The 143,261-nt window shown below is 51.6% G+C and overlaps 1 protein-coding gene and 1 non-coding gene across 2 annotated transcripts; one reads left to right on the top strand and one right to left on the bottom strand.

The window, feature by feature from the left end:
* Nucleotides 1-50,464: 50,464 nt before the first annotated feature.
* LOC111761991 (U6 spliceosomal RNA) lies at nucleotides 50,465-50,572 on the top strand. Its single transcript, XR_002795211.1, has one exon. It is a non-coding gene; the product is annotated as a U6 spliceosomal RNA (small nuclear RNA).
* A 5,383-nt stretch (nucleotides 50,573-55,955) lies between these two features.
* On the bottom strand, nucleotides 55,956-141,632 carry ST8SIA6 (ST8 alpha-N-acetyl-neuraminide alpha-2,8-sialyltransferase 6). Its single transcript, XM_058297906.2, has 8 exons — nucleotides 141,482-141,632; nucleotides 140,883-140,981; nucleotides 102,379-102,468; nucleotides 81,240-81,326; nucleotides 66,339-66,483; nucleotides 62,541-62,653; nucleotides 59,476-59,568; nucleotides 55,956-58,353 (listed from the first exon to the last, which is right to left on the bottom strand). The coding sequence occupies exons 1-8, from the start codon at nucleotides 141,580-141,582 to the stop codon at nucleotides 57,885-57,887; spliced, it is 1,197 nt and encodes a 398-aa protein (XP_058153889.1). The 5' UTR covers nucleotides 141,583-141,632; the 3' UTR covers nucleotides 55,956-57,884.
* Nucleotides 141,633-143,261: the final 1,629 nt, after the last annotated feature.

Below are 143,261 nucleotides of genomic sequence, written 5' to 3'. Positions count from 1 at the left end.
GTAAAGAAAAGACCAAGAATAGACCGAACAGTTGGTTTCAACCAAATGTTTGATGCAAATTCTAAATCATCATAAACACTACCAGAAAATAAAAAATGAGGCACCATTGTCTAACTCTTCATATGACCTAGGATGACTTGAATTCTAAAACACAATACGTGATGAAAACTTCAGGTCAGTCTTACTCTTATAGGTGCAAATATCTAATGTAACATTAGCAAACCAAATTGTGCTGGTTCAGGTTGAGAAGCAGAAATTAGTTGTATACGAGTTTTATTGGAGGAAAGGCCTGTGAAAGAGAAGAGGAGGGAAGAAGAGTGGAGAGGAAGAGCCTCAGACTGCACTGCAGACCTGAGGACCCCTAGCCAAGGAGCAGGTCCCCTGGTCAGTCACCCTCTAGGAGAGTCCCATGGCCCACACGGATCGGGGGAGCCTTACCACCCTCGGTCACTGCTTGGAAAAGTCCAGAGAAAGCCAGTCCTTGGTCCAAACTTAAAGCCTCCTGGTCATTCCCAGGAACGCTGAGCAGCAGAGGGGCCTGTCCCTCTAGGGCCCTAGAGCAGCAACTCACAACGACCTTCAACTGCCAACAACACAGCGCGTTCCTCTGCCCCATAATAGCTACATCTTTACTCAGCAAGAAGCGGCGAGAGCCGTCCTCTCCTCAAACTCTCCAGGATGGAGGACTGTTCAGATCTCAAGGGGGCTCGAAACCGTGGACAGCAAGCCCTGGCGTTTAGCTACACTGTAACCACCGACCGTAGCAGATCCACTTGTTACTGTAATTTATGTTAACTGAGTGATTGCTAACATTGCTGTAACTAAGTACTCGTCCTTATTCACAGCCCCTCACTTAGAGGCTTAGCTTAGTTCTCTTCCTGTGCTTGCTGTCTTCTGCTAACTAAGCACTTCATATCTCTCTTGTAACGGTAACCAGATACCGAGCCCTGCCGGCCTCTGTCAGTTTTCCAGGGCCTCCCAGTCCCACTGCACCCTCCCTGACAGCCGTGGCCGAAACAGCCAGTCAGTGTCCACGCCACTCTCTCCTCTTCCCTTGGTCTGAACCCCATAAAAACCCCGCCTTCCTTAGACTCGGGGAGACAGGTTTGAGCCGGGGCTCCTATTTCCGTGCTGGTGAACGTTGCATTAAAATCCTCTTCTCAAAATCCCATGTCCTGGCATTGGCCTCCGTGGGCAGCAGGCTCCGGCCTTGCTCGGTGACAGTCAGGGACCACGGAGGGACAGACGGCCTCAGGAGGCCTGCTCGAGGTGCTGCGGCCCCCCCACCAGCCCGAGGGGCCGCCTAGCCAGTTTGGTCTAGAGGCTTGGTGATCCGGGCGCGCTCTGCTCCGGCTGGCTCTCAAGGCCCTGGGGCGCTTCTTGCTATTTTGAGGAAAGAGGCAGTTCTGGGAAGAGACGTCGACTTGGTGGGTCAGGGCGAAGATAGAGCTGAGACCAGGAGCGCTGCCGGGGTTCAAGTCCCCGACTGGGTTTACGAGACCCCAAGCGGGAGCTGCCCGCCCTCCCTGCCGTGGCCTGGGACCTGCTCTCATTTTCCTGTTTCTGACTAAACTCTTTACTCTCTTGCCTACCCTAAAAAAAAGCCCCAAGTCCATCTTTCTCCCAAGACCCCCTGCACCCCTGCCTCTGGATGGGGTGCCTATTTGGATCTCTGTAAAGTACAGATACTGTGTTTGTAATAATGGTTAACATTGTAAAATTAATTGTTTTTTAAGGTAATCATAAGAAATGTTAATAGTACATCAGACTGCAGTCCTTTAAAATAGACTCTAGATAATTGGTATGTGGTGAAAAATTGGTCTTTCAAAGAAAAAGATGATTTTTTCTTTGTTAATATGGCCTGGTCCTAATATAAATTAGAATCTGGGGAACACTGGCTGGAAAATGAATTTTTAAATTATAATACTATCCTATAATTAGATTTATACTGTAAAAGGGAAGAAAAATGGGACTAAATCCCATATGTTCAATCATTTGTCTTTGTATCAGAATAAGAATTTGCAAAAACTGCAAAATTATAGTTCAGACTAGGGAGTATCATATCTCTGTGTTTCTGCATTTTTGTGTCTGACTTTCTATTTGTGTCTGTTTACTTACTGTATATTTCCCAAACTCCGGATAGTAATACCAAATTAACCAATAAAAGTTCTTAGGAAAGCTCTATTTAAATTGCTTAAAGGTAAAAAGTGCATACACACACAGGCACCCACGTATATATTAGGATTCGTGGAGTCCCAGAAACTGGGGGGCCAAGCTTCTCGTGCTCTTTGAACTGCTCCTGCCTTTCCCTGCTGTGTCCTGGCTCAGCCTAGCACCCCTGGATAATGATGATCCCCAAAATCTGACAGAAGACTAGGTAGATGTTGCAGAAAATTCAGTCTTATCAGTTCAGATGTATGAGTCTGTTGACTCAGACCTTTAGCAATTTATTTACAGGACTGCTGGTGAAGGTCATGCAGAAATCCAGATAGACACAACTATTTAGGAAAAAAAGGGGGAGAAGAAATCCTCCTGTGCTGGATAAGCCCCAGTCAACCCTGGAGGCACCGGGCTCCTGCTCAGGACTTGGCGTTACCGTAAACAACCTCTGGTTAGGAGGCGGCCGCCTGACCTCCCGAGGCAGCAGACCCCAAAGCTCTGCGTCCTCCACAAAGGCAAAGGCCTCTCAGGGGACTGCTCGGGCCGCCCCCGGGACGGCAGAGACTTGGCCAGTTGCCTGTGAGTTAGAGCTGATCCCTGAAAACAAAATGAGAGCAGGCAGGCTCCTTACCACGGGGCCATCTCCTGCCCCACCCAGGACCTTCTCCAGACTTCAGCCAAATCCAGGGCATTAGGACTTTCCCTCTTCCCAAGACCAAACTCATTGATTAAAAGGGTTTTGTTGTTGTTTTGCCTTGCAGGACATTGTAAAAGTTGAATACTTAGTTTTTTACTTAGCTGGCTCACCCTTTACATTCCTTGCTTAAAGCTGGGCAGATTAAACCGTTATTTAGGATGAACAAACCAGCTGGGGCAGCTCTGGGGGACCGGCTAGGAGCAGAGAGAGGGGAGGCAGTTCTTCCTGCTGGGCTGCGACTGGGGGTGTTGGGCATACGGGAAGTACTGTGGAAAAAGCCGCGTTCTGCATGGCTGATCCTGCAGGGAGTCCTTGGTTGCTGCAAAGTTCTGAGGGAATTCCCCAGTTTAGAACTGTGTTTTTTTCTTTCGTTCCCAATAACACCTTTGCAATAATAGCTACCATAAACCAATCACCATTTAAAAACACATTTATAGCCTTGAGATGGATGTAATTTGATCAAATCCAATTGCCAAATTTAAAAAAGTCCAACAGGTCAAAGAAAACGTCCTTGAGAGCTATGAAAAAGTTTTCTGGGGGAAACGAATGTGGCTCAACCAATTGGGCTCCCATCTTCCATATATAGGAGGTCCAGGGTTCGATGCCCAGGGCCTCCTGGTGAGGGCAAGCTGGCCCACGCAGCGAGCTGGCCCACATGGAGTGCCGGCCCACGCTGGAATGCCACCCTGTGCAGGAAAGCTGCCCCACGCAGGAGTGCTGGCTGATGCTGAGAGCTGGTGCAGCACGATGACTCAACAAGAGACACAGAGGAGAGAAAATAAGAAGACGCAGCAGAACAGGAAGTTGAGGTGGCACAAGAGAGTAATCGCCTCTCTCCCACTCCCGAAGGTCCCAGGATCAGTTCCTGGAGCTGCCGAATGAGAATACAAGCAGACACAGAAGAACACACAGTGAACAGACACAGAGAGCAGACAACAGGGGGGAATGAGAAATTTTTAAAAATATTTTTTTAAAAAGGTTACCTGGGACAAATTGAAAAATTGTAGTATATTTTCCAAAGCTTGATAGTCAATATGCTTTCAAGGTTGCTCATAATTTCAGGATATTATGAAAACAAAGAGGTTTTTAACCTCCAAAGGAGTAAAAAAAATTTTTAAATACATTTCTTGCCTTTAAAAAAATTGCTGGATGAACAAATGTTCTGGCTATAATTAAAATTCCTGGTCATTCCTAGGTAAATACAGAGAAAAACACTGGCAACCATGAAGCAAATACACTAGCAAAAAATGCAGCAACAGTCCTATTCCTGTTTCTATGTTGACTTTGGAATCAACAACTCTCCTGGAAATGTTGAAAAAGAATAAAAATGCTGGCTGCTTTTATAAGCCTGCAATTAAATCACAGCTTTAAACCAATCCACCTCCTTACCTCCAGAAAACAGTTTCAGAAACTATTCACAACATATCTCATTGGAATATTGATAAATGGTAAACTGAAGAAAGCCATATTTCATAGCTCCTAAAGTAGTTAAGTCCTCTAAATTATCACTGTTAAGTACAATATAAGTACACAATTTTATTCTACTTGTGTATGTTCTCCCTAAATTTATATAGGTTTCCCAATAAAATAAGCTAGGCATTAAATCTATTAGATCTTAAGGTGATAACCTAAAATTATGTTTGCCAAAACTGAATTACCTTAGCAAACTTTATTTTAGGAATAACTGTGTTTAATAGGATATTTGAACACACTTTCAAAGATCTTTTTGGTAACTTAAGGTATGCAAGTATTGAAAGTATACAGGTTGGCCTTTGTTAAGGAAAAGAGTGTAGCTTTGTCCTAAAATAAAATGACTGGTTTTCACAGAATGAGAAGTAAGAATGTGTAGGACAAAGCATGGAAAGTAGTGAAGGGTTTGTCAAAATGAATTTCATTTGTCTTGGTTGACGCTGAATAGAATTTGATCAGCTTATTTATAGTACTTTTTAAAAGCTTTCATATCAGACTGTGTATTCATGTGAAACTTGAATTTGGTTTTGTCTATGTTAAAATAATACAATTTTCTCAGTTTATTTATGTCATATCAGAATAATATCCTCATTAATGTTGATCTTACTATCCTTATTGTTTTGGAAGACAAGTCTTCTCACTCTTAAAGGAACTCTTTTCTTACAGTCATATTAACTCCTATTTCACTCCTTTATTGTCACTTTGTCATTTTACTGTACTACTTCACAGTACCCATTTTCTTGTTAACACAATGTTCAAACCTAACAACTTTTAACATTTTACCTTCCCAAAATCAAACCCTAAAAAATATCTTTGTATTTCACACTGTTGCAAAAAATTTATTCTTTCACCTTATAAAAAGTGAGGTACAAAAATAGTTTCATTTAATAAATAATCACATAAAAAGTATTATAAAAATTAAGAGAATTTTCTAACTTTCTTTTAGTAAATTTGCATGGGTAAATTGTTCATATAGATATTTTTAAGTTGGATAAAATTCCTAGAGACTTGTCAATGTTCTCATTGTCTATATTATACCCTGATATTAATCTGCATCATAATAGACAACAATATAGAGTGGCCGGTCATAGTTTTACCTTTTGTACTTCTTTAAATGTCACAGAAACAACCAAATTTCTTTATCAGTTACATTGTTTCACTCTGATGTTTCTCTGAAAGTACATGTGGTCAGCTACTATTCAAAACTTCATCTTTTACAGACTTCAAAAGAGAAGAAAGGCAAATATATAAATTATGTTCTACCACTAACATAACCCTGGTGGAAGCATAAAGAAAGGAAAGACTCTGTGGTCTGTGTTTAATAACCTCAACATAAATCAATTGTCAAATACTTCTGTTTCTAAAAATAATCTAATTTGAAAAATGCTCATCAAATAGCAGAGCCTAGATTGTGAGCTCTTGCAGCCTTTGTTCCTGGGCTGTGGTTACTATACCTAAATTTTACTGTGCTTTGCTCTTTGTGTTTGACCTCGTGGCTCCCTGGAACTCTGGGTGCCTGTGTGACACCTGAGGCTCAGGGTTGGGGCTCTTCAGCTCTGGAGGCACAGAAGCAGCAGCATTACCCCACACAGCGACTGTTGAAGAAGCTGAAAACGATGAGAACTGAATTAGGGATGTGAATGGGGCTAATCTGTTTATGAGTCAAGTGAGTCCAAACACAGGGTGGAGGGTTATATTATCTATATTTTGGGACTTTAATTAGTATGTGAAATCAAAGGAGGAGAGATTTATTTTATCCAAATTCTAACTGATTTAAAACTTAAACCAGACATGCTATCTGGTTTAACCTGTCTGATCATTTATTTGCACAGTTTTATCTAATATGCAACCTAGGGGATGAAATTTTAACATTCTGTAAAAGTTCATATAATACACTGATGCTTTTCAGAGTGTTTTGGGCAAAAATGAAAATGAATTTGTAAGGTCCCTTGAGAGACTAGGAAGGAAAAGCATAGAACTATTAAAGTTCAATGCTTCGTGAAGACCTGCTCTTCTCTCAAGCAATAGGGACTCCCAATTACTGAAACTGTAATCAAAGACCTTTGCAAGGTCTAAATCTAAAATCTGCTCCTTTTGGGAAACATAAATAATCCTCATCTAAACTTATAACAGGTAGACCTATGAAAATAAACTCTGGAACATATATGTGTCATGTCTTATAAAAGGAAATATGCTAATGAGCCAAGCCCTCAATATTAAGTCTTGCACTTAGAAACTTATTTCTGTTATGATGAAACTAAGCCTAATTATAATTAATGGCTAAGAGTCACCCCCTGAAAATATCCTGTTGCTCAGATGTGGCCTCTCTCTAAGCCAAATTCTGCAAATAAACTCACTACCTTCCCCCTGATGTGGGACATGATTCCCAGGGATGAAACTTTCTGGTGCCAAGGGATTAGTACCAAATATTGATCAGCAATGATTTCAGAAAAAAAATATTGATCTAAAGGGGGAAATGTTAAAAAAATAAATAAAACAAATAGAGTTTCTATGGCTAAGAGATTTCAAATGAGTCAGGAGGTCATTCTGGAGGTGACTTTTATGCAGGTCTTAGCCAGATACTCCAAACTGCCACAGTAAGCAAAGTCTCAAACAATGATGTCCTTGAAAACCATCAGGACATTCAGCCACCACAAACAAGTCACATACCTATATAAAATTAACATCCTGGGCGCTGGCTCTCTGGGAATCTATGGAAAGCTATCTCCCTAATACGACATGGTTATATTTACTTGTAAATCACCTAATCATGATCTTTCTACTTATTTTATTTGAACTTATAATTTTCAGTTTACTTGAAAAGGTATTTTTTAGAAACATAAAGCCTCCTGATAATTCCTGTGGGGGTTGAGAACTAAAACCCAGGGGTGCCAGTTCCTCCCAGGACAACAGCCAGGAACTCAGGAGTACCTCCAACTGCCGACAAAGCAGTTCCATTCCTCTGCGCCATAATATCTGCACCCTGACTCAGCACGAAGCAGCAGGGCAGCCCTCACCGCGAAGGCGTCAAGATGGAGGAACGTCCAGAAACGCAAGAGGGATTGACACTGCGGGCAGGACAGAGTGGTTTGTGGCAACATTGTAACTGACTCTAGCAGTTACGGTATCCCTTTAAGGCCTTTTATCCCTTTATTCCTTTAAGGCCAACAGGTGCAGGGTGGGACTGTACCACCAGTCAAGGCACAAAGGAAAAGGCAAAGCGTGAAAAAGGAAGAGAGGAAACTGTTATTTTCAAATGTTATTATTTATTTGAAAAACCCAGATAAATCTGCAGATCAGCTAGGTATAAAGAAGAGCAAAGGGCCAGGGGAAGAAGAGGCCACGCTGGAGGGTCAGGAATGGAAGGGAAGTCCTCCCGGTGCTCCGGGTAGGGCGCTGAGCGGGGCGCCGGTGGGAAGAGAGTCTCCAGGGTGGGTGCGCTCCTAGAAGCGAGCCGTGTGCGGGGCCGGTGAGGGCGGAGCGCGCCTGGTGCAACGTGGGGCACTGGGGGGCTCGGGTGGACGCCCCCACTGCACACCCGCAGCTTTCTCGAAGGTCAGGGTCGCGCGGACGCAGTGTTGTCTTCCTGGTCGTTTTCTCCCTGAACTTGACGCAATATGAGCTCCCTTGTGGGAAGAGATAAGCCGAGGTTCTGTTTATATGTGAGTATCTAGTCTGAAGCTAACGCTACGAAGCCCATCTCGCCAGTTGTTGCACATTTTAACCCGTCTCCAAAACTCCTATCTTTCCATCCCAATTAAATATGGATAATGTGGATTGCCTTTCTGTAATTGAATGTGTGTAGATTTATGGGTATAGTCAGATAATTGAATGTTTTTCTCACTATCTCCAGACAAATTCTCTTCCCCTCTGTGATTCCCTGATCATACATGGGTTTAGTGTAAGGGAAAAAAAACAAAAGACAAGAAAAAACAATGGCTCAGTTGAAGTGTCCCCAGGCGGGACAGGTTAAACTGCCTTGTGAGACATTCCAAGATGCTTCTCCCCATGGGGCTGCCAGAGGCAAATGGTCCAGTTGCCATGTGCTTCAGCAAATCACTCCAGCTGTCCTGAGCTGTAACCTTTCAAGTCCCTGAGATACAGTTTGAGCTCTTTTGCTTCAAATGGACAAAGCAAAGCTGAAAAATAGAGTCCCCCGTGCAGTTCTGATCCGTTCTCCTCAGGAATGTGCTGGACTCTTGGTACTGGTGGAGAATGACATCTCTTGGCTGCGCCATGAGGTTCTCCTAACAATGCTGCATTGATAAGAGTTTATGGTTTCTGCTAAAATCAAACCAAAAAGTGAGACTGAGCGCTAGGAGCCCGTCCCCGGCACACTCGCCAAGCTCCGTCCTCGGCTGAGATCTGGCGATCATTCGGGTTCAGACTGTGGAGGAGGAGCTCGAGGTCCAGGGCTGAGCCCAGAGCAGGACCTCCTGCAGGGACTTCTGACGCCCGGGGCTGCCACGTTCTCCGGGACCAGCCCACGGTTCTTGGTAAAGAAGAGCCGTGTCCTCAAGGGAGCACCCTCGGCAAGGATTCCGCTGACCCCTGGAAGAGCCTCCTTCCTTAGACAGCGCGGTCGGCCCCTCACTCTTCTCTCGTTTTTCAGCCAGAGCCTGGCTCGGGCAGCGCTTGAGAAAGCGCCGTCCCACCTCCGCCGTCCCCTGGGCTTCCTGAGCTCCCGGAGGGACCAGCTAACTTTTCTCTCAACGTCCACACCTCACGCAGGCCCCCGCTGTCCTTCCTGGCTCTCTGTCCACTTGTCCTACCTCGTTTTCCTCCAGAGCACGTACTGCTCTCCACCTACTTGCTTGTTTTCTTGGCTTTCTGCCCCCACCCCAAGGTGACCTCCACGAGCACAGGGCACCCCTCAGCTTGTTCTGGCCGTGTCTAGTTTCCCACGCACACGTGCCTGCGGATAGCAGAGGTGCTCGCTGGGAGCCCCCCACCCCTGTGCAGATGTAGCGCATGGGTGGGGTGGGGGCGGACGAAGATTTTTCTCCTTTGACTATAATCCTGTTGGTCAGGCTTTCAAGTTCCCATTTTGCAGATGAGGAAACTGAGGTTTTCAGAAGTTATGTAATAGCCACGTCCAGCTAGGAAATGAGGAAGCTGGATTTGAATCCATTCCTAAAGTGTGTGCACTTGACCACTGTGGCACACTAACCACAACCACAACGACAAAAATCCAACCAAACCAAACGAAATCCTAGCTGGTAACTTGTGATGGAGAGCGAGATTCTGAGAAACGCTGAACAAGCTCACATTCCAGCTTCTGGAACGGACTTCCGCTCACCATCGTCTACACTGTTGCTAAACCATAAAACAGGCCTGTGAACGGCCCAGAGGTGCATCTGCATTTCCCAACCAGAGGAAAGCAGGTTGCAAATCCGGCCTCCGATGGGTTTGAATGTTCCTCACAGACCACCTTGCAATCTGGAGAGCCACTGAGCCGTTACCTAGTGCCACATCAAGCACTGTCTAGCGTGTGTTTCTCCGGCATTTTAACCTGTCTAGCGCCTAATGACTCAGGGCGCGTTTCTCTTATTCAGTCCTGTCAGGACTTTTCCATCAACAAGACACTGCTAATAGCTGCCCTTGTCGGGGAAGTTTAATCTCTCCAGACACCTGTCAAATGATTTTATGTGGTTAATTCAAAGTCAAGGGTAAAGGACAACAAAAGGCAGCTGAATCATTCTGGAAAGCAGACATGGAGGCGTTCTCAGCTGCAAGGGGCCTGGTCGTTCCCAGCACGTCCCCGGCCAGCCCGGGAGGGAAGGCGGCACAAATCAAACCCCAGCATCTGAAATCAAACAGACAGCAGGTTACAGCCCAGTCCTCAGCCAACCTGGCAGATTATTCAGCCTCTTACACATTTAATAAAGCTCTGACCCAGGGCCCAGAAAGTAGTCCACACACTATAACTTGAGAAACAAACGAAGCCTTGGTGCAAGGCTGTCGCCTGACCTAAGCAGTGCTGATAAGAGTCCACGGCCTTCCCAGGCTCTTTCTCCAAGAGCAATTACTTCTGGGCTGGCTCTCGGACGGTGGCAGTTACGTGACTGCTGGAGAGTGGGGTGCATGAGGCAAGGCCGCTGGCGCGACCAGCCAGGGGTATGGACGAAACTTGGCTTTCATTATCCGCAAGATGTCTTCTCCCAGTGTCTGCCCAGAAAGAGCTCAGAGGAGAAAACCCTGAGTCTCTCCCATAAAAGTGTGGGTGTGGATGTAAGAGACGAAGAAGGGGTGGGCGAGGGAGGGAGGGAAAGTGGGGGAAGAGGAAGGAAGAGGGGGAAGACAGAACACTGAGGGGGGAGGAGGGAGGAGAGACGAGGGAGATGCCTTTGCTTTGGGTCATCAGCACCCTTGAGAGCTTTGTCCCAGGAGATGCTCCAAGCGGAGTGTGCCAGCGCAGTCCAGGGAGGCGCAGCGGAGACCTTGGAAAGGCTGCCCTCTGCTGGTGGGACTCGCCAGCCGCAGGATTTCTCCATGGGCCCCATTTGGCTGATGGAAACGGAGGGATTAAAATCCAGTAGACACGACTCAGCATAGACTGTAGGACTTGTTTTAAGCAGAAACTTAGCTTATTATTATCATTTGGGCAATTTCTGAATTTCCATTATTCATTTCAGTCCTCTCCCCCATCATTTTCATCACTGTCATCCCTACAGCTGACATATTGCATAGAGCTGTGGGGCTGCCGCAACGTTCCAAGGACTGGGACACTTTGGGTCATTTGTCTTTTGACCCTAGACGTGAGCGAGCACGTCCCCACCTTTCACTGGTGCACGGATCTCCCGGGTGTTCAGAAGCAGGTTCTACCTCAACTTGAGATGGCGTGTTTCTAGGAGGACCTGAGGAGCAGGATCTGGGGGATCTGCGCCCCTCCAGTGTCAGGACCTCCAGGAGGGCCCTGCCAATTGCAAATCTAAAGTGAGACAAAAAGGCACCAAAAACTTTGGTCATTTCAGTACATGGAGGAAGAATTACAAGAAAGCACTGAAGAATAATTATGAGAAAGCACTGAGGGAAAATGAACTTGACTGATGGGAAAACACTGAAAAATTCTCATCCATTTCCGATGTATGGATTCCACTTATCACAAGGTGAAGTGTGATGTTTGGGGTCAGAATCAAAACTCGCCCCAGAGGCCAGACTTTGCGAATTCAAGTCCAGCATCTAGCAGGTCCTGTTTCACTTTAGGGTTTCTCAGAACCTGGCAATTCTGCCGAGCCCTGTGAGTTGCCACCGGCCGTGCCACTCGCCCCCTGCATGCTTCTTAGCTTTCCTGCACCTCTGCTACTGCAGGGCATGGTGTGGAAGTCAGGTGAGGCAATAGAGACTGCCTGGGCACACGAACTGCCTAGCAGATGACAGTGTGTTATTGCTTTTATGACACAACAGCCCAGCTGTGACCTCACTTATTCCTAAATATTGTGCAGGCCGGGACAGGGGGGAGCCTGCAGGAAGCAGGATGCGGTCTGGGCAGGTTTGAATCCCAGCAGCTGGGTGGCCGTGGGTATGGCCAAGTGACCTCCTTGGGCCTTGGTCCATCTGCACAAAGGGACTGATGGCAGGCAGCAGTGTTGGAAGGATGGGAGGCCAGCCAGCTGCCTAGTAGCCCTAAAACTAGTGGCTACTAATACCATTGGGAGAAACAACGAATCTGGAGTTTGGGATCCCAGAACTGCTCATTCTTCTGACCTCTTGTGGCAGTTTGAGATTAGTTTATGAATCCCAAAAAGAGATTATATTTGTAAACTAATTTATTCCTCTTGGGTGTGAAACCCTCTGATTGCATTAAATTCAGCTGAGGGCCTTTGATTAGATTACTTAATAAGATTACTTAAGGGCTTTAGATTGGACTATTTCAGTGAGGCATGACTCAGGTTGAGTCCCTGCTCCCTTGCTGGATGTGATATAAATGGACTCACATGGATAGACAGAGGACAAAGGAAGCTGGCTTATGATTGATTCTGCAGTGTGAGAGAGAGGATTGCTTAAGCACAAAGCCCCCAAAAGGCTGGACCCATGGAGAAGCTCAAGAGGAGACCGCCCTGTTACCTGCCTGATAACTCACAGCTGAACTTAGGAAGAGAGCAGAACAACTGAGAATAATATAGGAGGCCTGGAAAGGGTCTATGCCAGCTTGCAACTGAAATTGGTAAGAAAGTGGAGCAGCTGAGCCTGAGAGAGAAAGGCTGGAGGGGAAGGAGAGGCCAGGCAGAGATCACCCGCCATCTTGCTTCAACACGTGGCAGCTCACGTTAGTGAGAATGCACCTCTGATGGTGCCTCGAGCTGGACTTTTCATGGCCTTAGAACGGTAAGCTTTTACTCCACATAAATACCCTTTATAAAAGCCAACATTTTCTGGTACTTTGCCTCAGCAGCCCTTTGGCAAACTAAAACAGTTCTCTCCCTGGATGCCTGGCTTTTTAGGCATGTCCGTACTATCCTCAGCCTCACAACTGACCAGATGGAGGCAGGAATTGTGGCACTTCCTGTTGGCAACAGAGTTACTGTGCACATCAGGTCTTAAAAACCATGATTTAATTAATTAAATTGTATTTAAATTACTTTTACATTCTAAAGTGAACAAAATGCTTTCTTATCTATTACCTCAATTTTTTGTAAAACAATGACATAAGGTGAAGAGGAGGGCTATGACTGCATTTTTTACAGATAAAGAAAAAGAGATTTGGAGAGAGTAAGTAGCTTGTTCAAAACCACAGAGCTGTCAAATAAACCAGACTACCTCTGGGCTACTCACTCCCACAAAACTTAAAAGCAGAGTTTTATGGAGCAGAAAGGACTATTTTAGCGAGCCAATGGGCATACTCTCCATTTATGCCATCAAAACTGCAACCTCACTTTGGCTGGTGGTCGTGGACCAGCAAGCCAGCTTGGCAAGGCGCTGCCGCGGCTGGCACTGCCACCTCATCTGTCGAACGAGGCCTCTGAACAGGGTTCTGCCCAAGACTCCTGTCTTGGTAGCTGGCCGATGCCACGGGAAGGAAGGGAGAGGCCGACGCGAAGGGATGTGTGATCGTCTCCCCCTTGGATGTGGGGGACACACACCACCCAGCGCCTCTCCAGCCTCCAAAGCTGCCCTTCCACAGCACCCTGGAGGCACCCTTCTAGAAGTCTGGGACCAGCCCTTCCCCCACCACGACAAAGCAGCCAGGGCCGGGGGCCTCTCCCCCGGGGACAGCCGGATGGCCAGTGCCTAGGCCCCGCGCTGGAGATTGGCGGGCGAGACCATAGCGGTCCGTGCGGTTCCTGCTCCCGCGCGCTCGAGCAGCCTGCTTCCTCGGCCGCTGCCCGAGCCTGGCCTCCTGCTTTGCCCCACGGCGTCCCGCACCACCTGAGTTTCAGGCGGTCAGGGCTGGATTCTCTGATTGCCACCGAGACCCCGGGTAGCCACGGCAGCGGCCAGCGGCCCTTGGCTCTGCCCTCCTGTGCGAAGCCCCCGCTGGCCTTCCTGGCTGGCGTCGCGTCCACACAGCGCAGGGCTGTGCTCACAGGGGGCACCAGCGGGGCAGGGAGGAGTCGGGGCGGACTGGTTCTTCTTCTGAAACTTCCACGCGGGCTCTGTGACTCAGGCAGCGCCTACTCTTGCTAAAAACACTGCGCTGCGCAGAGGCTGGAGGCGCCTCGTTCAGACACGTGTGCCCGCGCTCCCCAGGGGCTTGCTGGGTCGGAGCTGCCTCTCCGAAGCGCCAGGAGTCTGTTACCTGGAAGGAGGAGAACAACTCCACGTCAGAAAACGCCTGTGGATTCCCCGATGAGGCGTTTTAAGCACCATTAGTTATCTAAGAGGACATTATATTTTAGAAAGGGGAAGAATAAAAGGTTGTTCTTTAGGATTCTATCTTTGCAAAAGAGCGAAACAGCAAACTCAAGCCTGCGTTCTGCAGTCTGGTTATCTCAAGCCATCTTTTCTTGCTCCCCATCTTCGAGCTTCCAATCAGGGTGCCACGGAGTTGACGGCTGCCCCCCTCTTTTTTACATACTAGGCAGAGTAGATTCTATGATTTAATCTGAGGGCTAAAAAAAAAAAAAAGCCCAACTCTGGATTCCATGGGCTTAAGCTCTTATGTTTGGTTCCTGGAAATGGATTTTATCGGATGGGAATGGTCACTTTGAAGAAAAATTCTGCTGAGATTTTCAGAAAGGATAAAGAGATCAAAACTGTATTTCTGTCTCTGGCAAACTAGCAAACTCTCCTTCCTCTGATTCCTTTTCAATTCTTCCTGCTTTAACTCAGAAACCTAGTGAATATGCATACCTAACAGTCTGGAGATAAACTTCAAAGCTTTCAAGCCTCACGTGGTTGAGACACGATGGTAAATGATAGGAATTCTTTCCTCGCCCACCTCCTTCGTTTTATTTCCGTTTTGCTTGGCTGAGTCCAGGACTTGGCCAGGGCTGGAGCTGATGTTTCCTAGAATTTAATGTCAAGGCAGGGATCCTGTGAGATGTGCTTTCACAGTAAGAATAAAATCGAGGAGATGGATGCTTCGTGTCCGAGCACTCGCGGATGAGCAAACAGATCATTCGAGAAGCAGCCTGAGCTGGCTCCTGCGGCTTCGCTCCGTCGCCTGCAGAGCTGATTTCTCAGTGCTCGTCTCCCTCTCTCGTCTCTAGAACTTTCCTTAAGTCGGCGCTTGCTGTAGGAGCTGGAAGGTCTTAGGTAGTCACCCCCGAGCCGGCCACGCTTGTTAGACACCCGTGTGCAGGGAACGACAGAGCGGGCTGGGGGCTTCACAGGGACTGCCTGCAGCTCAGCGCACAGTGGGTGTGCGTCACGACAATCTCGGAACGACGTGCCCTTAAAGAAGGAGGCAGCTGAGCGGGCAGGAGAGGGGCGACGGGGCCCGAGGTGCCCAGCCTGGGCCTCAGTGGTGGGGCCCCGGGGAGCGGACCCTCGGGGCGGCGGGCGGGCGCCGGGCAGGGCCTCCAGTGGCGCCTTCGCAGCTGACCGCGGGGCCACTGCCTTTGTCGCCTCCAGGGCTCGCCGGCTCGTCCAGCCCAGCTGCTCGGCAGGGTCCAGAGCTGAGGGTGCCCTGGAGAAGGCTGGCTGAGGAGCGTCTCCGTCCTGGACCGTGGTGGCGCTGAGAGCGGGCGCTCCGGCCACGTCTTGCGTCGGCCTACACGGCCTTTGCTGACCTTCTCGAGGACGGGGGAGGGTGCAGCCTCTGGTCTCCAGGCCTGGCCACCCACGGCCACACGCTGGGTCCTCGTGGGGCCCGCACCTCACACTCAGTGTCCACGTGCAAAACGGGGAGGGGCCGCTGGGCCGGGCGAGCAGGGTAGATGGGAAGCCCCCGCGCCCCCGCGTGTCTCGTCCTCGCATGCAGCCTGTGTGTTGGAAGGGCAGTGGCCTTGGCTCCGGCTTGCTCTCCGGTGTGTCCAGGGGATGTGCACAGAAGAAAATTCCACCAGAAAGAGAGGTTGAAGCAACCAGGTGGAAGGATCTGCCAGCAAACGAACTTCCACGCCGTTCCACGGAGCATGGATGGTGGAGGCTGCAGCACCCCATTTCCATGAGGTGGGCCCCAGGGGACCCCACAATTCTTTCCTATCAAATGCACTCGTCGAAGCCACTTGCCCCTGTTGTGGGAAACCAGCTTACTGTTCCTTATTGTAAATTTACACTTGTTCTATTGTAGATGTTGTAGTTGTTAGATGTTGCAGTAGTTCCCTATTCTAGATGATGGTGCAGTTCAGAGAGCAAACAGCTGCGTGGTAGTTTCCACTAAAGACGAGGTGGCAACTAGGGTCGAGGCTCTCAGTTCCAGGAGCTGTGATCCCCTGGTCCCAGCTTTATCTCCTCTCTTGTGTCTTTCTTTCTGTCCTCTCTTTTGTAAGTTCTGTGTTGCCTTCCCTTCGAGCCAACCTCTTGTGAGCTGGTTGCAGCAGCTGGCGCCCAACGTGGGGCCCGAAGGAGAGAAGGCTCGCAGCGTGCCCCATTTCCCGTCAGCAGGCGCTGCTGCTCTAGCGGGGATAACCGAAAGCTGTTTTACATCAGACACCGTTAACATACGAAAATGAGGCAGGACTTGGGACAAGGCAAAGAAGGGTTAATGCATTGCATTTTTTTCCTTCAGGAATAAGTGTTTCATTTTAACCTGAGACATAAAAACCATGTTACTGTGGTGTCACCTACAGTTAGCACAACAAGAACTCCACAGAAACACAAGATTTTGAGAAGGCCCTAAAGCGTACTGCCTAATAAGCCACATTGCCAGAGGATTAAATCCAAATTATACCGCTATTTGGAAAGAAACTGTCTCAGGCAAAATAGCTAAATCTTGCCTCTCCTCCAAACCCTGTAATTGCTTCCCGGGCCTTGGGCTCCATTTCTATTTACAGCGATGTTTTTTAACTTGAAGTTTATCCAAAACAATCACAGTTTGAGTGCGATGCGAGCCGCGCCTCCCTCCCGCTCCCGTTTTGGGATGGAGAAAGTTCAGCACCTGGGGAGATTCGAGTTTCCACTGGACTCCGATGCCCTAGGAGAGCCGCGCTGGAGATGATCGAGTGAGCAGCTCAAAACGAAACCATGCGCCTTCTCTTGTTTAGATGCGAAGGACTCCATGTACAGTGTTTTTATGACAAGAAATAGGATTTTTATTCCATTTTTAAAAATACATCCCAACTCCCCAATGTACTGAGAGAGCTGAGTGGTCCTTGGCGCTGCTTGTTTCCAGGTCTGAGCTTTGCCCACTCCTGCCCTGGGCGTGAGGCCCCCAGCCCGCCTGCGCCCATTGCTCATGCGCACCCTTCCCGCACAGCAGTCTCTGCGGCCCGCTTCCCACGTGCTGCCCGCTCCGCCGGCCACGCACGTCCACACCGCCCGGAATGGGCGAGCGAGGACGCGTCCAGAGAGCTTGAACCCGGGAGTGGGTTCTGCTGCTGCTATCGGGTGGGATCGCGGTCTAACGCGCAGCTCGATCGAGTCCATGATTGGCCTGTATTTTTGTTGAAGAGAGAGGATTCCTTGGGAGCTGACAGACAGATGCTTTAGGCCCCCGCCACCTCCTGCGCACGCCGCTGGCCTACACTTCCTCTTTACACCAGGCTCTTCTGTGTAATCGAAGGAGAATGCTGAAATGGCCACTGCTTGCTCTTCCCAATTAAGCAGTAATTACCCAGACTGGACGGGCTGCCCCGAGCCGTGAGCCACTGGAAAGGATAGGCTTGAGCTGACAAAGCAAAGCCTATCAGTAGGGCGAGATGTGGTCACGTGCAGGAGGCAAATGAAGCTTTCTCAAGAAATCGAATCTCTATAAAGCCTATGCATCCTTGCTTGTTTTATTAGCATCTAAAATTCGATATGCACATTAACAGCCAGTCAAGCGCTCCGTGGTCATAGAAAGAAACATTCAAAATTCAAAATACTTGACTCAAAGAGAGCAACGAGGCCACAGGGAAAACATCCAAAAGAGTAAAATTCAAAAATGCTTATTAGCGCCTACTGTGTACAGGGCAATGCCCAAGACACGGCCCTCTGCGTGTCGGCCGAGGGTGGAGCCGCCCAACACGTTTCTAAAGTAAGCCCAGAAAACATGGGGTGAATTCCTACACTGATTTCGGGGAAATGCTGGGACTGCCTGTTATGGAGGTAGACTCTAAAAAGCCCTGTTTCTTGCAGATGAAGTGCTGACCTCCCTCCCCTCTGGGGATGATGTCACAGCACAGCCGCCCCTGCACAGGTATGCTCTCCTGAGTGCTGGACACTGACTGCAACTAAGTCCTTGAGAACCTTCCAGAAGGCGGCTCAGGCCCCAGAACAGCCATCTACAGGGAGAACTGCTACCCGGCCTTCCAGAAGCTCCGGCCTCTTGGCTGCGGGAGACGGCGGCCCAGGCCAAAGCAGGGCAGACCGACCGACGTCTGTGCCATGGCGGGCAGCAGGGCGGCCTTGAGCTGAGGGCCCGCGCTGGGCCGGGGGGCTCGGTGGGGGCTGCGGGAGGTAACGCCCCGACGCGTGGGTCTCCAGGCCCCCAGCCCGCCCCAAAGCACCGCCAGGAATCCTGCGCTGGCTCTCCACCCATGCCCGGGCCCCCCCACAGCCTGGGCCCCCACAGCCTGGGCCCCCCACAGCCCGGGCCCCCCACAACCTGGCCCCCACAGCCTGGGGCCCCCACAGCCTGGGCCCCACAGCCTCAGCCCCCCACAGCCCAGGACCCTCAGAGCCTGTGCCCCCACAGCCCAGGCCCCCCACAGCCTGGACCCCCCACAGCCTGGCCCACCACAGCCTCAGCCCCCCACAGCCCAGGACCCTCACAGCCCGGGACCCCCACAGCCCGGGCCCCCCACAGCCTCAGCCTGCAAAACCTCGGCACCCCCCACCCCCCCAGCACAGCCTCACCCCAGGCCTGTCCTGCTTGGAGCTCTCACCCTCCCATACATCTCCCGCCACCCCACAATTCCAACAAAAGGCTGGACCAGCTGGACAACCAGCAAGATGGAGGCAGAGTAAGGAGCTCCCAGAGTCAGCTCCTGCTAAGGGCAGTTAGTAAACACCCAGAGCTCTCTGGAGCTGCTGAAGCACCTGTGTGGGGCTCCAGGAGTCCAGAAGTGCATCCTGCCACATCCTTGGGGGAGTGGAAGGAGGAGACTGCCATCTGCAGAGAAGACTCATAAGTAGAGGCTCCGCGCCGCGGAGGCCAGTGCATCCTCCACTGGAGGCACGAGCTGCCTCGGGAGCTGTTCTGCAGCTGGAATTGAAAGCTCCACTTCCCAAAACGGGGAAGGAAGAGACAGTTGGGTACCAACTTCAGCTACTGATGAGTAAATTCAGTGGGCTACAGCATAATCCTCAGAACAGCTAAGACTTGAGTCTCTCAAAGTCAGAAAGAGGCCGGGAGCCGCCATCTTAACTCCACGCCTGGCACAAGGGGAAGCGGGGCGGACTGAGGATCCCAGTGCTGGGGGGACCGGCTTCTTCCCCTCCAGGTCAGACTGCAGCTCTAGCCTAGGCCCCAGTGCCACCTCCAGCAGGGAGAAAGCTGCGGGGACCTGAGCCAGCCTTTCGGGGAAATTACCGGCCAAGCCGGGGAGGCCGGTGATCATCCCACTCTGGCAGCACGAGCCGCCCCAGGAGCTGCTCTGTGACGGGAATTGAAAGCTCCATTTCCCAGAAACAGGGAGGAGGGGACGGTTGGCTGCTGATTTCAGCTACTGATTGGGAGACTTGGCTGCTAAAAGATAACCCTGGGAACAGCTGGGGTGAGAACCAGCCCAAGTCAGGAAGAGGCCAGGAGCGCCATTCTGACTCCACCCCAGCCTGAGGGGAAGCTGTATTGACTGAAACTCTCAGTGTCGGCAGGAACCAGTTTCTTTCATGCAGATCAGCCTGCAGCCCACCTAGGCTTCAGCCCCGCCTCTGGTGGGGAGGAGGCTGAGGAGCCTGCACCAGCCTGTACAGGTAACTGCAGGGAACATTGGCGGCCATAGACTGAAAATCAGAGGTCTACCAGGGCAACTGCGGTCATCTTGGACCCGCACTGCATAGATTGCTGCCCACACCTGCAGCTCCATCCCTGCCCCAGGCAGGGGAGAAAGGGGTGTGAAGCTTCATCGGTCTCTCTGGGCAACTAGAGTCTAGGCCTGCACATGGATTATTCCACATAGCTGTGGCTCTGTCTCTACCCAAAGGAGAAAGTTGGAAGAAGCTTCATTGGTCCCTGGTGCAATGAGGGCAGCTTGAGCCTCCACGGCTTACAGGACCAACTGCATGCTTGGCTCCTACTGCATGACCAGCAAGGGAGAAATGATAGGAAGCCCTAAACCAAAGAGAAAAGCTGCACCCAGAATAAACACTCTAGTAAGCCAGATGTGAAGACACCAATAACAAATTATAATCCACACCAAGAAACAGGAAGCTATGGCCTAGTGAAAGGAACAAGATAAGCCTCCAGATGACATAAAGGAGTTGAGACAACTAAGTATAGATGTTCAAACAAATCTCCTTAAGAAATTCAATGAGATTAAGGATATTAAGAAGACATTGGATGAGCACAAAGAATTTGAAAGCGTACATAGAAAAATAGCAGATCTTACAGGAATGAATGTTGTGGAAACCTGGCTTACCTATTGGTTGTTTCTTGTTATTGTACAAGATGTTCTGAGTCGCCTCTTGTTATTGTAATTTACCTTATTGTAGATGTTGCAAGTTGCTTCCTGTAGCCCACAGCTGCTCATTAAGCTTTCAAATAAATATGATGGGGAAACTAGGGTTGAGGCTCTCAGCTTCAAAAGTTGTGAAGTCCCCTGGTCCCATCTTTGTTTCCTCTCTTGTGTCTTTCTTTCTGTCCTTTCATTTCTTCAGGTCTGTGTCGCCTTCCCTTCATGCAGACTATTGCTGAGCTGGTCTCAGCAACTGGCGCCTGAACGGGACCCGAAGGGAAGAAGAGCTTCAAGCTCTTGTCACGGCGCAGAGCCTCGAGTGGTCTAGAAAGCCTTCCGAGTCCTCGGTGAGTAAGGACACTCTCGGGCAGTCTAGCAGGGTTACGACGGGAAACGGAGACAGTTATGTCTGTCTCCTCAAACAACTCCTCAAGGCAGGAGGAACTGAGGCCAACGAGTCTCGTATTTTAGAACCCTTAGAGATTATAGAAAAATATTGCTCATAGTCCCCAGCAATAGGAATTTAGAATTAGGAGATAAGGAAAGAGTAGGGAGAATAGTTAAAAATTTTACATGTACAAGGTGTTTTGCTCCCTGTTACTATTTGGCCCACTTGGATTATTACTAAATCTGTTCTGACACTAAATCTAAAGTTGTTTTGCCTTCAACTCCTTCATTAACTGACTTTAGAAAGTCACTTTCCCCCCCGCTGACACCTCCTCCCCCTCCTAAGCCTGGAGAAGCTCAGCCAAAGTTGTCAGCTTTACAACAGGGCATCTTGCAGGCTAGAATGGAGGGAAATCATGTTGAGCCACTTGTGCAAGGAGAGGTTAACTCACAAATATAATGTCTCATATAGGCAAAAGTTCTAAATAAAGCCCTTGTTAGTGAAATCAGGCTTATAAGAAAACTCCCTGTTAAAGTGTTGACTAAGATAAGGAAAATATTCTGGCAGCAACTGTGCAGACCCCTTGTTGCCTACATGATAATGTGGCTGTGGGCTAGTGGGGGCTAACAGAATTAAACCTCTGGAAGAGGAGGAAAGTGTGGCGATGCTGATGTTCTGTTCTGTTTCCAAGCTGATTCTGATTGGGCCTATTTAACGAAATTAATAAAATTACAGAATTTTTATCAAGGTGTTAAAAGAAATTTTCACTATTGAATCAATAGCTTACTCCTGAACTTCAAGTCTCAGTGTAGTCTTAAAAAGTAGTAATCCAAAAAATGTGTATTGTCTGTCTAAAGTGCTAAATGAGGGCTTAACTGCATTTACACTGCTCAAGTTATCTAACTGGTTGCTCATTACTAATAAAAGTGTTTCCAAGAACAAGCTTGCATGTTACAGGCAACATGGATTCCAGAAGAGATCTTAAAAGCAGTAAAATCTACGATGTGAAATGATGGAGGGCTTGGAAACAGCTATACAGAAAGAGTAAGAATTATGGGTCAAATTAGTAAGCTTTATGTTTCTGTTGATGTGTTATAATTGTTTTGTGTTTATCTGTTTGTTCAATGTCAGTGCGTGTGCGGGAATTGTTTCAGTGTGTGTTGTAATGGTTTTTGTCATTGTTCATTGTCAGTATATATTTTGATACCTCCAGATGGTGATATAAATTAATAAAGAAAAATTTCTAAATGAGCTCTATTTGAATGGCCAAAAATTAAATAAGCGCTTATATTAATACATAATTTTAAATGTTAATAAGATCTCTACAATGATAAAAATTACAAGTCTTGATTAACAAAATTACTATAAGTCTCTTCATAAAGAATAGTTCTTGCCCAAATTGAAATGAATAGTTTATTTTTCTTCACAGGATAAAATAAAGGATGTAAAATTTAAATTAATATTTAAAAAGGTAAAAAGTTTGTGGAAGTGCTGACTGAAATTTGATGTCTGTTAAAAAAAAAAAAAAAAAAGTAGAAGTATGCTTTGTCCTAAAAGAAGATGGCTAGCTTTCATAAAATCAAAATGGAAATAGGCAGGACAAAACTTGAATGCATGTGGTAAGTTGTAAAAGGTATTACAGTAACTTTAAGTAAGGGAATGTGTTCTGTAAAGGTGAAATTTGTCTTAAAATAATTACAACCTATATGGTTATAAATCATTATAACAAGCTTGTGGAAGCATTGTTTGAATTGAGGTGTTTAAATGGCTAATTCCAGGAAGTCATTATTGAACAAAAACTGAATTGGTAATAATAATAAAAGGTAATTTCATAACAGAAAAACTTGTTGGCAGCCAACCTCCCCTGCCAACTTGTTTCTAAAAGACTATTTATAATATTGCTGGTGCTAGGTATTTGAAATAAAGAAAAGTTATATTTGCATATAACCAAACTGAATTATTATGTTAACAAATTTGTTTGGTGTTAATGATAATTGTATGTTGTAAGACGTTTGATTGAAGACAGTTTACAAAAACCTTTTTTGGAAACTTATGTGTGTAGGATGTATAGAGTGTGTTTTTATTATTAAAGAAACAGAAAATAATTTTGTCCTAAAATAGAATGATTGGTTGTTAAGAAAGAATAGGGTGTAGGACAAAACCTGAATGAAGACAAAAAGTGCAGAAGGTTTGTGGAAAAGGAATTTTTGTTGTTAAAGTTGAGTAAGATTTGATGGATCAATCTATAAAGTTTTAAAAGATTTAGTGTCAAATAGTATGTGTCACAGAAATGATCTCTTACCATAAATTAAAGTAACACCATTGTAGTAAGCAGCAGTCCCAAATATTGCTAGTTTGTTGCAAGAACTGAATACCCAACTGTGTCACTATCAGTTTGTTTTAAAACTTGCTAAGCCTTTCTTTAGTCTAATTTCCTTAGGCAAGTCAAGCCAGCCGCATTCTCCTACCTATAGAAAAGTCAACAATGGACTTCTGCAGTGCCTCCCCAAGGCTGTGCGCAGAGCCCAACCATCCGCCTGGCCTGGTGGCAAAGAATCTGGCTGCACAGAAGACATCTGTGGCAGTGACCCTACAAAAAACATCAGAGATAGTGGTATTTTAGGGTCTGGAATAGGCAAACCATTGGTACAGGCTGCAAGGGCCCTGCTGCTCTGCCAAATTCTTAAATGTTATTTGATTGGGTAAGACAAAGCTACACCCTCTGCTGTAATTGATGAAGTACAATGTTTCCCCATGTCAATAGAATTTGTAATATTGTTGGAATACTAGAAATATTTTATCCCTCACTGAGATGTGTTAATTAGGAAAGGTCCTTCATGGGAGTAGGAGGACCTCCAGCAGGCTGCTTAAAAAATAATAATAATATGGGGAAACGGACTTTGGCCCAGTGGTTAGGGCGTCCGTCTACCACATGGGAGGCCCGCGGTTCAAACCCCGGGCCTCCTTGACCCGTGTGGAGCTGGCCCATGTGCAGTGCTGATGCGCGCAAGGAGTGCCGCGCCACGCAGGGGTGTCCCCGCGTAGGGGAGCCCCACGCGCAAGGAGTGCGCCCCGTAAGGAGAGCTGCCCAGCGCGAAGGAGGGAGCAGCCTGCCGAGGAATGGCGCCGCCCACACTTCCTGTGCCGCTGACGACAACAGAAGCGGACAGAGAAACAAAACGCAGCAAAAAGACACAGAGAACAGACAACCGGGGGAGGGGAGGGGAGTTAAATAAATAAAAATAAATCTTTAAAAAATAATAATAATAAAAAGGGGGAGAAGGTGGATATTGACTTAGCCTGTGAATTAGATATGGTCAGCACCAGTATTGGCTTTGGGTGGGGTTTGTGGCAAAGGGAACATTCTAATTGAGTACCCCTTGGGCTATAGTCATAATTGTGGGAAAAGGCAAAAAGTCCAATATAAAAAAGCAATTGTGTTCAGCATAGGAAGCCCTGCTAAGAGTGAAAAGCGTAACCCAATAGTGTCTGGTTACTCTGAAGACTGCCATCCCTTTCCAGGGAGGATTCTCTGTGGAAGAACATCTGGGACACCTGCCAGCAGTGACAGGAAACTGTCTGTCATGTCCCTGCCCACTCCTCTAACATCCTTCTCAGGACTGTTGAGGCAGATGCCTCATGAAGATCCAGAGCCATACAGTTGACACCTGAGAAGAAGCAGGGTGACTCCACCAGAAAGGTGAACGCTGTACCAGACCTTGTGGTGCCTCGCCCAGCGGTTCCAGCTGCCTGTTGTTCACCGGCAGTTTGTGGACATCACCCATGGGGTCCTTCCTGCTCACATCCATGACTGTGGCATCGGTCTTCTCCTGCTCTTGGGAAGGGCAGGATGTGCTTTCACTACATCAGGACTCTCATAACAAGCCGGCTGTTGTTTTCTGCCTGGAAAATGGGTCCTCACAATGATGGACTAAGCTAATTCAACCTGATAAAAATAACACCCTGATAAAAATAGCACCAGCATTACAGAAAAAATTGAAAACACGATCATTAAATTTATTTGGAAGGGTAAAGAGTCCTGAACAGCCAGAAACATCATAAAAAGGAAAAGTGAACCCTGATCTCCAGACTTTAAATTATAAGACCTACCTATAGTGGTAAAAACAACATGGTACTGGCCTAAAGACAGACACAATAGACCAATGGAACCAAATTCATGGTTCAGAAACAGACCCTCACATGTATGGTCAAGTTATTTTTGACTAGCCTGTCAAACTCATACAGCTCGGCCAGAACAATCCGTTCAACAAATGGTGCTGGAAGAATTGGACATCCATAGCTGAAAGAAGGAAAGAGGACCCCTATCTCACACCTTTTCCAGAAATTAACTCAAAATGGATTAAAAAAAAAACTAAAAATAAAAGCAGGAACCATAAAACTTCTAGAAGAAATTATTGGAAAATGTCTTCAAGCCCTGGTGGTAGGTAGTAGATTCTTAAAGGAGATAAGAAAAGGACTGAGTGGACTACTGATGTTTAATGTATGTAGAAGTTTTAATTAGCTTTACTGTAAAATTGTGGAAATGTATAGAGTGGATGGTAATATACAGCGAGTAACAGCTAGTTTATAAATGGGGATGTGACTGAAAATGGTAGTCTAGTTATGTAAATGCCAATTGATAGAATGGTGGAGAGTAATCTAAACTGGATTATTAAACCAAGAGGTGAGTGAGAATTGTGGTTGATCGTACAGATGCAAGGGCATCCTTTGTTAGCTAGAGCAAATGTATATCACTACTGCAGGGTGATGGGAATGTGGAGAAGCATGGGAAAAATACAGCTGCAGTGACCTATGGACTGTGGTTAGTAGTAATAATAAAATATTGCAGCTATGCAAAAGATGTACTGTGTTGATACTGAGGCAGTGTGGAAAATGTGAGCCAAATGTACACTATGGACATGGTAACAATCAGATGATATTACTTTATCTGTAGCAAATGGCACACCACATTGTGGTGCGTTGATGGAGGGGTGTTGTTTGGGAATTCTGCACATGTGCATGATTGTTTTGTAAGTTTACGACTTCTGTCATAAAAAATATATTAAAAAAAAATAATAGGGTGGGCTGGGGGAAAAACACACCAAATGTAAGATAGGGACTATGATTAGTAGTAAGATTTTGACAGTGTTCTTCATAGTTTGTAACAAATATCTCATGACAATGCAAGGTGTTGGTGGAGGGTTGATGTGGGGGACCCCTGTATGATGTTATGCGTGTTTGCTTTGTAAGTTCACAACTTTTACTATACACTTAATTGTTTATGTATGTTCATATATAAATGCTATAAAGATAATAACAATTGGATTGGTTAGGGGAAAACTTTGTTTAGTAGTAATATTTTGACAATGCTCTTTAATCATTAGTTTAAAAAGTTTAAAAACAATGTAAGTTATTGGTGGTAGGGTGAGATGTTATATATGTTTGATGTTATATATGTTTGGTTTGTAAGTTCACAACTATTATACAATTATTATGTATGAGTGATATATTTCAATAAATTAAAAAAAAAAGAAGTCTGGACTGTGCTGAGGGCACAGATCCCCTGGAATCGCTGAGGCCCCCTGGCCCTGAGGGGCTGAGGGGTGGGAAGGGGTTGCCCCTCGGCTCCTCCAGCAGGGACACCAAGGGGGGTCCCGGATCTCTAACACGGATGTTTTTAACGTCTTTAAAAATGCTGACCCAATCCTCAGAACTGGTTTTCGCCTTTGTTTTCTCAAGAAGTCAGGACAGAGGCCTCCCTGTCAGGTTGCCCTGGAAACACACAGCCTTGCTCAGCGGCTGCAACTCTTTCCCACCCAAAGAAAGCCGGGCAGAGCAGGGGGTGGGCGAGGCCTGGAACCCTGAGTCCCCCTGATTTTCATCATTTTCACGAGGGCTGGTGACGTGGCTCAGGGGCCACGGGGAGCGGGCCGGCCCTGGACAGTGGCGATGGGGCGCCGGCGACCCACTCACCCCCCCTCGGTCCTCCCCGGGGTCTCAGCCCACCGTGGAGGGTTCCCCCCCGCCCAGCCCCTGCGCCCAAGCTCCCCAGTGCGTCCTCTTCTTCCAAGCACTGGCTGCTCTCTCTCATGCTTCCCTCCGTAAACCGCCGTTTCCCTCTGGCGCGCTCGACACTCCTGCCCTGTCTGAAGCAGCTGTTCAGGGAAGGAGAAGGGAATCTGGGCGCTGAAGGCGCGGCCTTGGAATTCCACCTGGAAATCCTCTGAGAAATACCCCACCAGAAAGCAGCTGGAAGAGTTTTCCTGGATCATCTGGGATGGAGGAAAAGCCCTGGATATTCTCAAGGGGCCTTAGCATTGTCCCTGCCCCACCCCCCCGGGGGTGGGAATTGACGGGTGGGGTGATCAGTCAAAATAGAGAACACCTGGGACCCTCCCCTGAGCATGAGCAGGTGGGAGGAATCATTAGTGGTTTAAAAAGCGAGCACAGGGGCTAAGCCGTTCCTTTTACTTGCTCTCTGCTGGGGCCAGCCCACAGGTGCACCTGGGAACCTGTCATCTGCTATTTTCTCCCCTTATGGTCGCATCTCTCATTCCCTTAATCAACTACTGGCCAAACTAAACCGGCACACTCTAAGTTCTTTTGCGTCACCTAGCAAGAGCCTAGAGGGCCCCCTGGGAACATGGGGGCGAGCCTGCCAGGAGGAGCCGGTGTCCTCACCCTGCGAGGACCGGGGGGTCTGTCTATGAATTTCAGTCTATTCAACACCCTCTTCGGGTTTTCCATTTTAAGTGGGCTCCCCAAGGGCCCCACAGGACACAATCCCCACCCCAGGTGGTGGCTGGGGCATGGGACCCCTCTGTCCACGCCAAGTGCCCGGGCTTCTTAGACCTGACTGTGGCCAGGAGGGTGGGGGCACAAAGCAGCGCCTGCCAGGACAGGGGTCCTGGGCGGACTCAGGCCCGCAGAGCGGCTTCCTCAGGCCTGCATGGGGCGTGTCTGCACTACAGTGCTGGCTTTGCAGCAGCTAACCCAGCGCCTGGCGCTGGCCGCCCTGCCTTCTCCTGCCACCCCTCTCCCAGAGGCGGTGGCAGGAAGCTATGGGGCTCGCGAGGGCACCTCCCCCAAGCGTCCAAGCCTCGCAGCACTTCGGTTCCGACAGCAGCAACCCCAAACATGCCCCAAGACTTCAGTGGCTCCAGCGCTTTGCTTTGGAGGGTGAAGCTCCAGGACAACTGACAACAAAACTTTATGACGTGCTTGGGTAATAAAGTGCTTCTTTTCTCTTAGAATAGCTGGCACGGCCTCCACCGCACCAGCACACTCCCCGGCGGGGTGTATTCTCGAGAACTGGACAATCCCGCCCACTGAAGCGTTAAAGAAGGAGCACCGGATCTGCAACACCACAGGCTGCAGCACAGCCTCGGAAACGGCCCCAGTGGCCTGCTAACGGCACTCTGACTACGACCCTATTTTGCAGTTACGCCTCCTGAGTCAGCGGGGAGCAGGCAGGGGTTCACACGGCCACCTCTTGATGGCTCTACAGTGGGACCGGGCTTAGACGGATCTTGCAGGCTGTGTGTGCTCGGGAAGGGAAACCACTCCCTGGGGAGGAGGGTGATACCTTAGACGAGCCCCTCCTCGGTTCTCCCCCTCCAGCCTCCGCACCCCCACCTCATACGCCCGTGGCCAGCCCAGGGAGCACCAGGAGCGGAGCATCTTCCCACCCTAACAGGGACCCAAGAACGGCCGCTACCCAAGAAGGGAAGCAGCAACTGGAGACGCGGGGACAATTAGAGCCCGTGTTCACGTCTCCCCAGCAGATTTAGCTCAATGTGAAAAAGAGCGATTTTCTCCTTTAGAGGCAGCTTTTTCCATCTTCTGACAACTGCGGCGGGGCCATGGAGGAGTGGACGGTAAGGAGGGACAGGAAAAGGGCCACCTTGTCGCCATGGGCTCAGCCTGCCGCCCTGGGGTCACCCCAGCTCGGGCTCCAAAGCGTCGAGATCCTGCTTCAACTGTGGAGAGCCTGGCCGCTGGAAGAGACACTGCCCCAGACCACCCGACCCGTAAGGAGCCGCGGGTCCCTGCCCCTGAGGCGGGAAAACAGGCCATTGGTTTCAGGAATGCGCGGAATCCCGAAGGGGGCGAGCACAGCCCAGGGCCTTTACCTGGGGCACTTAGTGGGTCCTTGGGTGACTCCTGGAACACGGAGCCGGAGGAGCCCAGGTGACTTCTGGTGTGGCAGGTAAAGAAACCGATTTTAAAAACTGATACGGGAGCCACCTGTGACAGTGCTGACCTGTCACTCTAAGCCTCCCTCCCCCCAAACCTGTCCCAGAGTGGGCGCTGAGTAAATCTAAAATCAGATCCTTTACTGAGGCTCTCCTCTGCCAAAGAGGAGACCTAATCGTCAGCCACGTGTTTTCAGTTGTCCTTGAATGCCCACGCCCTCACTGGGAGGGGATTTACTTTGGACCCTGGGGCACCCAACTAGTGGGGAAGATCGAAACCCTAGGGTGCCTGCAGCGCAGCGCTCCGGGAAGCACCAGGAACTGTTCAGCCACGGCTCTGGGTAAGGAGTTAGGCGTCTCCTCAGGTGCTGTTCCCCGGGAGATACAGCAAAGTAAACCCCGTGGTCTGGGAGTCGGGCCACCCAGAAGGGCCCCCCGGGTTCCCCGTTTCCACGGCTATAACACCAGCCAGCCCTGCCCTCCTGGGAAGCAGCACCCCTCAAGGAGGAGGCTGTTAGAGGCCTCTGCCCATCGTTAAAAGGTTCTTGGAGAATGGCATACTAATCCCCTGCCAATCTAGGAGAATAGTCCAAAATCTGGATGAGATTTCTCGACCAGTAGCTTTTTTCTCCCAGCCTCTAGATAACACGGCACAGGAATGGCCGCCTTGCCTGAGAGCAGTGGGGGCAACGGCTTTTTTAATTGAGCAAGTCGCCAAATTAGCTTGGGAGCAACCTCTCCCAGGCTTCACCCACACCAGGTGGAAGGCGTGCGCAGCCAGGTCGCCCTCCTGCCCCCGTTCCAGAACCTGCCCCTCTCACCCCCGGGAGGACTGGCAGACCCACACGCCGTCCTGCCAGGGCTGGGCGTTTCCCCGCAGAAGGGAAACAAGCGGGGTGCCTGGGGCCCGCTTCAGCTTAGCCCCTCAAGGTGGTCTGTGGGTAAGCTTTCCTCAGCCTGGACCTGGAGACCAGGTTCTGACCAAAACCTGGCAGGAGAAGAGGCCGACTCCCAACAGAGCCAGAATGGAAGGGACCTTACTCTGTGGATTTAATCGCCCCCACAGGTGTTAGAGGAACTGCCAGCTGGGCGCACTTAGCCCGTGAAGCCAGCTGTGCCAGGAAGCGCCAGCTCACCAGAAGCACCTGATGGGACACACGAGTGCAGTCACTGGATGGCCTGAAACACCCTTCAAGAGACAAATCCAGGCGGCGGACTTGGCCCAGTGGTTAGGGCGTCCGTCTACCACATGGGAGGTCAGCGGTTCAAACCCAGGCCTCCTTGACCCGTGTGGAGCTGGCCCATGAGCAGTGCTGATGCGCGCAAGGAGTGCTGTGCCACGCAGGGGTGTCCCCCGCATAGGGGAGCCTCATGCGCAAGGAGCGCGCCCCGTAAGGAGAGCTGCCCAGCGCGAAAGAAAGTGCAGCCTGCCCAGGAATGGCGCCGCACACACGGAGAGCTGACACAGCAAGATGAGACAACAAAAAGAAACACAGATTCCTGTGCCGCTGACAACAACAGAAGCGGACAAAGAAGAACACGCAGCAAATAGACACAGAGAACAGACAACCGGGGTGGGGGAAAGGGGAGAGAAATAATTAAATAAATCTTTAAATAAATAAATGTTAAAATGTTTAACAACAATGCAGAATATCGGTGGTAGGGTGAGTTATGAGAGTCCTGTATGATGCTATGTATGTTTGTTTTGTAAGTTCACAACTCTTACTATAATTTATTGTTTATACATGTTTATGTATGAGTGATATACTTCAATAATATTTTTAAAGGAAAAAAGGAAAAGAAAAAAAAATGGCCCCGAAGTTAGGGGCTTTAACCCACACACCTTTATTACCTCACGAGGGCGGCGTGGGCCTCGGGGCGCTGAACTCAGGGCTGCGCTCCTTGCTGACGCTCTGGGGCCCACCCCCTCGCTCTCCAGCGCCCAGAGGCCTCCGCGTCCCTACCGCGGCCCGCTCCCCCTCGGAGCCGGCACACAGCGTCCTCTCTCCCGGCCTTTCGGGTTCTCGCTGTCCGGTTCGACCCTGCCTCCATCTTTCACTACAGGGACCCTGCGCTGGGGCTCACCAGGTAGTGCAGGGTATTCTCCCCTGTCGAGACCACCCGATTAGCCGCCGTCCTCTCACCTGCCACCTTCACGCCTCCTGGCCGGTGACCGTCACACTCAGGCCCTGGGCTCAGGCGTGGACTTCCACCCCTCACCAGACAGCGGTCACACTCAGGCCCTGGACTCAGGCGTGGACTTCCACCCCTCGCCAGGTGGCGGTCACTCGCAGGCCCTGGGCTCAGGTGTGGACTTCCACCCCTCACCAGGCGGCGGTCACACTCAGGCCCTGGGCTCAGGCGTGGACTTCCACCCCTCACCAGGCAGCGGTCACACTCAGGCCCTGGACTCAGGCGTGGACTTCCACCCCTCGCAGGTGGCGGTCACTCGCAGGCCCTGGGCTCAGGTGTGGACTTCCACCCCTCGCCAGGTGGCGGTCACTCGCAGGCCCTGGGCTCAGGTGTGGACTTCCACCCCTCGCCAGGTGCAGTGGGACTCGCAGGGCCTGGGCTTGGGAAGTGGGCAGCTTAGTGGGTGTTTATCTGCTGGCAGCGTCACTGAGCCAGCAGCTGGGAGTTCTGGAGGCATGCTCTGCACATCTTGTCAACACTCCTGAATCCTAGTGTCAAAAGTAAATTTTTACATGATTCCAAATAGAAAAGATAGCAATTTGCATGTGCATACACATACACACACACAGAGACTAGATTTAAGTTTATTTGCAGAATGAACATAGAAGACAGTGGAACAATATTTACAGATGACGGGGGTGGGGGGTGGGGAACAATTCTGCAGCCCAAGAAATCTGTATCCAGTTTAGATATCATGCACCCATCAAGGACAAGAAACATATTTACCATTATACAAGAATTCCAGGAATATATAACTCATGAACCTCATCCAAGGAAAATATTCCAGAAAAACACTTAACTGAACAAAATATTCGGAACAGAAACCTCAAGATAAAGAAAGATGGAAAGAAAGAAAACTTTGGTGGCCAGTAATGAACCTTGACATTTCTATATTGTTATACCTAAAAGAATAATGATAGATTATGAAGATTAGAAATTAGAGACTTTAATTTATATGTCTAAATTTAGTGAAAGAAATCCAACTTACACTTGCATTTGATGGTAGAGTAGAAACTAAGCTTGAGGGTGTAAGCCCTCAAGGCCTTTCCTCAGGAGACAAGCAAGGGAAGGCTGGAGAGTATTTACATTCTGGGGGTTTCTAGAGTGTTCCAAACAAATACCAAAGCAAAACAAACAAAAACAGGGCTGGAAACTAGCTGGATGGGGCATGTTCTCTGAGATTAAAGTATGCACTCAGTTTAGAAGTTGCCTTAGAGTTACTAATAGTTATGAAAAAAGAACAAGACTTCCTGAAAAATGTTAAGTATTTGACAATCAGGCTTATAAATATAGTGTTTTAGCCACAAAGCTTAAAAACGCTTGCAATGGGAAATTGATTTTGTTCCCTTTACCTGAAATTAACTCATCTGTCTTAAAATAAACCACCTATTACTCAGGATGGAATTCTTGACCTCTGCTAGCGAAGCCACCAGGGTCCGTGTGTTCTACTTTTTGAGCGTTTTTACCACTTTTCCTCCCAAACAGCCTTAGAAGAAATTCAAGCCACCTCAGACAGATCTGATCCACATACAGCGGAAAACTTTCCTCCACACACTATGGGCAAAAAAGTGTGGCACACTTTTGCCACACACTGTGGGCAAAAGGCTAGGAATACTGTCCCAAAAGTTATAAATTCAGCAAAATCTAGGAGCTATGGGAGTGGGAAGGGGTTATGCAAAAATGAAAATATTCTGTTTCCTCTTTCTGGTGTGTGAGATGAAAATAGTGGGAAAAAAGAGCATCTGACATACAAGGGAACAGTACCTTCTCTTCATAAAGTAGTACTGAAATGATGTGTGGTTATTAGTGTACTTGTTTAGAAAAAGAAAAAAAAAACCAAAACCCTAATACATTTTCAAAAGTTGAAAGGCCACATTCTCTGATCATAATCCAATAAAACTAGACCAAAATAAAATAGATGTTTCCATTGCTCAGAAAATTAAAAATAATTTACTTCTAAATAAATCTTGTAAGAAAGAAAATAAAAAGTGAAAATCATGAGCTATAGAGTCATTAAAGAAAAAAAGCCATTACATTTTAAAACCTATGAGACACAGTTTAAACTGTATTCAGCAGTAAATTATAACCCTGGATGTCTTCATGATTAAGAGAAATTCTGAAAGAAATATAATGCTTATTTTAAGAAATTAGAACCAAAAATAGCAGAAAATGGGATTAAGATAACAAAAACCAAGAAAATACAATACTAGGTTAAATATATCCCAAAGCCATTTCTTTCAAAAGACCAATAAAATAGATAAACACTCATAAATTTGATCAAGAAAGAAGGAAAATAAAATTATTCAAAATTAGGAATAAGAAAGAAAACAAGATGACATGTAAGGAAGAATTTAATTTTGAGAGAATCCTAGATATAATTCATAGCAATAAAGCTCAAAACCCAGAGGAAATGTTTCCTTTTTGAACAAGCTATAAACTGCCAAATTTGATGACAGAAGAAGCAAAAACCTTGAATAAACGAATTTCCACAGAAGAGACTGGAATGGAGTTGAAGATCATCATTTAAAAAGACAAAAGTAGTAGATATTTTCACTGCTAGGCTCTAATTATTAAAAGGCTAATTTTGCTGTTATTTAAACTATTCTAGACCATGAGAAAAGATTAAAAGCTTCCATTTTATGAAGCTATTATAATGTTCATTTTTATTTTAAAGCTATCGTAGCATAAAACCTTTATTTTATTTTAAAAATGGATAAAGCTGGCATGAAAGGAAAAACTAGAGCCCTCTCACATAAATATAAACGAAAGCATTCTATTAGAAAATAGAGGGAAATGGACTTTGGCCCAGTGGTTAGGGCGTCCGCCTACCACACGGGAGGTCCGCGGTTCAAACCCCGGGCCTCCTTGACCCGTGTGGAGCTGGCCCATGCGCAGTGCTGATGCGCGCAAGGAGTGCCCTGCCACGCAGGGTGTCCCCCGCGTAGGGGAGCCCCACGCACAAGGAGTGCGCCCGTGAGGAGAGCCGCCCAGCGCAAAAGAGGGAGCAGCCTGCCGAGGAATGGCGCCGCCCACACTTCCCGTGCCGCTGACGACAACAGAAGCGGACAAAGAAACAAGACGCAGCAAATAGACACAGAAAACAGACAACCGGGGGAGGGGAGGGGAATTAAATAAATAAAAATAAATCTTTAAAAAAAAAAAAAAAAAGAAAATAGAAACCGGCAACATACTGAAGGAATATGCACGAAGATCAGGTAAGGCTTATTTCAGAAATCCAAGCATGTTTTAATGTTTGCCGTTAAGGCGATGTGCTGCTTTGAAAGTTCTGGTAAATACAGTGGGATCAGGAAAAAAAAATTGGTAAGGTAAACAAAACTTTATTTTGCAGTTAAGACTGTGTACTTAGAAAACCCAAAATGCTCTAGTTAATAGATTAATGAAGGAATTGAATAAGGCACACAGAATAAGAGAAATGGAGGGAGAGAGAAATGGAGGGAGAGAGAGGGGGGAGAGGGGGAGAGGGGGAGGGCGCAAAGGCCCTTGGGGGTGGTAGGGCTGGCCTGGTGGCGCTTTGGCAGTCCAGCATCCCCCCTATCCCCCGCGCTCCTCCGGGCGTGGCCCTGTGCCCTTGGAGGCCGTTCTGCCCTGTGTGACTGCCGCGGGGGACGCTCGGCCCCCGCCAGGCCACGGCCTTCCCCCGGCGACCGTGGCGTCTCCGCTCGGGGCAGGAACTGGAGAATGGTGGGTGGTGAGTGCAGAGACGCAGAGGCCGTCAGACAGCGAAGGGGACGCTGGCCGCAAGCCCCGAGAAGAGGGTTGGCGGCTCCCGGAGGGGAGGAGGCGGGCCAGCGGCTGTCCACCCTGGGCGCGGCTCGCAGGAGGCCCTGCTCCTCCGCCTTCAGGAAGCGCCCCTGCTGTTGTAAGGAAGGAAGTTGACCGACGCTTACAGGGAAAATGTGACCCACAGGGATGTGGCGAAAGCCCGGCGAGCGCGCCGAGCGCTGGCCCCGTTACTCCCCGGGAAGGGGCGGCTGCCAGTCTCTTCTCCCACGAGTGAAAGGGGAACGCACTTTCCAAAATGCAAGCGCTGAGCGAGGCTTACAGGGCGCTCAGTTTACAGAGGACAAGCCCGTGGGCAGACAGCGGAGCCGTCGGACTAAGGCCCTTCCTGCGTCCAGACGCGAAGGTCTGTGGTGTCTCTTAGTGGCACTGCGAACGGGCCACAGGGCCCCTACTTACTTGAGTGTGTGTGGATGTGTGTGGTTGTGTGTGTGTGTCTGTGTATGTATGTGGTTTTGTGTGTGGGGTTGTGTGTGTGTGGTTCTGTATAGTTCTGTGTATATGTGCTTGTGTGTTTGTGTATGTGTGTGGTTGTGTGGTTGGTTGTGTGGATGTGTGTGTGTTTGTGTATCTGTGCAAATGGTTACATGTATGTATGTGGTTGCGTGAGCTTGTATGTACTGTGTGTAGGTTTTGTAGGTGAAGACAAAGGCCTTTCATTACTTACTGAACTTGACTAAAAGTGAGGTTGAATATCTCCTAAGGAGGATTAATTAGCTTTCATGACATGTTTATTCTCTTTATGCAATTAGTAAACAGGTTGGGAATCACAAGTTATGGTTATGATGCGAACATTTAGAGTAAAATGTAAGCGAGCAGCATTTAGTACTTTGGCCAGGGGCCTCTTGGAAACGGTGTCCTTTTGGGACGGGGGTTTGCAACCTTTTTTGCTCCATGGACCCCTTTACCAGTCAGTTGAAAACCACGGACTGTTTACTAAGTCCACACGATACTGTGTATCATTTAATAAATACATCACATGGCACCAACAGTCCCCGAAGAGTAACGGTTTTTCAGTTCAGCATAATTTGCATTTCCAGCCAGTAGCATTTGCTTTCAGTGGCCTCAAGGTCATCAAAAATAAGTTAAGAAAGTGGAAAGTGAGGAAGCAAAAAAAATAGTAGTTACTTTTGCTGATTATACCATCAAAATATGGTTACCAGCACAAAGAACTGTCTAGAAGCAAAAACATCCAGAGCTTCTCAAGTTTTTGAAGGAGTCACGTTGCCAAAGAGATCATAAACCCAGAATAAAAGTATGCCTTGAAAGACGCCTTAGTCTCCCAAATTCGCCCACGCAGGACGTGGACGACAAAAGGGCTTCGTCCTCCACAGAGGGCAGGTCCCTCCCCATCCAGGGGCCACTGGGACGAGGAAGGAAACCTCCTGAGGGCAAAGGTCCCGGGGGGAGCGGGGACTCACGGGCGCGGACAGGGCACTGCACGGGAGGGTCCTCGCCAGCCGGATGTCGAGCCCGCGGGAAGAGCGCCCGGTCCCCCGCCTGTCACTTCCCCGCTGCCGGGCACGTGGCTGCTGGCGGCTCGGTGCTGCTGTTTCTGTCTGGAGAGTTCGCTGTGGTTTGCTTGTCCCTGCGTGGGGAGGGCCCCGGATCGCAAGGAGGCCCATCCTGCCCCGAGCCCCTGGCCTTCCCCAGAGACGCTGACCTTTCATCTGTATTCCACCCCTGGACGAGATTTGGAGATCTCCTGTAGGGGGACGGCGAGAGCGCTTCTGCTTGGGAAAGAGGGTGCAAAAAAAAGACGTCTGAAGGCTGGTTCCCCCGCCACTCGCCCACCCTGCTCCCTTTCCTTCCGAGGCGGGGGCTGCATTTCCTCCCCCCTGTGCCTTTAGGGCGACCAGGGACCACGCTGACGGCGAGTGAGAAGAAGGGCTGGGCTGCGCTCGTGTTCCATTAAAATACCCGGAACTCTGCGCCGCCAGCTGGCTCCCCTGGGGCGAGTGGACGGTGGAGGCAGACTGGGACCTCACGCCTGAAGGCACAAGGCGGGAGCCAGAGCCCTAGACGAGCCGCTCGCGAGTGAGCTCCTACCTGCCCTTGACTTCAGGTGAAGGAGACGGCCCGGCAACCTTGCCCAAGCTCACCCCGAGCCTGGCTGGCGATGCCTGCTGGTCTCGCCCTAAGCCACACATTTAATAGTTTCCATTCATTTAACTTTTTGATATGATTTTCTGCTAAGAGTGAATGTGCTGCATTTCAGAAATTTCTGGAAATTCAAATGGCAAGAGGGTAAGTATATTCCATCCAGCAAGAGTCCATGAAATTAAAGACTGGGCCAGATTCATTAGATAAATACTCCATTTTAGAATTTACATCAGTAAAAGCGTAAGAATATGTCCAACACATCTTTACCATTATGAAACATACAGACTAAGAATTAATAATAGGAGCAGAGTTCTAAGGAAATGGCCAAAACGAAGCAAATGCACCTTCATAGCTCTTTGAGGGCTGAAGCACTAAGTATAGTTACTCAAATAGCTTAACAAAACTTGATTTATATTTTTAAGGCCTCTTCCAAATATTATGAAAAAACCCAGCCATTCTAATATATCCTTGTAGTTGGATACAATTAACTTATTTTGAAACATCACTTCATTCAAGCATAGATTTCCAAACCCTATGGAAATCTGTGATTATGGTCCATTATACTATAAGAAAAATGATATAGAGGAACCTACTAAAAATTCTTCTCTTCAGAAATAAAATAAAGCAGACAACAAATACTTTAATACAGCAAGAGAAAAAAGTATAAGATATTTTACAATGTTTTCTTGATTACATATAGTACAAATATAATTATAGAGAAATCTCTTTAAATATATAGTTTCTTTGTTTCACTAAAAGTTACACTTGCGTATCAGCAGCTTTTGGGATTTCCTCATTGGCATTTCTGTTCCACATTTTAAAAGGCTGGTGAGAGAATGTGTGAGAGGCACCCTCCCCCTCGTCCCCCCCCTCCTCCCCTCCTCCCCCCCTCGGCCCCCTCCTCCCCTCTCCCCTCCCCCTACCCCCATCCCCCTCCTTCTCTTCCTCCCCCCACCCCTGTACAGGGAGCAGCTCTCCCACAGCCCGTGGGTAGGGGCTGCTGACCAAGGGCCTGCCTCCAGGGGGCGCCCCTCGCAGGGTGGCCTGGATCAATGGTGCCTCCTGCTCTGGGCAGGACACAGCCTCCAGGCCACGTGTGGGAGACCTGACTCACCTCACATTACAGACGAAGAAACCGAGGGTCAGACAGAGGAGAAGAAAAGAAGCATTTAAAGAGAGTGAGCCTGGGCAGAGGCCGTCTTTGCTTGGGGAGGGGAGGCTTAAAATCAATCCAGTTCTTTAAAGACCAGTTTTATCTGTGCTGATAATCATCATTCAAGTAAGGCAAGTGTTGGGTATGGGTCATGGTTCTCTAAGTGGACGGTAAAGCCTTCTGCAGCCAGCGCCCGGGCAGCAGGGGCCTCTGTGTCCCGAGCCCTGGGGTATTTTGGTCTTCACACTGTAATTCTTAACAACTCATCCTTGCCTGGAATCTCACTTCCTGAAGGGCGCGCTGTCCCTTCTTCGTCTCCCTAGCGACTAGCACATCGTGGACACTCCCTTAATGCTTGCAGAATTCATAAAAGGGGGAAGTGGTTCAACTGATAGAGTGCCCACCTACCATATGGAGGGTCCAGGGTTCGAACCCAGGGCCTCCTGGCCCATGTAATGAGCTGGTCCATGTGCAGTGCTGATGCGCGCAAGGGGTGCTGCCCCGCTCAGGGGTGCCCCCTGTGCAAGGAGCGGCCCCTGCACAAGAAGTGCCACCCCGTGCAGGTGTGCAGCCCGCCCAGGGGCGGTGCAGCCCACACAGAGAGCTGATGCCGCAAGATGACACAACAAAGAGACACAGAGAAGAGACAATAAGAGACGCAACGAACTAGGGAGCTGAGGTGGCACGAGAGAGTGATCACCTCTCTCCCACTCTGGAAGGCCCCATGATGGGTTCCCGGAGCTGCCTAATGAGAATACAACAGACACAGAAGAACACACAGTGAATGGACACAGAGAGCAGACAATGGGGGAGGCGGGGGGGGGGGGGGAATAAATTAAAAAATAAAAAATAAAAGGGACAGCCATCTTCATGTAAAAATAAGTTTCAGATTTAAAACTTTGTTTTCTATTACATTTGAGAACCAAAACCTAAAGACATTTGAAAAAGTCAAGCTTAAAGGAAAAGGAAGAAAATGTTATTTGATGGATGTGGTGGTTTGAAGCTGTACGTACCCCCGAAAGCCCTGCTCTTACAGCTGACCCATCCCTGTGCGTGTGGGCCTACTGTGAGCAGGACCTTCTGATGAGGCCACCTCAGGTCTGGTGTGGCCTGGTGAGTCTTAATCCTCTTCCTGGAGTCCTTTATAAGAGATAGAAATTGAGACAGAGAGAGAAGGCCGTGGAAGCCAAAACCAAAAGCAACGAAACCTGGAAGAGGAGGGAGGGCCCAGCAGGCACAGCCACGTGCGCAGCACAGCCACGTGCCGCGTCGCTGGCAGCTGGTCTTCAGGAAGAAAGCGTCACCTGGTGATGCCTTGATTTGGGCAATTTTCTCAGCCTCAGAACCGAGAGCTAATAAATGCCCACTGTTAAAGGCAGACGCATTTTATGGTATCTGCTGCTAGCGTCTTAGCAAACTAAAACAATAGACAAAGGCAGCTTTCTAAAAGAATTTCCTTATCATGAAATCCCAGGAGTTGAACTATGTTTGGTTATTTGGCAAAAAAAACCATACCACATATCAAGGCAAATTTAACAGTAAAAAGCAATGTGTTGTCTCCTATTTTCATTACCTCCAGTTTGGTCTAATTTGAACTCTTGGGTTATTTAATGTTGAAGAAAAACATATTTACAATTCAGAGCCACCTAATTTGAAACATTTTTAAGGCAACTTGAAGAAATAATTAGCTGTAGGTAAAATTATCCCAGGTGCTATCTTGTTTCTGAATTTTTTGCCTTGGACCAGGTCCTCTCCACCGGCTCGTTCTGTGCAGGACAAAGGAAAGAGCCTTAGAGACGAGGAGGCAGCACGGGCCCCGAGCCCCCTCCGGAGCCCTGGCAGGTGACGGGCAGGGGCGGGCAGCCTGGCATACCCTCAGGGGTCCCTACATGGCCGACCCTGCAAGGAAGGAACAGGAGGCGGCGGCTGGGAGCGACGGACGGGCAGGTGAATGCACAGCCCCAGCCGCTCAGCAGTGGCCCCAGAGCAGGTTCCCGAGGCTCGCTGTGCAGCTGCGGAGCTTTGGGGCGACCCCACCCAGCTCAGCGCCGGCCACCGCGCCCCAGGCCCGCGCCAGCTTTCCGCCTACACGGGGCAAGGAGGAGCCGCCGCCGGGTGGGCACTGGGGCCCTCCTTCGTGTGTCCCCTTGCGGGGGCCCCAATACCGGGAGCTCACAAAATACAGAAGGCGTCCGGCCCAACGCGAAGGCGATGAAGCCCCACGGGCCAGAATTCCTGCCTTCTTAGAGAGGGTCCCTCCTCCGGGAGCGTGGCCTGGCGCTCTGAGGAAAGCAGGGGTGCCTGCAGCGCGGGAGGGGCAGCCGGGAGCCTGCGGGCCCCTGGAACGCCCGGAAAGGCTGCGCCGAGGAGCCGCCCCGAGGGTGCAGAGGCCAGCCGGCCTGCCTCGGGCCTTCGCAGAGGGCGCGGCGCCTTCGCACTCAATTCCTAATTTGCATCCAGAGGCCACGAAGGCTGGAAAAAAGCTGGCTCAAAATAGTGATGATTATGAGAATTCTGTGACCATTTCCAGACTGCATTCACTGAAACTCAAAATAGCCCTCCAGATTACCACAAACACGCCGGAATACAACAAAAACACTGGAAAAACGATTTCAGGAAGAAAACAGACGCAGGGCCTGAATGAGATATACACAGATGGTAACCACTTCTTCATCCGACCTGCTTGACCTAGTGAACGGGTCAAGAAGGGAGTTCGTTCCCTGAAATTCGTTTCTAATTGTTTTGTGGTTTGGAAGAGAATGAGCTTGTCCTTAGGAAACACATGCTGATATGGGGCAAAGGGTCATGATGTCCGCGATTTACTCTCAAACGATTCACCTTCTCCCAAATACGTATGTACACACACACACACACACACACACAGGGGGGGGGGGAGAGAGGGAGGGAGGGAGGGAGAGAGCGAGTAGGAGTGAGGCAGAGGGAGAGCGCTTGAGGTCCGTGCCCTCAAATGTGGCCAGTTGGCGGGCCCAGGTGAAGGGCTGTGCGGGTATTTATTACACTATTCTTACAAATTTTCTGGATGAAAGAGTTCAAAATAAAAAGCTGTAAAAAATAACGTCAACCTTGACCTTTCGACTCAGGCTCCAACCCAGCCCCACCAAGGCCTGTCCATGAGACCCCAGCCTGGGGGAGCTCAGGTGACCAGACACCCTCACCCAAACTGGAAACTTCCGAGGAAGGTGGCGAAGCAGGAATCTGGAAAACCAGGACATGTGCTCGCCGACTCAGAGCACACTTCCAGCACGCGGATGAGGAGCCAGGGAAGGAAGATTCCCTGCAGGGATGTTTTCCACGGGGGCAACCGCTGCCCGGAGCACAGAGCGGCTGCTGGGGGGCCCGCGCGGGCCTTACAAGAGCGACGGGGGAGACAGCTGAGGAGGGGGCCGCCCCGATGGCGGGGAGCCGGGCTCTAGACGAAGCTCTTAGAGTGTGTATCTTTACCCAGAGATCAGGAGATCCAGAAAGTTGACCACAAGGTAAAAGAGAATTTTAATAGCAACTTCCAGGACTTCACACGGGAACAAACGATTCGTTTCTCCTATTTGATGACGGTCAGTCAAGGCACTGTCTTACAGGAGAGCAAATAAGAGCAATGGGCCCGCGGACTACATTCGATTTAACGCAGAGGAAGGCTCAGCGCCCAAAGCCATTTACAAGGCAGCGTTCCTATAAGGATCACTTTTGGAGCGAATGCATTTAATGTCCAGCAACTAATTTTATGGAAAAAGTTTTAAATGTACTTTTAGCCTATCATCTCCACCACAGAAACCTCAGGGCTGAGAGAAAGACCACGGAATCTGGAGTCGGACATGCCCGGGCTCAGCTCCCCCTGAGTCACTCTGGCGTGAAGCACAGGGAAGCCCCCTGGGGCACCCGTGGACAGGAGGCCGACCCCTCCCACACAGAGCCCACCTTGAAGTCGAGTGTCGGGGGACTGACTGACGGTCAAGCTGACCCCACGCCCCCTTGCCCAGGGTTGGCTCAGGAAGGGGCCTGGGGCCAGTTTGGACCAATGAGAAGCAAGGAGAGGTTCGCCCCCCTTCTTGGAGAGTGCTGGGAAGTGACCCTCCCCTGCTCTGCACACGGGCGTGCGTGCACACAGGCATGCGTGCACACGGGCGTGCAGACGCCTGCGCGGCACTGGTCCCAAGCACATGCTTGGATGAAGCGGCACACGGAGGAAAGGGGTCAGGCCACCTGCAGGGAGAAGGAGCCAGAGCCAAGGACGCCGCAACCTCGGCCGCCCTGCCCTGGGCTTCTGGGCGTGCGGGCCGGGACTTCCCACGGAGCCCTCTTGGCGGCGCCTGCTGCTGTCGGCCGCTGAGGGCACAGCAACCTTCCTGAACCGGTGTCTCGCCTGGGAAAATCAGCTTGCTGGCCACATCGCAATCTTGCAAGAATTCATGATAATATGTGCAAAGTATCAAATACAGTGCTTGGCACAGACCTCGTTTCCAACAAATGATACCAGACTATTAATTTGTTAACAATTAACTCTGGCAAATCTTCACCTGTCTTGATTTTTGATTGCCTCTTTTCCATATCAGATGAGACTATTTATTACGTCTCCAAAGAATGCATTGTAATACCTGATGTAAGAATCTTAAATCTCTTTGAGATCGTCAAAAGACAAGGAATAATAACATCATGGTATTTTACTGATATTACAATAAAACCTTAAAACAAATAAAATAGAATCAGGCCCAGGGAAGAAATTAATTTTTCAAACTAAATGCTCCTTTGTATTTAAAGACATTCAGGAGCATACAACATCTTGTATACGGACAATGATTCATCCTGAATTTAGAAAAGTTAAAATTTGTAAATTATCAAGAAGAATAAGTCAATTTAAAAATTAAAAACCCAAAGCGATGAAAGCAAAAAATGTCTTCCAAAATTTTGGATGTTATTCTTAAAAATATAACAACATCAACCATAAACCTAAAGAGAGGACACAAGGAGATTGAGCACACAGCCTTCGGGCATACAACTCGAATTTGAGCTTTGTCTCTGACTCTTGTAGGCTATATAACTTTGAACAAGTTTCTTAGCCTCAGTTTTCTTATCTGTAAAATAGAGGTAATAAAATACACTTCATAGACTTAGGTTTAAATAAGATAAGATAAAGTATACCAATTGCTTATATAGTTCCAGGTGTATTGTGAGCACTTAATAAAATGTTTTAAATATATTTTTTATAAGAAAATTGCCCAATGACATCCCACTGACTTCTGGTGTCCAAGTTAAATGTGATAATAGAATCTTTTACATTTATTTTTATTTTTTTAAGATTTGTTTATTTCTCTCCTCTCTCCCCGCTGTTGTCTGCTCTCTGTGTCCATTTGCTGTGCGTTCTTCTGTGTCTGCTCGTATTCTCACTGGGGGGCTCCGGGAACTGATCCTGGGACCTTCCAGAGTGGAGGAGAGGCAATCATTCTCTTGCACTGCCTCGGCTCCCTGTTCTGCTCTGTCTCTAATTGTCTCTCCTCTGTGTCTCTTGATGCGTCATCTTGCTGCACCAGCTCTGCATGTCGGCTGACACTACTGTGCTGGGCAGCATTCCTGCACAGGGCGGCACTCCCCACACGGGCTGTATTCCCACATGGGCTGGCACTCTGCATGGGCCAGCTCGCCACGTGGGTCAGCTTGCCTTCACCAGGAGGCCTGTGCCTTGAACCCTGGGCCTCCTATATGGTGGATGGGAGCCCAATTGCTTGAGCCACATCTGTGTCCCGATAATAGAATCTTGGGGCTCAGAAAAACAAGCTCAAATTTCAGATGGGCACATACAAATTTAGAAGAAATTTTCAGAAAAGATAGGTGTCCAGCATTATAAAATTAAAATCATATGGGCACTTCTGCTTCAGGATAAGACAGAGTAACAGGGACCAGAGCTAACTTTCTTCCTGAAACAACTGAAAAAACAGACAAAATACATGAAACAACCCGTTTTCAGGCCTTGGATGTTATGCAGCCCAGAACAGTGTTTCCCGAGAAAGAAGAAATAAATGAGGTTAGCCCGACAATTTCCCATGTGTGCTGCCTGGACAGTTTCCAAGCGACAGCACGGGAAGGGGAAACTGAGGCAGGCCCCAGGGATCTCCCTGAATAGAGGGCTCTGGAAGGCCTCAGTAGACTCAGAACAGGGGCTGCTTCACAGAGAGAGGCCTTGGAGGGGCCTCTAGACTTCAGCTGGCGCTGACCCACAGGTGGTGCGAGGAAACCACCTGAATTTGGAGGAAGAGTCACCCAAGAGGAGCAGAGGAAAAGGCCTGGAGCTCCACAAGGTCAGGAGTCTCTCACGTTCCCACCAGTTCATAAGGCGATTTCCTCAAAAGTGAGAAAAAAACAGCCCGAAATTTAATCTCTCCAGTTCCACCTAATAAAGATTAAAAGTAAGACTCGAAAGGTTCATGTACTTTACAAATAACTTATTTGCTTCCCAGAACAAAGCTCAAGATCTTAGCAGAAATACTAAAATATCCAGCACCCAACAAGGTAAAATTCAAAATACCTGGCATCAATTAAATATGCCAGGAACAGAAAGAAGCAGAAAATACAACTCATAATGAGGAGAAAACTCAACCAGGAGAAACAGATGCAGGAATGATGTGGTAATAGACTTAATAGAAAAGGACATTTACAAAGTGATATTTCATATGTTTAAGAAAGGGGAGGAACAAGTCAACATTCTAAATGGAGACATAATGACATAAAAACACACAAACCAAACTTCTGCTATGTTTGACATGAAAGGTACAGTTGATGGTATTAACAGCAAACTAGACATGGCATGGCAAATAAGTGTTGAAGAGGATGAGGAGAAACTGGAACTCTAGTGCGTTGTTAGTAGTGTAGTGGTGCTGTCACTATGGAGAACATATGGCTGTTCCTCAAAAAGTTAAATACAGTATTACCATCTGACCCAGCAATTCCACCTTTAAGTATATAGCCAAGGAAAGTCAGAATAAGGTCTCAAACAGATAACTGTACATCAGTGTTTAAAGCAGCATTATTCAGTTCAAGCCCCGGGCCTCCTTGACCCGTGTGGAGCTGGCCCATGTGCAGTGCTGATGTGCACAAGGAGTGCCGTGCCACACAGGGGTGTCCCCCGCGTAGGGGAGCCCCACGCGCAAGGAGTGCACCCATAAGGAGAGCCGCCCAGCGCGAAGGAGGGAGCAGCCTGCCCAGGAATGGCGCCGCCCACACTTCCCGTGCCGCTGACGACAACAGAAGCGGACAAAGAAACAAGACGCAGCAAAAAGACACAGAAAACAGACAACCGGGGGAGGGGAGGGGAATTAAATAAATAAAAATAAATCTTTAAAAATAAATAAATAAATAAATAAAGCAGCATTATTTACAGTAGCCGAAAATATGGAAACAGCCCAAATGTCCATCAACAAATGAATGACTAAACAAATGTGGTCTATACACACAATGAAATATTATTCAGCCAAAGAAAAAATGAAGTCTGAGATATGCAGCAACATACAAGGACCTTGAAAACCTATTCTCAGTAAAATAAGCAAACACATAAGGACAGGTATTGCATGATGCCACTTATAAGAGATGTGTAGAAGTAACTAAATCACAGAGACCAAAAGTAGATTAGAGGTTACCAAGGGATGGGGAAGGAAAAAGGGGTAGTATATATTTAAGTAATACTTGGTATGTATTTGTCAAAGTTCAGTGAATATACACTTAAGATTTGTGTATTTCATTGTAGGTAATTTTACCTTAGAGGGGAAAACCTACAAACAATTCTTTTTTTTTTTTTTTTTTTAAAGATTTATTATTTATTTATTTATTTATTTAATTCCCCTCCCCGCCCCCGGTTGTCTGTTTTCTGTGTCTTTTTGCTGCGTCTTGTTTCTTTGTCCGCTTCTGTTGTCGTCAGCGGCACGGGAAGTGTGGGCGGCACCATTCCTGGGCAGGCTGCTCCCTCCTTCGCGCTGGGCGGCTCTCCTTACGGGTGCACTCCTTGCGCGTGGGGCTCCCCTACGCGGGGGACACCCCTGTTTGGCACAGCACTCCTTGTGCACATCAGCACTGCACATGGGCCAGCTCCACACGGGTCAAGGAGGCCCGGGGCTTGAACCGCGGGCCTCCCATGTGGTAGACGGACGCCCTAACCACTGGGCCAAAGTCCGTTTCCCAACAAACAATTCTTGATCTCTCATTAATGATAAGCCTGCTCAAGTACTTAGGAGTAATTATACTAAGGTCTGCAATTTGCTTTGAAATGAATTTCTAAAGAAAACATGGATTGATGGATGGATAGATACATGATAAAACAAGTATAGTAAAATTTCAATGGTAGAAACTAGATGGTAGGTATATGGCCTACCTAAAGGTTGAACTGTAAAATTCCTTCAACATTTATGTTTGCTTGAAATTTCTCATAAAGTAAAATGTTGGGAAAATTGTTAAAAATTGGACACGGCAGAAGAAAGCATTAGTGAAGTTGAAGACACAGCAATAGAAAGTACCCAAAGTGAAACCAAAAAATATAACAAATGATCAGATAATCAATGACCTGCAGAACAAATGCAAGTGACTTAATATATGTGTAAGTAGAGTCCCTGAAAAAAGGTGTGGGACAGAGAAAATATTTGGAAATAATGGTCCAAAATTTTCCAAATTTGATGAAAGCCCATACCTACAAAGCTCAAAGAACTCCAACCACAAGAAACATGAAGAATATTACATCAAGAAAAGTAATAATAAAAGTGCTTCAAACCGGTGCTAAAGAGATTGAAAATCTTAAAAGGAATGAGAGAAAATATATGAGTACTACAGACAGAGGGACAAAGGTAAGAATGACAGCAGACATTTTGGAAAAAATGTAAGTCAGAAGACAGTGGAGCAACATCTTTAAAGTACTGAAAAAAATACTGTCAACCTAAAATTTCATTCCCAGAAAAAATAACTTTCAAAAATGAAGGTGAAATAAACACTTTTCAAACATAACAAAAATCTGAAGGAATTTATCACCAACAGACTTGCACTATAAGAAATTAGTTTTTCAGACATAAGAGAAACAATACCAAATGGAAATCAAGATCTACACAAAACAATGAAGAATGCCAGAAATGGTAAATATATGTATAAATAGAAAAGAAGTTTTGCTTTTAAAAATCTTTTTAAAAAGATAATTGTGTAGGGCAAAAATATATATTATAAGACTTATAGATAGAAGTAAAATATATGCCATTAAATATAAATGGTCTAAACATCCAAGTAAATGGTAGAGATTGTCAAGTTGAATAAAAAGGCAAGACCCAAATATATGCTGCCTATAAGAAAACCACTTTAAATATAAAGAAACAAATAAGTGAAAAATAAAATAATAGAAAAAATTATTGCATGTTAACACTCATTAAAAGCAAAACTGTATGGGTATAATAGAAAGTAGATTTCAGAGAACTGAATATGCTTGGAGATAAAGAGGATGATTTCAAAATGGTAAAGAGCTCATTAATCAAGAGGAAATATTAATAATAGTCTTAAACATTCATGCATTTTCTAACAGAGCTTCAAAACATATGAAGCAAAAACTAGAGAAGAAATAGACAGATCCACAATTATAGTTAGAGATTCTGTCAATAACTGATAGCACAAAAAAGGAAATCAGGAAAGACACAGAATTTAACAACATTATCAACCTACTGATGTAAGTGGCATTAACAGAAGACTGTGCCCCAAAACAGCAGAACGCACACACTTTTCAAGTGGACTCAGAATATTCACCTAGAAAGACCATATGCTGGACCATAAAAATGTCTCAATAAATTTAAAGGGATACAAATCATACAAAGCATGTTCTCTGATGACATAGAAATTAATTTAAAATGAACTACAAAAAAAATGAACTACAGTAAGATATCTTTAAAAAATTAAGAAATATTTGGAAATTATATAAAAGATCCATAAATAACCCATGACCCAAAGAAGAAACTGAATGAAATGAAAACATGAATATTCCCCTGTTGGGGAGGCGGCTGTGGCTCCATCAGTTGGGCTCCCGCCTACCATATGGGAGGCCCTGGGTTCGCGTCCCGGGGCCTCCTTGTGAAGGCAGGATCGCCCGCATGCTGCGGGGAGCCCCCAGCCCGCAAGTGCCATGGAGAGCTGACTCAGCAAAGTGACGCAACAAAAAGGGAGACAAATAAAAACACAGAAGAGCATGCAGTGAATGGACACAGAGAGCAGACAGCAAGCAAGCCACGGGGGAGGGATTAAATAAAAATAAATACAGATACACAGAAGAGCACACAGCGAATGGACACAGAGAGCAGACAGCAAGCAAGTCACAGGGAGGGGGGGGATAATGAAAAAAAAAACTATTTACCATATATTAAAAAAAAAACACCTGTGGGGTGCAGCTAAAATTTTTTAAAGGAAAACCCATCACACTAAATTACCATGTTAAAAACAAAAAGAAGTCTCAAATCAATGACCTCAAGGAACTAGAAAAAGAAGAGCAAATGAAATAAAAAGAAAGGAGAAGAAAGGCAATAATAAAGTTCGTAACAGATATCAAAGAGATCCAAAAGCTGGTTCTTTGAGGATATCAATGAAATTGATAAACACATAGCAGACCAATCAGGACAAAAGAGAGAATATGAAAAATGAGAGAGTGGACATCATTCTAGCATCTACAAATAATAAAAGAATAAGGAATAAGGAACAATTATTTGCCAATAAATTTGATGCAGATAAAATGGATAAATTCTTTGAGAGACAGAAAGTACCAAAATCTCATTCAAAAGAAATAGAAAACTGAATGGCTTATATCTATTAAAGAAATTGACTTATACTGAACATTTCCCTCAAGGAAAACTTTAGGTTCAGATGGTTTCATTGGTGAGTTCTACCAAATATGCAAGGAAGAAATACCAGTTTTATACAAACTCTTCCAGAATAGCCAAAACATCTTTGAAAAAGAATGAAGTTGTAGTACTCACACTCCCTTATTTCAAGGCTTATTAGCATGCTAGAATTATTAAGAAGGTATGATATTGGTGTAAAGATAAACAAATAGATCAATGGAACAGAATACAGTCCATAAAAAAACCCAAACCTCTTTACTAGCTAATTTCAACGTGTCAAAACAATTCAATGGGTGAAATCTTTGTAAACCCAGTATCTGAAAACAGACTTGTATCTAGAGTTTATAAAAGATCTCTAAGTCAATAGTAAGAAGACAAATAGCCATATTTTAAAATGGCCAAATAATTGAATAGACACATCTCCAAAGTTATGACTGGCAAATAAACACATGAAAAGATAAGTCATCAAGGAGATGGAAATTAAAATCACACAGAGATACAACTACACACCAGCAGAATGTCTAAAATAAAAAGACTGATCACAGCAAATGTAGAGCATGAGGCCACTGCCCTGGACTGGACTCCAGGCAGGAACAGGAAATGTCATCGCCACTTTGGAAAACATTCTGGTAATTTTCTTAAAAAGTCGGGCATATGCCTACTGTATGACTGGGCCATTCCACTTCTACATATTTTCTCAAAAGATATGAAAATATATGTCCACACAAAGACTTTTACACCAGTGTTTACAACAACTTTATTTGTAATAGCCAAAACACTGGAAACAACTAAAATGTCCATGAATAAACAGGTAAACAAATTGTGGCACTTCTATATAATGGAATTCTATTCAGCAAATAAATGAATGAACTATCGATATGCACAACACAAGTAAATCTTAATACTGTTGTTGCGTGAAAGAAGCAAGACTAAAAAAGACTAAACAGTATGAATCCATTTATATACAATTCTAGAAAGTCCAAACTGGTCTTCAGTGACGTGGCACAATGGGCAGCAAGGAGTTCGAGGGAGAGGTTACCAGGGACACAAGAAGACACTCTGGGGTGCTGGACATGTCCATAATCTTGATTGTGAAGATGGTTGCATGAGTGTACACGTGTCAAAACTTCTGAAACTGTAACACTTTTAACATGTCCGGTTTTCTGAGTGTCAGTTTATCTGAAGACAGTGGTTTTTCTGTTTGCTTTGTAATGCCAGCTCTGTGCTATAACGCCATACACAAGGTACCGACTGGAGCCTCCGCGTCCATATTTACTTCTGATATGGTCATAAGAAGATTTTATGTGTGCTCGCTTCGGCAGCACATATACTAAAAATTGGAACGATACAGAGAAGATTAGCATGGCCCCTGCGCAAGGATGACACGCAAATTTGTGAAGCGTTCCATATTTTTCGGACTTTGGCCCAGTGGTTAGGGCATCCGTCTACCATATGGGAGGTCCGCGGTTCAAACCCCGGGCCTCCTTGACCCGTGTAGAGCTGGCCATGCGCAGCGCTGATGCGTGCAAGGAATGCCGTGCCACGCAAGGGTGTCCCCGCGTAGGGGAGCCCCACGCGCAAGGAGTGCGCCCGTGAGGAAAGCCGCCCAGCGTGAAAAGAAAGTGCAGCCTGCCCAGGAATGGCGCCGCCCACACTTCCCGTGCTGCTGACGACAACAAAAGCGGACAAAGAAACAAGACGCAGCAAATAGACACCAAGAACAGACAACCAGGGGAGGGGGGGAAATTAAGTAAAATAAATAAATCTTTAAAAAAAAAAAAAAGAAGATTTTATGTGATAACATTTGTACCAGAGACTTATTGTGCTAAACATGATAACATATGCAAAGTACCTAGCACAAAACTTGACCCCTATAAATGATCTTGTCCATTATACATTTTCTTCTCTCTGTACTCACTCTTCTCTTCCATAAAACATACCCCATTAGCTCTACTTTTCTACCCAAGGATGTCTGTCCTCTTCCCCTTGGAACAAAGCAGAAAATCTGTCTTGAGCTTGTTTTATTTTTTTTTTATTTTTATTTTTTTAAAGATTTATTTATTTATTATTTAATTTCCCCCCCTCCCCTGGTTGTCTGTTCTCGGTGTCTATTTGCTGCGTCTTGTTTCTTTGTCCGCTTCTGTTGTCGTCAGCGGCACGGGAAGTGTGGGCGGCGCCATTCCTGGGCAGGCTGCTCTTTCTTTTCACGCTGGGCGGCTCTCCTTATGGGGCGCGCTTCCTGTGCGTGGGGCTCCCCCACGCGGGGGACACCCCTGCGTGGCACGGCACTCCTTGCACGCATCAGCACTGCGCATGGGCCAGCTCCACACGGGTCAAGGAGGCCCAGGGCTTGAACCGCGGACCTCCCATATGGTAGACGGACGCCCTAACCACTGGGCCAAAGTCCGTTTCCCTTGAGCTTGTTTTAGAACTTTTACTCTTTCTGGACTCACATATGGGTGAATCCTTCTGTCCTCGCTTTATTTTGTGCCTCAAATAGAGACGAGCTCTCAGTCCGAAGCAGACGCAGTAGCTGCTGCCTTGCTGGGGCTCTTTCGTGTAACATCCATTCATTCTTCTCTTTCATCCCGAGCGCCTTCCACTTTTGTGCAGGGATATTTGAAAAGGTACATTGGTGTGCAGGTAGGTGCTTTAATATAAATAAATGGGTCCTGTTTTTCTCTTTACACTCTGTTTTAAGGCTCTCTGCTCATCTAGAAAGCTGCTTCTAACTGCTCTGGTGTATCCCACACCACGGGTCATGGAGTGAGTCGTGTTCAGAGCTAAGCTCCAGGCCCACAGAGGTGGTCCTGCTTGGAAATTTGAGCTCTGAACGTATTACTAGTTAGGATGAGACAAACTGCCTTAATCCAGTATGACAGGCAGCCTTATAAGAACAGGAGCTCTGGACACGGCCACGTGACAGAGGCAGAGCCTGGGCTAGCCACCACGGAACCCGCAGCTTCAGGGGGCGCGGGCCCTGCCGGACGCTGGCTTTGGACTTGTGACCCCGGGAGCTGCGAGGCCATTGCCGCTGCTGTTTGAAGGCACCAGGTCTGCCCAGAAACGAAGACAGTGTGGCCCCAAAACAGCCAGCTCACCCACTGCCTTTGAGACGGCCACCTGCGCACCCGACACCCTTCTACCACGGCGACGGGACCACGGACCGTATAGTGAAGATGACGCCGATTTCCCTGGGCACGCACTCAGACCGCGCCCCAGAGTGGGCGGACCGGTTCGCTTCCACCAGCATCGGGCAGCTTGAATGAACACTTCCTTAATTTTAGCCAACAGGATGGATGCAGCGTCTCGTTTTATGTGCGTTTCTCACACTACTAGTCAGTCTCAGGATTCTTCCTTATTCTTACCAGCCATTTGCTTTGCCGTTTGCATATCTTATTCTTACCCATTGCTCACTTTTTCCTGTCTTTTATGTGTTAATTTTTAGTTCCTTGAAATGTCTCTATATGTGACTGTCAAGTGCAGGTGTGAATTTGGCCAGGTGAGGGTGCCCAGGTGTCTGGTCAAGCAAAGCGCAGGCCTGATTGTTCCTGTGAGGACATTCTGTGAACTTAAATCATCAGTCAGTTGATGGCATCTGCAATCAACTGAGGAGATTGCCTTCAACAAAGAGAGACGTCTCAGCCAATCAGTGGAAGGCCTTAAAATGAGAAGTGGTGATTTCAGCATTCAGAGAGATCATTTCCTTCTCTATATCAGCCAGCTTTTCCTGGGAAATTCATCACGGGCCTTCCTCGGAATTCCTGGCTTGCAGACTGCCCTACAGAATCTGGCCTCATGCACGCTCACAGTCGCGTGATGCGATCTTATAAAATCTCATATTTATAGATATCTCCTGTTCTATCAGTTTCACACATTACTAAAAGTTTTTCCAGGCACTTATTCACTGTGTTTAAGGTTCATTCACTCACTAAATTCTTCCATGCTGCCATAACCATTGCCATCATTTTATAACCTAAGATAAAAAAATATTTTGGGGTCAAGTTTAAGAAGCACAGCCCTTAACCACACCTCAGACATATTCTATTAAATTTGTAGTTTTGATGTGGGCTATGGGTGGAAGGCTCTTTGTCTCTTCAGAGATAACCTAAGCTGAAGGCTGTGGGTGTGGAACGGTAAGAGGCTGCAGTCCTGCCCTTAGGGACAATGGCAACAGGCTCCAGTCCCAGGAAACAGTTTAACAATGCAAGGGCTATAAACTTTAAGTATTTAGGGGAAATGCAAAAAGTAAATATGCTAAAAGCTTATCTAGAATATCTGGAGTCCATGCTAAAAGCTTACCTAAGAGGTGGAAGATATATATGCTAATTGAAGCCTATTGAGAACTGAAACAAAGGGACCATTTGGCCTTTCCTCTCCGTATAAAAGACGTTTGAAAATCTTGTTTGGCGTGAGAGAGTCTGGGCTATGATGTGGACCATTGACTATGGGGTGCAGTGATGCTCAGAGATGAACTTACCAGGTGCAATGGATGTATCATGATGATGGGAGAGAGTGTTGCTGTGGGGGGAGTGGGAGGCGGGGGCGGTGGGGTTGAATGGGACCTCATATATTTTTTTTAATGTAATTAAAAATAATAATAAATAAATATTAAAAAAAAAAAAAAAGAAAAAAAGAAAATCTTGTTCGGGGCTCGGGATTCAAACAGAAAGTTCCCGAGTCTGGCCAGCCGTCAATAAACCATTTTTCCTTCTCAAAATCATTCCTGAGTCCTGGCCTCTCTATACTCAAATAATTGAACTTCTCTCAAATTCTACAACAGTTTTACCTTTTAATCCACTTTGAATCCATCTGGAGTCCAGCTTCATAGACGGTGTAATGTAGGATTTATTTTCTCCTCATCAGGGGCCAGTGCTGCAACAGCAGCTCCTAAAGGGGCCCCTTCTCCATTTCATCAGTTAAATTGTTATCCTAAAGCACTCATGTCTCTTGGATGGAAAGAAGAGTGCTCCCAAGACAGATAGGAAAGGGCAAGAGAAAAATCCCTCCTGTCCCTCTCAGAGGAGGTGGTGGCCCTGCTCTCCATGGGGTCGGCCTTTGGAAGCCCCATAAGAACCGTAAACCTGAAATAGTCCAGTGATTACAGATGTTGTTTCCAATCAAGGACAAAGAAAGAAATAGACTTAACAGGGCAAGGACCTCTGATATATTATGCAAATTCCTGCAGCTCCTTCAGTGATTAGCAGCCTAAGAATGCATTTCCATGTCATTACATAAACAACATCCCTTGAACAGTACAACTATATTATAAATTTCACATATCTGTATTTATGCAGCAGCTATTTAAGATATTTATGGACCTGTTATCCAAAAATTTTCCAATTTTCCAAAGCTTCCTGAAATTCCTGGAATGACTTGGGGTACTTGACATGACATAGTCTTTAGCTGGTGGATTTTCAGCAAGCAAGGAAAAACCTAGCCAAAAACAGTCCTGATTTGCAAGTAATTCAGTATTCTGTGCATAGGAAGTTCTCAAAAAATGTCATTAACTGATTAACTGGCTGAGAGCCCACATATCTTCTGGGTTGGAATTTGCATGCAGAAGGAAATTGCCTTTCATGAAAGTCATACTCTGTTTGTCTTTGCCTTTTGTTAGGAGGGAAAAAACACCAGGGACTCTAAGGACAGTTGTGCCAAATGTAACCCTACTCCTTCTGCAGAGCCACACTGTAAGAAACACCTGGAACTCATTTCAGGGTCTGGTTGCTCAGTTGCCCCTTGCAGGGCTGTGGGGCACAGGTGTGCTCCCTGGGACCAGGCTCCGTGGCCATCAGGAGCCGTCCTACCTGCCCATGCGAGGCTGATGGGCGCAGGGCTGGCCTGCTCGTTTCCACTTCAAGAGCAGCGGTTCACAGCAGCTCTCGGCAACACTGGGTGGAGCTCGTGCCCCATCAGACTTCAAATTTACGAGGCCAAGGCCCCAGCTCGTGATGGTAGGCTATTGTGTCAGCTCGGCCAGGTCATTGTGCCCAGTTGTTCGGTCAAGCAAGCACCGGGCTGACTGCAATACGAGGGCATTTATGGATTTTAGTCACTGTTGACGTTACTGCAGTGGTAAATCATAGATAGCTGATTATACTGACATCAATCAGGGAGACTGCTGTCAGCAATGGTGATGCTTAACCCTGTCAGTTGAATGTCTTAAAAGGGGAAGTGATTCCAGAATTTCCCAGCTCGTCTTTGACAGCCAGCATCTCCCAGAACTCCTCAAGAACCTTCACTGGACTTTCCCTGCAGCCCCTGGCTGCACCTGCCTGCAGAACCTGGACTTGTGCATCCCCACGGCTGCGTGAGAGACTCTTAGAGAACCGCACACTATTGACAGATAATCTCTTGCTGATGCTCTTTCCCTAGAGAACCCTGACTAATACATAGCTTTTCCTTTTGTTTTGATCTTGGTGAGAAACATGTGATAATTCACCATCACAGGAAAAAAACAACTGTGATTTACGTTTTACAACTTACTTACGTGGCTGATATGTTGAATTATCAGAGTTCATGTTCTATTGCACTTTAGAATGTTCTAAACATTCTTCTGTCTTGGGGCAAAAGGACATTGTGGCACATCGCAATGAACAGGTGCAAGGCTGGGCTGTACCTGGGAGGAAATGCAAGGCTGTGAGTGAGGCTCCCATCTCCTGCATACAGCTGATGGCGTGTGGGGGCACAGGGTCCCGTCTCCCAGAACCCCACAGCTACAGGCCCCCTGGGAAAAGGCCAATCCTGAGTAAAGGAATTACGGGTGGTTATGGGAAAAACCTCAGGAAGCGTAAATGTTCTAATCACAGGTAATTTTTATTTAAGTAACATAATGAATATTTAATCACTTAGTTTGGCATATTATTTTTACTCATATTTTTCCAGTATCATAAAAAAGAAAAGTTTATATACTTTTAAAAGTTATATAGTTGCCATAAAACATTTTGAGGGAAACATTTTACTAACTATAAAATACTAGAGTATTCTGACCTATTTTTTTTTTAAAGATTTATTTATTTATTTAATCCCCCCCCCCCCCGTTGTCGTTCTCTGTGTCTATTTGCTGTGTCTTGTTTCTTCGTCTGCTTCTGTTGTCTGACCTATTTTTAATAACGCATTGCTAGTAAAGTGATTGAGACATTACCGATACATTTAACAGATTGTTTTTTAACTAAATCATTAGAAGCAATAGAAAACAACCATCTATTCACCACATTAAAAAGGAAAACCATAAATAAAACAGACCTTATATAATAGGAAGCCATTTTCCTTTTGGAAAATATTTATATATGAACTTTTTATCAATTTATGGAGCTGGCAGATTTTGATTGCTATAAAAGAAAAAATTAAAATATGAACAAAAAAATAACATCACAAATGCCAATCACAATGAAAGTTGTGCTTTATCAAAATGAACAATTTACGTCCGCATGTTCCTGCACGTGAGCATCTAGTGAAATGTAACAACCTGGCTGAGGTCAGAAGTGGCAAAGGACCCTTGTAATCATCTCGGGTGCTGGTGCACCCGGGCCACTCCTCTGTCCGTTCTTCTTGGGGTGGGACAACGATGAGCAGGATGGAGGCGGGTAAGCACTCTGAGCCCGCAGATTCAGGGGAGCAATTGCTTCGAGCCCGTAGATTCGGGGTGCCCTACGCAGCGGAGTGCTGCCGCGGCGTGCGGGATCTATGAAAGCCGGCATCCGCCCCACTTCCCATCCACGGCTAGACCCCGAGGCTCGTTGCTCCCGGGAGCTCCACCTCTCGTGCACGCTTTCTCCCTTCCAGCCTTCCTGGGAAGGCAGCGGGCAGCTGCTGTTTCCAGGACACAGCCCAAGGCCACGCGGCACCCACCCCCCCGGCCCAGGGCCACGCCACACACCCTCATTTGGGGGAATCGGATCCCAGGGGCGGTCATCTCCTGGCCATGGTCCTCCACTCAGACTTTCCTCATTTTCTAGGTTCTGTCCAGAAATGTCTCCAGGCTCCCCCACCCTGAAACGGGCTGCCTTGCCTGGGCCTCTGTTCTCCTGGCTTCTGTGGTTTTGACACCCCTGCCGTGTCGTGCTAGGGGCTCACGCCTGCTTCCTCTCGCTAGACAGGGGGCCGCTATCTCCAAGGCCCCTGGCAGAGCACGGTCAGGGCTGCTGCAGAATTGCTGTCGGAGAGGACAGTGCACAACAGAGTGGACGGCCCCGCAGCAGGACCGCAGGGGAGAAGGAGAGGCTGCCGGCGGGAGGAGGAGAGGCTCAAGAGCCAGGCGGAACGGTCATACAAAACCACAAAGAGCAGTGAGAAAAATGTGAAGGGGGAAGAGAAACGGCCTAAATCCCGCCCGGCACGTCCCCGCGGCTACCATCCAGGTGGCCGGTACCGTGCTTCCTAGGGATAGAGTGTTCTGGTGTGTACTCTTGAAGAGGTGGCCGACGTCACTGGCGATGGAGGCGCCTGCAGGGAACAAGCCCCGCCTCCCGGCCGCCGGCTGTTCTCTGCAGAAAGGGACCACCCGGCGCGTGCAGCTGACTCCCAAGTGCCAACAAGGGGACGCCCGCCGGGTCCCCACTCACGGCCACCCCTCTCCAAGGGCTTCCGCGGCGATCGCCTTGTACCTGTCCGTGTTCGATGTCGAGCCCACTAGGAGGGGAGGAGCTGGAGCTTGGGCCGCGGGCGCCGCGGCCGGGCTGGCACCAGCGCACCCGCCTTCCGGCCCCTCCCGGCTCGGGGCGCCCTCAGGCCGCGTCGCACCTGCCGAACTGCAGCTTGAGGATGCCCTTGAGGTGCAGGCGCAGGATCTGCACGTACTCCTTGGGCATGGCGTGGAAGCCCCGCTTGGGGGGCTGGTTGTCGTAGTAGTGGTGGCTGACGGCCACGTCCCCCACGGCCCTGGAGAAGGGCCAGAAGCCGTAGAGGCGCACGTGCTCGCACAGCTCCACGGCCACGCTGGTGACCATCAGGCCCGAGGACAGGCGGTAGGCCGTCACACCGCGCGCCCGCCAGAAGCGCGCCAGGCGCCGCAGGTAGGCGGGGTGGAAGAAGAGCGCCTGCTGCCCGGCGTTGGCGCCGCTCAGCGCCGCATGGACTCTGAAGGAGGCCTCCGTGTTGGCCCTGAAGGAGAAGGCAGGCAGGAGGAGGAAGGCGTGGCCGTACCGGGCGATGTCCTCCAGGAACGCCGCTTTCTTGTCCTTTAAGTTCCCGTACCTGCCAGATTGAACAACGAGGACGATGACGGCCACAGCGGCGCGTTAGTGGCACGGCCAAACCCCGGGCCACCGCGGTGCCCGCGCACAGACAGCGGCCCGCGCCCCCTCTCAGTCTCTGCTCTGCCGCAGGCGTCACGCTTGCTGGACAGACATTCCCTAGCGCGCTTCGTCTTCCAGCCCGGGAATCTCTCTAAGGTCGCCTTCTGATATGGAAGCAACCTTAGGTACTCCCTAGATATTGAAACACCTTCAGATGGGTAATGAGGAAATAGTTTCTCAAACACAGCACCCTCTTAAAATATCTCTATACCTTTTTAAGAATTCACAGGGCTGTATGCTTGTAATTGTGCCCGTTACTATAAAAATAAAGTTTTCCTTATACATCTACATGGATATATCTATGTATACTTATAAATATATTTTAAATTCCTACATGCATTGTGATATCTTTATACGTATGATTGAAATAATATCATAGTAAATATACCTGCAAGCCCCGAAACTGTGTGTGTTTAGAGAGCAAGCTTTTGGGAGACAGGTACAATATTTTATTTTCTCACAAGAGATACTGGAACTATTTGAAGGACATAGTCAATTCACAACAACTATTAGTTACTTTTAATGAAAAAACACAAAGTAAAACTATATAGGGGATTTTTGTTAACCAACCAACATGTTCTACTAGTCCCATTCTAGATCCTAAAGCAATGTCATTATTTTTTAGTAATAAACTCTCCAAGTAGCCTTTTGCAGGTTCTTCCAGGGATAACTCTCTGTAGTTTATAAAGAGATTAAGTTTTTTTTAAAGGGCTAACAATGGCAAAACTGAATGAAAATTGACAAGAAGCTAACTTCACTGTTACTCACACAAAGAAGCGATAACTAAGCCCTCCCTCACTGTATCACTGATCCTTAGCTCACGCCACGAGGAGCGCGGCTGGCCCGGACACGCGTGGAGCGCGGCCTCGAAGGCTCTCGGCAGTCACGGCTGCATCGATGGCTGTTTTCCCCAAAGCCAGTCTAGGTGCCCTGCGGGTCAGTCCCAGCAAGGAGACTCGCACTCGGACCGAGGGGCGCGTGGGCCGCGAGGAGGCGCCGCGAGAGCCCCCGAGGAACTTACTTGCGCACGATGATGCTGGGGTTCACAGTCACCAGGTCGGTTTTCCTGCCCACGTCTTTACTGAGGTTCCCCGAGGTCGGGGGGAGGTTACACCTGAAACGGGGGGCGAGGGAAACTCGTCTCAGGACACAATTTGTAAAGCAAGCACTCACAGGCCGCTGCCCTGGTGCTGGAGGAGACGACTGCCGTTCCAGGGCCCTCAGGGTCCGTCTGAGTTACGGTGTATTTAAGACTCGTTGGTTAGTTCTGAACAGGATCCTGGTTGACATCCCAACGTAGCATAAAATACGTAAATTTAATAAATGCTTTCAGTATCGATGATGACTTTTTAAAGTATCAAAACCAGAAATGACAATTATACCTTGCCTAGCTTTTGAAGAGTTTGTAAATCCTATTAAAGCAATTATTTTCACGTTGATTGTATTCCCGCGGTGACACCACAGCAATTTATAGATGAAAAGATGTTAAAGCATCGTGAGGAAGGTTACAGAGTCTCCCAGAAGCAAAAACCATCTACAAAAATATCAAAGTCTCCTGTTTCTCCCATGGATATGTTTCCACCAAATGATGCTGGCAATAAATAAAGTCCTAATGTTCTTACAGCAAGCTTTCATATGGATGCTCTCATTCTCCTTCGGGTGCTAATTTCTTTTTAAATTGGAAAACAAATTAAGAAGCATAATTTTAGTAATTACATCCTCATCACAAAAAAGGCAGAGTTGGTTATGACTCCCTAAGTATCATCCACAGAATTTCAAGTGGACAGTTTCTTTAAAGCTGTACAGAACAAGGGAGCGTTTTTTGAGAGCTTGCTTGAGAAGGCTGTTTAATCGCCAGGTTCTGCAATGAGACTGAGGTTTGAATACCCGACTCCAGGCTTTCTGAAACATGCAAACCAACAAAGCATGGACTTCCCCCATTATTATTAAGGAGATCATTAAGGAGGCACCTTGGGAAAGATAGATACTGAGCATAGACTCCAGCTGTGGTGGTCTGAAGCTGTGTGGACCCCAGAAAAAACATGCTCTTCAAGCTAGTCGGGTCCTGTGGTGTGGACCTTCGACGAGGCCACTGTGGTTAAGGGGTGACCCCTCGTTCAGGACGGGTCTCGCTCCTCGTGCTGGAGTCCTGCATAGACGATGAGTACAGAGAGGAAAAACCACAAGCAAGAAGCCAAAATCAAAATGACCTGGAAGAGAAGAGCGAGACCGGCAGAGGCCCACGTGCCGTGCCCCGTGGCAGCGCCCCGAGGACCGCTGGACGTTGGTCGCGGGGAAGAAGGCACTGCCTGACGGTGCTTCGATTTGGACATTTTCCCAGCCTCAAATCTGAGCTAATAAATTCCTCTTGTTCAAGCTGAACCATGTCACGGTGTTTGCTTCCAGCAGCCTGGGAAACCAACACGCCAGGTCACGTCATGGCCTGACCGGAGCCTCCTGGAGCAAAGCCCCTCCCAGGACAGCCCCTATATTCCTGAAGACTCAGGGGTCATTATGGGGTTGCGGGAATATGGGGGCCTCATATTTTTTGAATGTAAAATTTAAAAGAAAATAAAGAAGAAAAATTAAATTAAATTAAATTAAATTTAAAAAAACAAAAACCAACCAAACAAAAGGATAATTACAGATCCTCTAGAGAGCCCCAGGGAAACACTGGGTATTGTACACACACAGCAGGAGGAATTAGGCTGCAGCGCCCAACATTCTGGAATGAAAACAATTACAAGCAGCAACTCCCAGACTGTTGATCAGCTATCTGCAGTCATTACTGAGATAAGCACAGTAAGTGCATTTTAATACTTTTCAGCTTGGAGAGCCAACTTCAAAAGGCCTCCCTGTACTTAGAAAAATCTCCGGCATCAGCAAATGCAGACTCTACAAACATAAACATTTATTTTAGAGTTACAAATTAATAGCTGCTCCCAGATTTTTATTAGTTTATAAACTTAAGATCACTTGATTTCCAATATTGGCCCAAGAGTAAAATGGAGGTTTATGCACAACACTCATCACAGATGTTGTGGGAATTTCAGGTCTATAAAAAGCCTATTGTAAGAAGAATTATTTATCTGCATTATGGCTTTTAACATTTAATACTTAAACAAAATGGCTAAATCATTCAGATCCTGGCCATTTAAACATTAATCATGAAGACTGCGTTCAGTAACTGTTGGTCCACTGTCCTGTTGCCACCTTCAGAGTAAAATTTTAAAATGCGAGTCAAGTGGAGGGGAGCTATCACTGAAAATCTCGTTTCTTTTTAATTTGCTAAAAAGGGCATTAAATGGGAGGAATCAGAGGCTCTCCTAACAGATGAAATCAGCGCTCCTGAAACAGGAAGAAACGAATGCTTCAAAAGTCCATTTCAATGAAACCCACTCTCACGTGGATGCATCCCCCTCCCACCCCTTTGTGAAAGAGGGGGTGCTCTGAGGCGCACGAACAGCACGTGCTTCTGTTCTCCCATGCTCACTGGTGCTGAGATGCAGAAGGTTAAAACGCCTAGACTTGAGAATGTAAGACTAGAAATTTTCATTTGGAGCCCGCGTTGGCTCCAGCATGCGGAGCCCAGCACTCAACCCAGGGTCATCTGAGAACAAAACGTCCTTGACATGCTCTGGAAGAAGCACGGGCAGGTGGGCGAGCGGCAGGGCAGCTCAGCAGCGCTCCTGGAGGGCAGCAGAGACCTGGCAACGCCCCAAGGCCCTGACAAGTCCTGCAGAGCGGCCGCTCTCCCGCCTCCTCTCCCCCAGAGGTTCCTGGAAGCCCCTGGCCGTGGCGTGGGCGTTCCTTGCTGGAGTGAACATTGTGAGAAACTCCTGCTCCGGGTCCCACTTCCGCTAAACCCCGTGATTTGTACGACTGAGCGACACGGCTTACGGTCACCATCGGTTTCGACATTACTCCTTTAAAACACCAAGCCAAGCTTTTGTGCCTGACCTCCAGGGTGACGGGCCTGACCTCCAGGGTGACGTGCCTGACCTCCAGGGTGACGTGCCTGACCCCCAGGGCGACGGGCCTGACCTCCAGGGTGACGTGCCTGACCTCCAGGGTGACGGGCCTTACCTAAAGACGAAGTCGGACTTGTCGATCTCGGCTCCACAGAGGGACTTGCTCAGGATGCCCCCGTTTCCCACCACCGCGCACCGGCGGAAGGGGCGCCCCCCAAACGGCTGCGCCTGCGGGAGAGAGGGCACCGTTCAGCCCAGCGCCCTCGGCCGAGCCTGCGCTCGCTAAGGCGGAGAGCAAGCCCGAGATGGCGCGTGGGCACGCGGCCCCGCCGCTGACCGCCGTGCCCCGTGAACCAGCCCGTGAGCGTGAGCTCCGGACTCTTAGGAGCACCCGTCCTACACCCCAAAATACAATGGAAAACAGGGCAAACTCAGGCGGCAGTACGCAGGCTTTGCATCGTATAACTCAGTAAACAACACAGGAAAGGCAAAACCCCACGCCGTGCCTTTCCAGCAAACAGGAGTTTCCAGCAAAACAGGAAATGCCGCGATGAGAGGGCAGCAGCGCACCTGCGTTAGCAGCATAAAGGAACGGCGACGTTGGCAGCGGCCGGGGCTCCTGGCTCGGGGATGCTCCTGGATGCATGCCTGCCGTCCTGCCAAGGCGCCGCCAGGGGCTGCGGGGCGCCCAGCGACTCCACGCTGACCCATGGCAGACGAATGTCTGAGACCTCATCTCTTTCCTCTTCTGGGGCCCCACTTGCCATCCCCAGAGGCCAAGCCCTGCCCCACCCCAGCCCGGCTGCCCCTTTCCTTCCGTGGTCTCGCCCCCGGGGGGCAGCCTCAGCCAGCGCTCGCCCTTCAGGCTGATTCGCGACCCCCCACGGCCTCCACCCTGCCTGTGACCTGTGAACCAGGCCGCGGGTCCCCACGTGGCGCTGCTCCGCTCCCCTCGGCTTTCGCTCCAGGCGGGACGGTGCCGGGGACACGCGGGTTCTCAGTGGCCGCCCTGGGCAGCCGCGCCGTGCCAGAGCTGGGGAGGGCGGCTGAGAAGGCGAGGTGGCTGCTAACCGCCTGGCAGAACAACTCCCACCACGGGAACGGGCAGGCACGACCAACCAGGGCTCCCCCCAAAAACCAATGCCCGTAACCGGCACCCCCAAACCGCCCTGCGCATCTCGACCAGGGCTGCGCCAAGAGCCTGCAGACCCCCGTGCACGACCCCCCGGCTGCTCCTGAGGCTGGATCTGACGCTTCTGTTTCCAGATCCGCGGGTTCACTTGTTTGAAGGAAATAAATACTGGGCAATGAGAGGCCCGGCTCCGCAGGCATCAGCCACGTCCACGTGTGCCCCTCTCAGTGGCGCTGGCGCGTGGCCCCCGCTCTTTCCCACAGCACCTCCCACGGCTCCTCGCTGGTCAGTGGACGGGCGCAGGGCGCTGCCTCTTGAACGGTTCCCAGGCCACGCTGTGCCCTGAGCGCCCAGCTCCAGAGGACGGTGTTGGCAAAGCATGCATACGTGTTTCGATGGTACAGCAGAAAAGATCCAAGGGAAACAGCTCAAAATGATGGCGCGTTTCCTACGGTTTCTCGGTCGACGGGAAACACACGGGCCTGCTCTGGCATGGCAGCCCTCCTCAAAGCAAACTAAGGAAGCGCCGTGTGTGCGCTCCGGAGCCTGCTCGTGGCTCCCCGGGACGGGAGCCGACTTGGTTGTTTTTCTCCTCGAGTCACTCAGCAACGCTCGTGGGGGAAGGATTTTTAAAACCACTGTAAATGGGAAAGCGACACATTGTTAATCCCATACCTCAGGCCCCTCAAGGCGCCTCTGCTCAGATCGCGCCAAGCAAGGCAAAGCGACACATGTCAGAGCTGTGGACACCAGGGTTCTGGGATGTGAGCGCCCCACAGGAGCCCGTCCCTCGGGTCAGAGGCGTCCCCGTCCCCACAGGAGCCCGTCCCTCGGGTCCCGGGGCATCAGCGTCCCCACAGGAGCCCGTCCCTCGGGCCCCGGGACATCAGCGTCCCCACAGGAGCCCGTCCCTCGGGTCCTGGGGCATCAGCGTCCCCACAGGAGTCTATCCCTTGGGTCCGGGGTGTCCCTGTCCCCACAGGAGCCCGTCCCTCGGGTCCCGGGATGTGAGCGCCCCACAGGGGCCCGTCCCTCGGGTCCGAGGCATCCCCGTCCCCACAGGAGCCCGTCCCTCGGGTCCTGGGACATCAGCGTCCCCACAGGAGCCCGTCCCTTGGGCCCTTCTGCAGCGCGAGAGCAATTTTGAAAATGCTTTGTGAGTTCTCTTGTGTCTCCCTTCTTCCAGAAAACGTCCAGTAATTTTCTCTCGTCTATCTTCTTTGCCTTTCTCATTCATTCTCAGCAAATTATTCTACCTCTGCTTTGTCTGTCATATAAAAATATATCGGGACTAAAAGTCCAACAAAAGGGCTTTGAACGATAAGAACCTAACACCTCGCCGCGGTCAGCAGCCCGTGTGAAGGGACCCCGTCGTTGCGGAAAATACTTAAGAACACGTGCGCAAGGACAGGGAGCACAGGCTCCAGGGGGAAGCCAGAGGCCTCTGCGCCGCCGGCTGCCGGCCTCACAGGTTTCCTCTAACCAAACTCTCTTCTTTTAATGACAAGCAAGCATGAGTTTTGTAATAAGATAAATACGAATGAAACAAAAATGGCCGAAAACTTGTGGCTGGGTAGGTTTTTCCATGTGATTTTTCTAGTTTCTTTTAAGTCAATTATGTAGACCTTATTTGTGAATTTTTCCTTTTTCTTTTTAGTACAAAATATAATTAATGCTATTTTTGGATGTTCTGACTAAGCATCTAAGGATGAATATTTAGGCTGTTCCAGTTTTTTGATATTAGTAGTAGGGTGGGACAGAATCACTGGTTAAAACTAGGCTAAAAGGAAGAAAATCATTAAAAACCTAAAAGTTCTAAAATTTATACCTAAAGCATGCAAAACCGACTCTCCACGCTCCCGAACCCCCCGCTCTTGGAAAAGCCCGAGGACTGTTACTCCTTTTCAAGCAGATTGTGGTCCCCGGCTCCCTGTGGACCACTATGGTTTTGGGGGCATCGTCTTTCCCCCGTTGCTTTTAATCGAATCAAGAAAAGCCCGGGCGCGTCTCGTCACGGCACCGGGGTGTAACTGTTGACCGGTGTCCCCAGGCTTGGCTTCGCGTGAAGGAGCACGCTTCTTCCCACGGTGTCGGACATGTCACTGTATCAGCCGCTGGATACTTCATTTTACAAACACGAGCTGAGTGCGCACAAGCCAGAACGTTCTGGAAGCACAGGCTTCAGCAGTGAAAACCCCAAACCAGCCGTGGCCCCACGGAGGCGGCACTCATTCACCACAAACCAGAGATCAGCCCCACGAGGCCGTGCTCCTCCGTGAAGATTCAGGAACCACAAGGGACACGCCGGCGCTCCTCCGACAGGGGCGGGGCCGAGGGCGGGGGCGGCCTCCACCTCAGCCGGGGACGTACGGCCCAGAAGTCCATCCCTGCAGAGAGCAAACGGCCGGGCCCGCCCGTGCGACGAGCAGAGCCCACGCCTGGACCGACCATGCAACGAGCAGACGCCGATGGCCACCGAGCCCGTCCACACAACGAGCAGATGCCGACGGCCACCAAGCCCGTCCACGCAACAAGCAGATGCCGACGGCCACCGAGCCCGTCCACGCGACGAGCAGAGCCAAGGCCACCGAGCCCGTCCACACAACGAGCAGATGCCGACGGCCACCGAGCCCGTCCACGCGACGAGCAGAGCCAAGGCCCGGGCCCGTCCACGCGACGAGCAGAGGCTGGCCCGCAGTCAGTTAACTGCGTGGCGCTCCAGGCTGTGGCCGAAGTGCAGGAGGCCCTGATGGACGCGGCCCGCTCAGCGGCCCCACTCACCGCGGGAAGCATGCGGAAGACCCGCTCGCTGATCCGGATGCCCTTCTGGCTTTCCACCTCGTAGGTCAGGTTCGTCCCCACGGGAGTGTTGTTTCGAGAAACCACGGAGTTCTGAGCTGCATCGCAGCAGGAAGCCAGCTCTGCCCTGCCGAGGTAGGATGGAGGTGAGCCCGGGAAGGCGACGCGGGCACCACGCAGAGGCGGCGTCGGACACGCCCAGGGCCTGCGCCTGACCTCGAGGAGAAACCCTCAGGGAGGCTTCCTACCAGGCCGCATCCTGACGAGCCCTGGGGGTGGAGAGGAGATGAGGCGGGCGAGGACACGGAGACACGAGAGGTGACGGGGCATGTGAGGACATGGACACACGGAGAGGTGACCTGGTGCACGAGGACATGGAGACACAGAGAGGTGGCCCAGCACACGAGGACATGGAAAGGTGACAGGGCACATGAGGACATGGAGACACGGAGAGGCAACTTGGCACGTGAGGACATGGAGAGGCGACCCGGCACGCGAGGATGTGGAGACACGGAGAGGTGACCTGGTTCACGAGGACATGGAGAGGTGACAGGGTACATGAGGACATGGAGACACGGAGAGGTGACCCAGCACGTGAGGACATGGGGAGGTGACCCAGCACGCGAGGACACAGAGACAAAGAGAGGTGGCCTGGTGCACGAGGACACGGAGAGGTGACGGGGCACCTAAGGACATGGAGACACAGAGGAGCAGCCCGGTGGGCAAGGACATGGGGAGGGGACTCGGCATGCGAGGATGTGGAGACATGAAGAGGCAACCTGGTCCGTGATGACACTGAGAGGTGACCCTGTGTGCGAGGACACACAGAGGTGACCCGGTGCACAAGGACACGCAGGGGTGACCCAGCACGTGAGGGCACACGGAGGTGACCTGGTGCAGGAGGCACCTGTGCTCAGTGGGCCCCTTGCGCCTACGTAAAAGTACTGCTTGGCAACAGTTCAACATAAACACTTCTTCCATGATGCTGTTTTAACATTAAACAAAAAGAACAAGCACATGACACGTTATTTCTTATAAATTACATAAGCTAATCAAGAGCAGCGCTTTCAATCATCACAAAGCAACATATAATAATGTATCATGAGAAAAGTCCAACAAAACCACAGTCACTTACTGTGGTGAGCTTGTGAAGCAAATTTAAAGTTGCGTCTCCTTGCAGATAGCCCAGAAGATGTGACTTAGCGCCGGCGGCGAGTCTGAACGGTTCGGGCGCACGAAGCGTGGCCCTGGGAAGCGCCCTCGGGGCTCCTGCCTTGGGGTCAGCCCCCGCGGGGAACGGGCCCAACGGTCGGTCGGTCGGTAGTCTGCTCACGGGGCTCTTTGAGACGCAGCCGCCTTGGAGCGAGGAGGCCCTTCCATCCGCACGCCTGAGCCTCGCCCGAACTTGAGCCTCTTCTTCTTGCGTTGTCCACAGAATCTCCTCATAAAACACGCCACGTAACCGGAAGGGGCGACCCCGCGCTCTGGACCCTCCGCCTGGGGGGCTGGAGAATTCCCTTTCCTCGTCTCCGGTGGCTCCAGCAGGCCGGTTCCCACACTCAGCCCCTTGGCTCCTCGTTCAGCCTCTACTTCCTCTCCCCACGTTTCTCGAGAACGTGCATCTCCCCGGCCCGGCCGGGCGTAATGGACAGTGGTGCTGGGGGCCCGGCGCTGCCCCTCCCAGGACGCAGGCCTCGGCCAGCCTCCGTCCCCAGGGCTCTGCTTTCCCTCCTACTGAGCTGCGCCCTTGCTGTCGCCTTGACGCCTGTTCCAGTTCTCCAGAACCCCAATAATTCTCAGTGTCAGAACTGCCGTGGCATTTGTGCCCTGAAGTCGAGGTTTCCAATAACCCTCCTTATCAGTGAAGTTTTTCATTAAAACACTACGTTCTTCTTCATCAAATCCCATCAACTGCTTATTACTTCCTTTGGTGTTTCAGAACCAACAGTTTCTAAAAGGTGGTTTGTGGAGATTAACAAGAGTGAAAATGACAAGGTGTATAGCCAAAAAAATGATAGTTAAGTAGTTTTTAATTATAAATTTAATTTGATGGCAATCCATGCGGTATTACTGCAAACTCAGAAACCCTGCTGTGTTTATATATAATTCTAAATGCCCCATTTATCCAGCCTTTTGAGAAGAGGCAATGTGATAATTTTCCTTTACCTTTAACAAGGACTTAATTTCTCTAAGGGGATTCACTACTTAGCAGACTTTTGGAGGGGGTGGAGCTCAGTGGTTGAGCTCCTGCTTCCCACGTATGAAGTCCTGGGTTCAATCCCTGGTACCTCCCCCCCAAAAAAAGAATACTGGATCACGAAAAACACAAACCAGGGTTACCCTCTGTGCTTTTTAAAATATTAAAAAGTTTTTCTGCCATCACATTCTTATTTTATTATCGACTTTTGAGCATACAGAAAAGTTGAAAGAACTGTACAGTGAGCACTTGAATAAAGTCTAGATGGATTCTGCAATTAAATTTCTACTCAATTTGCATATCTGTCCATTGCCCGTTTTTCCTGTTATTGCAATTCAAAGTAAACTGCGGCTGTCGGCACACCTCGCACCTCAAACCTCCAGCATGCGAATTGATTTAGCCGGAGTTCTCCAGGAAGGAGCTGACAGGCGCGTGTGTGCAGCCGACCGAGTGGGCGCTTTCTTACAGGAGCCGGCTCAGGAGGCCGTGAGGATGGACAAGTCTGGTTCCGTGGGGCAGGCTGCCAGCCGGGAACGCCGGTGACGGTTTTGGTGAATTCCCAGGAGACGCTGGTGGCCGCGGAGGTGGCACTCTCTGCCTGCTGGCATCAGCCTCCTCCCTCCAGGCCTTCAGCGGTAGGCCGACCTGGCTCGTTGCTCGTTGTCTCCTCGGGTGACTGTCCCTGTAACCGGCCGCAGACGCCACCAGCTCACCGGCAAGTTGAGTCCATGGAATGTCCTCACAGTGCCAGGCCAGCGCGCGCCACCATGCAACTGGGCACCACTCCCCGGCCGTCACGCGTCACTTATTGGGTAAGATTTACACGTAATGGAATGCCCATACGCATTTGGTGCATTTTGACAGATGCGTGCACCCCAGTAAGCCAACCCGCCACCCCTGCCCACACAGAATAGGCCATTCCCAGAACACTGCCCCCACCTCTGCTCCTGCCCCCTGCCTCTGCCCCCCACCTCTGCCCCTTCTCCCCCCCCACCACCTCTGTTCCCGTCCCTTCCCCTCCCCCCTGCCACCTCTGCCCCTTCTCCCCCTCCCCCTGCCTCTGCCTCCTGCCCTTCCCCTCCCCCCCCACCTATGCCCCTTCCCCTCCCCCCCGCCTCTGCTCCCGTCCCTTCCCCTCCCCCCCACCTATGCCCCTTCTCCCCCTCCCCCTGCCTCTGCCCCTGCCCTTCCCCTCCCCCCCCACCTCTGGCCCCCCCCCCAGAGGCCACCCCTTGCAGGTGTCTTCTGCCACACTTGTCTGTTGGTGAGGATCCGAGGCGAGCGGTCTCCTCTGGAATCCTCCCCGCAGAAGCCTGCGGGGCGTGCTGGCGGCTGAGCTCCCTCCACTCCCAAGTGCCCTGCGGCTCCTGCTGCTGCGAGGGTTAGCGCTCCTCCTCCTCGCGGGTGGAGCACGTGCCCGAGGGGCGCAGCAGCGCCGTGGAAGCCCCGGCTCCCAAGAGATCACACCAAGAGCAGCGTTCGCCCTGGTCACGCAGGAGCGCCCAGGCACCTGCTCAGAACAGCCACCTCGACGTCACCTCTGAGCCCGCCTGCCACAGGCCGTCAGGCGCAGGAAGGCTCGTGCCCAGGGGCGGGGCAGCCGCGTGCTCTGAAAGCTGGGGGCAGGCGGAACAGCACGCAGCTTCCCTCTTGGCTCCACTGCCGGCCCGCCAGGCAGGAGCCATCCCCCCGGGGCCCTGAGGCCCTCGCCCCTGTGCCCACCCGGGGGCCCTGAGGCCCGCCCCCTCCCTCCCCGCCCCGTGCCCGCCCCGCCGCTCACAGGTGATGTGCCCGCTCAGGTGAGGTGTGCAGGAGACCAACAGGAAGCAGCGGTGACCGGCCGCCTACACTGCCCACTGCCTGCCTTCCCCACCCGCCCAGGAAGAGTTCCACGCCGACCAGCGCGCAGCAAGCCCAGCACTCCTGAGGCAGCGGGTGTTCTTGGAGCCTTGCGCGCACGGGCTCATCTGCTTCTCCCCACAACCAGGAGGTGGAAAACAGGATTATTCCCATTTTAGAGCTAGAAACAGGTGGAGAGAGGTCAGGTGAGGTGAGCCGGGAGCAGGTGAAGCGGCCCAGCCCGACACCACCTGCCGGCCAGGCCCTGCGGGGCACGTGCGAGGCCGTGGGCAGGGCCCCCTCCCGTGGGACGCTCTGCACGGCCGCCCACACCGAGGAGCGGGCGCGGCCGTCCCCACATGCCACGCGAGGAGCGGGCGAGGCCGCCCAGCCCTAGGGCAGGCTCCGGGCCTTTGGGCCATGAGGATCAGCAGGCGTGCGTCCGGGGCCTGGGAGGCCCCCTGCTCCCTGGGGCGCCCGGGCGCCCAATGCACCGGCTGCAGCCGGGTCCCCAGAGGAGGCTGCGGGAGGCGCTGGGCCGCATCCACCCAGCAGAGCCACCGGCCTGCACCGCGAGAGCCCGTGGGCGCCGGCCCATGGGCCTTTGGAGGCCCCAGCCCCGCAGCCCCGACGGCAGGGCCCACCGAGAGCGCCCGCCGGGCGGCCTGGGCCAGGGAGAAGCTGAGGCCCGGGTGAAGGCGGTGACCTGGGCGGCTTCATCTCAGTCACTGACCAGCGGGGACGCAGGGACAGCCCCAGGCCCAGGCCGGGCCGCAAGGGCTGCGCCCGGAGAGGAATCGGCGCGGACGCGTTTGGAGGCGAGGCTGAGACGGGTGACGGGCGGAAACGGGAGGGACAGGGCGAGGCCCCAGAGGGCATGGGGCCGGGGCTGGGGCCGCGGGCAGCGCCTCCTGACCCAGAGCGGCCCCCCAAGGGGAGAGGGCCCCAACACGGAGCAGCACCCCGAGGGGGCTCTGACACAGAGTGGCCCCCCGGGGAGCAGCCCCCTGAGGGGAGGGGGCCCCAACACAGAGCAGCCCCCCGAGGGGAGGGGTCCCCGACACAGAGCGGCCTCCTGAGGGGAGGGGCGGGCAGTGGCATCACCAGGGGAGCAGCCCCCCGAGGGGAGGGGTCCCCGACACAGAGTGGCCCCCTGAGGGGAGGAGGCCCCCCCGGGGAGCGGCCCCCCGAGGGGAGGGCAGGCAGTGGCATCACCGGGGAAGGTGGGGCTGGGAAGGCTCCAGCTGCCCCCGCGGCGGGCGAAGGGCGGGGGCGGCAAGGCCAGCGCGGGTCTCGGGCAGCGGCTCCAGCCGAGGGTCCGGCTGCCACGTCACGGCCTGGGGCTCCCTGCAGCCTCCCTAGCCTGCCTGTGCTCGGCGACTTTTACGTTGGTAATTTCAAATTGCACATGCAGAAAAATCAAGTTGTAAAACTACAAAACCAGCTGCTAAGTCAATGCGAAGGTTTTTGACTGTTTTAGTTTGCAGACAGGAACGCTGCACCCTTGTTCACTGTGAGAGCCACTTACGCAGAGCCTTCCCGACAGCTCTGAGCTTTACTGAGATATTGTACAGGGAAGAAAAGGGAGGGGCAAGAATGGGGGGGCAGACGCTGTCTGGCAACCTATTTGAGATCCTGAATCACCACCGGAATCCCACGACGTCGGAGCGCCTCGACTGAGCGAGGTGCGGTCCGTGAACCTGGGGCCCCGCCGCCCCAGGCCCCACAGGCGGCTCTTGCCCCGGGCGTGCCAGGATGGGTCCCCAGACTCACTGCGGCCGCCTCGCCTTCCGCCTCTCGGCTTCGGCCGGCTCGGTCCTGCGTCTGCCCTGCCCTCGCTTTCCAGGCCCCAGCTGGCATCGCCGCCCAGCAGGCTCTCGGGCCAGGTCCCCCCAGGACCCCCGGGCCGGCCGCCATGGTCAGGCCTGGCCCATCCAGGAGGTGGTGGCTGTGATGAGCCCCCCAGCAGATTGACCCGCTGCCCAGAGGGGCACACAGGCCACAGGCTCCCAACACGGGCCTTGGCAACTGACCATTACGCACGACAGGCTGTAATGTCCACTCTGGGTGACCTGCTGCCTTGAAAGGATCGAAGAAGACTCAGAGAGAGCAAACTAAGTGGCCAGAGCGGGGCCTTACCACATGCATGATGCAAGCCACATAAAATGATCACAGAAACAAACGGCAGCTCACAGAGGTTTCCACTTCTGAAGCTGAAAGCCGATGCAATGTTCCTGCTGCGGCGTGGACTGCATCACCGCGCCACGAGGCCACTATTCCTAGAGTGCTCTGTAAGCCAGCAAGGCGATGCTCAACTGTAAACAATAAGAACGGCTGTCGTGCAGCGACACTTTGCCATACAAGGGACTCCACCGACATCTGCATCTTGAATATTGATGCAAAGTCGCAGAAGCGGTCACTACCCCATCTCGCTGATAAGCAGCCCAGCTGCGAGAACAGGCTCAGCTAAAAAACGACGACGACGTCCCCACAACCATCTGCCCCAGGCCGCCCGTCAGAGGTAAAAAGGTGCCTTTCGGGTGTCCCAGGGAGAATGGAGCCTCCCAGGGAGACCTGACTTAAAATAAGTCTAAGGTCTAGGATCACAAGCAAGCACGGGAGAAGCCACCTGCAGCGGAGCCTGTCCCTAGACTCGGATTCCCAGCTCTACTCCACAACCCCTCGGTCCTAAGCGTAGCCGGTCCCATTTGCATAACTATGTAGAATGTTTCTTGGTTTTCCTTGTGGAAATTTTCGCCAATCATTATTTTTACCTCCATACCATACACGGATCACAGATTAAACAGGTCTATGGTAATCACACGAGGCCCCTCACCCTCTGGTCTGAGGCATATCCCGTCACAAGGATGATCACGATGGTCAGAGACAGCGGCTTAGCCGGCGTGGTCAGGGAAGGCTCCCTGAGGAAGGGGCAGTGAGCTGGGCTTGAGAGACCAGTGCACGTGAGCTGGAACCACGGACAAGCAGAAGTGCCACGTGCGACAAGAGCTGGGGCTGATGCGAGAGCAGGGCGTCTGGGCAGGTGAGAGGCCGACAGAGCTGGTGAGCGCTGAGGCCGGAGCAGTGGGAGCAGCCGGCAGCCCGGCGCCTTGGAGGGGCTCAGTTTTTATCCTGAGTGCCAGGAACAGACGCCAACGGTTTCCAACTGGTTGGGGTGGCAGGGGCAGTGACAGAAGGGGGCTGTGCACAGTTCAGGTGGCATTAAAAACCCCTCTGGCCGTCGTGCGGAGAACAGTGAGAAGGAGCCAGCACATTCTGATTCTGGAATTTCCAGAACCAGTTTCTGTTTTCTTTGTGCTCAATAGTTCAGTCCTCAGCATAGCTCTTGTCTAGCATTTTGCTGTAAGCTGCAAGCAGAAGCCAAGCCGCATTCTCTGCATTTACTTTGGAAATTTCTTCAGCTAAATGCCCAGGCTCACCCTTTTCAAATTCTGCCTTCCATGAAACACCAGAGTTAATCTTGCTAAGTTCTCTGCAACCTTAGAACATGGATCGCCTTTCCTCCAGCTTCCAATAATAGTTTCATCATTTACTTCTAAGGCACCATAAAAAGTCTCTTTAGCATCCATATTGCTATCGACAGTCTCTTCAAAGCACTGTAGGTCCTTTCTTCCAAGCATCTCACAATTCCTGAAAAAAATACCCCTTACTCATTTATAAAACCATTTCAGCATTTTGGTATTTACAAAAGCACTACCCCACTCCCAGTACCAAATTCTGTATTAGTCAGCCAAATGGGTGCTGATGCAAAATACCAGAAACAGATTGGTTTCTATAAAGGGTATTTATTTGGGGTAGGAGTTTACAGTTACCAGGCCATAAAGCATAAGTTACTTCCCTCATCAAAGTCTGTTTTCACATGTGGAGCAAGATGGCTGCCGACATCTGCCAGGGCTCAGGCTTCCTGGGTTCCTCTCTTCCTGGGGCTTGCTTCTCTTTCCTCTGTGAGCTGACTTCCTGGGGCTCCAGCTTAAGGCTTCAGCATCAAACTCCAACATCAAAAACCCTCAACTCTGTCCTTTGCCATGGCTCTTATCTGTGGATCCCCACCCACCAAGGGGTGGGGACTCCATGCCCTAATGATGTGGCCCAATCAAAGCCCTAATCATAAATTAATCATGCCCAGGTACAGACCAGATTACAAACATAATTCAGTATCTATTTTTGGAATTCATAACCATATCAAACTTCTACAGGCATCAACACAAACTTCAGACTAAGGAGAGAAACTATAATATAGACCAAATTCAGAAATTCAACTCAGAGGGTTGAGGTTTTCCCCTAATAGATAACATGTGCCCTGTTTTTTTTTTTTTTAAGTTTATGAAAGATCTGCTCATATATTTGAAGCCAAGGTAAAATAAAATGTTCCACACAAATGCAAGGTGTTCAAAATAGGGTGATGCCTGGAGCGTGGCGAGAACAGCTTACCATCCCAGTGTTCTCAGATGCCTGGGGGAATGTGAGAGTCTGGCTGTCACCCCAAGGCTTGAAGAGGGTGGAATCTGCACCCCAGTGTTTGGCGAGAGCACAGCTGCTGCGCCCGCACTTGGAAACAGGTGGGGCTGCAGCTCCATCAAGCCTGGAAGACAAAGCATAGTTCTCTCAACAACTCTTAAACCTTGCAAGCTAATGGAATATGTCCTGCCTGGTGCTGGAACTCTTTGGGACCTATGCCCCGTTTCCCCCCATGTCCCCCATGGGAATGGAAATGTTCATCCCATGCCTGTCCCTCCACTGCATATTGGAAGCAGCTTGTTCTCCAGGTTTCACAGGTCCACAGTCAGGGGGAAACTGTGCCCAGGACAGAGCATACCCGCAGCTGATTTTGATGAGACTTTGTACTTAGCATTGTTACTGAAATGATTTAAGGCGTTGTTTGGGATATTGTGATGGAATGAAGGTATTTTGCATATTGAAAGAACAGGTTCTTTTGGGGCCCAGAGGGTGGAGTGTGGTTTGAAGCTTTATGTACCCCAGAAAAGCATGCTCTTAAATTTAACCATTCCTGGGTTGTAAATCTATTGCAGGTGGGATCTTTTGATTAGGTTCTTTCAGGCCTGGCCAAAGGCGGGTCTTAATCCTCTAACTGGAGCCCTTTATAAATCAGGTGAATGCAGAGAAAAGGCATGGAAACAAGAAGCTGAAAGCAACAAAGCACGGAGGCAAAGGAGAGCCTGCAGATACCACCACGTGCCTTGCTGTGTGACAGAGGAGTGCAGGGTCCAGGGCAGCTGGTCTTAGGGTCCAGGGCAGCTGGTCGTTGGGGAGAAAGCTTCACCTGACGATGCCTTGATTCTAGACATTTTCTCAGTCTCCAAACTGTAAGCTTGTAAGCGAATAAACTCCCACTGTTAAAAGCAGACCCATTTTGTGGCATCTGCTCCGAGCAGCTCAGCAAACTAAAACAAGTGGCAAAAGCAAACCTGGTGTTTTATGCATGGTTTTTCTATAAACCCACAACTTGGCTAATTAAAAAATAATTAAAAAAATAAATCTTCCCTGAATTATCTTTCAAAAAAGCAAAGCGATAGGATGAACATTGAATACAACTTGGGGGCTATGCTTTGAAATAAAAATTTAAAGACCAGGACTCCCATACGGGCTTGATGCCTTTTTTTAATGGCAAAGTTTATATTCTGAAGATTAGAGAGAGGAAATAGTACCTAAAGATACAGGAGCCAGTTTCTATTTTTCACTGCAGCAGCAGTGACACGGTGGGGTTTTGTTGTTTCTCTAAATGCACAGACTTGCTGTGTGGTATGACAAATAGAAGATGGCATGATAGGACAGTAACAGTGAAAAATGGTCTGGAAGCAGAGGAAACTGCCAACTGACTGACACACCTGTAATAAAGTACACAGCCTTCTCACAATAAAAAACAAAACACGACTGCCGTGAGCCATCAGCATGGACATCTGTATGAATCCTAAAGAGCAGACATTCTGAGGAAATGGAGGGAAGGAAAGAGTGGCCAGAAATGTGGACAAGGACTTGGATGATCAAAAGATGCTCGTACCGGGTGACTTGGGCTTCCGCCCCAGGTATTGCTGCTCCAGGGCAAAATGAAGTTCAGTACGTGTTGACAGAATGAAAAAAAGTATAAACTCCCCAGGCGCCAGACAAAATCAAACCACAGCTGTTGCTTTTAGAGAAACACTTCAGAAGATATCAGAAACATTGTTGGTTAAACGAAGTGTGGTTGCTCAGTTCTGTGATTTCTAGAAAAACTTATTTTTCATCACTTATTCATCTACTTTTTTTTCAGAATTATATCCTTTCACAAAGCTAAGTCAGTAAATGATGCTGTTCTAATATTGCAAATGTCATATAATAAAAAATTTGATTTATGTGTAGGGGTATGCAAATTTATTTTGCATCACACTATTTTTTTCCAGGGAGCTCAAATAAAAATGGAAGCAACGTCCTGGCAGCTGTTTGGAAGTACCTAGCGCAGCGTTGTAATCCTTTGATCTATATCCAACACAGAAGGAAGACAAAGGAATAACTTTCAAGACATTGTAATTCAATCAAACCTGAGGGGATAATTTGAGATTTAATAATACTGTTTCTGTGTAATAGTTGTCTCTAGCAAAGTAACCAGGCACAAATATCTATTCTCACAATTAATTTGGAAGTATTTCATTCGCATGAGTCTTAAAATAGACCTGTGCTTTTACCTAATGGCACTGTTCACTGCCACTAAGTTTTCAGTAAATACGAGATTGACAGTTCCATCATCTTGGATCCCAACTCGCATCCATGAAACGTGGTGTTGGTTAAAGAAATCAAATGGCATTGGAAGGTCCAAAAGAAAACGAAAAAAGCAGCAATCGTGGGAGAATTTCTGAAGAGAAATGTGAACGTTACGATGAAAATCCAGGACTGAAGCCAGTGTGCCTAGGAGATTTCTATGACTGGTTACACGGATGCGTACGTCCCTGTGCTGGGAAACCGTTCAAGAAAGCTAGCGCCGGAGTTACAGCGCGCGGCCGAGCCCCGACTGCTAACCACTGAGCCCCGAGGCCTGCCGGGGAGGCCGCCCGCCCCCTCGAGCTTCCAGGGCGCCGAGGAGCCTCCCGAGGTGCTGCACCGGCCGGGGCGCACGCCCCTCGTTTCTGAGCACGAGAGGTGGGGGCCGAGAAGCCGGCGTTCCTTTCTCCTCGCTCCAGGCAGATGTCCCACCAGGCAGCGCCGGCCCTGGCTGTGCTTGGGGACAGACGCCAGCGGGGCTGTGACAAGCGAGCGTGGCAGCGGGAGGCCGCCCAGCGGGAAGCGAGGCGGGTGCACGCGTGGCTGTGCCTGTCCCCACGGCCCTTCCGTCTGTCCCCTTCTCGTCCCAGCCGCGCTGCCCTCTTCACAGTTGCACGGCCAGGCCCGGAAGGAACGTGAGCTCGCGACGAAGCAAAGCCTGTGCGCGGCCTGCTCCCAGGGCGCCGAGGGGCCTGCGCTGGGTCCTGGGAAACGCGACAGTGGCGCTGGGACGCACCAGATGCCAGTCCTGGCCACGGCGTCTCGGGGGGCCCGCTCTGCGCCCCGGGGTCCGTTCCCCACTGTGTCCCATGAGCCCCACTCTGCATCCCATGGACCCTTCCCTGCTGTCCCTTGGGGCCCGTTCCCACTGCATGCCATGGGGCCCACTCTGCGTCTGGAGGGCCCATACCCTGCTGTGTCCCGGGGCCGCTCCCAGCTCGCTGGCTGGCCGCTGGCCCGCCCCGGCCTGCTCTGGTCTGGTGGCCTCTCAGTGTGGTGGGAAGCTGTCATTTTTCACAGCTTCCTGCTATTTTCAGAACTTGGTGCAAGATCACCCAGGAGTCTGGCCTCCACCTCTTACTTAAACTCCCCTTTGACGAGGCTCACGGGGAGCTCACAGAACAGGATTCACAGCAGAGGCTCAGGACACGAGGGTGGTGGGGAGGCGTGAACCGAGCCGCACCCGTCTTGGGGCGACACTGCCCAAACAGAGGGCGGGGTGCAGCCGCCTGTCCCCACGTACTCAGAAACACTTTGGCCCTTGTTGGGGGTCATTCCTGAGAATCTGATGGAATCATCTTTCCAGAAACGCACCTGGGATTCCACGCATATTTCAGGGGCCTCCGGGGCCCCCGACGTGGCCTCAGGGGAGCCGCCTCTGCCTAAACGTCCCGCTCCCTCCCGCGCTTCCAGCAAAGGCGCAGACCGCGCAGGACTCCAGCCCTGGGCTCTGCGCTCTGACCCACAATGAGGAGCTGAGCAAGGAAAACGTCAGGAATCGGTGAAGAGAGGACGCGTGCTGTCGCGGTGGGAAACAGGCAACCGGATGCCCAGGCTCTTACACAGCTAGTCGTAAACAGAAACAGTCGGCGCTTCTCCCGAGAGGCGATGTTCTCTCTGAGTTTTCATTTATCCCAATGTCAGCGCAAACCCAGCCTGCCCGAGATTGTCTTGTCTCGCAATCCATTTCCCTTCGGCAGCTTTCTCTTTGTCAGCAGCACTATCAGCCTGATCCAAATTCCCCTTTGTCTCTGACTCTCTGTTTTTCTTCTCTTTCAATGAGGAACTGGAAATCGACAAGGAACCAGGCCCTGCTGTCGCGCCACGTCGCTGGCGGCCGCGCTGGCCCTGGCCGCTGCTCAGCCTGCGCAGGGAACAGGCCTATGGAGCTTTAATGTGGCAATCGTCACCAGTACTTGTGGCTCTACTGATTTCCCCCTTTGCTAGCAAGTAGCATATTTACTTAAGAAACAAATCCCTGTTAAAAGATGCGCTTTTAAAGCATGTGACCCCAAGAGTCCCATGATTTTCAAGGAGCCCCAGGTGTCAACTGTTGGATGTTTCAACCATCGCGTTGGAGATGGATTCTGAATACGTTCCCTTGCTCAGATTCTTCCGGATTTGTAACTGCTGTACACGACTATTACCATTTTCTAGGGGTCACATATAAATAACTGAGATGAAAACTATTTGGCTGCCAGGGATACAACCGATAATAATGGATGATACCAGTTTTAGAAACAAGCCAAAGACTCCCCAAATTTGGCCAGCTATACAAGCAATTTAGGAAAGTGGGTCCTTGATTGACTTAACTGCACACTCTTCTGTTGAGAGTTCAGATAATTTTATTTACAAATATGCCCATAAAAGAGCATTACCGTATAACATATTCAAGTAAATAAATAAACGTCACTGTGACGGGAATTGACGGGGCTGGGGGGGCTGTTTCTTCATGGATAACCTGGGCTGTGTGTGTAAACTTGCTGAAACTTAAGAGTCCAGCGTTAGCCATGTGTGTGAGCACACAGTAAGAACCGCAGCCCGCCTCTCGTAACCTTGCCACCCACTCCATTCTGCCTAGTTCCCGGAAAGCCAATTAAGAGATGTAGGCTCTATAGGCTGTAGATATTCAGGGAGGATGCAGACTAAATGTGTCAACTCAAGCTTACCTGGAATTTGGGGGGGGTATGTGTTAATTCAAGCTTATCTGGTACTTAAACAACTATAACTCTAAGAAACAAAGAAAGTCCTTTTGCATAGAAGCACCGTTTGACTCCCCACTCCTGCATCCTCTGTAGAAAAGGGACCCAAAAATCCTACTCGGGGCTTGAGTTTTGGACAGGAGCCCCCGAGCCGGGCTGGTTGTAATAAATCCTTTTCCTCCTCAGAAGTACTCCTGAGTCCTGGCCTTCGACACGCCATCCATGATCTTCCTGCTTCCACAAGGAATCGTGAGGGTGGCCAGCGGTCGTGCCCCACGGGGAGCCCCTCCCTGCCCCGCGGAGCGGCGGGCCGGCCGCAGTGGTGGTGGGCCACAGCAGGGCAGCCGCGGCAAGGGCTGCTTTCCCCCAGCGCGTTTCCTGCGCGTGTGAGCGGGGAGTGCGGTCTCTCTAGTCAGGGCTCTAAAGGCTCAGCGCATAAAGCCAACTCTGAAACTAAGAACAGGGGAGGACAGAGGCTTCTCAGAGCGTGACCTCAGGCGTGGGAGCCCAGCCCAGGAGCCGGGCAGGCAAAGCCCTGCAGACCGCACAGAGACGGGGGCAGCTCACAGAACGGGGGGTGCCGGGGGTGGGGGGCGGGCAAGGGGCCGTGCACCACCCAGCCTGTTGCTTTAACAGCCTAACTTCTCTGCAGTTGAGATACTCGCTCTCCAAGCACAGAGGATGGCTCTATCATCGCCATCCGACACTTCCTTTTCCAGGGTGGCTCTATCATTGCCAGCTGGTAACTTCTTTTTCCAAGTGACTGGCTCTTTCCTGTGTTATGTGAGCAACTTCTGCTCCTGAATATAATACTTCTTGTGTTAAAAACTAGAAGAAGATATGCGAAAAGGAAAATAGCTTTTGTTCTAAAGCAATAGGATTATGGATAGTTCTTTCCCTCTATGTTTTCCAAACATTCCAAACGTGTAAATGCTCTTTCATTTTATTTGCAATTCATACAAACATACGTACATACATTCCAAACATGTAAATATCACTTCATTTTATTTACAATACATACAACATACATACATACAACATTCCAAGAATGTAAATATTATTTCATTTTATTTACAGTACGTACATACATACTGAATACGAATAGCACATAAAAGAACAGGTAAGAGCCATGTAATAAAAACTTTCATTTGAACTTGGGATTTTTATGGTTAATTCCAGTAACATTACAAATGTCTATGGGGAGGTGGGGGGGTGGGAAGGGTGGGGAAGGCTAAGGGTTTCGAAGGTAGAGCAACTTCATTGCCAATGGACTTGACCTACTTAACACTTTAACAACATGTTGGCTAGTCTTCCTACAAAGAAAATGCACAAAACATTTTTATCTCATAGTATAATATGAATTTTTCTTACCTAAAATTCTCATACTCTCTGGCTTGCCATTTCCAGGGGCAGCTCTGTATATCTGTGATAATCTGAAGGTAGTCATTCTCTGAATACCTAAAAGATAAATGCCAGTGGGGTTAGAAAATAAAGATCTCACCCAGCTGAGCAAGCACAGAAATCCTCTTGGAGGACACTGTTAATCCACTCATTTTAGTGCTCTAAATCTTTTCTAAAATAAGGTGAAGTAAAATAATATCATACTTGTTTCAAAAGTTCTAGAAACATACAATTTTCAAAGGACTAGTATGTTGGTTTAGGGATTTGCAATTTGCACATATAAGCCAATTCTAGAATTACAAACAAAACCTAACAGGGCACCGACACATATCTTAAGGCCATTTCACCTTAGCTCTAACTCACTGACAAATAAATACGTGCTTTATACTTACCAGGAGTCTATGGGTTATCTTTTTTTTTCCAGATTCTAAGCTGACAGATTTATCTTGGGATGTATACATGAAATCCCCCCAAATCAGTAATCTTAATTTTTAAATCTTAACATTACATTTAAAACAAGACAGGGAAACAGACTTGGCCCAGTGGTTAGGGCGTCCGCCTACCACACGGGAGGTCCGCGGTTCAAACCCCGGGCCTCCTTGACCCGTATGGAGCTGGCCCATGCACAGTGCTGATGCGTGCAAGGAGTGCCCTGCCACGCGGGGGTGTCCCCCGCGTAGGGGAGCCCCACGCGCAAGGAGTGTGCCCCGTAAGGAGAGCCGCCCAGCGCAAAAGAAAGTGCAGCCTGCCCGGGAATGGCGCCGCCCACACTTCCCTTGCTGCTGACGACAACAGAAGCGGACAAAGAAACAAGACACAGCAAATAGACACAGAGAACAGACAACCGGGGGAGGGGGGGGGGATTAAATAAATAAATAAATCTTTTTTTAAAAAAATAAATAAATAAAACAAGACCGTGCCAAGTTAATAGAGATGTATTTTTGCATAAAAACCTGATGGCACAGAACCTACACATTTGTGGGCAGGGCCCCAGCCCCTCATAGGTGGCCTTTACTTGCAGTTCCATCCTTAAGCATTAATTCCTTTGGGAACAGAATACCCAGAATGCTCCTTAATTGTTCTCATTTAAAAGGCAAATATTCTTTTTTTTTTGTAGCTTCATAATATGTTTTTTAAACATTTATTTTAATTTTTAAAGAAGCTTTAGATTACATAAATGTTACATAAAAAATATAGAGGGGAAGAGATGTGGCTCAAACAGCTGAATGCCCACCTCCCACATGGGAGATCCTGGGTTCAGTTCCCAGTACCTCCTAAAAAAAAAACAAAAGAAACAAACAACAAATGAAACAGACAAAAAGACCAGCTCAGGGAAACCGACGTGGCTCAGTGGTTGAGCGCCAGCTTCCTGCATACGAGGTCCCGGGTTCAATCCATGACCTCCAGTCCTCAAAAAAAAAAAAAAAAAAAAATATATATATATATATGTATATATGGTATTCCTATATGCCCCATTCCCTCTCCCTCCCACACTTTACCACATTAACAATCTCCTTCATTAGTGTGGTATATTTGTTACAATTGATGAACACATACTGAAGCACTGCTACTAACCAAAGAACATAGTTTATGGGAAGTGGACTTGGCCCAGTGGTTAGGGTGTCCGCCTACCACATGTGAGGTCCATGGTTCAAACCCTGGGCCTCCTTGACCTGTGTGGAGCTGGCCCATGTGCAGTGTTGATGCGCGCAGGGAGTGCTGTGTCACTCAGATGTCCCCGCGTAGGGGGCCCCACGTGCAAGGAGTGCGCCCCGTAAGGAGAGCTGCCCAGCATGAAAAAAGTGCAGCCTGCCCAGGAATGGCGCCACACACATGGAGAGCTGATGATTCCCATACCACTGACAACAACAGAAGCAGACAAAAACAAGGACACACAGCAAATGGACACAGAGAATAGACAACTGGGGCGGGGGGGAGGGAAGAGAAATAAAGCTAAATAAATAAATCTTAAAAAAAAAAAGAATATAGTTTATATCATAGTTTAGACTCTGTCCCATACAATTTCATAGGTTATGACAAAATATATAATGGCCAGTATCCATCATTGCAATGTCATGCAGCACAACTCCAATGCCCCGAAAATGCCCCCATATTACACCTATTATTCCCTCTGCATTCTCTCAGAAGCTCTGGTGGTCACTGCCTTTATATCTGTGATAAAAGCTCTTGCATTGCTGGAATAATAATAAGTCTATAATATAATAATAAGAATTCTACTTTATTACACTTTTAATTCCCCAATCTTGAAGATTTGGGGATGGTGATGCCCACTCTTTTTCTAATTGAGAGGGGGGCTTAGAATCCATGGGGAAGATGGATGGAACTATCTTGCTTGCAGTTGTAGACTCTCTGTTCCCTGGGATAAATGTTGTCTATCATCATCTCCTTGTTAGTTGTCCTGGGTGAGTCCAATGAACTGGAGACTAAGTATTGCAACTCTGCTGAGATTCAGAGATCAACTGGCACATGAACAGACCAAAGATTTAAGTCTCTGGGACATATATTTAACATGTATAGTGCAAATGATAAGTTCAGATAAAAGGGGGAGAAAAGCCACATGTAGGGAAATTATAAATGAGTCTAACTATTACACTGGGGTGCATATATTCCAAAGTAAGTCCTACTGACAGCATGTCAAATTCCCAAGCTTGTCTGTACTGCTTACAGTGTCTAGATGTCTCTAGAGCCCTCAGGGGCCCCACTGTTTGAGGCAATGTTTACTGTGGCAGTCAATGAGATTCTGCTGAGGTGTGTATAAGTGTAACCTCTGGAATGACCTCCCAACTCACTTTGAAATTTCTTAGCCATAAAAACTCATTTGTATTAAATATTTCCCCCTTTTGGTCAAGGTCTTTTTCCAGATGCATTGCTAACTGATGCTTGGTAGTAATCTCTTGGTGCCAGGGAGGCTCATCCCTGGGAGTCATGTCCCACACTGGGGAAAAGGTAGTACATTTATATGTTGAGTTTGGCTTAGAGAGAGGCCACATCTGAGCAACAAGGAGGTTTTCAGGAGGCAACTCTTAGGCAATATATAATACTAGGATAAACTTCAATTTCACAAGAAAAGATTTAAAAGTACAATCATCAATATCAAGGGTCTGGCATAACAGTCTGTCTTCCTCTAGGCAATGTCCTTGTACTCGGGGGATTCTTGCCATCCTATTAGAGAATGTAGCAGAACTCTCTCGTATGACAATTCAATATTCTTTCGGTTATTGTGTGGGTCTCCTCCTACCAGGACAACATCCCATGAACACCTGAACATATTCATATGTCCCAGGTATACCCTTTCCCATATATCCCCCCACCACTGATACCCCACACCAGTGATCCTCCCTGCCACAGCTGTGACCCTTCTGTGATCCAAAACTTTTCCAATAATTCAACAAAATAACCAAATAAAATTAATAGGAAAATGAAATAATAATGGTTTTTAAAATAACAAATAAGGGAAGTAGACATGGCTTAAGCAAATGGGCTCTTGTCTACAATATGGGAAACCCTAGGATTCGATTCCCAGGGCCTCCTGGTGAAGGCAAGCAGGCCAGTGCAGTGAGCTGACCTGAGAGAGAGCTGGCCATGCAGAGTGCTGGCCCACGCAGAATGCTGGCCTGCATGGAGAACTGGATCAGCAAGATGATGCAACAAAAAGAGACACAGACAAGAGACAATAAGAGAAGCAGCAGACCAGGGAGTTGAGGTGGCCCAAGAAATTGGGCACCCCTCTCCCACTCTGGGAGGTCCCAGGATTGGTTCCCAGTGATGCCTAAAGAGAAGACAAGCAGATACGGAAGAACACACAACAAATGAACACAGAAAGCAGACAGCAAGCACAAACCAATGAGGGAGGGGCAAAATAAATGAATACATTTTTTAAAAAACAAAATACAATAAAAATTTGAATATAAAAAATTTTTAGACTTGGTATCTTTCATCACTATAAGATCTGTTGTACATACAGTGACATTTTCTTCCATATATTCCTCTAGTGTCTTATTTTTTTTTTCATTTTATCTTCAAAGAAGCTTTAGGTTACAGAAAAGTCACATGGAAAATATAGGGTATTCCCATAGACCCAGTGCCCTCCCTCTCTTCCCATCTCCCCTTTTAATAACATTTTACATGTGGACGGTCCATTTGTTACAGTTGATGTACAAATACTGAAGCATTGCTACTAACCATGGTCAGTGGTTTACATTATGGTTTACATTTTAGACTGTTCACTTTTACAGGTTTTGACAAAATTTACAACGGCCCGTATCTGCTATTGCAAGATCATGCAGAACAATTCTAATGCCCTAAAAATACGCTATGCTCCCTCTATTCTATTCTTCCCTTCTCCTCCCCTCAGAACCTACGGTAACCACTAAGTTTCAATTTTTGAAGAAAAGATTCATAGCTGCAAATATTCTTGTGAGTGGGAAAAACCCTTAAATCTTCTACCCGCTATTGTCTTCACAATTAGCTGCCAACTCCTTGAGGTGGATGCTCAGCAACAGTGAGACTGTGCTGGTGAGGGGTGGGGCAGGAGGGGGCAGGAGAGGGGACTCACTCCTCTGTACTGCCCAGCAGGCTGCAGACCCTCCAAAGCTGGGGTGGGGCAGGGGACCTTTGCTCTGAAGCCCACCTTCCTCCTGAGCGTGCTTCCCTTTCACCACGAGGCATGACGCCTACACGAATCAAGACCACTCTCCTCGGGTTCCCACTGGCTCGGCAGAGAGGCGCTGAAAATCTCAGAAGACCTCACTAAACACTGAAACGCTCTCCCTCCGCACAGCTTCCCACCCTAACACGCTCCACCCACCCGCACGAGGCTGAGGACTTGTGCTGAGACACCACGTGTCTTAGAGATCCACGTTCTAGCTCCAGAGATGCGTGTAGATGGTGCACCCTAGCTGGACTGGAGATGGCCTGTCTCCACCGGGTGGGAGACACCCAGAGGCCCTCTGAAGTCACAGCAACCAGCACAGTGTCAAGCTCAGCCGGCAGCCTACCCACGGCCCCCTACCCATGGCCCCCTACCCACGGCCCCTGAGAGAGACATGACATTACGATTATCCTTCTTTGCTGGCAAGGTCTTGTCTACCACCAAGGCCTGGCTTTAAATAATTTGATCACATTTAAAACAGGGCAACAATCAGAGCACCATGTGCACAAGAGTCCTTCAAGAAATGTAGCAAAAGAATTGCGTTCCCACAGAACTCAACAGAGGAGAAAGAAGAAAGGAAATGGCCCAATACAAATATCTTATATTATTAAATTCATGAGAATTGCAGTTGCATTTCAAGTCATCAAGACAAAGCATATCATGAAAAGCACAATAAGTGGAGAATTACCATCCAGATTTGAAAAAACTCAAGGGACCAGAGTTTAAATTCTTCTTAAATGTCAATTATTAGACGAAAAAGAAACTGAATTTCTCATGATGCATTGCTAAAATAACGAGAAACCATCATTGAAATTAAAGACATAATCATATAAATTATAGAAAATAAAATACAGAACTTAAAAAAAAGGCTGAATTAAAAGTTAACAGAGAATCAGTGATCTGTGAGACAGCCTTAGATGGCCTAATATACATGTAATTATAGTCCCAGGAAAAGAGAAGAGGCAAAATTTTGAAGCTATAATGGTGGAAAATTTCCAATTCAATGAAAACCATAAACTCACGGATCTAAGAAACTCAACAAATCCAAAGCACAAGAAACATGAAGGCAAGGCAAATAAAAACAAAATTTCTTAAAGGCAGTGATAAAGAGAAAATCTTAAAAGTTATAAAAAAAAAATTAAGTACAAAGAAGCAAAGATAAGAATACAGCAGACTTCTTTTTGGAAACAATGTAAGCAAAAGAAGGCAGTGGAACAGTATCTTTAAAATATGTAATTGGAGTTCAGAGTACAGTCAACCTAGAATCCCAGACTCAGAAAATCTATAACAATGAAGGTGAGGTGAACACTTCCCTGGACATACCAACGCTGAATGAATTCATGCCCAGCATGTGCAACTACTAGAAACGCTGAAGTACGTCAGGCAGAAAGGAAATGAAAGCACACCGAAAGCAGGTCCACTCAAGCAATGGAGTTATGGAAATATAATACACGAGACTTTTATTTTTCTATCTTTAAAAGCGAATTGACTGTAAAATATAAATTGGGATTTTATAATACATGTATAAATAAATGTATGACAACTATAAAACAAAGGCCAGAATGGGGGAATCAGAAGTATAAATCACTTGAAAGTAGACTGTGACAACAAAAAGATATATATTGCACACCTAAAACAACCAGTAAAAACAAAAACAAATAGATATAGCTAATAAACCATTAAAAATGATCAAATATAATAAAATGTAATAAAAAAATACTTGATCCAAAAGAAGGAAAGAGAACAAATAACAGATGAGACACACAGAAAAAATAGCAAGATGGTAAATTTAAACCCAATCATATAAAAGCAAAAAGATGGTAGATTAAAATCCACATTATTAATCACATTAAATGTAAATAGTCTAAGCATACCAACTAAAAGAGAGTGTCAGATTGAATAAAAAAGCAGGACCCAATAACAGTGTGTCTACAAGAATCCCACCTCATAAAAATGCACAAATAGGTTAAAAACGAAAAGATGAGAAAAGACATATACCATAGTAGAACTAATTAAAATAGTACTAGCGTGGCTCTACTCATATCAGAGATTTCTCAGGGAGAAATTAATAAGTAGGGTAAGAGCAGAAATTAATAAAATAGAAAAAAAAGAATCCATGAGAAATATGATGTATTGATGACATAAATAAAATTGATGAACCTCTAGCCACATGGTTAGGAAAAAGAGAGAAAGAATCTTCAAATGACCAACAGCAGGAATCAGAGTGCAGGACTAAAACTGTGACATCAACACTTTGGTGACTTGGATGAAATGGACATATTCATTGAAAGACACAAACCACCTCAATTCACTCAAGAAGAAATAGCCTGACTGGTTCTATAACTATCAATGATATTGAATTTACGGGGAGCAGACGCAGCTCCGTGGTTGAGCACCTGCTTCCCGTGTACAAGGTCCTGGGTTCAATCCCTGGTCCCTCCTAAAATGAACTTAGAATTAAAATCCCTCCCAAAAAATCCTTCAGGCTCAATTTTACTTGAGAACTTTACCAAACATTTTAAGGAATAATAATAATACAAGGCCTGCACAAACTCTTCTGGAAAACTGAAGAGGAGAGAAGACTACCCAAATCACTCTAAGAGAGCAGTGATATTTACCCTGATATTAAATCAGAAAAAGAGATTAAAAGAAAAGAAACTAAAGACCAATATCTCTCATAAACTTAGAGTCAAAAACCCCAACGAAATGTTAGCTTTTGAATGCAACAGTATATAAAAGGATTGGACACCATGACCAAGTGGGTGTATCTCAGGATGAAAGTTTCATTTAATTTTTTTTCATTTAATATTTAAAAACCAGTCAATGCAATTTACTATCTGTAATACTATATACATATATACACAAAACTGTTCATTATTGGGTTAAAAATTGTATTTTCCATGATGACATACAAAAAAATAACCTACATACATCAGCCATTTTTAAGGAGAAAATATCTATAATTGAAGTATCTAGTATATGAACCTGGAGTGTATTTAAATTAATATACTTTTTAAAGCTTCCCCATGGAGTGCTCAGGGTATCGTAACTGATACTTGCAGAGTAGCCTTTGTCACACTGGATTTAACTGTCCACAGGTGGGGCCCCCTCGAGCTCTGCCTTTCCCCCACATCTTGCGGGATGACGGTTTCTAGCATAATTTCCAGGACATGCCGGTGGTTCTTGCAGCCGAGGAATGAGCGTACGTAAGCATGAAATGCAGTGCGGCCGTAAACACCCCCAGGCACGTTCCAAGCAACGCTTCTCCTTCCGCAGGAGGCTCCCAGCTGCAGCGCCCGGCACTGAGTGCTCGCTTTCCCAGCCGCTGATCACCCTCGTCAGCACACGCAGCTTCCGGGCTACAACCGACGCGCTTCAGTGGGTCCAGGAGCCTCGCGTCCTCGCTGCGTCCCCAGTCCCTTGGCCCCACTGGGGGTGTGTGCGCGTTTATCCTGCTGCATTCTCACCGTTTCCTAGGAGGAACCCAGGTCACGACCGCGCCCGTCGGAATCGCTGACCTTGGGGCAGGAAATGGAGGCGAGGGTCCCGGGGTGCAGCCAGATGGCAGAGGGCTGAGCTCGGCCAGGTAAGAGCAAACACCACCAGAAGACCCTCCTGGCTGGCCGGGGGCAGTCGTGGTTCTCCACACTCGGGGCGGGCGGAGGGCAGGTGTGCGAGGCCTTCACCTGAGCGCCCGCCCCGCGAGGGCCGGGCTGGCTGGCGCGGCCCGGGAGCTCACGGAGCCTCTTGGGGACGCAGGCAGGCTGCGGGGCCTGTGTGGGGTCCTCGGCCGGGGGAGCAGGTGCCTGGCTGGGCAGAGCGCGGAGGCCACCCTGCTCCTTCCTTTCCCCGCGTGAGGGCAACCTGGTGGCCTGGGCACCTGAGGCCAGGTGAGACTTTGCCGCACACCTGAGTCCTCAAGCGAGGTGGCTCCAGATGGGCAAACAGAATATCAGATAAGACTCCGAGATGGAGGCGAGCACAGCGCAGTCCTGCCAAGGCTCTTCAGGACAGCGCGGCCGGTGGGCTCACCTGAGCGGCAGCTTGTGCCACTTTGGAATCGGTCTTGCCTTTATGCCGTTTGGTCTGGAACACTGAAATGACCACCCACTGCCCATGACAGTAAGGGTGTTTTATAGTAAACATTTCTTTTAGTGACACACACCCCAACACATCGTAGCTGGCTCCAGCTCAATCTAATATTAAAGATGCCAGTCATAACCGTTGAATCTGGTGGGAAGTTAGTTGCAGAAAACGGCTGTGCCCGGGCAGCCGCTGATGGTGAAATCGAGAGCACACGGTAGGCAGGCCAGGCAATAAAGAGAAGACATGCTGTGGCCACTCTGCCACGGAAGCCAGGGCTGCGCCCCGCCCAGGGCTGCTGTGCTCAGAGCCCGGGTGCAGGCGCCCGCGTGCCGGCGGCCAAGGGCGGACCCGCCGCTCCTATTTTAAAGGGGAAGGTAGGGGTCAGGACCACCAGCGGGGGTTTATCCCACATGCTCGCCCTTTTCTACAGAACAGTAAATTTCGAGTCAGCTGTTTTTTCCTGATGGGGCGGTGGGGCTTGCGGGGGAGACAGCCGGCCGAAAAGGCAGGTGGGCTGTGCGTGGGGTCGGGTCGGTGGGCGCGCGCCGAGGCGGCCTGTCCAGCAGAATCCTCCCAGCCGCATCGTGTTTCCGGCAAGTCTGCTTGAAAGTTGTCTGTTTACGAAGGACCCCAGGATACGTGAGGCACCAGCCCTGTCACATCGTCCCCCTTCTGATGGATGACAGTATTAAAGGTCCAGGGAGTGCGCAGGTGCTCAGTGTTGTGCCGTAAGAGGCGGAGCTCGAAGCAGCCTCCGTGCCCAGCCCCGCTCTGTGCAGCAGACCAGACCGCGTCCCCTCCGGCTCCACGATGAAGCTGGAAGCTAATCCCATCAGAACCGTGCTGGTCCCAGGACTGACCGTATATCACATTAACGATTGCAGCAATTATTTTCAAAAGAATAACTATTGTCTATTTAATCATTATCAGTAATACTCAAAATGAGAGGCAAATTATAAAAAATACACTAAATAATACTGAATAAATATTAAAATTTTAAATATTTGTCTCTGGAAACTTCCTTTGAAGATGAATTTCCATATGCTGCAACTAGTTTTATCATGATTAAGATATAAATGGGACTTTTTAAATGCTATAATTTTATGGCTAATTAATTTGTTACATATTTAGAGGGCATTTATTGGGTGCCTGGCTGTTCTCTTCGGGATCCTGGCTGACTAGACCCCCTTAGGCAGCTGGCACACTTGTTTATTGAACGCAGAGGTTACAAAGGGCAGAGCCGGGTGTGATGGAGGCTTACGGGGACAGCAGAATTCCACCTGCCCTTTGTAACAATCTCATGTTCTGCAAGTCATTAAAACCCTCCAAGCCTTTTTCCTCTCACCTGTGGAATTAGCATAATAAAACCTACTCTAAAGAAATATTGCAAGGCTTAGAGTTAATATATTTAAATTACCTGGCATAGAATAGATCTGCCAAAATGCCAGCTATTATCACTAAGGACAATTATGGTAAAAATAGTTATTGCCGTTATGAAAAAATATATATAATAACATAAAAGGATATTAATTAGTCAATCAGTTGTAATGGCTAGGTAACAAATTACTCCTAACTGTAGGTTAAGATGCCAAAACGCTTATCCTGTGCAGCCGATGGCGTTGGGGGCAGCGGGCTGGGCGGTCCCCCGGCATGGGGGGCGCCGTCAGGGTGGTGGGCGGCGTTCACGGGTCTTGTCTGACCTCTGCAGTGACCGACGGCCTCCTGGCAGCCCCTTCCGGAGGCAGGAAGCCACGCGAGGGGGCCCGGGCACTGCACGTGGCAGCAGACGATGCGTGGGGACTAACCTGACCCCGAGAAGACGCTGCAAGTCCTACTGCATGCACCTGTGCGTGTGAGCCCCTCTGTACACGGGGTCCCTGAGGGAGGCACTGCTGCATGCACCTGTGCGTGTGAGCCCTCTGTACACGGGGTCCCTGAGGGAGGCACTGCTGCATGCACCTGTGCGTGTGAGCCCCTCTGTACACGGGGTCCCTGAAGGAGGCACTGCTGCATGCACCTGTGCGTGTGAGCCCCTCTGTACACGGGGTCCCTGAGGGAGGCACTGCTGCATGCACCTGTGCGTGTGAGCCCCTCTGTACACGGGGTCCCTGAGGGAGGCACTGCTGCATGCACCTGTGCGTGTGAGCCCTCTGTACACGGGGTCCCTGAGGGAGGCACTGCTGCATGCACCTGTGCGTGTGAGCCCTCTGTACACGGGGTCCCTGAGGGAGGCACTGCTGCATGCACCTGTGCGTGTGAGCCCTCTGTACACGGGGTCCCTGAAGGAGGCACTGCTGCATGCACCTGTGCGTGTGAGCCCTCTGTACACGGGGTCCCTGAGGGAGGCACTGCTGCATGCACCTGTGCGTGTGAGCCCCTCTGTACACGGGGTCCCTGAAGGAGGCACTGCTGCATGCACCTGTGCGTGTGAGCCCCTCTGTACACGGGGTCCCTGAGGGAGGCACTGCTGCATGCACCTGTGCGTGTGAGCCCCTCTGTACACGGGGTCCCTGAAGGAGGCACTGCTGCATGCACCTGTGCGTGTGAGCCCCTCTGTACACGGGGTCCCTGAAGGAGGCACTGCTGCATGCACCTGTGCGTGTGAGCCCCTCTGTACACGGGGTCCCTGAGGGAGGCACTGCTGCATGCACCTGTGCGTGTGAGCCCTCTGTACACGGGGTCCCTGAGGGAGGCACTACTGCATGCACCTGTGCGTGTGAGCCCCTCTGTACACGGGGTCCCTGAGGGAGGCACTGCTGCATGCACCTGTGCGTGTGAGCCCCTCTGTACACGGGGTCCCTGAGGGAGGCACTGCTGCATGCACCTGTGCGTGTGAGCCCCTCTGTACACGGGGTCCCTGAAGGAGGCACTGCTGCATGCACCTGTGCGTGTGAGCCCCTCTGTACACGGGGTCCCTGAGGGAGGCACTGCTGCATGCACCTGTGCGTGTGAGCCCTCTGTACACGGGGTCCCTGAGGGAGGCACTGCTGCATGCACCTGTGCGTGTGAGCCCCTCTGTACACGGGGTCCCTGAAGGAGGCACTGCTGCATGCACCTGTGCGTGTGAGCCCCTCTGTACACGGGGTCCCTGAGGGAGGCACTGCTGCATGCACCTGTGCGTGTGAGCCCTCTGTACACGGGGTCCCTGAGGGAGGCACTGCTGCATGCACCTGTGCGTGTGAGCCCTCTGTACACGGGGTCCCTGAGGGAGGCACTACTGCATGCACCTGTGCGTGTGAGCCCCTCTGTACACGGGGTCCCTGAGGGAGGCACTGCTGCATGCACCTGTGCGTGTGAGCCCCTCTGTACACGGGGTCCCTGAGGGAGGCACTGCTGCATGCACCTGTGCGTGTGAGCCCCTCTGTACACGGGGTCCCTGAAGGAGGCACTGCTGCATGCACCTGTGCGTGTGAGCCCTCTGTACACGGGGTCCCTGAGGGAGGCACTACTGCATGCACCTGTGCGTGTGAGCCCTCTGTACACGGGGTCCCTGAGGGAGGCACTACTGCATGCACCTGTGCGTGTGAGCCCCTCTGTACACGGGGTCCCTGAGGGAGGCACTGCTGCATGCACCTGTGCGTGTGAGCCCCTCTGTACACGGGGTCCCTGAGGGAGGCACTGCTGCATGCACCTGTGCGTGTGAGCCCCTCTGTACACGGGGTCCCTGAAGGAGGCACTGCTGCATGCACCTGTGCGTGTGAGCCCCTCTGTACACGGGGTCCCTGAAGGAGGCACTGCTGCATGCACCTGTGCGTGTGAGCCCTCTGTACACGGGGTCCCTGAGGGAGGCACTGCTGCATGCACCTGTGCGTGTGAGCCCCTCTGTACACGGGGTCCCTGAGGGAGGCACTGCTGCATGCACCTGTGCGTGTGAGCCCCTCTGTACACGGGGTCCCTGAAGGAGGCACTGCTGCATGCACCTGTGCGTGTGAGCCCTCTGTACACGGGGTCCCTGAGGGAGGCACTGCTGCATGCACCTGTGCGTGTGAGCCCCTCTGTACACGGGGTCCCTGAGGGAGGCACTGCTGCATGCACCTGTGCGTGTGAGCCCCTCTGTACACGGGGTCCCTGAGGGAGGCACTGCTGCATGCACCTGTGCGTGTGAGCCCCTCTGTACACGGGGTCCCTGAAGGAGGCACTGCTGCATGCACCTGTGCGTGTGAGCCCCTCTGTACACGGGGTCCCTGAAGGAGGCACTGCTGCATGCACCTGTGCGTGTGAGCCCCTCTGTACACGGGGTCCCTGAGGGAGGCACTGCTGCATGCACCTGTGCGTGTGAGCCCTCTGTACACGGGGTCCCTGAGGGAGGCACTACTGCATGCACCTGTGCGTGTGAGCCCCTCTGTACACGGGGTCCCTGAGGGAGGCACTGCTGCATGCACCTGTGCGTGTGAGCCCCTCTGTACACGGGGTCCCTGAGGGAGGCACTGCTGCATGCACCTGTGCGTGTGAGCCCCTCTGTACACGGGGTCCCTGAAGGAGGCACTGCTGCATGCACCTGTGCGTGTGAGCCCCTCTGTACACGGGGTCCCTGAGGGAGGCACTGCTGCATGCACCTGTGCGTGTGAGCCCTCTGTACACGGGGTCCCTGAGGGAGGCACTGCTGCATGCACCTGTGCGTGTGAGCCCCTCTGTACACGGGGTCCCTGAAGGAGGCACTGCTGCATGCACCTGTGCGTGTGAGCCCCTCTGTACACGGGGTCCCTGAGGGAGGCACTGCTGCATGCACCTGTGCGTGTGAGCCCTCTGTACACGGGGTCCCTGAGGGAGGCACTGCTGCATGCACCTGTGCGTGTGAGCCCTCTGTACACGGGATCCCTGAGGGAGGCACTACTGCATGCACCTGTGCGTGTGAGCCCCTCTGTACACGGGGTCCCTGAGGGAGGCACTGCTGCATGCACCTGTGCGTGTGAGCCCCTCTGTACACGGGGTCCCTGAGGGAGGCACTGCTGCATGCACCTGTGCGTGTGAGCCCCTCTGTACACGGGGTCCCTGAAGGAGGCACTGCTGCATGCACCTGTGCGTGTGAGCCCTCTGTACACGGGGTCCCTGAGGGAGGCACTACTGCATGCACCTGTGCGTGTGAGCCCTCTGTACACGGGGTCCCTGAGGGAGGCACTACTGCATGCACCTGTGCGTGTGAGCCCCTCTGTACACGGGGTCCCTGAGGGAGGCACTGCTGCATGCACCTGTGCGTGTGAGCCCCTCTGTACACGGGGTCCCTGAGGGAGGCACTGCTGCATGCACCTGTGCGTGTGAGCCCCTCTGTACACGGGGTCCCTGAGGGAGGCACTGCTGCATGCACCTGTGCGTGTGAGCCCCTCTGTACACGGGGTCCCTGAGGGAGGCACTGCTGCATGCACCTGTGCGTGTGAGCCCTCTGTACACGGGGTCCCTGAGGGAGGCACTGCTGCATGCACCTGTGCGTGTGAGCCCCTCTGTACACGGGGTCCCTGAGGGAGGCACTGCTGCATGCACCTGTGCGTGTGAGCCCCTCTGTACACGGGGTCCCTGAAGGAGGCACTGCTGCATGCACCTGTGCGTGTGAGCCCTCTGTACACGGGGTCCCTGAGGGAGGCACTGCTGCATGCACCTGTGCGTGTGAGCCCCTCTGTACACGGGGTCCCTGAGGGAGGCACTGCTGCATGCACCTGTGCGTGTGAGCCCCTCTGTACACGGGGTCCCTGAAGGAGGCACTGCTGCATGCACCTGTGCGTGTGAGCCCCTCTGTACACGGGGTCCCTGAGGGAGGCACTGCTGCATGCACCTGTGCGTGTGAGCCCCTCTGTACACGGGGTCCCTGAGGGAGGCACTGCTGCATGCACCTGTGCGTGTGAGCCCCTCTGTACACGGGGTCCCTGAGGGAGGCACTGCTGCATGCACCTGTGCGTGTGAGCCCCTCTGTACACGGGGTCCCTGAAGGAGGCACTGCTGCATGCACCTGTGCGTGTGAGCCCCTCTGTACACGGGGTCCCTGAGGGAGGCACTGCTGCATGCACCTGTGCGTGTGAGCCCTCTGTACACGGGGTCCCTGAGGGAGGCACTGCTGCATGCACCTGTGCGTGTGAGCCCTCTGTACACGGGGTCCCTGAAGGAGGCACTGCTGCATGCACCTGTGCGTGTGAGCCCTCTGTACACGGGGTCCCTGAGGGAGGCACTGCTGCATGCACCTGTGCGTGTGAGCCCCTCTGTACACGGGGTCCCTGAAGGAGGCACTGCTGCATGCACCTGTGCGTGTGAGCCCCTCTGTACACGGGGTCCCTGAGGGAGGCACTGCTGCATGCACCTGTGCGTGTGAGCCCCTCTGTACACGGGGTCCCTGAAGGAGGCACTGCTGCATGCACCTGTGCGTGTGAGCCCCTCTGTACACGGGGTCCCTGAAGGAGGCACTGCTGCATGCACCTGTGCGTGTGAGCCCCTCTGTACACGGGGTCCCTGAGGGAGGCACTGCTGCATGCACCTGTGCGTGTGAGCCCTCTGTACACGGGGTCCCTGAGGGAGGCACTGCTGCATGCACCTGTGCGTGTGAGCCCCTCTGTACACGGGGTCCCTGAGGGAGGCACTGCTGCATGCACCTGTGCGTGTGAGCCCCTCTGTACACGGGGTCCCTGAGGGAGGCACTGCTGCATGCACCTGTGCGTGTGAGCCCCTCTGTACACGGGGTCCCTGAAGGAGGCACTGCTGCATGCACCTGTGCGTGTGAGCCCTCTGTACACGGGGTCCCTGAGGGAGGCACTGCTGCATGCACCTGTGCGTGTGAGCCCTCTGTACACGGGGTCCCTGAAGGAGGCACTGCTGCATGCACCTGTGCGTGTGAGCCCTCTGTACACGGGGTCCCTGAGGGAGGCACTGCTGCATGCACCTGTGCGTGTGAGCCCTCTGTACACGGGGTCCCTGAGGGAGGCACTGCTGCATGCACCTGTGCGTGTGAGCCCCTCTGTACACGGGGTCCCTGAAGGAGGCACTGCTGCATGCACCTGTGCGTGTGAGCCCTCTGTACACGGGGTCCCTGAGGGAGGCACTGCTGCATGCACCTGTGCGTGTGAGCCCTCTGTACACGGGGTCCCTGAGGGAGGCACTACTGCATGCACCTGTGCGTGTGAGCCCCTCTGTACACGGGGTCCCTGAGGGAGGCACTGCTGCATGCACCTGTGCGTGTGAGCCCCTCTGTACACGGGGTCCCTGAGGGAGGCACTGCTGCATGCACCTGTGCGTGTGAGCCCTCTGTACACGGGGTCCCTGAAGGAGGCACTGCTGCATGCACCTGTGCGTGTGAGCCCCTCTGTACACGGGGTCCCTGAAGGAGGCACTGCTGCATGCACCTGTGCGTGTGAGCCCTCTGTACACGGGGTCCCTGAGGGAGGCACTGCTGCATGCACCTGTGCGTGTGAGCCCTCTGTACACGGGGTCCCTGAGGGAGGCACTGCTGCATGCACCTGTGCGTGTGAGCCCCTCTGTACACGGGGTCCCTGAAGGAGGCACTGCTGCATGCACCTGTGCGTGTGAGCCCTCTGTACACGGGGTCCCTGAGGGAGGCACTGCTGCATGCACCTGTGCGTGTGAGCCCTCTGTACACGGGGTCCCTGAGGGAGGCACTACTGCATGCACCTGTGCGTGTGAGCCCCTCTGTACACGGGGTCCCTGAGGGAGGCACTGCTGCATGCACCTGTGCGTGTGAGCCCCTCTGTACACGGGGTCCCTGAGGGAGGCACTGCTGCATGCACCTGTGCGTGTGAGCCCTCTGTACACGGGGTCCCTGAAGGAGGCACTGCTGCATGCACCTGTGCGTGTGAGCCCCTCTGTACACGGGGTCCCTGAAGGAGGCACTGCTGCATGCACCTGTGCGTGTGAGCCCCTCTGTACACGGGGTCCCTGAGGGAGGCACTGCTGCATGCACCTGTGCGTGTGAGCCCTCTGTACACGGGGTCCCTGAAGGAGGCACTGGTTACGGGTGGCTCATGTGACTAGACGAGGCCAGCGGAACCAGCGTGTGCTTCTGTCCCCAAGCCTGGAGTCCTCCCAGCAGAGGGAGTTCAGAGTTCAGAAGAATCCGGAGGGGCAGGCCCAAGGAGAGCAGACGCCACGAGGAGGAGGCTGGAACCTGCGGTCCTGACGGGGAGGGCTGTCCTCCAACCCCAGGATGACCTCCCCGTTGCTCAAGCCAGCCACTGCGCCGTTTGTCATAGCAGCCCCAGCAAACCAAGGCTTACCTTCAACAACGTTACCAGCTCTAGTTGAAGACTTTGAACAAAGTAGCAGATTCAGTTTCTTTATACCACTTCTATACTTGGAATTATTTCTTGGAGACTTTAAGTGTGATTATTTTTATTGTTATTGCCTTCCTGGTAAAGGAATCCTTCAAAGGACTAGTTATTTGAGGACATATACAGACGCCTTCTAGTGGGAATATGTAATTAACACAGTAGTATAACTTGAGAAAAACAATGTTTCAGTTCTCTGAGGGAAAATTCAATTTCATTTCCACTAACCAACAGCATAAAACTATGCAGTATATTAATCTTTGGCATTGAAAAATGACACTAAATAACGCTAACCAAATCTTAATGAGGAGGTTTGGGTGATTGCCAACACCTGCCACAAGAAACCAATAATGCCCCTGATTCATATTTAAACTGAAGGAATTAGATAATTTTAAAAAATCAAAGTCACACATGCTCATGGTAAAAAAGGGAATGGACTAGGAGGATTTAAGAGACGATTGCTTCTAGCTCTTTCCTGGGGAAGCCATGGACACATGCCCAGTGGCCACCGCCCAGCCCACTGGCTAAGCGTGGACCCGGGGGGCCAGCCGCCCCGGCTGCCGGTGGGGGCAGCGCTCAGAGGCTGGCCCCCCGGGGGTGGGCGACACTCAGCACGAGGCCACCCAGGGCCTGTCCTCTCTGACACGGGCCTGGCCCGAGCAGGGGCCTTCCCGGCCATGACGGGCCGCCTTCCCCCGCTCTTTGGGACCCGTTGTGCTGGCGAGAAGTAAGCGCTCAGCGCAGGGAGGCTTGGCGTGCTGGGGCCTGGCGCCCGCGGCGTTCCCAGGCAGCTGGTGCTGCCCTCTTAGCGAGCGCGGCTGTTTGTGTCTCATGGATCCTTTGAGGCATGGGATCCAAGTTAACCCGCTTGGAAATCGAGGCGCCTAACTTTGGACTGGGGGCAAAGTGTGGGGAGGCTTCTGCGGCGCCCCCACGCCCCTCGCCTGCCCACCTTGGCTGCTCGTCGGTGAGCCCCGCCCTGCTGCGGCCCTGGAGGGTCCCCACGCTCCTCAAACGCCCGTGTTGGTGGGGACGCTGCTCTGTGCCACCCTCTTGTTTTCTGACCATTTCTGAAGGATGCTGGAGGTGGGAGCCCTGAGAAGCTGAGCAGCTCAGTGGACAGGGGCCCGGCAGACAGAGGCCAGCGGACAGAGGCCCAGCGGACAGAGACCCAGTGGACACGGAGCCTGACGGACAAAGGCCCAGAGGACAGAAGCCCAGGTGGACAGAGGCCCAGCGGACAGAGGCCCAGCGGACAGAGGCCCAGTGGACACGGAGCCTGACGGACAAAGGCCCAGAGGACAGAAGCCCAGGTGGACAGAGGCCCAGCGGACAGAGGCCCAGCGGACAGAGGCCCAGTGGACACGGAGCCTGACGGACAAAGGCCCAGAGGACAGAAGCCCAGGTGGACAGAGGCCCAGCGGACAGAGGCCCAGTGGACACGGAGCCTGACGGACAAAGGCCCAGAGGACAGAAGCCCAGGTGGACAGAGGCCCAGCGGACAGAGGCCCAGCGGACAGAGGCCCAGTGGACACGGAGCCTGACGGACAAAGGCCCAGAGGACAGAAGCCCAGGTGGACAGAGGCCCAGCGGACAGAGGCCCAGCGGACAGAGGCCCAGTGGACACGGAGCCTGACGGACAAAGGCCCAGAGGACAGAAGCCCAGGTGGACAGAGGCCCAGCGGACAGAGGCCCAGTGGACACGGAGCCTGACGGACAAAGGCCCAGAGGACAGAAGCCCAGGTGGACAGAGGCCCAGCGGACAGAGGCCCAGCGGACAGAGGCCCAGTGGACACGGAGCCTGACGGACAAAGGCCCAGAGGACAGAAGCCCAGGTGGACAGAGGCCCAGCGGACAGAGGCCCAGCGGACAGAGGCCCAGTGGACACGGAGCCTGACGGACAAAGGCCCAGAGGACAGAAGCCCAGGTGGACAGAGGCCCAGCGGACAGAGGCCCAGCGGACAGAGGCCCAGTGGACACGGAGCCTGACGGACAAAGGCCCAGAGGACAGAAGCCCAGGTGGACAGAGGCCCAGCGGACAGAGGCCCAGCGGACAGAGGCCCAGTGGACACGGAGCCTGACGGACAAAGGCCCAGAGGACAGAAGCCCAGGTGGACAGAGGCCCAGCAGACAGAGGCCCAGTGGACACGGAGCCTGACGGACAAAGGCCCAGAGGACAGAAGCCCAGGTGGACAGAGGCCCAGCGGACAGAGGCCCAGAGGACAGAGGCTCAGTGGACATGGAGCCCGGCGGACAGAGGCCCAGAGGACAGAGGCCCAGCGGACAGAGACGAGCTGTCCCCCATCCTCCGCAGGAGCGGCTGGGGCTGGGCCAGCGCCCCCCTGCAGCTGAGGCTGTGTGGCCGCAGGCTGCCCGGTGCAGAGCTTCGGGCCGAGCCGCGCCAGCTCACGCTGCTCTTGTCCACAGGGTCACGGCGTTCTCTCCAGGATGACGAATGGGGAGCTCCCCGTGGGCTCGTCTTCACCTCCTCTCAGCCTGCAAGACGGCGCCGCCACGGCGACCTCTGGCTGTCCAGTAACAAAACCCCCTCCAGGAGGCTGCGCCGGGCTGTGGGGCGGGTTGTCCAGGCGCGCTCAAACACAGTCCAGGCGAGGCGGGCATTCGGACTCACAGTCCTGAGCCTCTCACTAGGGAGACGAGCCAGTGGGTGGCCCCGCCAGGGCGGCCGCACATTCCCCCCCAGGAGACGCCCTAAAGGGCTCAGCTGCTCAGGGACGTCAGCGGCCATCGCGATGCTCCCAAAGAGCTGCTGCAATTAAAACAAAAGGCTTCCGCCCCTCGGGACACCTCGAGGTACTGCCTATGGTGGCGCGTGAGCCGCGAGGCTACGAGACGAGCAGGTGGCAGGGCCGCCCGCGGGCTGCCTGTGAGCCCCCGGCTCCGGCCACGCCCCGCCCCGCCCCATCCCCGCGCCACTGCCCCCTGCACTGGCCAGAGCTGGCCACCTGCCCAGGCACTGGCCGGGTGCAGTCAGGGAACATGAGGGTGGCTGTGCAGGCAGTGGCCCATGGGTGGCCCCTCGATGGCCCACGGGGTTTGCTGTTACCTCAGAAGCAGTGAAAACGGGTCCTGCTCAGCCTCCGGCTCGCCTGGTCGTTTCGAGGACTCAGGCGCTCAGGAGGCTCACACCGTGCAGGGAGGGCAGGGACCCCCGGGCGGCCCTCAGGCCTGCCCCCTGCCCGGGCCACACGCCCTGGCTGGCACGGGGGGCTGGCACGCAGCGGGGCGTCTGACTCAGATCGCCCCTGGCCCCCTGGGCCTCCTGGGGGTCCTGGGCTCCGTTCCCCGAGCCGAGCCTCAGCCAGGCCGCCTGCTCCGGCACTGCCTCCCGGCAATCCCCGAGGGTCCATTCGCGGGGGGGCCACCCTGTTCCCCCCGGGGCAACTCCACACCCGGGGAAGGAGCAAAGGGGCAGCTTCTCCAGGCAGCTCCCCGCAAACGCCGCTATTCAAGAGCGCAGCAGCGTGTGCCTGTGTGTGCGTGTGCAAGAGGGAGAGGAAGAGAAAGCTCGAGGAGCCAGCCCAGGGCTGACCCTGGATGACCTTCAGATGTCCTCAGGCAAGCGCTCCCTGTCCCCCGGGGGACGGGCATCCCCTGCCGCATGGCCACACTCCAGCCCGGGGGCCACTGCCTCCTGCCAGGAGCCCTCCCGGGGCCACTGCTCTCCGCAGAGCCCCCAGCTGTGGTGGCCCTTCATGTCTGAAGGCTGCTCTGGAGTGAGCCCCCAGAATGCCAGGTGTGGGGCTGGGGAGCCGGCTGGGAGCCCGGGACCTTTCAGGAGCGTGCATCTTCTAGGGCAGGGTCCTGGCACGGCCCAGGTGCTCAGAGGCCCCGAGGGCCCCTGGAGTGCAAACCTCCCCCCCCCAACCCCCCGTGCCTGCAGTGAGCTGGGGGGGGGGAGGGCAGCGCATGTGGCCCTCAGCCCTGCCCACCCCCAGGGGCTTCTCGGACCCCCCGGTCAAGCACGTGGTGGGCACAGCCCGTCCTGAACGATTTCACAGGGCCCATGACATTCTGAACACAAGGCAGCTGCTTTAAAATTCAATCAGCTGTGAAGAGCGGAACTTACCGTTTCATTTTTTTAGACAGAGACTCGAAGCCATCCTGCAGCTGTTTGCATTTTTCTGTCAGTTGGAGGGACTTCTCGCTCAGATATGTGCTGTTTCATGAAAGAGAGAAAAAAAAAGACGACTTACAATGAGAGCTCATGAAACAGTGCAACGAAGATCGGATCGAACTGATAGCATGCCCCAGCAAAGTCTAATTCTCTCTCCATTATTGGATTTCTCCCTGGAAAAGGAAATTGATGTTTTTACCTCTGGCAAGTCTAAATTAAAAAAGAAAGCACCAACTATAAAATCAAAGGAAAATAGATCTATATTCAAGACCCTGTGTTTTCGGGCTCCCTGTGTGGGGGTAGTAAGACAGCTGGCTGGCTAGCTAACCTGACCCTGTGTGTACACTGGCCTTCACTTTTAGGAGATGTCGTTTGGGAGGACGCAGGTGACACAGGAGAACAACGGTCCTCTCTGGAGGGCTCCAGGTAAGGCAGGCTTTGGTTAAATGTTCTGCTGTTTGTTTTACAAACCTGCAAAGTTGGAGCTGAAAGTGACAAAGGCGCCAGCAGGCCAGGGCTGTGTGTGTGGGGTGGGCCTACCTCAAGGACCTGGGGCTCAGATGTGCTTACCTGCTCTGTGCACCTGTGCCCCTGTCCTGCGGCATCAGCCCTCACCTCCCAGGGATGCCATGATCACACATCAACACGAGATGCAGCCCCTCACTCAGCCCCCCACAGCCCCCACGCAGCCCATACACAGCCCCACACAGCCCCCCACTCAGCCCTTACACAGCCCCATGCAGCTCCCCCACAGCCCCTCACTCAGCCCCCCACAGCCCCCACTCAGCCCTTACACAGCCCCATGCAGCTCCCCCACAGCCCCTCACCCCTCACTCAGCCCCCCGCAGCCCCCTACTCATCCCTCCACGTAGCCCCCCACTCAGGCCCTATACAGCCCCCACTCAGCCCTCACACAGCCCCCACACAGCCCCCACTCGTCCTTCCATGTAGCCCCCCCACAGCCCCCACAGCCCCGACGCAGCCCCCACAGCTACGATCATTTTCTGCAGAAGCTGGGAAGTTCCCAGGACCGGCCTGGCTGGGTGCGAGGGGCCCACGCGGCTCCATCCCCGCCCTGCAGGCGCTGACACGGGGCTGGGGGCTGGGAGCCTGGAGGCGACCAGGCGTGACCGCGCCTTCCGGGCAGGCCCGTCTGCCCTGAGGGTGTGGGAGGCCGCACCCCAAAGATGACAGTGAGCCGGGTGGCCCCGAGGGCGGCAGGGGCCTTCAGGCAGAGGGAGAGCGTGCAGAGCCCCGGGGCAGCGGCCTGGGAGCTGGGGGCTGAGGAGGAGAGCGGGGCAGGTGCGTCCCAAGAACCGCGGTGACAGCAGGCTCTGTGCAGCGCAGCGGACCCGTGCTGGAAGAGGTGTGCTGGGGCTGCGCTGCAGAAACCAGGGGACGTGCGGTGAGGGGCCGAGGGGCAGGAGGAGGGTGGGGGGTTCCCACAGGCTCCAGGGGGGAGGGGACAGCGGCTTGCTCAGTTCAGGGTGGAACGGGCTGTGTGGAGATGACAACGCCACAGCAGGGCTTGCTTCCCGCCCGGCCGAGCCAGGATGCCCAGGGCTCCCAGGGAGGCGAGCACGGGGGTTCAGCGGCCCTGGTGGCTCTGTCCAGGGGGACGTGCGCCCCATTACCTGCTCCCACAAGCTCTGAGGCCGGGAAGAAAGTGCCAGAAGTTCCCCCCAAGCCTCACGACTTGGCTGGAAGGGACACGGCCCTCCCTCCACGACCCACCGGCGGGCACAAGCCCTGGGGACCAGGGCGGGAGGGGGAGGCAGCGGGCGCCGTGGGCCCAGGGTTCGGTGGGCGCGGGGGGCCAGCCCAGTGCGGGGGCTCCTCGCTGCGCCTCCCCTGCGCCACGGGCCCTGCGAGCCCCGGAGCCCGGCCGGCCCCGCTGTGCTGCCCGTGCCCTCCGCCCCCTCCTCCCGTCCTCGCACGGCTCGGGACCCCTTCCGTCCGGCTGGCAGCACCGATGGCGAGGCGCACCGCAAGGGCAGAGGTGCGGCGGCCGAGGGTGGCGGCGGGAGGCTGTCCTCAAGGCCGGCGCACGTGCTGGGGGGGCCTGGACGGCTTTGCCCCAACAGCCTTCTGGGAGACGCCGGGAGCTCACCAGGGGGTCTGGGGTGGAAGTGGAGACGAAGGGGAGCCGCAGCACCGACAGGCCCCTGGGGTCGTGCCTCCAGGCTCCCCCCACCCCGGCTGGCAGACAGCCCTTCCTCAGCCCCAAAAAGCAGGCGTGGGGACAGGGCGGGGCATGTGCAAAACACCCGCCACCGAGCACACTGACCACCGGGGGCTTGTCGTCCTCTTGACCTGCGGCCGCGTTAAGTCCTCACACCAGGCACTGCCCTCACCCTGGGGGGACCCTGCCCATGCCCCCTGCCCCCGGGGGATGCCTCCCGGCCCCCTGGGGGGACCCCGCCCGCCCACGGAAGTCCCTGACCTGGGAAGGGACGAGCAGGGAAGGCCCCGTCCTCCTGGCTGCCAGTCCCGCTTCACGCAGACAGCGTCACGGCTCTCCCCCTTCTCATCTTCTGTCACTAGACCTTTCCTGGGATAGCGCCGCTGTGCTCACAGGCAGCCAATCCAGGGACTTCGGACGTCTGTCCACCACGCCGCTGGCCTCTCGCGCCCCTTTGGGCAGGAGCACCCCGATCTTGCGCCATTCACAGCCGTGCTCATGATTCATCGTGACACGGGGAAAAGACGAGCCGTCTCACTGCCGTATTTTCAGAGGCGTAAGACACCAGGTGTCGGGGGCAGGGGACGCCGTTGGTCCCGGGGCAGCTGTGCCGCAGACCCTGGCCCGGTCTTCACAGCCCCCTCGCCCCGCTGTGAAGCAGCTGTGCCCCAACTAGTTTGCAAAAGTTTCCATTTCTCTTTTCTCTGAAGTCCCCCCCTCCTGACCCCTAGATATGCTCCTGTTTGACCAGCTCTAGCCACACCAGCCTTAACTGGCCTTAAGGGCAACGTGCATAGTTCAACGAAGGTGGACCCGGGAAAACATGGCCTAATTGTAACAGCAAAAATCACACTCCCTGAACTGGAGGCCAGATGGCTTGTCTCTTTGCTGCGATGCTCTGTTTTGAAACTGCATAACCTTTACCCTGAAACTGGGCGGGAACGAGATGCATCATTACTCGCCCTGCTCGCATTCCCTTCTCTTGTTCTGCAACCCTGAAGCGGGGTGCCCTTGCACATAGCCCTTTATTAACCTGTCAGCCCAGACCTGAGCACCCCAAATTCCTGAGCTGCCTGCTGGGCTGAGCCCGTTCTAATCAGACGGCCCACTTGGGCACTCTCGGTCGTTGGACCTCCTCCAGCCCTGTCACCTCCAGCTGCCTTGCTCAGCGTGCCAGCCTGCTCGTCTGAATGCCGTGAAATGCCGAGCGTTCTCCGGTTTGGGGGAGACAGAGCTGAGGCTGGCCTCTGCGAAGTCAGCTTCCTCTCCTCTCAGAAACCTGGTGTCTGCTGGTGGACTCTGCGCATCCGGCAAGGACGCACTTCCGAGCCGCCGCAGCTGCGCCGTTCCAGGGAAGCTTCCCTGCAGCGCCGCAGGCTGGGTGCTCCCTGGGACCGAGCACCAGAGACCCGTGAGGGAGCCCGAGCTCCAAGAAAGGCAGCGAGGTGCCTCCACGAGGGAGCCCCGGCTCGGAGAGAGGCAGGGAGGAGCCTCGGCTCAGGGCCGAGAGCGGGCGTGGCTGGGCAGGCCCTGGAGCAGCAGCCCCTCCACAGGCGAAGGTGTGACGTGCCCGTCCTCACCCTGACCTGAGGGGCTCAGCAGTCGGGGGCACGGGAGGTGAAGGGGGTCCAGGGCGCTGCGAGGCGCAGGCTGCCCAGCAGAGGTGGCCGGGCTCAGGCGGGACCGTGGCCTGAAGCTGGTCAGGGCCGAGGCTGGCAGTGGGCGCGGGGCAGCCGGGCAGTGCCAGCTCTGGCCGTGGCCTGGGAGAGAAGCCCTGGGACCACGTGGGCTGGGCTCCCGCAGGCCCGTTCGCTCGCCTGAGGCCTCTGCCTCGCACGACCTCTGTCCAGAGAGAAGGGTCAGGGCGTGGCTGGGGCGAGGGCCCAAGGCTGAGAGGCAGGGAAGGGGCAGTGGCCGGGGGCACGGGTCGAGGGGCCCACCAGCGAGCTGCCGGGCGCGGCGAAAGCGCACCCTGGGATGGCTGGTGGCCATGTGGGATGGTCAGCCAGGGGCACACTGGGCATCTGCCAGCCTCGCCGCCCCTCTCCTCACACAGGGCATGGCCCCTGCAGGGCAGCAGGACGGGGTGGTCAGCCCCTGCTTGTCCACTCCCCCACTGGTCCCGGAGGGCTGCCAGAGAGGGCCACACAGGTGGGGGCTGACGGGGTGCTGGGCGCTGAGGACAGGGTGGGCTGGGGGCCCCGGGGACAGGGTGGGCTGGCTCTGCTTCCACTTCCCGCGTCCCCCTGTCCCCCGTTCCAGGGGCAACGGAGCTGCCGGGCAGGCTGGCCTGTGACGACTCCCCATCCTCCGCTCCCCTCCCCTCCTCCCACAGGTAACCGCTGTGGCCCACCTGCCCCTTCTCTGAGGCTCCGGCCGCCAGCTCTGCTGTGACAAATGCCAGGCCCGGGCGGCCTGCACCGCAGTTTCACCACTGGGGCGGCGGGCGGCGTGGACGTGCGGGCGGGGCGCCCACCCTGAGGCCTGCGGGGTCGGGGGCTCCGGGCCGCTGCGCCGTCTCCTCCCCTCGGATCTTCACTGGATGCCCTCCGGCCCAGCCCTGAGGGCCAGGACCTGCTGTCCGTGGGGCCGCGGTCAGCCTGCGGTGCTCTCCTCACCGACTCTCGGCCTCTCCCCGCCGCTGCCCCCACCTCAGGAGCCAGAGTGAACAGAACGATGCGCCCTGCTGCGCCCGCCTGCTGCCGCGCTCCCAGCCCAGCTGCAGCCACGGCGCCCTCGCCCCTGCCGCGAGCCACCTCCTCTTTTCCCGGCATTGTGGGAATTCCCTTTGTCCGCTCCTTGCAGGTGTGGTATTATGGGTTGTGACCATTTTTGTTATTCAATTACAGAATTTACTTGTTTGGAACCAAGCCTTTGGGCCAAGAGCACATTTCCACCACCTCAGTGTGAAGGAAAAAGGCTTTAATAAGATCGAGGAGGGAAACGGACTTTGGCCCAGTGGTTAGGGCGTCCATCTACCATATGGGAGGTCCGCGGTTCAAACCCTGGGCCTCCTTGACCGGTGTGGAGCTGGCCATGCGCAGTGCTGATGCGCGCAAGGAGTGCCGTGCCACGCAAGGGTGTCCCCCGCGTGGGGGAGCCCCACGCGCAAGGAGTGCGCCCGTGAGGAAAGCCGCCCAGCCTGAAAAGAAAGTGCAGCCTGCCCAGGAATGGCGCCGCCCACACTTCCCGTGCCGCTGACGACAACAGAAGCGGACAAAGAAACAAGACGCAGCAAATAGACACAGAAAACAGACAACCAGGGGAGGGGGGGGAATTAAATAAATAAATAAATCTTTAAAAAAAAAAGATCGAGGAAACGCCGGGGACAGCGAGCTTGGCTGCCACGGAAAGCAGCGTGGCTGGTTTTCTTTTTAAAAACGTGGTCTTAAATGCCGTTCTTGAGTTGACAGCAGTAGCTCTGCCAGGCGACCTGCCCAGATTTCACAGGCGGCAAGATGCTCAGGGGCTGCGCCACCGCCAAATCTCAGAAATCAGTCCTCGGACAGGCGAGGAAGACGCCTCGAGGGCAGCGCGGGACGCGCCCCACACCTGAGGGCGGACCTGGCAGCAGGTGCCCCTTGGAGCTGCACCTTGGAGCTGCCCCTTGGAGCTGCCCCTCACCCGGTGCCCCCTTGCAGCTGCCCCTCACCCAGTGCCCCTTGGAGCTGCCCCTTGGAGCTGCCCCTTGGAGCTGCCCCTCACCCGGTGCCCCCTTGCAGCTGCCCCTCACCCCACCGGGGGTGTGGAAATGATGGAGCCCGTAGATGGGGCGGGCGCGCCAAGGGACCCGCTCTCCTGGCCTGATGCTTTCCCACAACAGCTTAGAGTCAGGAAACGCGGGGCCGCCCGGGCACCCTGCCCGCGGAGAAGCAAAGGAGCGAGGCGCAAAGCTGCAGCAGCCAGCGGAGCTATGGCGCCCTGCACCAAAAGGGGTGTCAAACCCTGCCAGCCGGAGTCTACGGAAGCCTTCCGCGAGCACACGTGGGACACCGAGTGTCATGGCTTTCCGAGCCGCAAGTCTGCCCACCCATCCTGGCCGTCGACGCCCACCCTCCCCGGCCCCCTCCCCTCTCCCCAGCTGCCCTCCCTGCCCCCCAGCCTCCTGGCCTCCCACCCTCCTCTACATCCTGCTCTCCCCGGTAAAGTGGGGAGCCCCCGGCCCTGGCAAGACTCGGCGCCCAGCTCTCGGCTCTCGCTGGGCTCAGGACCCCAAGGGGCTGACAGCGGGAGGGGGCCGCGCTCCCGAGGACGCGGGAGGAACGTGTGTCTGGCCGTGTCCCCGAGTGTCCTGTAGAGGGACCCTGGGCTGGCCCCTGGGAGTCCGCACCTCGGCTGTGTCATCACGACCCATCCCGAAGCAACTGCACATCCCTCTCGACGCGCTGTCGTTAATAAAACCGGGGAGGTGCGTTTTGAAGCAAGGATTTTACTCAGGGAATCACTGGCACCAGGGTTCCGTGTGGCCTCGGGGTTCGTGCACCGCTTAGCCCTCAAAGGTCAACGGCGTCAGTGAGCGCGCCACGGCCAGCGTTTTAAAGGAACCCTGGTTATCGAGGTGCAAACTCTCCCATGACCTGCACGTGCACACCACTTGCAGCTACTCATATTTCACGCTCATTTTCAGGAACGCATGAGACTCAAACCTAGGGAATTCCTGTAGAGAGTTTCACATAATAGTATTTTAAAAATCAAACAAAAATCATAACCCACTGAATGGGCTGGGAGAGAGTGTAGACTGCAATGTAAACTATTATCCATGCGGTGCAGCAGGGCTCCAAAAAGCATTCACCAAAGGCCAATGTGCCACATGGTGAAGGAAGTTGATGTGGGAGTGGGATGGGCTGGGGGGGTATATGGGGACCTCATATATTTTTTGAACGTAACATTTTTGTGATCTTTGTATCTTCAAAAAAATACAATAAAGAATTGTTGGGGGTGCGGGGGTGGGAGGTATATGGGAACCTCTTATGTTTTTTAATGTAACATTTTGTGTGATCTATTAACTTTTTAAAAATGCATGAGGGTTAATAGGGGGTGCAACCACTACTGGCCATAAGAGCAAGGAAAACGGAACCATGAACGGGGTGCCACGTCCACGTCCAGCATGGACAAGCTGTTTAATCAGTGTGGGGCTCCAGGGAAACCACACACTACGAAAACCAAACCCTAGAAAAGCTCGTCTCCAAGCATGCGTAAGCAGAGGAAAGACTCCAATTTACTGGCATGACATTCAAAACTGGAAGCCTGCTTGTTTATTGCATAAAGGCTGCTTGGGTTTACTTCTGGAGTTCAGGATAGTGTTGTCAAAACAAAGATCAGTGAGAAAAACTTTCAGAAATCATAAACCCTTGTGAAATAAAGTGGCAGAAAGAGTTGTGTCAAAGTAAAAGTAGCAGACGGAGAGTCTCATCTCGTGGCAACTACACAGTGTGACGTGGGGCAGGGGCCCTGCGGCAACGCAAGGACCAGGATGGCTTTCCAAGCTGTGGACTCACCCGAATCCCATCAGTCGAGGCTTCCTTCCCAGGACCCATGCTCTCCAGCAGGATGACGGAAAATCCAGGGTTTGCGTAAATGGTAAATTGCGGAATTTGTCCTTGACTTGCTCTAACAGTGCTTCTGTGTCTCTCCAGCAGGGCTGTCTTCCTAACTGTGAGTGGCCCCTTAATACACATGAATAAATGAAAGAATGAATAATCCTAACTGTACTGCAAGATGGTGAGCCATTGGGGGAAAACAAACTCAAGTCAGCAGGCTGATGAAATAAAACATTCTAGCAAAGAAATCAGCCGGAAGAATTGGAAGCCAAAGCGTTTTATGATTAACCCCAGCTAATTATGAGATTTAATTAACCTGAAAAACCCAATCTCTGCTCATTCTGTGTAATCGAGACTTCACTGTACTTAAAAGGATGTTCAAATGTTCTCATTAATATTTAAGGAAAGTGGAGGAGAATGGCTGGCCAAATTTACCATGCTTAGGTAAAATGGAATGAGGACGTGTCCCAAGAGACCCATCTATCCCAAAACAAAGCAATATAATTACAGACGAAAGTCAGCCAGGGAGAGAGCACCACGGGAATGCCTAGAAAGACGGAATGGAAGTACTCAAATGTGGGGTCAGGGGGAAGGGCAGCCGGTCAGGGGCACAAGCTCAGCACGCCCGCGGAGCTGGCCACCTGCCGGCGCGTAAAGCTCCTCTCTGCGTATCCAGGCTCCCAGCTGGGGAAATGTCCTGTGGTCACCTCACTGCAGCCCTGGAGTGGCCTGGGGAGCCGTTGTTCTCTGTCCACCGCGGGCAGCATGGGACCTCTCCTGTCACCCTCTCGGGTGCTCACCGAGCACCCACCCTGGAGCCCTGCTCGCCCTTTCACTGACCACCCCACCTCCTGGCCGAGACCCGAGTCCGGGCCAGCCTGAGCACGCGTGGTCCTGGGCCCCAGTGAGACCCTTCGGCCACGCCGCACAGGAGCAGTGCACATGCTGACGAGATTTTGGGGTGTGTCCGGGCCCCACCCCAACCTTTAAGGCAGACCCAGGGAGGGCCCGCTGTCGCCTCCACCCAGTTCACCTGTCTCGGGGCACAGGACCCCTGCCCTGTCGAGAGATGGCCTTCTGCAGCCCTGGCCTCGCGGCTCCCCTGGCCGTGGCCAGCTGGCCTCCAATGCCCACGCATCACCCCCAGTGGGGCACCTAGTGCCCCGCCCACCCCGCGACACCCCTGCTGAGCCTGCTGCAGGGTGTGGAACTGTGACCCCAAAAGGAGAAGGGGCAGGGCCGGCCCCTGGCGCCTGCGAGGGGACCTTTTCTGGAAATGGGGGGCTGCAGATGGATGGATGAGGTTGCAGCGAGGCCACCCTGGAGCAGGGGCCCCCAGCCAGCAGGACCGGCATCCACTGAGGATGGGAGAGGACACACGGACGGACAGAAGGCAGCCACCTGGCGATGGGGCACAGGCCGGGTTTCGATGAGCTGAGGCCCACGGCCACGGCCACCAGCAGGACAGGGGCGTGCACAGGAAGCGGGACCCTCCCCAGTCCTTGAGTTTGGACGTCAGCCTCTAGCACCGAGACGAGGAATTTCCTTGTGGTTCTTTGTGACCACAGCCCTGGTGCCCTGAGGCTGCAGCCCTGCCCCGGGATGGCCTCAGAGAAATCAGCCATCCGACCCACGACTGCACGGCGGCCCCAGTGCTGGACACACGGCCTTCTCATGCCGTCCCGCTGTCCCGCCAGGGCTGCTGGGACAGGCAGTGGGTGGCTGGAGACTGGCCCCGGGGACAGGCTGCGCTCCCTCGAGGCAGCCGCACTCCAGTGCCCGCGGCGCCAGCCCTGTCTCCTCGGCGCACGTCCCGGCTCCGTGGCCTGCCCCCCCACCCCGGCCTCCTGGGGTGACTCCTGAGGACTCTGTCGTGCACAGTAAGGCCCGGCCTGACTTGCTGGGCCTTGTCGACGGTCCACGGAGGCGTCTTCACTGGCCAACGGCGGCTCCCTTGGGGAAGGACCTCTGGCAGGCGGGTGGGGCCAGACAGCACCAGGGCCTGGCCCACGGGACTGGAGATGGACGCCCAGGCCAGGGGCCGAGCGCGAGCCGGGCACCCAGGAGCGCCAGTGGCCCCCAAGAGCCGACCGCGGGAGATAGCGTGGCCTGTGCCAGCCCGATTTTGGCTTCTAACCTGCAAAACTGTGCGACACAGCACCTGTTTCCAGCCATCGCCCCATGTGGGGGTGTCCCGGCAGCCCCTAAACTCAGAGCGTCCCCCCCGAGCAAGTGCACGTTGATAAAGAGAATTAGGGGGAATCTGAGGGCACCGTGCAGGCCAGCATTTTATCTAAAATACCTTTTCTCAGTTCTATCAAAACTAGGATGCATTTTTTAACTCAAGGACTGTAAGATGCAGAATGATGACTTTTGTTACTGCTGTGGTTTTTCCTTAGGCAAGGCTCCCGTCTAGTTTGGTCCATTATTTCTTTATTTTTTGCTCAACTGTTTCTTACCCAGTAAAAGCATATTTTCTCAACTTCTTTAATCTCTTTATTAGATACAATTGAATGTAATTTGGAATTTGCAAGTCTTACCAGAGTCTCATTCTGCCTGAGCAATTCTGGACATACCACGTGCAGACTGTATTTATTTCCTCAGTGCTCCTGTACCTCTGTGCTTAATATTCCTGAAATAAGAATTGTGTTTCCTTGGCACCGTTCCATCTGCTCACTGCTTGCTTCTGGAAAACACCACCTGCTGTGGCTGCGCCGCATGCTGCGCCGGACCCTTGCGCTCGGGGGAAGCTGAGTGCAGGGGTCGCCCCTTTCGCCAAGCACAGGCAGGGCTGAAATAAGAAGCAGCGTCATGCTTTCGACGTGATTGCTCAACGAGTCACAAAGCCAGCAGCAGTGTTATCGTCTACAGCGATCATCTTACTCCTGAGGACAACAGCCTTGGTGGGGTGCCTGAAGGAAGCCAGGGTGGATGGCACCCATCACCCCACCTCAGGCTGCCGGGGGATGAACAGAGACGTTTACTGGACACCCAGATCACCCTGTGAAGTGAGCGTCTGTGTCACCAGTGCCATGCAATGGGATAGCAGCTGCTGCTGTTGGTGTTCACAGGTCACATCTCCAGCTCGCTCACTCCAGTGCCCTCCCCCCAACAGCCCTTTGGTCTCGTCGAGGCCCCGCCAGCGTGCACCTGCTCTCCTCCCGCCCCCTCCCCGGGACACCCTCGAAAACAGCCTCTCCTCTGCCTCTTCTTGTCTCTCCCTCTCTATTCCCCTCTTTCTCTTTGTCTCCCCCTCCCTGACTCTTCCACTCCCTCCCCCTCCTCCCCTCTTCTCTTCCTCCCCCACCTCCTCTCCTCTCCCCCCTCCTCTCCCTTTGTCTCCCTTGCCTAGCAAATCCTGAGACCTTGATGAGCCCAGGCCGCCATCTGTGCCTCCCCCGGCCAGCCAAACACTGCTGGAGAAACGCCACATACCTCTACTGACTGACTCCCCTCTACACTCAGGACTACAGGCGTAGCAGGGGCCTCAGGGACACCTGGCCACCATGCCTGCATAGGCCCCACCTGGCCACCAAGTCTGCATAGGCCCCACCTGGCCCCCACACCTGCATAGGCCCCACCTGCACAGACGCTCTCAGCTAACGACCAACCCAGTTCCCTGAGCAGCGGAGGCAACTCCTCCCGAGGCGTTGCCCTGGGTCTAAGGCTTTGACCTCTGTGCCCTCCTCTTCTTCTTGTCATTTGTTACAGAGAAGGGTTCCTGCTCGCCTCAGGAGCCAAAGCCCCTCCAAAAGCCCCTCATCGCTCTTCCTCCGGCATCACCAGAGCCTCCCTCTCTCCCGGGTCACTCTGAGAAGACACACGCCCTCCTCCCGTAGCGCCAAGTCTCTCTCCACGCAGCTGCTCATTTTTCTAGCCCACCTGAAGCAAATGCTCGCTAACAGGTTGTCTAGAGGAGACTGAGGAGCTGGTAGAGGAGAGAGCTCCAGCAACCAGCCCCTCCCCTGGCAGGAGCGTCTGAATCAACTACTCTGGAACTCTGGAATCCAGTGGAGCATTTGCAGCACTCAGGGAAGGTCTACATAAAGAGGCTGGTATAGTTCAGAAAATATCAGAAATTTCACCCATCTGTAGAGACTACCAACTCCCACCTGTGACAGGCAGCAGTGGGCCCTGTAGGTGCCAGGTGAGCTGTAAGAACCAGGTTCTGGGTGCAGCTGGGGCCAGGTGAGCTGTAAGGACCAGGCTCTGGGCCAGGTGAGCTGTAAGGACCTAGAACTGGGCCAGGTGAGCTGTAAGGACCTAGGCTCTGGGCCAGGTGAGCTGTGAGGACCTGGCTCTGGGCCAGGTGAGCTGTAAGGACCTGGCTCTGGGCCAGGTGAGCTGTAAGGACCTGGATCTGGGCCAGGTGAGCTGTAAGGACCAGGCTCTGGGCCAGGTGAGCTGAGAGGCCCTGGGCCTCCAAAAAGCCTGACCACTGCCTTTGATCGATGGACACCAGCACTGAGGACACCCGTTGTCTCAACCCTCCTCAGGCAAAGGCAGCAGAGGGTCTTAAAGTCTTTTCTCCTTTCTTTCCCTGTTTGGGACCAAAATAGTTTGGAAGAGTTTCACAAAATAATGAAAATAGTTTCACAAACTGATGGCTCCAGTCCTCATCAAGGAAAAAACCTGGAGTCCCAGAGGAATGAGAGATTCCCAGAGTTACAAAAACATAATACTCAGGATGTTTGGTTCTCAACAAAAAATTACAAAACACACAAAGAAACAGGAAAGTATGACCCATTCTCAGGAAAAGAAGAAGTCTACAGAAACCATCTTTGAGGAAGCTCATACATTAGAACTATTAGCCAAAGTTGCTAAATCAAGTCTTAAATATATTCAATGAGCTAAAAAAAAAAGTGGATAAAGAACGAAATGAAATTAGGAAAATGTTAATTGAACTAAATAATGAGATAGAAATTAGAAGGAAGGAACAAACAGAGCTTCTGAAGCTGAAGAGAACAATATTTGAAATGAAAAAGTCACTCGAGGGATACAACAGCAGATGTGAAGAGGCAAAAGAAAGGATAAGCAAATCTGAAGATAAAACAACTGAAATTATCCAGTGTGAGGAGCAGAAAGAGCGAACCAAGAAAAGGGGACTGAGCTTGAGGTACACGTGGGACACCTTCAAGTATACCAACATATGCATCTTAGGAGTTCCAGAAGGACAAGACAGAAAGAAAGGGGAAGGAATATTATTTGAAAAATAAAGGCCAAAAGCTTCCCAAATCTGATGAAAGACATAAATATGCACATCCAAGAAACACAATGAACTCAAAGCAGGATAAATTCAAGGAGATAAAACAAAGACACATTATAGCCAAAATCCAAAGACAAGGAGAGAGAGCAGCAAGAAAGAAGAGACAAAGGATCCCCACAAGACTAACAGGTGATTCTCATCAGAAAACAGGGAAGTCAGAAGGCAATGGTTGTCATATTTGAAGTTCTTAGAACAAACAAACAGAAAAACTGTCAACTAAGAAAGCTATATCTGGCAAAATTAACCTTTAAGAATGAAAGAGAAATCAAGACCTTTACAGATAAAAGCTGAAGGAATTCATTAAAAGAAGATCTGCCTATAAGAAATAATAAAGGGAGTCCTTCAAGCTGAAATAACAGGGCATTAGACAGTAACTTGAAGCCATAAGAAGGAATAAAGAACACTGATAAAGGAAACTACATAGGTAAATATAAAATCCTTCATTATTGTACTTTGGGGCTGTAACTGCTACCCCCTCCCGTATGACTTAACACACAAATGTGTAAGATGATCATTGAATTCTATGTTAATGGGCATACAATGTAATCTGAAAGAATAACATTCTAAAGGTGGGACAAAAATGTATAGAAGTAGGTAGTTCGTATACTTCTAAAACTTACTTTGTATTATTCAAACTAGGTTATTAGTCTAAGGTGTTAACTATAATCACAAAGGTAACCCCTAAACAAAAACTTAAAAATATAGAGGAAATAAGAAGAGAATCAAAATGGTACCTTACAAAAATGCAACTAAATACCAAAAAAGAGAGGCAGTAATGCAATAATTTAGAAGTAAAAACATACAAAACATACATAAAACAAATAGCCCAATGGCAGATATAAATCCTTCCTTATTAGTTATTACCTTAAATGTAAATGGATTAAACTATCCTATTAAAAGGCAGAGATTGACAGATTGAATGAAAAAGCATGACCCATATATAGGCTGTCCACAAGACCTTCACCTTAGGTACAAAGACATAAAGAGGTTGAAAGTGAAATGATGGACAAGGATATTCCATGCAAATAATAACCAAACAAGAGTCAGAACAGCTATATTATTGTCAGACAAAATAGATTTTAGTAAAAAACAAAGAACGGCTTACATATTGATAAAAGGGTCAATCCAGCAAAAAGATACAAAGATTATAAATGTATGTACCTAACAATAGAGTTCCAAAATATATGAAGCAAAAATTGACAGAATTTGAGGGAGAATTAGATAGATCTATATTAATAGTTGGATAGTTCATTTATATCACCTTTAGTAAACGATAGAACATCTAGACAGAAGATCAATAAGAAAAAAGAGGATTTAACGCCACAAATTAAACTTCATAAACATTCATAAAACACTCTACCTTACAGTAGAATACACATTTCTTCTCAAGTGCACAGAGATCATTGTCCAGAATATGTTAAGCCACAAATAAATTCTGTAAATGCTTACATTTAAAAAAAAAGAATATCACAAAACAATAAACTTCATACTGAGAGGGATCAGAAAAAGAAAGGCAAACTAAACCCAAAGTTATGAGAAAGAAGGAAAAAGTAAAAAAGATTGGAATGGAAGTAAACAAAATAGAGAATAGAAAAACAGTAGAAAGAATCAATGAAACCGGAAGTTGATTCTTTGAAAAGATCAATAAAATCCACAAAACTTTAGCCAGACCGACAAAGGAAAAAAGAAAGAGAATACAAATAACGAAAATCAAATGAAAGAGTGGTCATTACTGCTGAACACACAGACGCAAAAGGGGGATTGTGAGAGAATCCTGCCAACACTTGTATGCCAACACATTAGATAACCCAGGTGAAACAAACAGATTGCTAGACACACAAATTACCTAAATGACTCAAGAAGAAGCAGAAAATATCAACAAACCAATAACAAGTAAAGAGATTGAATCAGTAATCAAAAACCTCCCAACTAAGAAAAGTTCAGGACCAGACTATTTCACTGCTGAATTCTACCAAACATTTAAAGAATTAACACTGATGCATCCCAAACGCTACCAAAAAATAGAAGAGGGGGAAAAAATTCCTAACTCGGTCTATGAGTATTACCCTGATTCCAAAGCCAGATAAAGATAACACAGGAAAAGATTACACACAAGTACCCCTTGTGAATATAGATGCAAAAATCCTTAACAAAATACTGGCAAACTGAATCCAGCAACATATAAAAGAATTACATGCCATGACCAAAACAATCTTGAAAAAGAAGAACAAATTTGGAGAACTCACACGTCCAGATTTTTTAAAGATTTATTTTATTTATTTCTCTCCCTTTCTCCCATTGTCTACTCTCTGTGTCCATTCGCTGTGTGTTCTGCGTCCGTTTGCATTATCAGGCGGCCCTGGAAATCTGCGTCTCTTTTTCGTTGCGTCATCATGCTGCGTCAGCTCTCTATGTGTGCGGCACCACTCTTGGGTGGGCTGCACTTTTTATACGCAGAGCGACTCTCCTGGTGGGGCACACACCTTGCACGTGGGGCTCCCCTATGCGGGGGTGCCCCTGTGGGGCAGGGCGCTCCTTGCCCGTGGCAGCACTGCGCGTGGGCCAGCTCACCACACGGGTCAGGAGGCCCTGGGGATTGAACCACTGACCCTCCATATGGTAGACGGATGCTCTATCAGTTGAGCCATGTCTGCTTCCCTCCAGATTTCTAAATTTACTACAAAGCTACATAACTAAAACTATGTGGTGCTGAAAAAAGGGTAGATATATGGATCAGTGGAATAGAACTGAGAGTTCAGAAATAAACTCACACATCTATGGCCAACTGATTTTTGAGAAGGGTACCAAGTACATTCAATGGGGAAAGAAAAGTCTCTTAAACAAATGGTTCTGGGACAATAGGAAATCCAAATGCGAAAGAATGAATTTGGACCCCTACTTCTCACCATATACAAAATTAATCAAAATGGATCAATGGCCTAAATATAAGAGTTAATACTATAAAACTCTTAAAGGAAAACATAGGAAAATATCTTCAGGACCTTGTATTAGGCAATGGACTCTTAGATTTTACACCAAAAGCATGAGCAAGAAAAGAAAAAAATAAATTGGATGTGATCAAAATTAAAAATGTGTGCATCAAAGGGACTTACAGCTTAATGAGTATGAGTTTTTGTTTGAAATGATGAATACTTTCTGAAATTAGATGGTGAAAATTACGCAACATTGTTGAAGTACTAAATGTCATAGAATTGTTCACTTAGAAATGGCTAAAGTGGTTTTTCTGTTATGTATATTTTACCACAATAAAAAGAGAAAAACAGAATCATCTAAAGTCACTGCCTGTATACTTCAATAATTTATTCACTCAACAGACCGCTCACATCTGGCTTAAGTCCCACCCTTCCAGTAAAACTCCTCACCTGCAGTCCATCTACATCCTCCATGTTCTGCATTTAGTGGCCACTCCTCTCTCTTCTTACACCGTCAGCAGCATTTGGCCCACTGACTTCTCCCTGAAAACGCCTCTCTTGCTGGGTCCACGGCAGACCCTCTCCCAGCTTCCTTCACCCCTTTCCTCTCCTCCACTCCCCCCTGCTCCTCGCCCACACCTCTAACTGTGGAATGCCTGGGACACGCTCCCAGATCCTCTTCTCTTCTCCAGCTATTTCCATTGCTAAGTGATCTCGTCCTCCTCCCTGGCTTTCCACTCTCTGTCTCTGTTGATGACCCCAAGCTTCTGAGTGTAGCTGTGACCTCTCTCTCGGGCTCCAGGCTCCTCCATGGAGTCCAAACGCCCACCTGACATTTCCATGTCCATGTATAACAGGCTCGTCAAATGCAGCTTACCCCACACCTAACGCTTGACTTCTTTCTCCTTTCTCCAGAACGGCAACAAGGGCTCAAGTCAAAAGTCTGTCACCCTCGTTTCCTCCCTTGTCAGCTCCACCCCGACTCTCCACAGCTCTGACTCAGACGCACCGCTCCTCTCCACCTCCACCCTTTGCTGTGGTAGATGGAACCACGTCCTCCACAAAGACCTGGTCACGTCCTACGCCCTGGCGGTGTGGACTCACTTGTAAATGGGATCTTAGAAGCTCCATTGAGACGGGCCAAAGCGGACCTCAGCCGGAATGACAGGAGTCCCTGTGAGCAGAGGGCATCTGGACCCACAAGTACAAGCCATGGGAAGAGTCAGAAAGAGACAGGTGGCCACGTGACAGCGGCAGGGACCGACTGCCTGCAGCCACCCCAGGACGCAATGGGCCAGCGTTGGTCTGCAGACGCCTTGCGTTTGGACTCTGGCCTGCACACTGTGAGCCAACGAATTCCTGTTGCGTAAGCCGAGCAGTCTGTGGCTGTGGTGGCTTGGAGCTACACACCCCAGAAAAACACCCCTTAAACCTAATCCACTCGTAGGGTATGAGCCTTGTAAGCTGGGCCTTCGGAGGAGGCCACTTTGGTCAGGATGGGCCCCAGCCCACTCCCACAGGCCTCGCAGGGGCGGCCACAGCAGAGGAGGAGGCTGGACGCCACCGGAGCCCGGAAGAGCAGGGAGAGCCGGGAGGGGCCGCCCGTGCCCTGCCGTGCGGCCGAGGAGCCAGGACCGAGGCTTCTGGGAGAAAGCACTGCCTTGAGGATGCTGGTTTGGGCTTCCAGCCTCAGAACGGTGAGCCAATAACTGCCCACTGTTCAGAGCCAAGCCCCTGCATGGCATTCGCTTGAGCACAAGGAGAGCAGAGCGTGGGGCTTTATTACTGCAGCCCTGCTGTCACGAGGGTCATGGCCCTGGTCCCAGCCATCACCCGCCAGCCCGGGCTGTGGCCCTCGCCTGCGCACTGCGCCTCCACCCCGCCTTGCCCCCCGGCCCCTCAGTGTCTGAGCAGCTGAACCACCGAAACCAGCCACGTGGTTTAAGGAAGCAGCACTGGAACCACATCTGTCGCCCTTGCTCAGCCCCTCTCTCCCTGATTACTGCAGCGAAGGCACCCCCAGGCCCATGTCCTCCCCCACCGTGCCTCCCGGCCCCCCCTTCCTGCTCCCCATGGCCGAGCTCCTCCCTAGCCCCGGCTCTCCCTCCTCCTGGGCGTCCTCCTTCCTTCTCACCTTCCGGCTCAGCTCAAAGGCCAGCCCCTGCAGAGACTTCTCCTCCTCCTTAGAGTGTCTCTGCCCCTGCCCCATTCCTTTCATGGCACTTACTCCAAAAGGCAGGGCTTTTGTCTGTCACACCCGCTGCTGTAACTCAACTCCAAGCATGTTCAAGGCATGCAGCACACACGTACGCAGCAAGCAGCACACATATGAGACGTGCAGCACATATGCATGGGGCATGCAGCACATGTACACAGGCATGTGGCACACATGAGAGATGTGCAACACATGCATGAGGCAAACAGCACGCGCGTGCATAGGCATGTGGCACATACGTACAGAGGCAAGCAGCACAAATGTGCGCACAACCAGCACACATGTATGAGGCATGCAGCACATATACACAGGCATGTGGCACACATGTACACTGATACGCAGCACACATGTATGAAAAGGGTGAGCTGGAGCACATCCTCCACCCCAAGAAGGAAGTGTCACCACCCCTGGCTCCCGATGACCCACTAGCATCTTGGTACCTAAGAGTCAGAGAATAAGCAGAGAGGCGAGAGCCTGCAAGGCTCAGGTGGGAAAGACGTGGGGAAAAGGCTGCCCGCCGAGGACAAACGCGGGCAGTGGGCACGTGGGCGCGGAGAGCAGCTGGAAGGCAAGCGCTCGTGCTGTCCAGGTGTGTCGACAGCCTTCACCTTGGCCGGTTTTGAGGCTCTGGAGGGTGTGGGAGAGAGAAGAGCGGCGCAGACACGGGCCGTGAGCGGCACAGCCAGGGACCTTGCCCGGCCCCTCACGGCCTTCGGGGGGAAGGCGAGCGCAGCACGGTCCTGTGTCCTCCCCAACGGGCTTCCTTCGCGACCCCCGGGCTGAGCCGCACGGCCTCTGACTCCACAGCGTAACGTGACCGAGCACGTCAGCCGACCGCTGGTGGCCAAGTGACCAGGGCTCTGCTCACATCCCGACAAGCCCCACTGCCCAGACCAGGAGCGAGGCTCCCGTGACACGCCCCGCTCCAGGAGACAGCCGGCCCCGGCGCCCGCCCCTTCTCCCCGCCGCAGCACGGAGCCTGCTCGGCTGCCGTCTCTCCAGGGGGCGTCCTGACCTCCCTGTAACCGTGGGAACGCCGGTGTCCCTGCCGGTGTCCGTGCAACTTACGCATTCACGGGCAAGGTCCGTGGGCGCCCTTGAGGGCCACGGGCGGCGCCCCGACACCCCCGCCAGGCAGGGCCTCCCGGGAGCCGCGTCCTCCAAGGGCGCGTTCCAGGGGCTGCTCGCGGCTGAGGACAGACTGCCTCTGGCCCCCTCCTCCCCCAGGACCCCCTGAAGGGCGCCCCGACCTCCAGGCTCCCTGGCGGCACTGGCCAGCTTCCCGAGGGGCTCCGTAGCATCCAAGCTGACCCTCTGAGGCCGCGAAAACGCCCCGCCAAGGCTCCCATGGGCGCTGCTTCCCCCTGAATACCCCTTGGGGCAGGGCGCGGCCTCTAGTCCCCCTGACCCTGGGCTGCGGAGCCTCGGGCTCTGGCCTCCCGGCCTCTCCAGCCGCGGACTTCTCTACCACTCGGGCGACTTCAGCGTCTGGCTTCCGGGACTTCCCTGGCTTCCGGGAAGTCTCCTGGGCCCACCAGGTGGTCTAACCGGGTGATCTAACCGGGTGTTCTAACCGGGTGATCTAACTGGGTGGTCTAACCGGGTGTTCTAACCGGGTGTTCTAACGAGGTAATCTAACCAGGTGATCTAACCGGGTGGTCTAACCGAGTGATCTAACCGGTGTTCTAACCAGGTGATCTAACCAGGTGGTCTAACCAGGTGCTCTAACCGGGTGATCTAACTAGGTGATCTAACCGGGTGGTCTAACCGGTGGCCTGCTGGCCCGGGGTGCCCCGGCCGGCGGCCCCTGTAGCAGGCCCCCCTCAGGAGCCAGCGGCTCCCAGGCCTGCCCCGGCCCACCCGCTCCGCCACGCCGCCCCCAGCACCTCTGGCCAGCGTCCCCACGGCGCAAGTCAATTCCAGGCCCCGGGGTGGCTTTACTGTGGGGTTTCCTGCTGCCGGCCTGCGGCAGAGGCCACGCCACGGCGGCCTGCGCACGGTGGCCTCCTGCCTCCGGACCACTGGCCTCCGGGTCTGCTGGGCCGTGCCGTCCTCGTCCCCTGGTGCCTCCGGCTCCGCAGGCCTCCTGGTGCAGACGGGCCCCTGGCCCGGGGGACACCCAGCTGGGGCAGCCTGTCCAGGGCTGCGTCACAGGTCCACACCCACGGGCGGGGAGCAGGGCCCAGAACCCGCGCCTCGGGTGGCCCCGTGCCAAGCCCTCCCACCTCACACCCCGCGTGTGGCCCCACGGAGATCCCCGGGGACCCCCCATCCCAGTGTCCGTCTTTCAGGAAATCGACAGACGAGGGCTCCCGTGGCAACAGAAACGGCAGCGCGCACGTCACGGCCCCGGGCCTCCTTGGTGTGCCAACAATTACGAATTAAATGTCCAGTTACCGCCCAGACCGCGGAGGCCGGGGGCTGACGAGGCACGCAAGGCCAAGCTGAATTTTAGTTCTACTGGGGACAAATGGTCTCCACAGGCGAACAGCCCCACAAGGGTAAATGGGCAAGTGCAGAAAAATGAAGGCTCTGCAAACGTTCACTCTAAACGTTGCCTTCCAGAACGTATCACAGACGACGCTACTGCCAACTCTATTACCATATTGTGGAAGTTATTTCATGCATACAGATAAGTTCAACCTCAGATCTATTTGCATCAAGCTCGAGCACCTAACAATGACGTTAGTTTCCTCGCCACTTTCAATCCAGAGAAGAACCCTCTAAGCCCACAGAAATGGCCTCAAATCATGCTGCAAGAGGAAAATCCAGATATTCAAAAAACAAAACAAAAACTTGAGGGGAAAGCTTATTTTTTACTAGAGTCAAGTAATCTAGAACGTCTATGAAATATGCATTTTTGTCTGTAAAACACTGACAAATATTTGTGCACTGAGTTAGCATGTCCCCTGAACCAACTCCCCACAAAAAATAAAGGGTAGAGCTGTGACGTAGCATTTAGCCGGTCGGATGCCACTGCTGCCCTCGGGAGGCCTTCCGGTCTTCCCAGTGACGGCCTTCGCTGCGCCCACGCCCCGCGTCCTCGCACCACGCCGGAGCTTGGCCTCCACCTTCCTTGGCTGGTCCTACCCGGGCCGTGGAAGGCACCACGGCCTCCCGCTCCATGGCACAGCGATTCCTCCACGGTTCACATTCTCACTTAGTGAAATGGGCTGGGAAAAACCATTTCACCGACTTGTAGGGCAATGATTTATTTTCTACTTTAATGATGCGCTGAGCTGGGTAATGGTACCTGAAACTTATCTGAAATGCCCAGGTTTCACGAGTCAGTAAAGCCAAGCAAACTTGGCTAAGTTTCAAAACTTCAACAAAAGGCCTGGATGAGACTGGGCCTGGTGGGGGAGAAGGCACGGAAGAGGACATGGCGGCCGGCCGGCCACTCAGGCCAAGCAGCACGATGGTCGGCGGGAACCGCGCGGTGAACACGTCAGGCAGCGAAACGATGGAAGTCCCGTCAGCGCCGCAGGAAACGATGTGCACGGCGCAGTTCCAGCAGCACCCTCCTGCCGTCTGCTCAGCGGTGCCAGAGCCGAGCAGGAACTCGAGGAGACGCAGACCCAAAAGAGCAAGTGCCCGCGATGCTATGTGGCCAGATTTGCCAGGAATTAACGGAAGCACCGAACCTGCTCACAAGGCCACCTAATTCAAGAAATGGGGCCTCTGTAAAGGAAATCTGCTACATTGACAAACACCAGTTCCTGTTTTCCAAATCCTAGTAATTTCTCAGGAGGCTCGAGTGCCTCAGCGGTGGTCCCCTGCCTGCTCGTCTTCACAGCACCCTGTTTCTTTTCCTTCACAGCACTTAGCATTCCTGTGATTCCATGGCTTTGGTGCCTTCCCCCAACCGGACTGTGGGTCTTTGAGGGCAAGGACCCCAAGCCAGAACCGTTCCAGGTGCTCCAAAAACTCTTAGAAGAGGAGGTGGTCCACTCAGACCCTCCTGGGCCTCTTTTGGCTGTACCTGGCATGCCCTGCAGCCTGATGAGAACGCAATGGCAGACAGCCCCTAGAACAAGGCACACGGGTGAGAGGAAAGGGGATATCTTCTCCGGCCCTCTGCATCACGCTCGCCAAACCCGTCCTGTGCCGGAGCCCATTCCAGCACCCAGGACGGCCCCGAAACAGAGGCCCTGGCAGAGACGGGAAGCTGACATCGCTGTCCAAAGCCGTCCTCGCACAGCACATCGTCGTCCTCTGAGGCCGCCCAGGGGGTCGGCAGGGCAGAAGCCACAGTGCCCCCCTGGACGCCCGGCACGGCCGGTTCTCCCGGGACCCTGGGCCTGCCTGGCCCGGCCACCACCAGCACTGACCCCCGCGCGCCCTCCATGCCGCCTCGGCCGGAACTGCTCCTTTCGCACCTCCGCACGCGGGTGCTGCCGTTCAGCACCGTGGGTGCCCAAACGCAGTGAGAGAAGCCCCCCAGCTGGGAACGGGCTCCTCGGGTGACGCCCCGCCGCCGGGGACAGGAGGGCTGCTCCCACTGCCCTGGGTGGTCCCGCGGCCCCACTGGGGCCCCCCTCGTTTCGTTTGTTCCGGTTTTTGGTATCTCCGGTTTTTACTTGCAGCTTGTATCCATGAAACACGCCTTTTTTTCATTTAGGAAGAAATAATACATAATGCCGCTGATGACATGTATTGTTATATATAAAATACATGTGACCGCTGCTCGCCACCAGTTGTGGACTCAAAATTGGAGGAATCGCCTCAGCGCGGCAAGAAGCAAAATGGCTTCCAGAAATCACAGCACCCACCAGCGCCGGGCGTGGGCACAGCCCTGCTGAGCGGGGCTGGGGCCCCCCGGAGCAGACCACGGGCGAGGATCCAGAGGAGGGGAAGCTCAGGGAGGGGGCCCCAGGGGAAGTGACCCCTGGGGGGGGACCCTAGGAGGAGGTGGACGGGGGAGGGAGGGGCTCTGGGGGGCAGGGAGGGAGAAAGGACTCCGGGGCGGGGGGGAGACCCCAGGAGGGAGGGAGGGACCCCAGGATGGGGGAGGTTGGGGGGACCACAGGAGGGGGGAAGGAGGGACCCCAGGAGGGGGAGAAGGAGGGGAGACCACGGAGGTTGGGGGGACCGCAGGAGGGGGCAGGGCAGGAGGGCCGGGGCGGTGGGGGCGGGAGGGCTGGCCAGGCGGGCAGCAGGCGGAGCGAGCTGGGCTGAGGGTACTTGGCGCAGGGCAGCGCCTGGCGCCACGTGGGGGGCTCGGTTGACCAGCCCCCATCAGCTCCGGCTATGGTGGCTGCAGCTCCTTCCTGGGGTTAGATGGGGCCTGACTGGGGGGCACATCCTGCTGCCCTGGCCCCTTGGGACAAAGTCCTGCTGGTCCCGGAGCAGGTCGTCAGCCCACGCCAGGCAGACGTGCACTCAGGCCGGCCACGGGGCCACGCGGGCGGGCGTGCACAGGGACACCGGGGCCGTGGCTGGGACGCAGGCCTGGTGGTCTCGGCCACCAAAGGGCTCATCAGGAGGGTCAGGGGTCCGGGTGGTGCCTGTGCATGGCCGCGGCACCTGCTTCCGAGGAGCCCCCGGGGACTGTGGCCACAGCCCACGAGGGACGTCAGGGCAGGGGCGCCTCAGCACCGTTGCAACACCACGGAAGGCGCGGCAGCAGCTCCGGCCGTGAGCGCAGGGGTCCTGTGTGGGGTCAAGGTCATCGGCCGAGGTCAAGGGTGGAGCGGGGCCTGGGTGGGCAGGGACGCTCAGGAGCTGGCCCCGGGCGTCAGCTGGACTGAGAGCTGCGCCCCTCCAGGGGCTCCTGCGGCCCCAGCCAGATCGGGGCGCATCAGGCCGCAGGAGGCTGCCGTGTGCCCCCCACCCGGCCCCCAGCGAGCCCCGCCTGCCCTGCTCGGTCCTGGCCGCAGCCGGCGCTCACTGCGCATCAGACCTTTCCCGCCAGCCCGGCTGGGTGGGCACGCGCAGCAGCCGGAGGCCGCAGCCATCCCTGAGACTTGCTCCCACCAGCCTGCAGGCCCCTGGGTGACACAGGGGCGGGGTCATCACGGGACGGGCACGGGGCCCCTCGCTCCCCATCACCGAGACATCCCTGGCAAGGCCAGGCCAGGCCGGAGGCAGGCGTGGCGCCGACATGGCCCGGCGCCCTCACAGAGCCCGCCGCAGGGTGCGCCTCTCCCTGCCTTTACCCTGCCCGGTGGGAGCGGAGGGCCCTTGGAACGCGTCCTCAACTTCTGGGCGCTTCCCACCCACGGATCCACGACTCCCAGATGGAACCCCCTCCCACGCCCCACTGACTCCCCGCTCCGCTGTCCGCTCCCAGGCACGAGCCCAGAGCGAGGCGGATAAAGGCAGGCGGGCCGGGGCGCGGCAGGCCTCCCCCAGCAGCCTCTCCACGGCCGCCGCCACGTCTGCGGGGCCCGCTGCCCGCCACCGGGCTGGGTCCCCGGGGTGGGAAGTGGAGGTCCGGGGGCCATCTCCCTCTTTTTTTTAATGTATTTTTATGACAGAAGTTGTGAACTTACAAACAATCATTCCCACCACCGCCCTTCCCCAACACACCACACCGCGGGGGACACTTGTTACAGATGATGAGACACCATCATCAGACCATCACCACCAACCACGGGCCCCAGTGTACATTCAGCATATTTTTTCCATACCCCCTTTTATTAACACAGTACATCTTTGGCATTGATGCAAGAACATTACAGTATTGCTGTGAACTGTAATCCATACATTACATTAATTGTATTTTTTCCACGCTTCTCCACATTCTTACCACCTTGCAACAACGACGTACATTCGTTCTAGTTCACAGAAGGACGTTCTTGCAGTTGTACTATTAGCTACAATTCTCATCCACCTCTGCGCTCACTGTTTAATTCAGTCTCTAGATTACTCTCTAGCTTTTTTTTCAATTGACATTTACAGCCCTAGACTACCCTTTTCAGCCACAATCACATTTAAAAACCAGCTGCTACTCACTTTAATGTGTTCCATCAACTCTATTTCTTTCCACACATTTAGAGTCAAGTTAATTAAAACTTCCACACACGTTAAGCATAAGTACACCTTCCCAGCCCCCGTTATCTCCCAATACTGGCGCCATTTCTTAAGCGATAATATTGAGTTCGGTCAAAATCTCTGGGATACATGCATGCATTTGGGCATTTTCAATTGTGCAACACAGACTCCAACTCCCTCTAAGAGTGTGGCTCTTCCAACGAAGAAAGGAAAAATGTTAAAAACTAGTTCCAAGGGCCAGCATTCTTAAAAAGACTTCCACCTCTGGGACTACTCGTTAAGGCAGTTTGAATGGGGGCCACTTGGGATCCAGGCTGGGAACAGTCAGGGTCCCCAAGAAAATAAGGGATTTGAAAGAGGGTCTCTCTGGGGTCCAGGCTGTGAAGACTCAGGGCCCCCAAGCTAATAAGGTGTTTGACGGGCTTGCGATGGGATCCAGCATGAAAATAAGAAATTTAACAGGGCTCAGTGCAGATCCAGGTGAGACACAGACTCGGGGCCCCCAGGCTAATAAGGAATTTGAGCGGGGTTCATGAGAGGTATCAGATGCCAATACTCAGCCCCAAACTAACTAGGAATTTGAGCAGGTTTTCCTATAGAATCCAAGCAGTGACTGCACGGGGCCCCCAGGCTAGTACGGACTTTGATGGGGTCACTCGGCGACCCAGGCTCTGAACGTATGGCCCCCAGGCTAATAAGGAGTTTGCACAGGGGTTACTGAGGGATCCTGGCTGCAAATGCCCACCCTCAGATAATAAGGAATTTGAACGTGGTCACTACGGGATCAAGGCCCCGAAGCTAATAAGGCATTTGGACGGGTCCCCAGAAAGCCATGCCTGGAGTAACCACGGCCACAAGCAAACCGGGACTTAGGACGGGGCTCTCCAGAGCATCCGTGCCGGGGATACTCAGGCCCTAACAAAATAAGGAGAGAGCACATGGCCACTACAGGACCCAGCAGCGTAAAACACACACCCAATACTGAAAGGAATTTGAAAGGCGTTAACTACTGGGATCCAGGCAGTGAATACTCAGGGCCCCCAAGAAACACGGACTATGAGCAGGGACGACTAGGGCAGCGGGCTGTGAGTATGCAGGGGCCCCTTGTAACAGAGAAGGGACCCGGATGGGGTTCACTATGGGAACGAGGCTGTGAATATGCACAGGCCCCTTTAATGAATAAGGAACCAGGACAGGTTTGCTATGGGATCAAGGCAGTACTCAGGCCCCTTGTAACTAATAAGGAATCCGGATGAGTTCACTATGGGATCGAGGCTGTGTTGTTACTCAGGCCCCATGCTAACAAGGAATTTGAACGTGATACCCACAGGACCCCAGCTGTGAAGACTCACGTTCCCCAAGCTAATAAGGAAGGGAGTTCGCGAAGGGATGCTGGCTGCCAACACTCACCGGCCCCACGCTAATGAAAGGACACAGCTGGGTCACTGGCCCTTTGCCCAAGGCCTGACCGTGTAACTGAGATGCAGCAGCTCCCCTTGGCTGACCATGCCTCACCTGGTCCAGGCCAGGCTCAGTGCTTCCACTTGACACTAAGTCCTGGGTTGCTTTCCACTGCGTCACTGCCATGTGACCAGAGCAGTAAATCATCACCCCACGACTCCTGAGGCAAAGAGATGGATTCTTAGAAGCATGAAGGTATGCGTAGGCCATGGGAAGTGCCATGGGTTCCTAAGTCTGTAAAACACCTGCTACTCTCCTCTCTGCTCCAGTCCTCCTTCATAAGAGCCATCCCTTCCCCCTACCCAGCCACAAGCCTGCCTGTCTTTGATCGCACAGCAGGCCTACTGCAGAGCTTCAGCATGGGAGCCTGGCCTGGGAGGGCATTACCCCGTCATGGAGAGGATGGGAGGTGGCACCTCCTACAGTTTTGATTTGCATTTTCCTAAAGATTGATGATGTTGAGCATCTTTCCATGTCCTTACTAGTTATCTCTGTATCTTCTTGAATGAAATATCTCTTTGAATCTTATGCCCATTTTTAAATTGGTTTCTCTATCTTCTTGCTATTAAGTTGTGTTCTTTATATATGCTGGATACAACTCTATCATCAGATATATGATTTACCAACATCTTCTCTCATTCTTAATGATATACACTGAAGCACAAGACTTTCTAACCTTGATGAAATGCGCCTCACCTGCTGTGTTCTCTTGCTGACTGTGCCTTTGCTGCCACGTGTAAGAACTCTTTCCATAACCTGAGACCGTGAAGGTTTTCTCCAATGTTTTCTTCTACAAATTTTACGGGTTCAGCTCCTAAGTCCGTGATCTATTTGAGATCGATTTTGCGTACAGGGCGAGGTAGGGGTCAAAGCTCATCTTTCTACATGTGTGGCTCCAGCTGTCTCAGCACCGTCTGTTAAGAAGGCTTTCCTCACTCTGTCATCCTTGAGGGCCACCTCTCAATTTGCTAGTTAATTTAATTCAGTTTCATTTTAAAGAATTTGTCACAATCAATAAAATCGCATTTGAAAAAAACTACCTGAAGTTTCCACACTTGAAAAATCCCCCAACAGCAATATAAAGATGATGTAAAACAACCTATTCAATGTAATACATGTCTCATTCTCACCAAGACACACGCTTAAGGAAAATGGAGAAAATCTTAAAGTGTTAAAAATTTTGTAAAATTAAGATTTTTCAGGTTTTTACAGATTTTATAGAAAGATCAACATAGGGTTTACAAAGCCCAAAATTATATAGTTAATCCAATATTCAAAAACTTTAGGGAAGCGGATGTGGCTCAGGCAACTGAGCTCCCGACTACCACATGGGTGGTCCTGGGTTCGATTCCCAGTGCCTCCTGGAGAAGGTGAGCAAGACAGCGAGCCAATGCGATGGGCGGGTGCAGTGAGGTGACACAAGATGATACAACCAAGAGAGAGTGAGCAAACACAATGAGAGATGCAACAAAAGCAGGGAGTGGAGGTGGCTCAGGTGATTAGGTGCCTCCTCCCACATGGGAGGTCCCAGGTTTGGTTCCCTTTACCTCCTAGAAAGAGAAGATCAGCTCACAACAAATGGACACAGCAAATGCAAACAATGAGGGGGTGGGGAGAAATAAATAAATCTTGAAAAAAAAATTTTTTTTTACATGCAAACCTCCTAACTTAGAATATTCTATCTTTGTTTAAAATGGTCATCCAGCAGAAGCACAGTATAAACCTAACACTTAATTTTGCTTTAGGAATACACTTTTTATGGGTACTTATCTAAAGTTACATTTCTATAAAGTTTTCATTGCTCTGTGGCTTTTCAAAGTTTTTGCAATCCCACAAAAGTCAGGGTTCTAGCATGGACTGCAGCAATATGTGCTAACTAATCCATAAATCTTTTATTTAAAAAAAAGTTCTCACATGTAAGCTAAGATATTCTGCTGGTCTGAGTTGACATCTTTGTTCATGGTCTTGCTGTAGTTACATCATCAGCTGGTGCTTGGTAGTAATCCCTCAGTGCCAGAGAGGCTCATCCCCGGAAGTCATGTCCCACGCTGGGGGGAAGGCAATGCATCTACATGCTGAGTTTGGCTTGGAGAGTGGCCACATTTGAGCAACATGGAAGCTCTCAGGAGGTAACTCTTAGGCACCCCACAGCTATAGGCCTAGTTCATATTTCAGGCACACAGGCTTATAATTGGAGCCATCAGTATCAAGGGCTCATTGTTGGACCATCTATCTTTATTGACCTTTGCCATTGCACTTGGGGGATTGTTGTTGTTCCATTGGGGAATGTGATAGAGCTCCCCTGGTCAGGAATTTAGCACTCTTTCATCTGTCGTTTCCAACTGAAACCACTTTGAAAATATCCAAACCTTTCTATGTACCCTGTATACATGCCCTGGAGAACTCCCTCCCAACCATGTGCCCCCCACCAATGACACCCCACACAAGTGCTCCTCCCCCACCATGGTTGAACCTCTATAGTCCAAAACTTCTTCCAAAAAGGAAACCCAGGTTTCCATTAATAGAAAAATGGAATATAGTGATGGGTTTAAAAGTTAGATACAGGATACATAGAAATTTAGAAAAATTAAATTAAAGGAAAAATAAATTGGTGTATCAAAGAAATGAAAAAGCTATAGGTGTTGCCCTGTATGTACAGTGGCAAGGCAATTTCTTCCATTTCTTCCTCAGTGTCTACCTTCCTCCTTTTCTTTTTGTTTTCTTCACTGTTTATTAAGTTTCTCTTGACATAAGTTTTAGGTCACAGTAATTCACATATACAATATATAGTACTCCCACATATCCAACATCAAACCCTTTGCCCCTTCCCCAACAGTGATCTTTTTACATGTTCATATTATATTTGCTGCAGCTAATGTACAGATATTGAAAGGATAGCTTTCAAACATGGTTGCATTTGGGTTTACATTATGGTTTATATTTTAGACTATACAATTTTCTGAATTTTTAGTTATCTTATGTTTTACGTTATGGTTTACATTTTAGCCTACAGACTTTTATACATTTTTGGTGTAATTTAACATGACCTATGTCCATCATGGCATGATCCTGTGGAACTCTTCCATTGCCCCACAGTTACCCTGATTCCATGTATTCAACACCTCTTTCCCCCTCCCCTCGGGGATCTCCATGGCAATCAATCTTCATTACTTGAGGGACCATATTCAGAGATACTTGCAAAAAATGTTGAGGGCTTCACATACTTGACCGCCCTAATCCATTGGGAGCCACCGATTCTCTGAAGAAATACAATTCCCCCTGTTTGAGAACATCAGTCCTCCCCAGGATGTGGGTATACCTTCACTCTCATTGTACGATATAATCCACCCAATGATATAATCCACTATGACAAAATGAGCACTCACACACTGCCCAGAAGCTTGCCCTGTGTCAGATGCAACCCCCTCCTTAAGCATCCGAAACAGGCAACCTTCCATATTACATTCTCTAAAGAGTTTTCTCTGCACCACAGTTTCAAACACATACCTGACAATCTCCCATGATCTAATGTTCCCCTTACCCTCTCCCCAATTTCTTGGGCAATCTGACCCATACTCCCATCCGTAGCGCCCCTAAAGCCCACACAGTCCCACCCAAAGTTAGCCCTATGCCCCAATTTATCCCTTCCCTGTACAAATACTTACCTCCAGCTTGCCATAGATTTCACCCAAGTAGCTGTCAGCTCACAACCTTCCTCTACCCTCCAACAACCTTAAAGTTTATCATCCAGTCTCTAGCTCTCTGAGACAGCTTGGTTTACTTATTTCATATCAGTGAGATGGTATAGTATTTGTCCTTCAATGCCTGGGTTGCTTCACTCAACATAAGGTTCTCAAGATTGAGCCATGTTACCACGTGTTTGTAGTGTATTTGTTCTTATAGCTGAGTAGTATTCCATTGTATGTGTATACCACATTTTATTTATCCATTCATCTGTTGATGGGCATTTGGGTTGATCCAATATTTGGCAATAGTGAATAGTGCTGCTATGAACATTGGTGTGCATATAGTGGTTAGTGTCCTTGTTTTCAGATTTTCTGGGTATATACCCAGCAGTGGAATTGCTGGGTCATATGGCAAATCTATAGCTAGTACCGGACCTGTGGTTGGCATTTGGGTTGGTGTATACTCAGGAGACCTGAATCTCTGAACTGTCCATGTGACGGCCAGGCCCTGGGCCTCAGCAGACTTGCAACTCCTCCCCTCTGGTTTCTTGGACTTACCCTGCCAAGCTGACATGGAGGTGAAGAAGATCAACCACCACACCAGGGAGCCAAGAATGCCTACAGCTGCAAGCAGGAGAATAGCATCCATCATCCATATGGAATCTAAACCCCCTCTTGATGTAGAGGGGGACTAGACATAGCCATACCAGGTCCACAAGATCGAGGAATAGAGTTTGGATTAGAGTGGACTTACTGGTGTTCTGCTATAGAACTACTGTGACTCTAGCAATGGAAGAAATTATAGTAGTGATGTGGAGAGGGTGGCCACAGTGGCTGCTGATGGTTGGGAGATGAAAGAAGAGATATGGTGTGGGGGTATTTTCAGGATTTGGAGTTGTCCTAGGTGGTGCTGCAGGGACAGATGCTGGGCATTGTGTGTCCTGTTGTGGCCCACTGGGTGGATGGGGGGAGAGTGTGGACTACAATGTGGACCACTGTCCATGTGCTGCAACGGTTCTCCAGAATGTGTTCACTGGGTGCAGTGGATGTGCCACAAAGATGGAAGAGTTGGTTGATGTGGGAGGGGTGGCATGGGTGAGGTGGGGTGGGGGTTATATAGGGACCTCATATTTTTTTAATATAACATTTAAAAGAAAATAAAGAAAAAAAATGAGAGGAAAAAAAAAAGTCTCCCAGATACAAACATCACAAGGCTTTATGCCTGCTTGTTCAAATGTTTATTAGGGTTTGCTGTCCCTCAAAGAAATGACTACATGGGGAATGGAGTATATGGGAACCTCTTATATTTTTTAATGTAACATTTTGTGTGATCTAAGTATCTTTTAAAAAAAGTAATAAAAAATGAAACAAAAATAGAAACAAAAAAAGAGAAATGACTACAGATATGAGTTTTCAACTCTCCAGGTTTGAGTCAAATCCCTCCAGCTACAATATTTATTTTATAAACTCACACATAAAGCTGTGGACTTGAGCTTTGTCATCACTGATATTTTACCATGTAAAACTGGCTGGGTGTCCATCCTGCAGTGCGATAAGGTCAAGTGCACCTCCCAATACCAGTAGTATTGTCCTCGAATCCCAACATGCTAGCCTCCAGGTTATGGCAGGATATGGAGGCAAAAGAAACAGATGAGGCAGACCGTCACAGCACCTGCTCTCTATCGACAAACGGTGCTCCCCGGTCAGAGAAAGCGTCTGTGTGCTGGCTACTCCAAAGGAACACAGGGTGCTGGACAGATCCCCAAATCAAAACCACACAAAGGTGTCGACAAACTCAACATGCACATCGTATGACTCTCACAAACAAAATCAGGGCAGGTTTGTGTTGTGCCTCTGAAATAACAAAGCACAAGCCACTGCAGTAAAAGGTATTCCAATCACAAAGTGGGTGCCCCACAGAGTAAGAAAATAAAGCAACACGTTCTCAAAAAGAAGCTATGGAATACTGAATACATCCTTGGAAGACAGTACGTGAAGGCATGTTGCCTTCCCACTGAGGTTCCTTGGGTCCAGCAACAAGCGAGAGATTTTGATGATTTTCAGAAAGAATGGTTCTCTTTACAACCTCAATTTCTCGGAATGCTATGGTCTAAAAGTTATATGTCAAAGGATTCCATTGTATTTCATGATAACTAACAAGTTATTTTACAGTAATTTCAAAAATACATAATTATTTTTAGAGGTAATTATGCTCAAAGATATGAATTTCCAAGAATTACTGACTGATTACCTATGGGGAGCATAATCTTGGTACTTGGTCATATAAAATAAGGGATATCTGCCCCCTAAATGTTCTTCTGATCAAAAAGTGTACACGAGATGGGTTACCATGCTAAATACGTACAGATAAATATACTAGAGCAGTAACCAGCTTCTCGATGGGAAGAGAAGCTATAAAATAAGGCATGGGGTGTCAAGTTTACCCAAAGCACTGGTGGCTCTTTGGAGAAGCGCCTCTTCCTGCCCCACATGAGCTGCTGCAGAACCCCTGTACCTCTACCACATAGCAGTAGAAGAGGAGAGCAGCTGGAAAGAATCAGCGCATCTGGCAGGAGAGCAGCAGTCCCATTCACTTCCTTTCCTTCTCTTCTACCCTTCCGCTCTGCCTGAGCCTCTTGCCTCTTTATCCCTCTAGGGATAAAAATAATGTTCAAAGAGGAGGGTTGGCTGCTTAGCTCAAGATAGAAAACATATATATTCCAAAGCAGAATTAATAAAGGAAAGTAGATATTACGGATATGACTACAGAAAGATTAAAAACTTCCATTTATTAAATAACTAAAACCACAATTAAATCGTTGATAAACTAGTAAATCAATTGTAATAAGTCCAGAAAAACACCTAAAATCTTGATAGAAACATAGGGAAGGATATGAAAATCCAATTTAGAAAAGAAAAATATATAAATAGCTATTAAACATCTGAAAAAACAAACAAAATAATAAACAGATATAAAATAATGCACACATAAAATACCATTTCTCAAATTATAAAACACGAAAAATTTCTAATACCCAGTATTGGCAAGAATTTGAGTCATGGTCATCCTCAGATATTGGTAAGCAAGGTAAAATTGGAAAAATAAATGTGATGAATTGTTGGGCAAGTCATAGCAATATTTTAAAATGTCATATATATGCTCAAAAATGCTAAAAATATTACTAACTCATGCCAAAATGTACATACATATATGCACATGAAATGCATATGAAGGGTTTGAAAGGCACCAAATTAGGAGCAGCAGCCGTCTTTTTGGTGTTAAAATGGCAGGCTATTCTCCTTTGCTCTGTGTTCACCTAAAGCAACGTGGCAGAAACTCTGTCGTAGCGTCACAGCACTTGCTGCTGCAGCGTGACTTGGGCCCTAGGCCTCTGCCCTCTGCCTAGTCCCAGTTCTCAAATGGGGGGGAGGGAGGGGAGAAAGACCACGCTAGGAGAAGAGAGTGGAGCTGGAGTCCGGTGAGTGGGTGGGCCCTGAACAGGCTCCCGCTGCCCGGATGCTCATAGATGAGCAGCTGCTGTCCAGAAGGCCCGAGTCACCCTGTGGACATTCAGGCCAGAATGGACAAGAGCCACCTAAAAGGACCAAGCCTCGGCCAGCAGCGGGGCGGCCCACGGAGGGGGCCTGGGACCCAACAACGCTCCTGCACAGGCTTGCTGTGGCCACTCACTAACCTCACACGAGTCAGCCCCAACTTCTCACTACTAAACATGTGGGAACTTTGCTTAGCACTTTATGGCAGGGTTTGACTGGACCCCTTTAACGAACAATAACAAAATTAATATTGTTTAAGAAAATATTAATATGTAAGAAAAAATATTCCACGTAGGTAGACATTTAAAAGAATCCTTCCAAACAACCACAGGAACAAAACAAAATATATTAATTTCTAAATATATTTAGAATAAATTTTTAAAAATCAGAGAGCCATGTATCTAAACTTAAGACATCGGTCCAAAGCAGTATTCAAAGGTAAACTCGTAGCAATAAATATTTTTGTTACAAAGAAAAAGAGAAAAATCACATAATATACCAAGCATTCACTTCAAGACATTAAGTTGGGGAAAAAAAAAACAACGAAATTTTAAAAGGTAAAACTAGCACAAAAGAAATAAAACATGGAGATATATCAGAAAGGGATAAATAAATCCAAGAGCTGCTTAACAATGACAGAAATTGGCAAACCTTACTAGAAAAAAAAAAGAACACATTATAACAGGACCATATTCTGAAAAAAACTATTCGTGCATTTTTATTTCTGAGCACGTGACCCTTCTAGTCATCTCGAGGCATCCACTGGGGAAGGATGGAGGGATTAATCCCTAATCCGGGGAAGCGGACTTGGCCCAGTGGTTAGGGCGTCCGTCTACCACACGGGAGGTCCACGGTTCAAACCCCGGGCCTCCTTGACCCGTGTGGAGCTGGCCCATGCGCAGTGCTGATGCACGCAAGGAGTGCCCTGCCACGCAGGGGTGTGCCCGCGTAGGGGAGCCCCATACGCAAGGAGTGCACCCGTAAGGAGAGCTGCCCAGCGCGAAAGAGAGTGCAGCCTGCCCAGGAATGGTGCAGCACACACAGAGAGCTGACACAAGACAACGCAACAAAAAGAAACACAGATTCCCATGCCGCTGACGACAACAGAAGCGGACAAAGAAGACAAGGCAAATAGACACAGAGAGCAGACAACTGGGGCGGGGGTGTAGGGGAGAGAAATAAATAAATAATCTAAAAAATAAAAAAAAAAGATGAAAAAAAAATCCCTAATCCGGGGATTGAGATAGACAGGAAGAAAGAAAAGAGAAATGACAAGGTGACATTCAACTTGAGGCAAGAATACAGGATTAGCTACAGCCCTAAGAGCAGATTTTCCAGATTCCACCATTCTCCCTTTCTGGCACATTTACCACCTCTCCTGGAAGACACGGGCCCTTGAGCTTTCCAGGAGACCACTAGGGCTTAGTTTAAGACAGGCCTGGGGGCTCCTGGCCGGGGAAGCCTGAAGATTTCTGGCCTTGAGTAAGGGGAGGGGGCGGTGCAGAAAGGGGGGGTGCTTTGGCTGGAGAAAGAGGAGGGAACAGCAAGGCCAGAGGGAGCTTCACCCTCGCCACCTGGGACTCTGGCTGTAGCTTGTCCCTGGGCAGTCCCTCCCCCTGAAATTAGCGAGGGCAGGGTCATCTACTTGCCCCTCAAGCAGCGGGAGCCGGGCACTCACTTCCCCGAACCGCTGCTGACCTCGTCTGCTTACGGAGGGATGGAAAGAGCTGGGCTGGGGCGCTCGCCGGCTGTAACTGCTGAGCACCAGGCCAGGGGAGCCAGGGCAGGACCAAGGGGCAGCTCCGCCAGGCCCCCAGAGGACGGCTGCATTGCCGGGAGCCCAGGTGCGCCAAGACCACCAGGGAGTGCTGGCGGGAGGAGGGAAGGGACCCGCGGGCGGCTGATTTCATACTGGAACAACGGACACCGACACCGAGGCCCCACGACAGGACAGCAGGGCCCTGGAGGCAGCCGGAGCCCCAACCTGAGCCTCCCTCCCCCAGCACACCTGGGCTGCGTCAGGTGAGGCGCGAGAGGCGGTGGACTCAAAGGGCAGGTGTCATGTGACCCACTGACCTGAAATGGCGGGAGCCCCAAACGCACAGAGGCAGGAGGGAGGAGACAGATACCAGGCTGGGCGCGGAGGGGCAATGGGGCTTGACGCGGAGCAGGTGCAGGTGGGAAAGTTCTAGAAACGGGTGGCGGTGAGCGAAGCACACACAGCAAGCGTGATGCATCCCACTGAATGGTGGGCCTGGGAGGGGTGGGGTGGGGGGCTCATGGGGTATAAACGTTCCCACAATTACAACAACAGAAAGGAGCAGTTAGGGAACGGTCCTGGACTGAGCCTAATAATGGAGGGAGGAGGCCCAGAAGAACATGATGAGGACGTGCGACGAAGTTGGAATATCACCCGAGCTTTAAGGCTAGGTCGAAGCTCTTGACCTTGGTAACTGCGATCACGGCGGCTTCTAGGTGGGTAGGCTTGTTCCTAGGAGATGCGCATGGCGGGGTTAGGGGTTCAAGGAGCAGGAGGTACACTGCCTGCTCTCTGACTTCAGAAAATCACGCAGGCAGGCAGACCGACAGAGCGAGACGGCAACCGGGCAAAGTGCTAACGCTGTGGACTGCGTGGGGAGGGCTCCCCCTGGAGCGCTCTGCATGGACGCTGTATTATTTTTCAACTGTTCTGTAAGCCTGAAATTGTTTAAAAATAAAAAGTTTAAGGGAAAAAAAATAGGGAGCGAGACTGTGGGAGCAACCACTGAGCCTTAAAGTTCCTGAGGGAATAAGTATTTCCGAGCGGAGCTAGCCGTCACGCCTGACGAGCTCTGCCCGCGGGAACGACGCGGTCCCTCTCCCACCCACACCCCGCGCTGAGGGCGCAGCCCGCGTCTGCCGCAGCCTGCCCGCCCCGACGCCTGCTTCCGGATTCGCCAGCTCTGTGGCGTTAGGCGGGTTTGGTTCGTCTCTGTGTGCCTCAGTTTCCCCATCTATAAAATGGGCTAGTAACAGTCTCTCCTCGAGCACTGATGTCAGCAGGGCCTGGATGCTGGCGGTCACTGTCCCCGCGGCATCGCCACCTGCCTGGGGGCTCCGGGGGTGGTGATCAGACTGGCTTCAGAGAAGCTAAGAAATCACAACCAACCAGTATGGCAGATGGCAGATTGGACCCGGCCACCCAAATAGTCAAAATTATAAAAGATAAAGGGGTTAGGAACAGAGCCTAAGACAAAGAGGTTTTAAAAACAGCACGACGGTGGGAAATGTTTAAAAATCTTAATAAAGTGGACCACACTCAGAAAAAATTATGACTATCCTATGTTATCTCAAGGATATCGAGTAGAAAAGAAGGCTGCCCAAGCAGCTGAAAAATTCATCCAGGAATCCCCTCGGAAGAGGCCGAGGACCGGAGCGCCTGACCGGGGCGTCCTTTCCCGTCCCCGCTGGCACAGCGGTCCAGGCCTTGGCAAGAGAGGGCACCCCGCCCCGCGCACATCCTTCGCCGTGATGCCACGGGCCCCTGGCACCCAAACCTGCCCGGGGGAAGCCGGGGGCCGATGGTCCAGAGCCTCCACAGCTGGGACGGGAGGTTCGGGGGTCCAGGCCGAGAAAGGAGCCCACACGCAGGAAAGGGCTTCTGGAGAGCAGCTGGGGGAGAGGCGGGGTGGGGGGGAGGCCGCCCAAGCCAAGCGGGGCAGGGAGCAGGAATCCTGGGGTGAGTGCAGCCGACTGGCCCCTTCTAGGGAGCTCTGGCCGTAGCACCTAAGACCTGAAATGTGCCCACTCTTGTCCTTATCCCCCACCTTTATCCATCTATCCTGAGAATTAATTAGAAATGAAGATGATTTACATATGAGGAGGTACTTAATGGAATTATCAATAACAGACAAGACAAAAACAGGAAACAGCCCAAATATCAAACAATGGAAGCAGTTAAGTAGATTATGGTACATTTTTAAAGATGAATTATGCAACCATGAAAAGCAACGTTTTGGAAAATGTTTAATGGCATGTATAAGTCTATGTTTTGGGTTTTTTTGTTTTTTTTTTAAAGGCAGAGCACACACTATAAAGTAAAATCGTAAATATATTTTTAACATACATATGTATAGGAAAAACTTCTGAAAGAAAATAGACCCAATATTTAAGATTAGATCTTGGTGGTGGAACTCTGAATGAGTCCTGCTTTCTTTTACACATTTGTATTATTATCTAACTTTCTGCCCTGAGTATGGATCACTTTTATAATCAGAAAAAAAACCCAGATAAATAACGCACACAGATAAACACTCACATGAACGAAAAAGAAAAAGGTGTTCATTTCGCCAAGGACAGACTTCCTCAGCGCTGTGCCCAGAGTTTCTTTCTCCCAAACCTGCGCCCGCTGGTGCACATTAAAAGAGAAGCGAAAAAGCCCCAGCAAAAGCCCCGGACGGCGGCTGAGCCGCAGCCCTCGTGTTTTCGACGCGCCCTCGGGAGAGGGAAGCCCCGCGCCCGTTTTGGCGCAGGGGTCGGGAGCGCCTGGGCTGGGAGATGCCCCGTGAGGACGCAGCTCGCCCGCACGCCCCGGCTCCCGCTCCCGCCCCGTCCCGAGCAGCCCGCACAAGCGGCCCCGGTACCTGTTGGCGGCGCGCGGCCGCGGGCGGGCAGGGCTCCTGGGCGTTCTCGGCGCCGCGGGGCTGCGCGGGGTGGCCGTCCGGCTTCCCTCCGCCTCGAGCCTGCGTGACAGGGAGACGCGCGGTCGGGACACCTGGCGGGGCGCGGGGCGCGGGCGCCTGGGCCCCTCCGCGCAGCTCCCGTGCGAGGCGGCGGAGGCCAGAGGGGGAAGCAGGGGCCCCAAGGGGCCCCCGAGGCCGGTCCCGCCTCGCACGCGGGGGCCCTCGCGCCCGCCAGCCCCGTCTGAGCCCCCTTGGCGCCCTCCTGAGACCCCCCTCCCGACCCCCAGCCCGTCGCTGCGGGTCAGCCCGAAGTCTGCGCGCCCTAGAGGAGGGGGCGGGCGCCCGGAGCTCCGGGGCGCACGGCGGGGCTGCGCGGGGTGGGCGCGCTGCGGGGTGGGCGCGGGCGGGGAGGCGGCGCGCCGCGGGGCTCCCGGGGCGCAGGGCGGCAGGCGGCGCGGGCGGGACAGGCAGGGGCTCGACCCCGGGGTGGGCGCGCGGCGGGGTGGGCGCGCGGCGGGGAGGGGCCCCGCGGGGCGGGCGCGGGTCGCGGCCGGCGGTACCTGGGGCGGGCGGGCGCGTCGGCCGAGCGCGCGAGCAGGCGCAGCAGCAGCAGCAGCAGCAGGCTGGCGAGCAGGGCGAGCAGCGCGCCCCCCGGCCGCATCCGGAGCCCCGGGCGCCGCCGCCGCCGCCGCCGCCACCGCGGGGAAGCGCAGCCCTGGCGGCCCCGACCCGCCGCCGCCGCCGCCACCGCCGCCACGCACGCCCCCAGGGCGCGGAGCGGCGGGCGGAGGGCGGGCCCGGGCACCGGGGGAGCGGCCGCCTTCGCCCCGCCCGCCCGGCGCTCGGCGCGGCGCGCTGCAGAGGACGGTCCCCGAGCCGCCGAGCTCCTCCCGGGCGCCGCCGCCGCCGCGCGCGCGGGGTCACCTGACCTCCAGGGGCCGGGACCTCTGCAGGGCTCGGCGGACTCCCGCCCGAAGGCCAGCGCGCCCCTGCCTGCGGGTGCAGCGCCCTGGCGCGCGGCCCTCCTCGCCCTCGTACGTGCTGACCACTGCCGCTTTGACGCCGCACGTGCGGGGCTGCGGAGTGGCGACGCGGCCACCGGGCCCCAGAGCCTACAAGGTGTCCTCTCTGGCCCTTGACGGCCCGAGGGTCGCGGCCCCCGGCCTCTGGTATCGCCGTTGTTGAGGCCGGTGGCCGATGTGACCCAGGCCCTGTCTGGAGGGGCTCTCCACTTGGGGCCCTCGTCTGCCCCCACGTGCGGCCTGCCTGGGCTTCGTCTCCGACCCTGGGCCCTTGGGAAACGCCTGGCCGGTGCAGGGGTCCCCCGCTGCGCCCACGCCGTGCGCATGCTTGCGTTTTCCATAGGCAGGCCTTGGGCGCACCAGGTAAAGCCAAGCTGAAAAGGCTTAGACTTGGAAAGGCTTTGATGAATGGACTTTCCGAAGTAAGAAAGGTTTTTAGATTTCAACTGGACCATCCCGGAGGCGGAAGGCCTAACCTGAAGGAGGCCGGGTGGGAGCCCTCGGGGCTCCACTGAGGAGCAGGGGGTCCACGTAGCTCAACAGGTACACCCGTCCCCAGGGACCTAGACACCAGAAAAATAACAGCATGTTTCAAGGTAAGCAGAGAGGCAGAGCTATGTGTTCTGTTTACTCTCATTAAAAATAGTTGGTTGAAAGCAAACCAGACATAATAACTGATCAATAAATGTTTAAATAATACACCCTCTAAGAACGAATGCTATGCGTAAAGGGAAAAAGGAGAAAAAGGCTGAATGTAAATGTGACTGAAAAGGTGATTTTCCATAGCTCACCATTGCTGTTAAAATATGCAGTAATCATTAAAGAAAAAGTTGCTACTTTTATGTGATCCAGCTGCTTATCTGAGTATGGTATTATAAAGTAATGCTATATTCAGAGAATGCTAACATGATATAGTAACTCAATTCTACATATTTGAAAGTTTAAGTGTTCTATTAGATAAGTAGGATATGGCACAATTATCTGGGAAATAGATAGTCTGGGCTTGGAAGATATTCTGGCTTTTATTTCTCCTAGAGCAGAAGAATTGTGCAGATAACTCATGCTGAAAATGGTTTGCAGAAAAAAAAAAAATTTTTTTTTGAAGCATTATTGTACCAGCCAGGAAGCTGCAGATTCACCTAATTTACCGAAGTGTAATATTTCTCAGCACAGCTGGGCTCAAGCAGCAGCAGAGGAGTCAGCCTTCCACTGGGTTCCCCGAACACCGCAGCTGCAAATGAAGTCACTTTTTATCAAGCCAACGGCTATCAGCAGGGCACTCACAAAAGCCCATTTTAATTGGAAAACCAAGTGTAAA

This window comes from Dasypus novemcinctus, chromosome 5, assembly GCF_030445035.2.
Source record: "Dasypus novemcinctus isolate mDasNov1 chromosome 5, mDasNov1.1.hap2, whole genome shotgun sequence".
NCBI classification, from domain to species: domain Eukaryota; kingdom Metazoa; phylum Chordata; class Mammalia; order Cingulata; family Dasypodidae; genus Dasypus; species Dasypus novemcinctus.
The sequence above is the reverse complement of the archived record's forward strand: the minus strand, read 5'-3'. Positions and strand labels throughout refer to the sequence as shown.

What these genes read in the sequence shown, in the direction of transcription:
- ST8SIA6 (XM_058297906.2), bottom strand. Translation starts at nt 141,582, where the DNA reads ATGCGGCCGGGGGGCGCGCTGCTCGCCCTGCTCGCCAGCCTGCTGCTG. An exon ending in CTGTCTAAAAAAATGAAACG is followed by an intron (nt 81,327 to 102,378) that starts GTAAGTTCCGCT and finishes TTTATCTTTTAG; the next exon opens with GTATTCAGAGAATGACTACC. An exon ending in AGAGAGTATGAGAATTTTAG is followed by an intron (nt 66,484 to 81,239) that starts GTAAGAAAAATT and finishes CTACCTCGGCAG; the next exon opens with GGCAGAGCTGGCTTCCTGCT.